The sequence below is a fragment of the Salmo trutta genome, chromosome 15 (genome assembly GCF_901001165.1).
Source record: "Salmo trutta chromosome 15, fSalTru1.1, whole genome shotgun sequence".
Lineage (NCBI taxonomy): Eukaryota > Metazoa > Chordata > Actinopteri > Salmoniformes > Salmonidae > Salmo > Salmo trutta.
This window is the reverse complement of record NC_042971.1, coordinates 50,302,495-50,429,470: the sequence shown is the minus strand read 5'-3', so window position 1 is coordinate 50,429,470 and position 126,976 is coordinate 50,302,495. Positions and strand designations below refer to the sequence as shown.

Below are 126,976 nucleotides of genomic sequence, written 5' to 3'. Positions count from 1 at the left end.
CCATATGGACTGCCAACAGCACAGAACTTAGATCCGAGACTCATTTCCACACCATCTTCAAAGAGGTGTTCGATCACTCACCCTCCGGTCGTCCTATAGGAGACCTACTCATAGAACTTCAACAAGGATGCAATTCAGCTGCCGTGTATGCCCTCGAGTTCCACACCATGGCTGCAGGGAGTGGATGGAACAAGGCTGCTTAACCTACCGTCTACTGAAGAGGGCTCAACAGGGAACTTCAGGCGGAGCTGGCCTGTAGAGGTGACCTTCAGGATTTAAATCAATACATTCGTATGTCCAACTCCATCGACCACCTCATCGCCGACCGCCAAAGAACTCTGCCACCCAGGAACCCGAAACCTTCTCTTTCCATGATTCCGTCATCCCGTCCGAGTCTTCCAGAGCCCATGCAGTTGGGCCATGCTCCTCTCCCGTGTATCGAACGTCAAAAGTGGATCCAAGAAGGGCTCTGCCTTTACAGTGGAGGGAAAGATCATCTACTCAGCCATTGCCCTGTTCGCCCCCCACGGAGAGATGAGAAGAGTTCCCCCGCTGCCATGCAGGTAGCCGTGTCCTTATTTCTAAATATCTCCCAGAAGCAATTCTCCATCCCAGTATTGCTAACTGTGAAGGGGGTTATCAAGTACGTAGAAGGCTTGATAGATTCGGGAGCAGCAGGTCATTTTATCGATCATCAGCTAGTACAAGCGCTTGAGATTGATCTAACACCTGTCACCCCTGCCTTAAGGATTATCACCCTGGATGGGCAGCCATTGGGCATGGGCTTCATCACGCACCTGACACAGAGCGTCACCCTCCAGATTGGAGTCTTCAACACCGAAAACATTCAACTCATGGAACCCTCATCCCCCAAACAACCACTCATCCTCAGACATCCCTGGCTTTGTCGTCACGACCCTGCCATCTCATGGCAACAAGGTGAACTAATGTCGTGGTCCTCTACCTGCTTCTCCAGTTGTCTCAGCCTACCCTGCAGAGCCACCACCATTGAGGACTCTGCCTCGGCAGTGCCACCCACCATACCATCTGAATACGCCCAGTACAGCAATGTCTTCCGCAAAACCAAGGCCAACACTCTGCCACCACATCGCCCAGGAGACTGTGCTATTGACTTACTCCCTGGAGTGTCCCCTCCGAAGGGCCGTGTTTACCCCCTATCTATCCCGGAAAATGAGGCAATGGAGAATTACATTGATGAATCACTCAAACGGTTTCATTCATCCTTCTTCTTCCTCGGCTGCGTCCAGCTTCTTCTTCGTTGGAAAAAAGGACCGTGGTCTCCATCTATGTATTGATTATCATTCCCTGAATGACGTCATGGTCAAGAACTGTTTCCCTCTGATCCCAGCAACCCTTGAACAAGTGGGCCGTGCCAACATCTATGCTAAACTCGACCTGCGAAGTGCATATAACCTTGTCCATATACATGAAGGCGACGAATGGAAGATGGCATTTATCCCCACTCGAGGGCACTACGAATACCTGGTCATGCCCTACGGCCTTACAAATGCCCCCATCGTCTTCCAATCCTTTATGAACAAGGTTTTCCAGGATATGATCAACCGCTTTCTCATCGTCTACATTGATGACATCCTGATTTACTCCTACTCCCTGAAGGAACACATACAGCATGTGCAAAAGGTTCTTCAACGGCTCCTTGACCATAACCTTTATGTGAAGACTGAAAAGAGTGCCTTCCATGTAACCTCGGTAAACTTCCTGGGCTTCGTACTGACACCTGGAGGGGTCAGCATGGATAAGAACAAAGTCACCGTTGTCAATAACTGGCCCAAACCCACCACCGTTAAGGAACTCCAACGTTTCATTGGGTTCTCCAACATCTATCGCCGGTTCATTCGGAACTTCAGTTCTACGGCCGCTCCCCTCACTGCCCTTACCAGCCAAAAGACCCGGACCCTTCAATGGACTGATACCGCCTTGACTGCATTCAACTTGAAACGCCTCTTCACCTCATCTCCTGTCCTTCACCAACCTGATTCAACCCTTTCTTTCACCCTGGAGGTGGATGCCTCTGAAGTAGGAGTAGGAGCCATACTCTCTCAGAGGGTGGGAACACCTCCCAAATCACAAACCTGTACCTTCTTCTCCAGGAAGTTATCCCCTGCTGAGAGGAATTACGATGTGGGGAACAGAGAACTCCTCGCCATCAAGCTGGCTCTTGAGGAGTGGCGCCACTGGTTGGAGGGCGCGCAACATCCCTTTCTCTGGAATATATCAGAGGGGCCAAGAGGTTAAACTGCAGACAAGCCCGCTGGGCTCTCTTCATACACTTCCAATGTCATGTTACTTATATCCTTGGAAAGAAAAATTTAAAAGCTGATGCTCTCTCCCGCCAGTTTGACCTTCAACCAGTAACTCAGACCTTACACCCATTCTTCCTTCCTCTTGCATTATCGGACCAGTACAGTGGGAGGTTCACTCTGCCATACAAGAAGCCCTAACCTCAGACCCGGCTCCTCCTGAGAGTTACGTACCAGCAGCTGTTAGACTCCAACTGATGCAATGGCAGGACATCCGGGCATTACACGAACCACAACTTCTAGCCCGGAAGTTATGGTGGCCCTTACTGGCATCCGACGTAAGGGATTACATACTCTCCTGTCCAGTCTGCGCCAAAACCAAAAGCCCTCGTCATCTCCCTTCCGGGAAGCATGAACCTTTGCCAACCCCTCACAGACCCTGGTCCCACATATAGCTGTTGACTTCATCACAGACCTTCCTGAATCCTCTGGTAACACCACCATTCTTGTCATAGTAGAGTTCTCTGTAGTGACTGCCGAACGGCTCCCTGACTCACCTATTGCTGCTCATTGGACCCTATGCTAACTCGGCTACACAGCTGATGCCTGCTGTACTGTTCACAAACACAGTACCTCATTTTGTTTATCTGTCGGCACCAGCCTCAAACTCAGGTCCTGTGTGTACCTAACTGACCCTCTCTGCCCATTCATCACCATTTACCCGTTGTTGTCTTGGCTCTCCCAATCAACACCTGTGATGCTTTATGACTCTCTCTAATGTCAATATGCCTTGTCTACTGCTGTCTTGGCTAGTTCTTATTGTTTTATTTCATTGTAGAGCCCTCAGTCCCGCTCAACATGCCTTAGATAGCTCTTTTGTCCCACCCCACACCCATGCGGAGACCTCACCTGGCTTTACTGGTGCCTCCAGAGACAACCTCTCTCATCGTCACTAAATACCTAGGTTTACCTCCACTGTACTCACATCCTACCATACCCTTGTCTGTACATATGCCCTGAATCTATTCTACCACGCCCAGAAATCTGCTCCTTTTATTCTGTTCCCAATGCACTAGACAACCAGTTCTTATGGCCTTTAGCTATACCCTTATCTACTCCTCCCCTGGTGACGTAGAGGTTAACCCAGGCCATGTAGCCCCCAGTACCACACCTATTCCCCAGGCACTATCATTTGTTGACTTATGTAACCGTAAAAGCCTTGGTTTCATGCATGTTACATCAGAAGCCTCCTCCCGCAGTTTGTTTTATTCATTGATTTAGCACACTCCGCCAACCTTGATTCTGAAATTTCCATCCCCAACTACAACATTTTCCACCAAGATAGAACTGCTAAAGGGGGTGGAGTTAGCCTGCAGAGTTCTGTAATGCTATCCATGTCTGTGCCCAAGCAGTTTGAGCTTCTACTTTTTAAAAATCCACCTTTCCAGAAATAAGTCTCTCACTGTTGCTGCTTGTTATATACCCCCCTCAGCCCCCAGCTGTGCCCTGGACACCATATGTGAATTGATTGCAGGAGTGGTAGAGATACTCTGAATGATCATCTATGAAAAGCCAATTGACATTTACTCCTGAGGTGCTGACCTGTTGCACGCTCTACAACCACTGTGATTATTATTATTTGACCCTGCTGGTAATCTGTGAACATTTGAACATCTTGGTCATGTTCTGTTATAATCTCCACCCGGCACAGCCAGAAGAGGACTGGCCACCCTTCAGCCTGGTTCCTCTCTAGGTTTCTTCCTAGATTCCCGCCTTTCTAGGGAGTTTTTCCTAGCCACCGTGCTTCTACACCTGCATTGCTTGCTGTTTGGAGTTTTAGGCTGGGTTTCTGTACAGCACTTTGTGACATCAGCTGATGTAAGAAGGGCTTAATAAATAAATTTGATTAATTTCCCCCATTTATCTTCAGAGTTTGTACTGTCAGGTGACCTAAGCTGGGATATACTTAACACCCCGGCCGTCCTACAATCTAAGCTAGATTCCCTCGATCTCCAGACCGTCGCTGAAGACTCCAGACTGCGGACAGTCGCGGAAGACTCTGGACTGGGGGACGTGGCTGGAGGCTCCGGACTGGGGGACGTGGCTGGAGGCTTTGGACTGTGGGCCGTCTCAGGAGGTTCCGGACTGTGGGCCGTCTCAGGAGGTTCCGGACTGCGGGCCGTCTCGGGAGGTTCCGGACTGCGGGCCGTCTTGGGAGGGACTGCGGGCCGTTTCGGGAGGCTCCGGACTGCGGGCCGTCTCGGGAGGCTCCGGACTGCGGGCCGTCTCGGGAGGCTCCGGACTGCGGGCCGTCTCGGGAGGCTCCGGACTGCGGGCCGTCTCGGGAGGCTCCGGACTGCGGGCCGTCTCGGGAGGCTCCGGACTGCGGGCCGTCTCAGACTGGTGACATGCACCTCCGGGCAAGAGCGAGGAGCAGGCACAGGGCGTACCAGGCTGGATAGACTCACTGGAGGCAGGGTGCGTGGGGCAGGTACAGGATATACTGGGCCGTGGAGGCGCACCGAAGGTCTCGAGCATAGAGCTAGCACAACCCGTCCTGGCTGGATGCTTTCTTTCACCTGGCAAATGCGGGGTGCTGGCACAGGACGCACTGGGCTGTGAATGCGCATTGGCTACACATTGCGTGGAGCCAGCGCAGGATATCCTGGACCGAGGAGGCGTACTGGAGACCAGGAGCGCTGAGCTGGCACCACCCTTCCTGGCTGAATGCTCACTCTAGCCCGGCAAATGCGGGGCGCTGGCAACGAGCGCACCGGGCTGTGAATGTGCACTGGAGATACAGTGTGCATCACCGCATAACATGGTGCCCGACTGGTCACATGCTCCCCACAATAAGCACGGGGAGTTGGCTCAGGTCTCCACCCTGACTCTGCCAATCTACCCGTGTGACCCCCCCCCCCCCCACAAAATTGGGGGCTGCCTCTCGTGCTTGCCTTGATGGTATAATGCCTCGTAATATCACCGTTCTGCTCTCGCTGCCTCCAACTACTCCTTCGGACGGCGATACTGCCCAGGCCTTGTCCAGTATTTCCTCCCATGTCCACTCATCTTCCCCGTAAACGCATGCTGCTTGGTCTTTTGGTGGTGGGAGATTCTGTCACGGCTGTCTGAAGAATGGAACGAAGGCGCAGCGTGTGTATCGTTCCACATTGTATTAAAACTGTGAAACTATGCAAGACATACAAATAAACTAATAAACAAAACAACAAACCGTGACGAAGAGGTGCAACATACATTTACTCAAAATAATCTCCCACAAAACCTAGTGGGAAAAATAACAACTTAAATATGATCCCCAATTAGAGACAACGATGACCAGCTGCCTCTAATTGGAGATCATCCCCCCCCAAAAAACATAGAAATACAGAAACTAGAACCCCACATAGAAATACAGAAACTACACACTATTTTCTACATTGTAGAATAATAGTGAAGACATCAAAACTATGAAATATCACATATGGAATCAAGTAGTAACCAAAAAAATGTTATACAAATATACATATATTTTCCATTTGAGATGGAAAATATAGGAGGAGGAGGAGAGGGATGGAGAGGGATGGAGTGCTGCATCAGATGACCTGGCCTCCACAATCCCCCGACCTCAACCAAATTGAGATAGTTTGGGATGAGTTGGACCGCAGAGTGAAGGAAAAGCAGCCGACAAGTGCTCAGCATACGTGGGAACTCCTTCAAGACTGTTGGAAAAGCATTCCAGGTGAAGCTGGTTGAGAGAATGCCAAGAGTGTGCAAAGCTGTCATCAAGGCAAAGGGTGGCTATTTGAAGAATCTCAAATGGAAAATATATGTATATTTGTATAACTTTTTTTGGTTACTACTTGATTCCATATGTGATATTTCATTAGTTTTGATGTCTTCACTATTATTCTACAATGTAGAAAATAGTACAAATAAAGAAAAACCCTTGAATGAGTAGGCGCTCTTAAACTTTTGACCGGTAGTGTACGTCATGGACTAGTATACAAAACCCTGTAATAAAATTGACTGTATTATGTGACAGGAGGATCAGAGACACAAAGACAGAAAGTCCACTGGCCAATGCAGTCAAATCTGAGGGCTCGCCAATATGTGAATGAAGGATTGATGTTGTTGTTGTTTATTGTTGTGGGAATGTGGGAATGAAATGAAAAGTGTCTGGATGAATGCTGTGTATAATTTTAGATAGTACCTTAGCCAAGATCTTTAGTTAAATAGATGGATCTGAAATTAACAACTTATTTGTCCAAACTGAAATAATGGAAAGATGAAGGTCTGTCTTTGACAGTTATTTACTGCAAATTTTTCCCGGCGTGCTGTAACTTTCTTTTTTACTATGTGCTGCACCTAGTTATCAACGTCCATTTCAAAGCTGCTGAACACATGTTTTTTCCCCCCACAAATCCTACTTTAATTGCTCCCGGGATAGCTGAAAAACAACAGCCCAAAATCCAGGTCAAATACTGTACAACCACATTCCTTAGACCCATCTTATTCCTATTATATGTTTACAGATGTAGGATCTTAATTTGAGCCAGTTTGCTACAGCAGGAAAATAATCCTGATGCAACAGGGTTATAACTAATGGACATTTTTGTAGGGGTTGATACATTTTTCACAGGGAAAGTCAAGTCTGAAAGTGGAAATTACAAAAATCAGAAGGCTTTTTAAACCTTGAATACAACAGGGTGATTCAATTAAGATCCTACATCTGTAGGTCACGATGAAACACATATTACTATTAGTTTACAGCTAATCACCTGACCTTCTGTTGTCAAACCAATTCCTATCCTACTACCTGGATATTAACGTTAGTCTATAACAAACTGTAAGAGTTGGCGTTATTGTTCATGACAATGTAGACGTGTGATTGATGTGGCCAAATAGGGGAGTTTTTGAAGCACACCTTCAGGCATAGTTTTTCATGACTTTCTTTTTTACAGCTGTCCACGTCTGTAATTTTGAAAGAAACCAGATGTCAACATCACAATTATAAAAACAAACCTTTTTTTAATTTCAAGAAACATTAAGTATTTGAAGAGTTTATTTCCAAAACGTTACATCCATCAATGTTTTACATTTGTGTTTTTTCATCAGCAATGATTGCTTATGGGTACCATAAAATATTACTGTTCTCTGATTTTTATTTATTGATGTAAGATTTCTTTTTTTGGGGGGGGGCAAAACAGTATATATCCATTGTTTAGCTGGAATGGAAAGTTTGTATCCTGTATATCTGACTGTGCTATGTGGTTGTCTCACCTAGCTATTTTAAGATAAATGCACTTAACTGTAAGTCACTCTGTATAAAACCATCTGCTAAATGACTAAAATGTCAAATGTAAATGTCTTACAAACAGATCTCATATTACTGTAGTGAATTATTTTTAACATTTATTTTTCAAATAAATGTATAATTTGTACTGTTTTTTATTACATATGTAGATATTTGTAATATTTCACTGTGTGAAACCTAGCAGTACTACTTATTTCTCTGAGAGTGAGGCCGGTATGTAGCGTTTTGTGAAAAAACATGATTATTTGTCTCTCTGAAAGCATCAGGTGATAGATTTTAAACAAATACATGTCTGTTATTGAACAACCCCATGTCATGATTTGATATTACATTAAACAATAAAAGCTCATTTACCAACATTTATGAAAATGGATATACAGCGTTTTGGAATGAAACTCTTCAATTGTAGATAATTTTATGTAATGTCGCCCATTTCTAAGTATAAATGCCATGCCTCTGATAAATGTTTGCAAAAACATTTAAAATAAAAAGCATTTCATGGTTCAATCTGTTATTATGTCAAACCTTTACCCACAACCATTCATTTGAGCTGGCTGCCATGGGGTCTTTGAGGCCTTTGGGCTGTTTACTCTCCTTTACTCCTCTGACCTGTGGTAAAGGTAGCTCTCATCTGCTTCCTCATCATAACCTTGGTAACTACCGCCAGTGTCCTCAGGGCAATGAATACCTAAAGTCCTCTGCAGCTTCTCTTCTTGCTGCCGCAGCTCCATGGAGTCCACCAGGTCATAGATGTTGGCCAGAGACCACATGGGCGAGGGGAACCAGGCTTTCACGTCCCCGTCCTTCCCCACCACCAGCATACTGAAGTACTCCCGGTTGATCTTCAGCTGGTCCTGGAGACCAGTGACCACGTCCCGTGACAAAGGCTCGTTCTCCGTTTGGCTCTTTCCTGTCAAGGATAAAGGAAAGGTGTTTGTCATTCTATTTCCCATTATTGCCATCACCATTTGACAATTAATAAATCAAATCATAGTTGATTGGTCACGTACAAAGATTTGCAGGTGTTAGAGCAGGTGCAGCTAAATGCTTATGCTACTAGCTCCAACAGTGAAGGAGAATGTCTACCAAATACAATACAAATAATAAATCAATCTTAACAAGAAATCAAGAAATGACAGAACTGGTCAAATTAACAATCCAGCGTAGATATATTAGAGTGAGTATGAATCAGTGTGGGACATGACGGAAGAACATACTGCCCTACCAAGCAAAAAGGCAGGAACTGCTCATAGCGTGGAACTGAAAAAAAAGGCTTTATTTACCTTGGTTTTACAGTGACTATATGCAAATGCTGCTAGCATAACCCACATTTTCTCCAGAACACAATACAATAGAGGCAGGATACTTGTCCACATGATTAAGCATGTATTTAATGTAGCAAAAATGACATTAACTAATTTTCGACCAAATGAGCAGTTACTGCCTTTTTGCTTGGTAGGGCAGCATAGACAGACTGTTTTTCTGTAGCATATCTCTTGGAAAAGGTCTGTGTATAGGAATGGTTAGATCATTCAAAGGGAGTTGGATTCCATTTCCTGCCCAACAACACAGAATGCATGACATGTTGACATTAACTGTTGACATTGTGTCAGTACACAGTATTATCTTTAGAGAAAACAAACAAACTCACCATTGAGAGGAAACAGTTCCACAGAGCCTGAGGCTGTTGGTCCTGTTCCGATCAACTTCAACAAGGCAAAATGACGGACGCCTGTTGGAAAGACCAACAATGAAATGTAAGTATTTAGTAATTATTCTTCCATTACTTGTGAATGAGAACTATTGCGATAATAGCATAATGTTGCTGAGGTTAACCCACAATAACTTTTAGACTAGTCTGGTCTTGTTGGAGATGTTTAACAGGGAGCCTAATACTGACCCATGGGACAGGCCTGTCCTCTCAGCCCCTGGAGCTGCTGTTGGAAGGAGTAGTCGTCCTCAGATGGAGTAGAGATGATCAGCAGTCTCCTTTTAGACATGAACCTGGTGGGGATAAATGGCTCTTATTATCTGTGCCCTACATTTTAAACATTATTATTTGTGCACTGCATTGTAAAGCACTATAACCACTTCATTTACATTTTAGTTGACAATTTAATCCAGAACAATTAGTGTTAAGTGCCTTGCTCAAGGGCACATCAGCAGATTTTTCACCTAGTCGGCTTAGGGATTCAAACCAATGACCTTTTGGTTATTTGCCCAATGCGCTTAACCACTAGGCTACATGCTGGCAAGTATTATAATGCTTTTTTGCAGCTTTAAAGTATTTAAATACTATGGTGTCATTACAGATACTGTGTAGACTTAATCACATACCTCAACAATGCTCCACCCTGTTCTTGGGATTTGGAGCAGGCCAGTGGAGTTTTTCTCTCTCTCTCCATTTCAGATCGTCGCGATGGAAAGGTGTCAACATATTCCATCAACGCAGATGAGGGTGGAGGTACATCAAATACTTTCTAAAAGGGATATAAACAATTAGGATACAAATACCACATACTGCATTTATAATTGGCACATTAAGTACAAGAAAAATGTATATACTTTTCTGAGGAAAGTGATCTGTGATATCAAAATATCACTGGCAAGATAGAGATTATGCTTACATTGGGTTTCAGGTCATAGTCAGTCATAGTCATAGAGAAAACCTTAGAGGACATCCCATACTGCTTCATCAGTTGAGAGATGAGATCTGGGTCAGTGAACTTCTCAGGTAGTGAGGTGAATGGCGCCTCAGAATCTGGAATATAGAAATGCAGAGTTTTACTGTATGAAAGCCCAAAGAGGAACCCGATTTTTTGTTAAGACATGATCCGCAACTTTGGCGGCTGCCAAGTATTTTTTAAACCTCCCACCTTGGGCTGGATGTGTCAATGTGTAGTTCACACATGCATCATCTATGAGCACTATTACTGTCTTACCTCAATTATCTACGAAATCCCTAGTTTGAAAGCGACTGTTTTTCTGGAAGCTGTGCTACACCTTTTCCCCTACATTTTGCCCCACATGGGCCAACCCCATAGAAATTCAAGTTCTAGCCAATGAGCTTCAGCCCCCTGCCATTTGAGTGACAGCTAGAAATATTGACACACAGCAGAGCGAGAAAGAGAGAGCAATGAAATGGTGCACATATAGATATCTGCACATATGTGATGCATTATGCAATTTTCGGGTTCCACTTTTGGCTCGTGAGGGCTACTTTCAGAACTACTGGCTAATAAGTATAAAAAAGTCACAGATAATCTCTATAATACTATAATGACACTATAGTCCTGAAGAGAAAATGATATAGGATCAATGTAGGATCTATCTAAGGGAGATGGAGTCAGTAGACACAGACACACACATAGTAGTACCAAGTTGGTAGTGGTGCAGGGTGAGGGTAGTATCAGGCCCTGAGCTCAGGATGATTGCCATAGTAACTTTTCTTAGGGCAAGGTCACAGAAATGAAGCTCGTTCTCCTCCCTCTGCTGGACATACTGAGGTGTGCTGGCACTGGGCGTGGCTATCACCTGTATCACAAATGGACGAACACATCTATCACAAACAAACAAACAGATTAATTGATACACTTAAACATAACTTATAAAAGCACATACCATAAGTCTTTTCTTCCCCTTCAAATGCTCTACAAAGTCCATCAGTGCTTTCTTATCATTCTCCTTCACTTCTCTGTGGTTTTTCTTCCCTCTCCCTTTCTTCCTATCTTTCTTCCCCTTGCCTTTTTTGGGGGATTTGTTTTTCTCCAAGGTTTCTTCTCCCCCGCCAACGTTCTCTAGTTTATTATCTCTAGAGTTGGCTACAGTCTTTTTTTCTCTTATCTCTACAGTAGAAGGATATGTGTTTATTTCTGTAAAAACATTTCCATTCTTCTTTTGGTTGTCCTTTCCCACAGCTTTGGAGTTTGCCTTCCCTGCGATGAATACTTGTGTTCCTTTTGAATCAGTGGTCGTCTTTCGAATGATGAACCTGGAGCGACCGCTGAGAATGTCCTGAATTTTGCTCTTCAGTGCAGCCTTCTTGGCCACGGTATTCCTCTGGGTGACAGAGGTAACGTTTCCCTGCATATGGGGACTGAACACCTTCTTTTTCACAGGAACCCTTTTCTTCATCAGCCTCTTCTTGGTGATTTTACATTTCAGAGGGGAGCCCTTCCTGGTGAGTTTTTCCAGCTTGCGCAAGGGGAACTGATCAATGACCTCTAGGATGGCCTCCACACGGACAGGGTAGGGAAACCGCTCACTCACCCTAAGGTTCTTCTTCGTGACTAGCATGGAGAAGCCTTGATCCCCCAGCTCAAGGTAATGCAGCAGCTTGGTGACCATGTCTGAGTCAATGCTCTCCATGGTGGCCTCTCCTTGGAAGGTGGTCTTCTGGATCCTGCCTTCCATCATGGCGTTCTGGATGATGGTGACGATGAAGGTGTCCCTCTCGGCCAGGCGGCAGTTCAGCCCCTCCTGCTCCATGTCCTGAATCTGTTTCTCCATCATGCGGAGGTAGTTGTCGCTGTGCGACGGGGCCGTGATTACCCACAAACGCTTCTTACCTGCAAAATCAGCCAGGAATTCCTGTTCTGGGTCAAGGACTGTCCTGGTCTCGTGGTCTCCCTCTCCGCCATGATCATCCTCCGGAGCCAGGAGACCAGCAGGTTCTTTATACTGAGGTCTGGTCTTATGTCTTCCCTTCCCTGGCTGTGAGGCAGAAACCCCTAGGCTGTGACTCCACAGACACATAAGGACAAGCAGAGCACAGAGCAACCTAGACATCCTCGGTGGGGTGGTGGTCACTTTATAATCCACAGGGAACTGCCTTGAAGCAGACGCAGCACACAGCTGAAGTGATGATGTCTCTCCCAAGCAGATTGGCTTGACTGGGGATACGGAGGAATACTCCACGGCTCCTGGTTCACATTATACTCCAACGTTGTTACAGGAAACTCCTGGAATTTTTTCAACTTCAAAGCATACTCTCTTAAGCAGCATGCTTGGTGGGAGCTCCTCTTCAGACTGAGACTGCCTTCAATGTGTTTGATGCTGAGCTATAGAATAACAGAGTGGAGGAGAAGAAAGGGTGAGAGCGGAGGGGGTACTGAAACCTGAGCTTTTATAGATTCCAACATAAAAACAGTGCAGGAACATAAACAAGCATTTATCTGTATTGTACATCTAAATTAAACACAGGATATATTTATTGAAATTAGAACATTAAATGTAAACATCATGCAGTGCACAGTAACACATATTTTCTTCCATTGTCGTGAACAAACATACTTGGGATCGTATTGCGATCCAGAGACGTTTGAGAGACAGACACGAGGCTTGTTTGGTGCTTCATGACTTAAAGGCTGCCACATCTGGGGCCCATTATTACACAATACACCCCACAGTGCCTGGACTCCATCCCAGCACAGCAGACCCAAGCTGGGGGAGAGAGAAGGCTAAGAATAGAATATGATTCACATTATTGCTGAGATTTAGAGAATGGCTTTATTTCACAGTTTTGATCCCAGCGTCTGTCAGATATTCAAGTGCTGACTTTATAGGTGATAAATAGCAACAGGTAGCTTAATCCCATGTTTTCATCTTTATCTATGTTTTTAAAGGTACACTTGCTCTTTAATGTATTGTTTTTACTAATTCACCATCCCACTCATGAGGTTTGAGGTTTGACACTCACACCACACACCAAAGCAGTTGTTGTCCAGATTATAGCTGGCAAATACTTTCCATGCTCAATCTTTACAGGGGTGCTATCACCTCTACTTCACTGATGATGAATTGGCGGGACTTTCAGATGTTGTACGTCAGTTTTAAGTTCTGCTTTTTCCTCCTGAAAGAAAGAGAGACAGAGTAAGACCATCTGTTCAATGACATTCATGACCCCACATTCTTAGACAAAAGGGTTTCAAAACGGTTCTTTGACTGTCCATCTGTCCAGAAAAAACCTTTTTGGTTCCAGGTAGAACCCTTTTGAGTTCCATGTGGAACCCTCTTTGTAATTTCCACTTTGAAATTTCAGTCTTGATTTTCCCTTATGGAAAATGTATTACCCTCTACATTAATTATAATCCGCATAATAATTCACATTTCCTGTTGCATAATAATTCACATTCAGTAATGAGTGTGTACATGTGTTTCATACTGGTCTACCCATGGAGATTGAACACACAACTCTGGCATTACAAGCATCATGCTCTACCAACTGAGCTACACAGGATATCAGTGATGGTATGTCTGTATTCTCCCTTGGTAGAGATGAGATTCAGCAACAGCCATCTCTACCTTCGTTTGCTCCTCAATTCATGCACCTTGGTTGGAAAGTGAGGTAGCGGCAGTGATCCCTTCCCTTTGCATTGTATACTCCTTTAGGACACTTGGTGTAGGACGGAACAGGTCTGCAGTATGTCTTCACAGACATCTTATTCAGCACATTGCACCATGCAAATTAAGACTCCATGATAACATGGAGGATAGAAATCAGCCGAAAAGAGGAAGATGTCAGAATCTTGTGAAATGAGAGTAAGCACGCATCCTCTCAGTAACAGGGATATAGAACTTTAACTATTTGAACAACGTAATAACACTGTACTGTATATAGCCATAACATGACATTTGAAATGTCTCTATTCCTTTGGAACTTTTGTGAGTGTAATGTTTGCGGTTAATTTTTATTGTTTATTTCACTTTTGTTAATTATCTATTTTACTTGCTTTGGCAATGTCAACATATGTTTCCCATTCCAATAAAGCCATTTGAATTGAATTCAATTGATAGAGTGACAGACAGATAATAATGTAGGAGTTAAAGAATACTAAGTTTGCATGAAAACATTTGTGCCCCTGGTACTTACGGAGAAAAAAAAAAGAATATATTTGCATAATTCTTTCCTTATTTGAATCAATGATAAGAGCCAAGACAATTAAAGGCAGAATCCTTATAAAGTTGTAATCGTTAAAAGCCCTGGTCACCGCACAGTCCTACAGTAACAAAGAGCCAGATAGTTAGAAACACATGATGAAACATCTCTCCACTATAAGGGATGATAAATAAAAACCAAAGACGCATACATTAGTATTAATATAATCTTTGATGTGAGGCTCCTAGGTTTTTGTCAACCCCAGTCATGCTGAGTTTGACTATAGGCTGTTTCAACTTCAAAGAAGCAGTAACTATCAGGTAATGTGTTATTATCTGTTTCACACTTCTTTATACACACCAATTTTTCAAGTTATTACCTTATTGGGGAATTTAAAACTATGGCACCAGACTCATGTCTGACCAACAACCAGTGTTGGGGAGTAATGAAGTACGTAATAGTAATTTAAGTACATTTTGCAGTAGCTTGGTGGAAGTTGAACTAAATTTATATCTTGGGAGTGTTTTCAGTAGTTAATACATTTTTTTTTGCCATTTAGCAGTATAGCTAACTACTGGAACTACACACTGCTTTTTCTGTTAAAAAAAAGAAAGAAAATATGGGTGACGTAGGCAAGAACTTCCTTTCTTTTTTGGGATTAGACATGCCGAATTCTCACTTGAAACTTAGTTTTTGTGTTTAACATGCTAGATTACACATTCTGTTAACATCTGACTCCAGAGTGATCTGATCCTTGAATTTGTAGTCTATGACATTTCATATTTAGATATGATAATTTATTATGAAGCAATTTACAAAAAGTAACTGTCACGTCTGGCGCTTGGGGGCGCCAGGCTGCCCTGCATCACGCACTCCTGCCGTCTATTACTCACACCTGCCTTCCCTCGTCACGCGCATCAGCGATATTGGACTCACTCATCACCTGTTTATTACCTCCCCTATATTTGTCAGTTCCCCAGCTCTGTTCCCTGCTGCATTCATAGTTTTTTTGTCTGTATTACTCGTTTGCTGATGCTGTTCCTGTCTCGTTCCATGTCCGTTCTATATTAAATGTTTGACTCCCTGTACCTGCTTCGTCTCTCCAGCGTCAACCCATGTGACAGTAACTTACAAAAAACTCCTAGAGGAATCCTGCAGGAATTTGACCCTTTGTGAAGGAATTGTGCAGGTGTCTCTTGCAGGAGTATGACTTGTCCTACAGAAATTTTGAAAATCCTGCACAACCAAGTACATTCCTGCAGCAATCCTGCAGGACCAAAACCTGCATGAGTATGATATTCCTGCAGATTATGGCAATTCCTTTAGGACCGGGTACATTCCTGCAGGAATCATGCTGGACCGAAGCCTTCAGGATTTTGATATTCGTGCACGATATGACAATTCCTGCAGGACAAAGAACATACCTGCAGGAATCCAGCAAGACCAAAACTTGCAGGATGCTGAAATTCCTGCAGGATATAGCAATTTCAACTTCACTGCAGGATTTGAGATACTGAGAAAAGAGAATTTTGAAATATAGCGCAATATCAGACATTTCAACTCAGCGGATGTGAGAAATGTAAGAAATTACAATCAATTAAATTTCAATCAATCAAGTTTATCTATAAAGCACTTTTTACATCAGATGTCACAAAGTGTTATACAGAAACCCAACCTAAAACACCAAACAGCAAGCAATGCAGATGTAGAAGCACGGTGGCTAGGAAAAACTCCCTAGAAAGGCAGGAACCTAGGAAAAAACCTAGCGAGGAACCAGGCTCTGAGGGGAGGCCAGTCCTCTTCTGGTTGTGCCGGGTGGAGATAGTACATGGCCATTAAGGCCAGATGGTTCCTCAAGATGTTCAAATGTTCATAGATGACCAGTAGGGTCATTCAGAGGTCAAGACAGCAGGTGCGGTAGAGCGAGAGAGAGAGACAAAAACAGCAGGTCCGGGACAAGGTAGCACGTCCGGTGAACAGGTCAGGGTTCCATAGCCGCAGGCAGAACAGTTGAAACTGGAGCAGCAGCATGACCAGGTGGACTGGGGACAGCCAGGAGTCATCAGGTCAGGTAGTCCTGAGGCATGGACCTAGAGCTCAGATCCTCCTGGAGGGGAGGAAGAGAGGGAGAGAGAGAGAATTAGAGGGAGCATACTTAAATTCACATAGGACACCAGATAAGACAGGAGAATTACATCAGATATAACAGACTGACCCTAGCTCCCCGGCACATAGACTATTGCATCATAGATACTGGATAATGTCTACATGCAATAAATATAGTGTATGCTACTTTTATTTGATAGATACCAACACAATTGATAATGGTTTCAGTAGGCCCAGAGTTCAGTCAATGTACTTATTTGAATTTATTAGGGATCCCCGTTAGCTGCTTCCAAGGCAGAAGTTAGTCTTCCTGGGGTCCAAACACATTAAGGCACTTACATTACACATAAAAACAAATTACATTGTTACATCACTACATATTTACAATACAAAATGTATAATACCACCATACAACAATATTACAATGTATGTGTGTGTAGAGTCAGTGTGCTAGTGTTTATGTGTGTATGCCTGTGTTTGTACCTCTGTGTGTGTCCATTCACAGTCCCCGCTGTTCCTTAAGGTGTATTTTTATCTGTTTTTTTAAGTCTATTCTACTACTTGCATCCATTACCTGATGCGGAATAGAGTTCCATGTAGTCATGGCTCTATGTAGTACTGTGCACCTCCCATAGTCTGTTCTGGACTTGTGGGCTATGCATGGGTGTCCGAGCTGTGTGTTAGTAGTTTAAACAAACAGCTCGGTGCATTCAGCTTGTCAACACTTCTTACCTAAACAAGTAGTGATGATGGCGTTGACGGGACGCCGAACCCTAAGAAATGTGAAAAAAAATATTTTAAAGTGCTGCTCCACCTTCTAACAGCACTATCAACAAGGCAGGTTCTACCTAGTTTTGTCACAACTGGACTACTGTTCAGTCGTGTGGTCAGGTGCCAAAAAGAGGGACCTCGGAAAATTACGATTGGTTCAGAACAGGGCAGCTCGTCTGCCCCTTAAAATAAATTTAGGGATTGGCGTCCCGTCAACGGGACAGTTGTAAATCATGAAGTACCTTGTGTCACGATCGCAGATGTTAGAGAAACAACAAATGCCGGTACATATAAGTGTCTTATATCGGCTGAAAGTTTCAATTCTTGTTAAAATAACTGCACTGTCCCATAACCAGTAGCTATTACTGCGAAAAGAAATGCTATGCTATTGTTGGAGGAGAGTTCCTAACAACAAAACACTTTTTTCACCGCGATAGGTTTGATAAATTCACCTCTGAAGGTAAAATGTGTACTTACATTCTGAAATCTTGCTCTGATTTATCATCCAAAGGGTCCCAGAGATAACATGAAGTGTCGTTTTGTTAGATAAAATCCTTTTTCATATCCTAAAAAGGTCCATATAGCATGCACAATCAATTTTGAATTTCCACTTGTTCAATTTGCAAAGAAAGGAATCTGTGAAAATCTAACCCTAAACGTTGTTTCAACCGGTCAAATCACGTTCGTATGTATTCCGCAGAGATCCTAGAACGTAACCAGACTTCACTATATCATTAGGGGTGTAATATATGCTATAGGACCCCATATTTGGTCAGAGATGCCTTCATGGCCCACCGATGACGTGGGCGGTCTTCACTTGAACGACTCTAACTTTGTCAAATAAGCACCAATCGGGGTCAAACAAAGCTAGCTAGATAGCCAATGAGCCAGGCTTTACGGAAGTATCCGGAAACCCTGTATATGTTGTAAAATGTAGCTACTAACATTTTGTGACAACATGCCTTTTCCTTTTGGACAAAAATTATAAGAATATTCAGAGTTAGGAAGTTATGAAAACTGGTTGTTTTGCAAATGTTGAACTTATAATATGGCTACTAATACTGGAAAAGCTCAATCAAAGTCCAAGTATACAGATTTCACGATATTCTAGATGAAAAATGTAATATGAATGCAATTGTCTCCTTCACGATTTGCCCAAATATACCTTGATGACTTCACACTAAATGTCATGTAGTTCGCTCATGCTTCAAGTTATCCGTCTGAAACTTTGCACATACACTGCTGCCATCCCGTGGACACCATCGGAATTACAACCAGAGTGATAACTAGAACTGGGACCTTTCTCTTGCATTTCAAAGATGGTGGTAGAAAAAACGGTTGTTTTTTCTTTGTATTTTCTTCTACCAGATCTATTGTGTTATATTCTACTACATTCAATTCACATTTCTACAAACTTCAAAGTCTTTCCTTTCAAATGGTACCAAGAATATGCATATCCTTGCAGTTAGATTTGGTATGTCATTTTAGGCGAAAATAGAAAAAAAGGGGGCTATCCCTAAGAAGTTTTAAAAATAATACTTTTTCACATTTGTTGGCAAATTTGTAGCCATTTAACATTTCTTCAACACAACTTTCGCTAGCTTGGTTTGATTATATGCTGAATGTAATAGTGACTAGTCTCGGGATGTGTTGGTAGAGAGTGAACATTTCCACTATTTGTCCTGGTACACCTTGAGTGCAGTGAAGGCTACTGAAGGGAAGACGGCTCATAGTAATGGCTGGAATGGAGTCAATGGAGTGCAACCAACCACATGGAAACCACCACGTCTTTGATGTGTTTGATACCATTCCATTGACACCATTCTAGCCATTATCGTTAAGATAGCACTGGAGGAGAAGGCTGACGTTTTATGTGTTCCAATCCAATTGTGTCTTTTTGTTTGTTTCTTTGCGTTGTTTGTAACTTCTTTTTTTTCTTATTTTGTACATAATGTTGCTGCTACCATCTCTTATGACTGAAAATAACATCTGGACATCAGAACTGCGATTAATCACCACGAACTGGCAGAATCCTTTTTTTCCTTTAACGAGTCCGATGAGCCCGACGTGAATGACATACTGCTTTCCTGGGAACAGGCCCAGATCACCGCCATTTGTGTGAAGAGAAGGCGGAGAAAAAGAGCCGGAGGGTGGGCTGCCTTCTGACAATTCGTAGGCGATCGAATAAACCCCCTCTGCCTTCCATTCTGCTAGCAAACATGCAGAGAATAAAATCGACGAGCTACGTGGAAGATTAAACTACCAACGGTACATTAAAAACTGTAACATCTTATGCTTCACGGAGTCGTGGCTGAACGACAACATTATCAACATACAGCTGGCTGGTTATACACTGTATTGGCAGGATAGAACAGCGGCATCTGGTAAGACAAGGGCGGCGGACAATGTATTTTTGTAAATAACAGCTGCTGCACGATATCTAAGGAAGGCTCGAGGTTTTGCTTGCCTGAGGTAGAGTGTCTCATGATAAGCTGTAGACCACACTATCTACCTAGAGAGTTTTAATTTGTATTTTTCGTAGCTGTCTACATACCACCACAGACTGAGGCTGGCACTAAGACCACACTCAATGAGCTGTATTCCGCCATAAGTAAACAGGAAAACACTCACCCAGAGGCTGCGCTCCTAGTGGCCAGGGACTTTAATATAGGGAAACTTAAATCGGTCTTACCAAATTTCTATCAGCATGTTAAATGTGCAACCAGAAGGAAAAAAACTCTGGACCACCTTTACTCCACACACAGAGACGCATACAAAGCTCTCTCTCGCCCTACATTTGGTAAATCTGACCATAATTCTATGCTCCCGATTCCTGCTTACAAGCAAAAATTAAAGCAGGAAGCACCAGTGACTCAATCAATAAAAAAGTGGTCAGATGAAGCAGATGCTTGTAGTATCTGTAATCTATATCTGTTTATATTAGTTACTATGCTGTTACTAAGCAGTAATGTATTACGGCAGTGTGATGTTGCTACACCTAATAGGAAATGCACATGCGTTCTATTGGGCCCAAGGGCTGTAGAGCATGAGAGGTTTTGACTAAACGAAACTAACTGTACTCCCGTCTCCTGCCTGGTCATTTCTCCACAACACAAATATTACAGTGGCGACGATGTGATTAAGGGAAGGGAAGACTGTTGCGTGAGTAATGAAAGTCAAAATGATTATGTAAATCGTCAGTTATTTCTGCATTGTTTTCGCCAGTAGAAAAGGCTAAGCACTGCTAGTAGGTAAAACATTCAGGAGCTGCCAAGTAGCATGCCTATTGGAGTCCAGAATAGCGACACTGCTCTCTGGTGGTTAAATTAAAAACTGTCATTGAACCTATTGAAATTAGGCGATCTCAGTGGAGAAATATTGTTAAAAAAAGGAAGAAGAAACTTAACACAGTGTGTACATTATTACAAATGAGTGCAGTGAATTAATTCATTCTGAAATGAAGAATGTGAAGAATTACATGAAAATTCAGAAAATTAAGGAATACAAGGAATGAGGAAAGTGAACAATTAACTGTGAAAATGGCAACCATTGGCCGGGTACCAGAGTTTGAGGCTACAAAAGAGGATTTTGATTCCTATTTAGAGAGTTTTGAGCATTGGCTGGCTGCAAATGAAATCAAAGATGAAAAGAAAGCAGACGTATTTCTTTGTGTTTTGGGTCCAACTGAGTATGGATTGCTGAAAGGTCTCATTGAACCAATAAAAGCAGTGGAGTTGACTCATGCAGAACTGACTGAAACTCTTTCAAGGGATTTCAAGCCTAAGCCAATTCTCATTGCAGAACGTTTCAGATTTTACCAACTTCACCAGAGCCAAGGGAAAACCGTGGCTGACTATATTCTTGCTTTGAAAAGGCTGGCAAGTACATGTGAGTTTGCACGATTTCTTGATGACGCTCTCTGAGACAAGTTTGTATGTGGTCTCACACGTGAAGCATATCACAGAAGGCTTCTGTCAGAGGAGGACCTTTAAGAAAGCCTGTGATATCGCACTTGGACTCGAGCTTGCCCACAGGGATACTATTGAGCTATCGGGACATGCAGAACGTCAGAAAGGTGTTCACAAGGTCAGTGATGCACGTGGTGGAAAAGGCTCACAAAAGTCACACTTTTCTCAGTCTCGTCCTCATGGTTACACAAGAACAAAGCAGCCCGTATCACAAAGGTCTAAGCCAAGTTGCTACAGATGTGGGGGAGATAATCATCAGCGCAGTGAATGTCGATTCCAAAATGAAAGTGCCACAATTGTGGAAAGGTTGGACATTTACAGAGAGTGTGTAAAGCTTCAAAACGCACAGCAAAAGCGCACAAGGTGTCAGACACAGCACAAGAAGAGGAAGGTACAACTGAAACAGAATTGGAACTGTTTACAGTGTACACAGCTCAACAACAAAAAGATGGAATCTATCTCAGCATGGAGTTAGCGGGAAAACCAGTACAAATGCAGCTGGACACCAGAGCATCTGTCTCTCTGGTTCCAGAGAGACTCTACAAAGTAGCTGGTGGGAAGGTTTTCAGTAAGCTGGACCTGCCATTTGCTTATCAGCAACTGAAGCTGGATCCGGAGTCAGAACAGTATCTGACCATCAATACACACAAGGGGCTATTCAGATTCAATCACTTGGCCTATGGAATCTCGACAGCTCCAGCGATATTTACATTTACATTTAAGTCATTTAGCAGACGCTCTTATCCAGAGCGACTTACAAATTGGTGCATTCACCTATAATATCCAGTAGAACAACCACTTTACAATAGTGCATCTAAATCTTTTAAAGGGGGGGGGGGGGTTAGAAGGATTACTTTATCCTATCCCAGGTATTCCTTAAAGAGGTGGGGTTTCAGGTGTCTCCGGAAGGTGGTGATTGACTCCGCTGTCCTGGCATCGTGAGGGAGCTTGTTCCACCATTGGGGTGCCAGAGCGGCGAACAGTTTTGACTGGGCTGAGCGGGAACTGTGCTTCCTCAGAGGTAGGGAGGCGAGCAGGCCAGAGGTGGATGAACGCAGTGCCCTTGTTTGGGTGTAGGGCCTGATCAGAGCCTGAAGGTACGGAGGTGCCGTTCCCCTCACAGCTCCGTAGGCAAGCACCATGGTCTTGTAGCGGATGCGAGCTTCAACTGGAAGCCAGTGGAGAGAGCGGAGGAGCGGGGTGATGTGAGAGAACTTGGGAAGGTTGAACACCAGACGGGCTGCGGCGTTCTGGATGAGTTGTAGGGGTTTGATGGCACAGGCAGGGAGCCCAGCCAACAGCGAGTTGCAGTAATCCAGACGGGAGATGACAAGTGCCTGGATTAGGACCTGCGCCGCTTCCTGTGTGAGGCAGGGTCGTACTCTGCGAATGTTGTAGAGCATGAACCTACAGGATCGGGTCACCGCCTTGATGTTAGTGGAGAACGACAGGGTGTTGTCCAGGATCACGCCAAGGTTCTTAGCACTCTGGGAGGAGGACACAAGGGAGTTGTCAACCGTGATGGCGAGATCATGGAACGGGCAGTCCTTCCCCGGGAGGAAGAGCAGCTCCGTCTTGCCGAGGTTCAGCTTGAGGTGGTGATCCGTCATCCACACTGATATGTCTGCCAGACATGCAGAGATGCGATTCGCCACCTGGTTGTCAGAAGGGGGAAAGGAGAAGATTAATTGTGTGTCATCTGCATAGCAATGATAGGAGAGACCGTGTGAGGATATGACAGAGCCAAGTGACTTGGTGTATAGTGAGAATAGGAGAGGGCCTAGAACAGAGCCCTGGGGGACACCAGTGGTGAGAGCACGTGGTGCGGAGACAGATTCTCGCCACGCCACCTGGTAGGAGCGACCTGTCAGGTAGGACGCAATCCAAGCGTGGGCCGCGCCGGAGATGCCCAGCTCGGAGAGGGTGGAGAGGAGGATCTGATGGTTCACAGTATCAAAGGCAGCAGATAGGTCTAGAAGGATGAGAGCAGAGGAGAGAGAGTTAGCTTTAGCAGTGCGGAGAGCCTCCGTGACACAGAGAAGAGCAGTCTCAGTTGAATGCCCAGTCTTGAAACCTGACTGATTAGGATCAAGAAGGTCGTTCTGAGAGAGATAGCAGGAGAGCTGGCCAAGGACGGCACGTTCAAGAGTTTTGGAGAGAAAAGAAAGAAGGGATACTGGTCTGTAGTTGTTGACATCGGAGGGATCGAGTGTAGGTTTTTTCAGAAGGGGTGCAACTCTCGCTCTCTTGAAGACGGAAGGGACGTAGCCAGCGGTCAAGGATGAGTTGATGAGCGAGGTGAGGTAGGGGAGAAGGTCTCCGGAAATGGTCTGGAGAAGAGAGGAGGGGATAGGGTCAAGTGGGCAGGTTGTTGGGCGGCCGGCCGTCACAAGACGCGAGATTTCATCTGGAGAGAGAGGGGAGAAAGAGGTCAAAGCACAGGGTAGGGCAGTGTGAGCAGGACCAGCGGTGTCGCTTGACTTAGCAAACGAGGATCGGATGTCGTCAACCTTCTTTTCAAAATGGTTGACGAAGTCATCCGCAGTGAGGGAGGAGGGGGGGGAGGGGGAGGAGGATTCAGGAGGGAGGAGAAGGTAGCAAAAAGCTTCCTAGGGTTAGAGACAGATGCTTGGAATTTAGAGTGGTAGAAAGTGGCTTTAGCAGCAGATACAGAAGAGGAAAATGTAGAGAGGAGGGAGTGAAAGGATGCGAGGTCCGCAGGGAGGCGAGTTTTTCTCCATTTCCGCTCGGCTGCCCGGAGCCCTGTTCTGTGAGCTCGCAGTGAGTCGTCGAGCCACGGAGCAGGAGGGGAGGACCGAGCCGGCCTGGAGGATAGGGGACAGAGAAAATCAAAGGATGCAGAGAGGGAGGAGAGGAGGGTTGAGGAGGCAAAATCAGGAGATAGGTTGGAGAAGGTTTGAGCAGAGGGAAGAGATGATAGGATGGAAGAGGAGAGAGTAGCAGGAGAGAGAGAGCGAAGGTTGGGACGGCGCAATACCATCCGAGAAGGGGCAGAGTGAGAAGTTTTTGATGAGAGCGAGAGGGAAAAGGATACAAGGTAGTGGTCGGAGACTTGGAGAGGAGTTGCAATGAGATTAGTGGAAGAACAGCATCTAGTAAAGATGCGGTCAAGCGTATTGCCTGCCTTGTGAGTAGGGGGGGAAGGTGAGAGGGTGAGGTCAAAAGAGGAGAGGAGTGGAAAGAAGGAGGCAGAGAGGAATGAGTCGAAGGTAGACGTGGGGAGGTTAAAGTCACCCAGAACTGTGAGAGGTGAGCCATCCTCAGGGAAGGAACTTATCAAGGCGTCAAGCTCATTGATGAACTCTCCAAGGGAACCTGGAGGGCGATAAATGATGAGGATGTTAAGCTTGAAAGGGCTGGTAACTGTGACAGCATGGAATTCAAATGAGGAGATAGACAGATGGGTCAGGGGAGAAAGAGAGAATGTCCACTTGGGAGAGATGAGGATTCCAGTGCCACCACCCCGCTGGCTCGATGCTCTAGGGGTATGCGAGAACACGTGGGCAGACGAGGAGAGAGCAGTAGGAGTAGCAGTGTTATCTGTGGTGATCCATGTTTCCGTCAGCGCCAGGAAGTCTAGGGACTGGAGGGTAGCATAGGCTGAGATGAACTCAGCCTTGTTGGCCGCAGACCGGCAGTTCCAGAGGCTGCCGGAGACCTGGAACTCCACGTGGGTCGTGCGCGCTGGGACCACCAGGTTAGAGTGGCAGCGGCCACGCGGTGTGAAGCGTTTGTATGGCCTGTGCAGAGGGGAGAGAACAGGGATAGACAGACACATAGTTGACAAGCTACAGAAGAGGCTACGCTAATGCAAAGGAGATTGGAATGACAAGTGGACTACACGTCTCGAATGTTCAGAAAGTTAAGCTTACGTTGCAAAAAATCTTATTGACTAAGATGACGAAAATGATACAGTACTGCTGGCTGGTGGAGTAGGCTAGCTAGCAGTGGCTGCGTTGTTGACTTTGTTTGACCGTGTAGCTGGCTAGGTGTAGCTGGCTAGGTGACCTCGATAGTTTCAGTACTACACCTTGTCATGATACAAAAGCAACTTTGTAGCTAGCTAACATAACACTAATCAAGACGTTCCTTTGTAATGTATTTAGTTTCTACAGTGTTACTAGTTGGCTGGGTTTGGAAAAAATGGCGTCGCGGGGGACGCCAATAGCTGGCTAGCTAACCTCGGTAATTACTAAACTACACAATTATCAAGCTATGACAAAGACAACTATGTAGCTAGCTAGCCAACACTGCACTAGTCAAATCGTTCCGTTGTAAAGTATTGGTATCTACAGCGCTGCTAGTCGGTAACGGTTGGCTAGCTGTTTGCTAGCTAGCTAGCAGTGGGTTAATGATGACTAGGTGTGTTGACTACGTCTGGCGTCGCGGCTGGCTAGTTACTAATAATTACTCTAAACTACACAATTATCTTAGATGCAAAGACAGCAAAGACAACTATGTAGCTGGCTCACTAACACTACACTAATCAAGTCGTTCCGTTGTAAAGTATTAGTGTCTAGAGCGCTGCTAGTCGGTAACGGTTGGCTAGCTGTTTGCTAGCTAGCTAGCAGTGGGTTAATGATGACTAGGTGTGTTGACTACGTCTGGCGTCGCGGCTGGCTAGTTACTAATAATTACTCTAAACTACACAATTATCTTAGATGCAAAGACAACTATGTAGCTGGCTCACTAACACTACACTAATCAAGTCGTTCCGTTGTAAAGTATTAGTGTCTAGAGCGCTGCTAGTCGGTAACGGTTGGCTAGCTGTTTGCTAGCTAGCTAGCAGTGGGTTAATGATGACTAGGTGTGTTGACTACGTCTGGCGTCGCGGCTGGCTAGTTACTAATAATTACTCTAAACTACACAATTATCTTAGATGCAAAGACAACTATGTAGCTGGCTCACTAACACTACACTAGTCAAGTCGTTCCGTTGTAATGTAATAGATTCTACAGTGCTGCTAGTCGGTGGAAGTTGGCTGGTTGGCTAGCTCGCAGTGTTGACTAGCTAGCTAGCAGTGATGACTACGTTAGGAGGACGAAGATATTCCAACACACAATGGATCAGATCTTGGATGCTATAGATAATGTTGTGTGCTTCATGGACGACATCTTTGTGCTTCCACCCGAACCTGGCCCACCACCGGAAGCTCAGGAGGAGCAGAGATATCCTATTTGACAGCGAAGGGCACCTAAAAAGCTTGACCTGTGAGTTGAACTGTTTCAGGAGGTAACAGACAGTAAAACAAACAAACACTTTAATATGTCCTAGATAAAAGGAAAGAAAAAGGACATTACCTGGGTTAGTTATTAGGACACAAATTCCACCTTCGGGGCAGAATAATCCCCTGGATTTGTGCTGGGCTCTGAAAAGTCTGCTTCAACGCAGTAGTTAAATTTTTTTTAAGAATGCAATGTTCAGATATTGCACTAGTAGTTCCCTAACATATTTACCATGTTCTCTAGTTAAACACTATGGGGGAGGAGTGTAGTATCTGTGATCTATATCTGTTGATATTAGTTACTATGCTGTTGCTAAGCAGTAATGTATTACGGCAGTGTTACGTTACTACACCTAATAGGAAATGCACATGCTCACTATTGGGCCCAGGGGCTGTAGAGCACGAGAGGTTTTGACTAAATGAAGCTAACTGTACTCCCGTCTCCTGCCTGGTCATTTCTCCACAACACAAATATTACAATGATAAGCTACAGGACTGTTTTGCTAGCGCAGACTGGAATATGTTCCGAGATTCCTCCGATTGCATTTAGGAGTACATCACATCAGTCATTGGCTTCATCAATAAGTGCATCGATGACGTCGTCCCCACAGTGACCGTACGTACATACCCCAACCAGAAGCCATGGATTACAGGCAACATCCGCACTGAGCTAAAGGCTAGAGCTGCCGCTTTCAAGGAGCGGGACTTTAACATGGAAGCTTGTAAGAAATCCCGCTATGCCCTCCGACGAACCATCAATCAGGCAAAGCGGCAATACAAGACTAAGATCGAATCGTACTACACCGGCTCTGACGCTCGTCTAATGTGGCAGGGCTTGCAAACTATTACAGACTACAAAAGGAACCACAGCCGAGCTGTGAACCACAGCTGCCTAAAGACATGAGCCTACCAGACAAGCTAAACTACTTCTATGCTCGCTTCGAGGCAAGCAATACTGAAACATGCATGAGAGCACCAGCTGTTCAGGAAGACTGTGTGATCACACTCGCCACAGCCGATGTGAGTAAGACATTTAAACAGGTCAACATTCACAAGGCCGCAGGGCCAGACGGATTACCAGGACGTGTATCGCGAGCATGCGTTGACCAACTGGCAAGTGTCTTCACTGACATTTTCAACCTCTCCCTGTCTGAATCTGTAATACCAACATGTTTCCAGCAGACCACCATAGTCCCTGTGCCAAAGAACACTAAGGTAACCTGCCTAAAATACACCGACACGTAGCACTCACGTCTGTAGCCATGAAGTGCTTTGAAAGGCTGGTTATGACTCACATCTACACCATTATCCCAGAAACCCTTGACCCACTCCAGTTTGCATACCGCCCTAACAGATCCACAGATGATGCAATCTCTATTGCACTCCACACTGCCGTTTCCCACCTGGACAAAAGGAACATCTATGTGAGAATGCTATTCATTGACTACAGCTCAGCGTTCAACACCATAGTGCCCTCAAAGCTCATCAATAAGCTAAGGACCCTGGGACTAAACACCTCCCTCTGCAACTGGATCCTGGACTTCCTGACGAGCCGTCCCCAGGTGGTAAGGGTAGGTAACAACGCATCCGCCATGCTGATCTTCAACACAGGGGTGCGTGCTCAACCCTCAGGGGTGCGTGCTCAGTCCCCTCCTGTACTCCCTGTTCACTCATGACTGCACGGCCAGGCACAACTCCAACACCATCACTGAAGACTCTGGGCTGTAGACCGTCTCAGGAGGTTCCGGGCTGCAGGCCGTCTCAGGAGGTTCCGGGCTGCAGGCCGTCTCAGGAGGTTCCGGGCTGCAGGCCATCTCAGGAGGTTCCGTACTGGGGAGCGTCGCTGGAGGCTCCGGACTGCGGAGCATCGCTGGAGGCTCCGGACTGGGGAGCGTCGCTGAAGGCTCCGGACTGGAGAGCGTCGCTGAAGGCTCCGGACTGGAGGGCGTCGCTGTAGGTTCCGGACTGGGGACCGTCGCTGCAGACTCTGTGCCATGGATCGTCACTACAGGTTCCGCGCCATGGATCATCACTGGAGGCTTTGTGCCATGGATCATCACTGGAGGCTCCGGGCCATGGATTATCACTGGAGGCTTTGTGCCATGGATAATCTCTACAGGCTCCGGGCCATGGATCATCCCTACAGGCTTCTTGCCATGGATTATCCCTACAGGCTCCGGGCCATGGATTTTCACTGGAGGCTTCATGCCTTGGATCATCCCTACAGGCTCCGGGCCATGGATCATCACTGGAGGCTTTATGCCATGGATCATCACTGGAGGCTTTTGAACCATAGATCATCACTGGAGGCTTCGGACCATAGATCATCACTGGAGGCTTCTTTTGTGGAGCTGGAACAGGTTTCACCGGACTGGGGAGACGCACTGGAGACCGGGTGCGCAGAGCTAGCACAGGGTATACTGGGCCGTGGAGCCCCACTGGAGGGAGAGTGCGAGGAGCAGGCACAGGACGTACTGGGCTGTGGAGGTGCACTGGAGGGAGAGTGCGAGGAGCAGGCACATGCTCACCACGATAAGCACGGGGAGTTGGCTCAGGTCTCAACCCTGACTCCGCCAATCTACCAGTGTGCCCCCCCCCAAAACATTTTTTGGGGCTGCCTCTCGTGCTTCCCCGGCAGGCTTCTGTATCTCTCCAATACTTGCCCCCAAGTCCAGTCTATCCTCTCTCGCAACTCTTCCAGAGACCAGGAATCCATCTCCTCCCGGGCACGCTGCTTGATCCAGTTGTGGTGGGTAGTTGTTTTCTGTTTTGTGTTTTCTGTACCTGACAGAACTTTGCACTTTCATTTCCCTTTGTTATTTTTGTTTGAGTGTTTGTTTGATTTAAATAAATAATCATGAACACGTGCAACACTGCATCTTGGTCACCTCTCTACGACGGTCGTAACAACTGTGTATCTGGGCTGGACCTAGAATACTTATATTCTAATGCTTTTCAGAATTTGGGGTCTAAAAACTTTTCCTCTAGTTGTTTTTTGACTGACAATTTCATGAAAACTCATCCACTCTTCACAAGAGATGGCATATGCCCAGGGAGGCAACCACATGATGTGCAGTGATTGGGCACGCCACAACACCTGAGCTTTGTATTGTTGTCACAATGAGGCTATTTGCATGGTTTGGACCATTGTGTTGTGCTTTTTTAAATTCAGCATAGAGAGAAAGAGAATAACAATATTTAATACAAGTAAAACTAAGTTCTCTTCGGTGTTCTTTTGTAACATGTTTAATTGTATATAATTACATAGGCTAATCATTACCCATGTGACTGAGTTGACAGCCTATTGGTAATACAACTTAATGGCCTTAATTCCTAGCCACCGTGCTTCTACACCTGCATTGCTTGCTGTTTGGGGTTTTAGGCTGGGTTTCTGTACAGCACTTTGTGACATCAGGTGATGTAAGAAGGGCTTTATAAATACATTTGATTGATTGATTGATAACGATGTTTAACAACAATCAAGTTTGCTACTGTTCCAAGACTACCCCTTTCATTGATTTAGATGTATTACAGTAAGTACTTTTCTGGTAAGTATGACCTAATTGTTACTTGTTATTTCCTTTGTCACTATTCCTCATGACACACACACACACACACACACACACACACACACACACACACACACACACACACACACACACACACACACACACACACACACACACACACACACACACACACACACACACACACTCCTCCCCAGTTATGACCGAGCCTGTGAACAACAGTGAGACTGACTAACACAGGTGTCAGCACTGGACACACATGCAGGTGAAGGTAACACCTGCATGTTATACTGACATTTTCTGTTCGTGTGTATCAGATCGATGCTGCTTTTTTAATAACCAACTCTGTTAAGTTTATGCAAGTGACTGATTGACTGTACATGGGAGGAATTCAGAACATTGCTCTGGGATCCATAGGAGTATCTCAGTTTCAAGGTCCCAGCTTTGAAAGAAGAAGCCATGTCAGTCACATGCAGAAACCAACGTTAATAATGAATAATGTAAATCATGTTTATATGACTTGTTTGTGTAGCAGTATATAAGGACTGAAAGGGAACACCCTTTTAAGAGTTTTCATCAATCTTGGATTGAGTTTGTGAACCTCTCCGGCCGTAATAATAAAGATTGATTCATTTACATTGAGTTTGAGTCCTTAGTGGTGAATTTCTATAAGAACTGCTAAAACGGAGCCAAACATTCACACACACAGAGTTTCTGCCGTTACATCCTATGAACTCTGCCCCTCTTATCTCTCTCCTCTCCAGTTAAGACCGAGCCTATGAACAACAGTGAGACTGACTAACACAGGATGCAGCACTGGACAGCCATGCAGGTGATTCTCCTAGGAATCATATTTTGTACAGTGCTGGAGCTGAAATGGACAATCAAAATCATCCTTTGTTGCTCCATTGAATAATACAATTGCAATGGAATCATATATATTGTGCTTTCTGTCCATTCAGGTTGTCCTACAGGAATATGGCCCTGAAAAGCTTGTGGAATTTTCTGCAGGAATCTTACCTACAGGATATCCCACAAGATTTTGGGGCCATTTTGTTGTAGGACAATTCCTGTAGTAGTCCTGTGTGTAGTTCTTCAGGAAAAAATCCTGCAGGATTTATTTTAGGACTATCTGCAGGTTTCATGCATGATTTTTCTCCTGAAGGACTACCTTTAAGATTCCTGCTGGACCCTGCAGGATTCCTACAGAAATTGTCCCACAGGGAAGTGGCCCGCAAAATCCTTTGGGATATTCGTTATCCTGCAGGATTCCTCTATGACTTTTTTTGTAATAGATTTAACAAGTGACATCAATAAGGGATCATAGCTTTCACCTGAATTCACCTGGTCAGTCTATGTCATGTAAAGAGCAGGTGTCCTTAATGTTTTTTATATGCTCAGTTTATATATTTACAATGCAATAAAACAAAGTATATGGAGAGAAACTGCAGGATTCTACATTTTGGCATATTAAATTCATTTGTATTTCATGTCTCCCATTCAAATCGTAAATATCCACTCTTGCAGCCTCCACATGGGCAAATGACTGGCCCAGTTTGGAGGGCTTGGCCTACTTAAAAGTGTCCAACAGTACCATCTGCTGTAGACATTAACCTCTTACGCCAAACATCCACAGACGTCAGAAATACAAACGTCTATATTTTTGTATTATTATTTAATTACTCACTCTCAAGATAAGAAAGGCCACTATTTCATGTTATATGTTCATGCAACCATGATTTAATTGCTACATTATGTTCCCAATATGATTTTAAAAAAAAAGATAAACCCACAATTCAACGTGTTATTCTTGAGCGTCACTTTGACAAATAAGTATGGAGTAAATCCTTATATTGATCATTATGCTGACTACCTCAAATACGCTAAATGTCTATTCAAAATGATCTATTTCAATACCCTGGTAGGTAATATGCTGTACTGTTGTTGACTGTATGAAGTGGGCGGTACTGTCCAAATCATGTAATTTCTTCCGGTTGGAAAGACTTTTCGGCTTTGCTGTGGTTCACAAAATCAAGACAGTCTGCAAAGGTCAGTTGTTATTTAAAGAAAGCTTCTTTTATTTTTTTTAGACCTGTTGGTTTATTTTTTACACACAAACAGCTGTGTTGGGGAAAGTGAAAGACTTGATGGCCTCCAGTTTGATGCAAAAAGCTTAGTTATTGTTTGTTAGCATTCGCGTTAGCTCTGCTAGTTTTGCTGCCGAATCCTTTCATTCAAAAAAGGGAAGTGATGGTCGGCAACTGCTCTAAATCCGTTCTGAACAGATGGCTCTATATCTGTCCAGCTAATGCACAGTATTTTGAGGCGAAAACTACAAATAATGCCATGCATTTTACACAGAAAATAATAAGTATTTACTAACTATCATAAAGCAGATGGCAAAGTGGTGCTGTTGCAATGAATGAATACATTAATGAATGAATTTGATTCGGTTCGTCATTCGCTTTTGTTGGCTCGTGAGATGGCTCTGCACGTTTATATTGGCAATATAAACAAAAATAAATGCCGATTTAACATACATGTCAAAACTTTCAATCACATCAAAATAGACATGGGTAGTTAACGTTAGACCAAAGATATCTGGCTGGACTAGCTAGCTAGATAGCTGAACAACAATGGTCAGTAGACGGTTTTGGTTAATTAAGCCTGCCAGGCGAATCATATTGCTGACGTGGTATGTATTTCGGTAGCTAGCTAGAGTTTTTAAATTAAGCACGTTCATTTTAGGTATTCTGAAGACATGAGGTTGAATCTTAGTCTGCTTGATCAGCATATAGAGCAATAAATTATAGTTTAATCTGCAGGTAGCATGTCTGCCTTCATTCAGTAGCTAACTAGCTATGTAAGGACATAATTTGTAGCATTGGCAAATGCATTCCTCCTCCTAGCACTGAAACTGGTTGGTAAACGAGGCCTAATGAATTGTAAGCCTATGCAGTAAACGCACTAACTCTCAAGTTCATGGTTTCACAATATCTGACATTTACAGGGCATTCGGAAAGTATTCAGACCCCTTCATTTTTCCACATTTTGTAACATTGTTACAGCCTTATTCTAAAATGGATTAAATAAAACATTTCCCTCAATCTGCACACAATACCCCATCATGACAAAGCGAAAACACAGGTTTTTTGAAATTTTACAAAATGTGTGTGTATATCTATCAGATACCATATCTAAGTATTCAGACCCTTTGCTATGAGCATCGAAATTGAGCTCAACTGCATCCTGTTTCCATTGATCATCCTTGAGATGTTTGTACAACTTGATTGGAGTCCACCTGTGGTAAATTCAATTGATTGGACATGATTTGGAAAGGCACACACCTGTCTATATAAGGTCCCACAGTTGACAGTGCATGTCAGAGAAAAACCAAGCCATGACGTTGAAGGAATTGTCTGTAGACCTCCGAGACAGGGTTGTGTCGAGGCACAGATCTGGGGAAGGGTACCAAAACAGTTCTTCAGCATTGAAGGTCCCCAAGAACACAGTGGCCTCCATCATTCTTAAATGTAAGATGTTTGGAACCACCAAGACTTCCTAGAACTGGCTGCCCGGCCAAACTGAGCAATCAGGGGAGAAGGGCCTTGGTCAGGGAGGTGACCAAGAACCCGATGGTCACTCTGACAGAGATCTAGAGTTCCTTTGTGGAGATGGGAGAACCTTCCAGAAGTACAACTGTCTCTGCAGCACTCCACCTATCAGGCCTTTATGGTAGAGTGGCCAGACGAAAGCCGCTCCTCAGTAAAAGGCACATGACCGTCCGCTTGCAGTTTGCCAAAATGCACCTAAAGACTCTCAGACCATGAGAAACAAAATTCTCTGGTCTGATGTAACCAAGACTGAAAACTCTGGCCTGAATGCCAAGCGTCACGTCTGGAGGAAACCTGGCACCATCCCTATGGTGAAACATGGTGGTGGCAGCATCCTGCTGTGGGGATGTTTTTCAGCGGCAGGGACAGGGAGACTTGTCAGGATCAAGGCAAAGATGAACAGAGCACAGAGAAAGAGAAACTCTCCAAATACAGGTGTGCCAAGCTTGTAGCGTCATACCCAAGAAGACTCGATGCTGCCCAAGGTGCTTCAACAAAGTACTGAGTAAAGGGTCTGATTACTCCATAAATTAAAAAAAAAATTATGAACATATTCTACAGCTGTTATTGCTTTGTTATTATGGGGCATTGTGAATAGATTGAGGAAAAAAATACAATTTAATCAATTTTAGAATAAGGCTGTAATGTAACAATGTGGAAAAAGTCAAGGGGTCTGAATACTTTTTGAAAGCACTGTCTATTATATTGGATAGAAAGGCACTAAATATCTGGGATCATTATTATGAATGCCCATACAACTCTGCTGAGCTGACCCTGTTTTCTGTAATGGTGTAATATCTAATCGATACTGCCTGGAACCCCCTAGAGCCTGAACCACACGAGTCTTCCAGTCAAGAGGTTCACTTGTAACAGCTCTTATCTGGACACATCAGGCCTCTGAAGTGACTAAGCCAAACATATTACACACAGCTACACAGGGTCACCGGATGTTTGTGGACATTATATTTGGAATGTCCTTGACTGCATCCCCCTTACTTTACAGCTGGATCCCTGTCAATGTGAAAGCCTATTTGTTTTACTAATTGAACTGACGCATGCTGAAAACAGTTAAACGGGTATATTAGTGACGCTAGCAATGATTTACTTGCAGTATAAGGATAATTATTTTCCTGTTGCTGCATGATTTTAGGTTAAATGGGCATGTCTGTGTATAGCACACTGGGGCACATTCTTATTGCATTAACTACAGAGTCATGTGTGTAAAGATAGACCAGCCGAGGCAGTGGTATAGGGGCTTGTGTTTAGGAACAGAGTTCCTAGCCACGATAGGTCAGTCGGTTTCTCTACTGTTCACAGTTCACTCTCACCGTCTTGCCCCCCTCCTCTCTTTCCCATGTTGTGGTGTGTGTGTGTTTATAGGAGGGTCGATCCGGCTGCACAGCTCCTCCTTGTGTGTCTGCGATGGCGTCGAGCCTTCTGCGTGTGGTGGCTACCAGCTGCTCTGCTCCACTGTTCTGTGGGGTGGCCTGTATTCGGCTGCAGGCTAGTGTACGGTCAGTGAAGACGCCATGCCTGCGCTTCTTCAGGACTCAGCAAGCTCTCAACCGCTGCGCCAGTCCAGGTAACTAGCATAACTACTCTCCCTCCGACAGCACCCAGCACTATGCTACAGTAACCCAGGTAACAGCTTGAGCACAATAGCAATTACAATGCACATACACACCAATGTAAAACATAGGATTGCCTTCTCTTATGCTTAGTTGATCATTGATCAAAATGTTATACATAGATTTTGGACAAACATGTAGCCCATCATCCACAGTCACCTGCTTACTCAGCCAATGCATGTCTTGGTAGTTGTCCGGAGAGGAAGCATGGCAGGGGCCATTTCTTTTGCCGCCACCTCTTTTTTTGTCTTTGTTGCACACCAACCAAGGTCATATTATAGATACTACAGCGTACACTCACAGGTCTTCCTCTTCCCACCCCCTTCTTTCTTGGCTGTGTGCGGCCACCAAAACCGGCAACTACAGTTAGAAATGTAATGAGGTGTGTGTCTGTATAGCCAGAATCTGCTGGCTGTTTGCATGTTCCAGCTAGGGATCAGCGATATGGCCAAAATATCATATATATGGTATTTTTCAGATTTGACGGTATTTGGCTGTGTTTTATGTTTGATAATAATAAAAGTTCAACATTCTCTTTGAGTAGTGCGTGACCCTACAGTGGCAAAACATACAGTTGAAGTCGGACGTTTACATACACTTAGCTTGGAGTCATTAACTTGTTTTTCAACCACTCCACACATTTCTTGTTAACAAACTATAGTTTTGGCAAGTCGGTTAGGACATCTACTTTGTGCATGACACAAGTCATTTTTCCAACAATGGTTTACAGACAGATTATTTCACTTATAATTCACTGTACCACAATTCCAGTGGCAGAAGTTTCCATACACTAAGTTGACTGCCTTTAAACAGCTTGGAAAATTCCAGAAAATGATGTCATGGCTTTAGAAGCTTTTGATAGGCTAATTGACAGAATTTGAGTCAATTGGAGGTGTACCTGTGGGTGTTTTTCAAAGGCCTACCTTCAAACTCAGTGCCTCTTTGCTTGACATCATGTGAAAATCAAAAGAAATCAGTCAAGACGTCAGAAAGAAAATGGTGGACCTCCACAAGTCTGATTCATCTTTGGGAGCAATTTCCAAAGGCCTGAAGGTACCACGTTCATCTGTACAAACAATAGTACGCAAGTATAAACACCATGGGACCATGCAACCATCATACCTATCAGGAAGGAGACGCGTTCTGTCTCCTAGAGATTAATGTACTTTGGTGTGAAAAGTGCAAATCAATCCCAGAACAGCAGCAAAGGACCTTGTGAAGATGCTGGAGGAAACGGGTACAAAAGTATCTATATCCACAGTAAAACGAGTCCTATATCGATATAACCTGAAAGGCCGCTCAGCAAGGAAGAAGCCACTGCTCCAAAACCGCCATAAAAAAGCCAGACTGAACATGGGAACAAAGATAGTCGTTTTTGGTGAAATGTCCTCTGGTCTGATGAAACAAAAATATAATTGTTTGGCTATAATGACCATCATTAAGTTTGGAGGGAAAAGGGGGATGCTTGCAAGCTGAAGAACACCATCCCAACCGTGAAGCACGGGGGTGGCAGCATCATGTTGTGGCGGTGCTTGCTGCAGGAGGGACTGGTGCACTTCACAAAATAGATTGCATCATGAGGTAGGAAAATTATCTGGATATATTGAAGCAACATCTCAAGACATCAGTCAGGAAGGTAAAGCTTGGTCGCAAATGGGTCTTCCAAATGGACAATGACCCCAAGCATACTTGCAAAATGGCTTAAGGACAACAAAGTCAATGTATTGGATTGGCCATCACAAGGCCCTGACCTCAATCCTATAGAAAATTAGTCGGCAGAACTGCAAAAGCATGTGCGAGCAAGGAGGCCTGCTAACCTGACTCGGTTACACTAGCTCTGTCAGGAGGAATGTGCCAAAATTCAACCAACTTATTGTGGGAAGCTTGTGGAAGGCTACCCGAAATGTTTGACCCAAGTTAAACAATTTAAAGGCAATGCTACCAAAAACTAATTGAGTGTATGTAAACTTCTGACCCACTGGGAATGTGATGAAAGAAATAAAAGCTGAAACGACATTCATTCTCTCTACTATTATTCTGACATTTCACATTCTTAAAATAAAGTGGTGTTCTTAACTGACCTAAAATTGAGGATTTTTACTAGGATTAAATGTCAGGGATTGTGAAAACTGAGTTTGAATGTATTTGGCAAAGGTGTATGTAAACTTCCGACTTCAACTGTTCATTCTAAGTGATTTCAATGGGTCTTTCTCCATTCTGATTGTTTTATACTCTTCAATTCAATACATTTCTGCATTTCCTGCGCTCATTTGGGATAATTCCGATACTGCCATGTAGGGCTGCGCTATATAGGCAAAAAATCTAGGCCTTATTTTTAACCAAATGTTGCAATTGCGATTTGACTTGCTATTTAGATCAACATACTTGGGTGAACTGTCTGAATCATGGAAATGTGATGTTAATTCTATTTCTTTTGTTAGACTATAAATAATAGTGGGCACTTTGAATACAGCATTATTTGACATGACAACTAATGAAAATGCCAGGGAGGAGTTATTGTGACAGGGTAGGAACCAAAGTGATGGTCAGTGTTTCCTAGAGGGCCATATAATCTTTGGCTACATTAAATGTTTCTTCATGTAGCCAACATATTCATGCTTAGCCTATTCCTCTTTGATTTAGAAGATACTGTTGCACAAACAACATGCTGATTTAGGCTGTATTTGCTAGCTACTTTTGGCCTGACTCAGTACATTTATTAGCTCGCTAGCTAACTAGCGATTCGCCTTAGCTAATCTACCTTATTTACTTAAGTATTCAGACCCTTCGCTATGATATTTGAAATTGATTTAAGCTGCATCCTGTTAACATTGAAATGATTTGGAAGGGCAAACACGTGTCGATAAAAGGTCCCACAGTTGACAGTGCATGTCAGAGCCATGAGGTCGAAGGAATTGTCCGTAGAGCTACGAGACAGGATTGTGTCGAGGCACAGATCTGGGGAAGGGTACCAACAAATGTCTGCAGCATCGATGGTCCCAAAGAACACAGTGGCCTCCATCATTCTTAAACCAAAGAACCACCAAGACTCTTCAAGAGCGGGCTGCTCTGCCAAACTGAGCAATCGGGGGAGAAGGCCCTCACTCTGACAGGGCTCCATACTTACTTTGTTGAAATGGGTGAACCTTCCAGAACGACAGCCATCTCTGCAGCACCCCACCAATCAGGCCTTTATGATAGTGGCCAGATGGAATCCACTCCTCAGTAAAAGGCACATGACACCTAAAGGACTCAGGCCATGAGAAACAAGATTCTCTGGTCTGATGAAAACAAAACGCTGTGGGGATGTTTTTCAGCGGCAGGGACTGCGAGGCTAGTCCGGATAGATGTACGGAGAGGTCCTTGATGAAAACCTGCTTCAGAGCACTCAGGACGTCAGACAGGGGCAAAGGTTCACCTCCCAACAGTACAACGACCCTAAGCACACAGCCAAGACAACGCAGGAGTGGCTTCGGGACAAGTCTCAATGTTCTTGATTGGCCCAGCCAGAGCCCGGACTTGAACCCGATCGAACATCTCTAGAGACCTGAAAATAGCTGCGCAGTGCGCTCCCCATCCAACCTGACAGAGCTTGAGAGGATCTGCAGAGACGAATGGGAGAAACTCCCCAAATACAGGTGTGCCAAGCTTGTAGCATCATACCCAAGAAGACTTGAGGCTCTAACCGCTGCCAAAGGTGCTTCAACAAAGTACTGAGTAAAGGGTGTGAATGCGTATGTAAATGTGATATTTCAGTTAAAACATTTTTTAAATAAATTTGCTAACGTTTCTAAAATCCTGTTTTTGCTTTGTCATTATGGGGTATTGATGAGGGGGGGAACAATTGAATCCATTTTAGACTAAGGTTGTAACGTAACAAAATGTGGAAAAAGTAAAGGGGTCTGAATACTTTCCGAAAGCACTGTAGCTACTAGAGCTAATGCGTTAGTAACTCGTTACAATCACATAGTACAGTGTAGTCAGAAAGCAGTTTAGCAGTTACACCGGCAGGCCCCGGTGGCAATAAATTAATAAAACCAAAAGCTTAAATTGCCTTGAAATAGTTCCAGTTTTGGACAGCCTTAGCCAGCTAGCTAACATAGCATCCCTCTTTGTTTGAGCCGGGTGTTTGAGAAGGCTAAACTAGCTAATTACATTCAGCTAGCAGAGTGAATACAACCAAATATAGCTAGCCAGCTCTTGCCCTCTCGCTCGCTTTTCCTTCATTTTTGAAGAAATTAATTTGTTCAAAACTGTCTTTCTCTCACCACATTTTTATGCACTGCAGTGCTAGTTAACTGTAGCTTATGCTTTCAGTACTAGATTCATTTTCTGATCCTTTGATTGGATTGACATGTAAATTCCATGCTGCAAGAGCTCTGATAGGTTGGAGGACATCCTCCGGAAGTTGTCAATACTGTTTAAGACTGTGGAATGTACCCAGAGGACAGAAGTTAGCTGTCCTCCGACTACACCATGGTGCTACCCCTCAAAATGCTGTTGAGGCTACTGTAGACCTTCATTGCAAAACGGTGTGTTTTAATCAGTTATTTGGTGACGTGAATATATTTAGTATAGTTTTATCTAAAAATGAGAACTTTTTAAAATGTTTCATAATTTTTATAAAATTCACCTAGGATGGTCCTCCCCTTCCTCTTTGGAGGAGCCTCCATTGCATGCCTTAGTGATCCTGTATGTGTAATTATGCGCTGATGTGTTCGCAGCACTGCTTATATCTGATACTTCAATGCCTGATAGAGCTCCAAGTCAAGGTATGAATATGTGTACATTATCTATACTGGAATGCACATTACTGCCAGCTAATGGTCATTTGCTTTCAGAAGAACAATTAGAGCTAAAACTGCTGTTCTTGGGGTCAGTCTTGTGGTTCACTCTGATCTGGGTCAGTATAGGGTGGTGACAGCCAGACATTCCAATGCTGTTTATCTATAGACCAAGAGTGGAAATTTCCATAGGGGGCATGTGATCTTTCTTACAATGAAGGCAGAAGACACGTCACAGTAAACTCACTCTTGGTAGAATTGACATTGTAGCCTATAAAAAGGTGAAAATGTGTTTTTGACCAGTGCCCAATGAAGAGTATTATATATATATTTTTTGCCGTAAGCAATGGGTCTTTCTCCTTGAGTCATCCTTTAATGTTTTGCACTGATAGCAGAATGCATCTACCAGTATCCAAACATGGCCACACTGTTCAGATGAGCAGGAAGCTTATGTCTTATAAGGAGGATTTGTCACAGACAGTTGAGTGGTTTATTGTACACAGAAGTCTCAAAGGTCTCCAAAGTAGTGTAAAATGTCCCTCTGATTAGCAGCGATTGTTGTAAACTACTGTGCATCATATATCCTACCCCTCCCAATTCCACCTCATTCATGAGTGCAGAGTAACTGATAGGGCTGGGAATTGCCAGGGACCTCACTATACAATATTATCGTAATACTTAGGTGCCGATACGATATGTATTACGATTCTCACGATTCTATATGTATTGCAATTCGATTTTGTGATTTTATTGCTATTCGATATACCAAACATTTCTCACCATATGTCTGCTGCGGAGGGACAAGATGGAGCCATGAGAACGAGTTTTTGATCAGTCATGGAAATAAAAGTGCTGAATACAAATTGGCTCCCTAATTAAAAAGAAAAATGGACAACAAGCTAAGTTTTGGTGCGACGTTGTGAAAACTATACGATATATCATCAAATAATATCCCAATATGAAACTATGTATTCACTAGTAGTAGATATTTAGTTTTAAATGTGTCAACTGTTTTATGAATGTTGAATGCTGTACATAATACGTTTTGAAACCCAAGGCTCCAACTTGATATCATCTTCAGCAAATCGGTACATTTATTACAATACATGTCAACATATCAAAATGGCAACACAGCTTCTTAATATGGTATGTCTAGTTTTCCGAATTCGGATGTTTTTAAGATTTACCTAGTTTTCTTCAACAAATATCTTTGCAGATTACTCTTTGCTGAATGAATAAAACTTACCTTAGAATTGTGTTACTGTTCTGTTACTGTTCTTCCAGGTATTCCCTATAAGCAGCTGACGGTGGGTGTACCGAAGGAGATCTTCCAGAATGAGCGTCGTGTAGCTCTGTCCCCAGCCGGAGTGCAGGCCCTTATCAAACAGGGCTTTAACGTGGTGGTGGAGTCTGGGGCAGGAGAGCCCTCCAAGTTCCCTGATCAACACTACATCCAGGCTGGAGCCACCATCAAAGATGTCAAAGATGTCCTGGCCTCTGATGTGCTGGTCAAGGTAAGGGAAGAGGCTGTGTAAGTGATGAAAATAGGGTGGATAGTCATTCAACCCTCATTTGCTGCCATGGTAACTATTGTATTGCGCAAGGGATTTTACATCAAACGTCTCTATTGCTTGTCTCTGTCTCTCAGGTGCGTGCTCCCGTCTTCAACCCTGAGCTGGGAGCCCATGAGGTGGAGCTGATGAAGGAGGCAGCCACTCTGTTCAGCTTCATCTACCCGGCCCAGAACCCTGAGCTGATGGACATGCTGTCCCAGAGGAAGGCCACTGTGCTGGCCATGGACCAGGTGCCCCGCGTCACCATCGCACAGGGCTACGACGCTCTCAGCTCCATGGCTAACATTGCAGGGTGAGGACGGGACGGTATGGGTGGTGTGAGGGAGGGGAGGGTGGACTCCCAGAGCTGTGTCACTGGCCTTTTTTCTTGCTAATGTGCTTTATTTGTGTAGCTTATGATTACAAATGGCTAAATGGTGAGACAATGCTGGAAAACTAGAGAGACAAGTAAAAGCTGAATCTTCAAAGGTACAAGTTTATGTCCAAGACCAGTATTTTGAAATGCAACTAGAATGAACGAGCCTGTGTCTGAGGCAGTTTGTTTTAATGAGGGAGGTTGTCTTGTCAGTAAATGGAAAATATTTGCTTGTTGAATGCACTTCTCTTGGTCAGCTCACGACTGTCTGTCCAGCTGCATCATCTTGGCTCTGCTGTGTGTGTGTGTGTGTGTGTGTGTGTGTGTGTGTGTGTGTGGTCCACTTGGCAGAGTAAATTGCTTGTGATGTATTTGAGGCTGGGTAGACGTGCTCTGACAGTATTTGTAATTGGCCATTTTCTGTCCCTGTGTTTCTAGATACAAAGCTGTGGTGCTGGCAGCCAACAGCTTCGGGCGCTTCTTCACTGGACAGATCACTGCTGCTGGGAAGGTCCCACCTGCTAAGGTGCTGATCATTGGAGGAGGAGTAGCAGGTCTGGCTGCTGCTGGTACTGCCAGAGCCATGGGTGCTATCGTCAGGGGCTTTGACACTCGGTGAGTGGGACCACCCAACCCTGGATATTCAGTTATTACTTTACCAATGAAATCACTGGGATTCATTGGTTGGTTCATTATCACATTATAGAGCTGCCCCCATATTTGTTTTGAAAAAAATCAAATCCAATTTTATTTGTCACGTGCTTCGTAAACAACAGGTGTGGACTAACAGTGAAGTGCTTACTGACGGGTCCATCCCAACAATGCAGAGAGAAATAGAATAAATACACAACGAGTAACGATAACTTGGTTATATACACGTGGTACCAGGACCGAGTGCAGGGGTACATGTAGGGATAAAGTGACTAGGCAACAGGATAGATGATTAACAGCAGAGTCAAAGAGTTGGTATTTGAAGGGTCAATGCAGATAGTCCGGGAAGCTATTTGGTTAACTTTAACTATTTATGGCTTGGGGGTACAAGCTGTTTTTTTAAAACCCTGATAAAATGTTACAAATGATTTCTGACCACAGATGCCTTCACCTTTGCTTTTATTTCAACTAACTCACCCCAGATTGGCTGCTGTCTAACTCTTTAGTGGATTTGAAAGTGTGATGTTGCTAATTCTCCAGTTGGTGGTAGTAGCTGCATTACATATGACAATTTGCAGCTCATTGTCTTTAGAAAACTGCAGATTGCTTCCACTTACTTTAAAGGGTGGAATAATGGGTTAAAACACTTTCTTTACTGTTTTTACTGAATCATAGACATAGCCTAAGCTCCTGCAGTGATGCTGTTGAATGTATTAGGGGCTTTCATTAAGCGCCCCGTCCCTCTTGCCAGTGCCTTCCATGACATTCCCTGTGTTCCCTCCCCAGAGCGGCAGCCTTAGAGCAGTTCAAGTCTCTGGGGGCTGAGACTCTGGAGGTGGACATTAAGGAGGCCGGTGACGGCCAGGGCGGCTACGCCAAGGAGATGTCCAAGGAGTTCATCGAGGCTGAGATGAAGCTGTTTGCTAAGCAGTGTCTGGAAGTAGACATCCTCATCAGCACGGCTCTCATCCCCGGTTTGTACTGTGATCTAAGCAACCACACCTCACTACCCCTATCTATCCCCTCCCGCAAGGAGACGCCCCTCACTACCCCCATTTGTATTTATTTTTTTATTTCACCTTTATTTAACCAGGTAGGCTAGTTGAGAACAAGTTCTCATTTACCACTGCGACCTGGCCAAGATAAAGCAAAGCAGTGCGACACAAACAACACAGTGTAGTTACACATGGAATAAACAAGCGTACAGTCAATAACACAATAGAAAAAGGAAAGTCTATATACAGTGTGTGCAAATGGCGTGAGGAGGTAAGGCAATAAATAGGCCATAGTAGCAAGCAATTACAATTTAGCAAATTTAACACTGGAGTGATAGATGTGCAGATGATGATGTGCAAGTAGAAATACTGGTGTGCAAAAGAGCAGAAAAGTAAATAAAAACAATATGGGGATGAGGTAGGTAGATTGGATGGGCTATTTACAGATGGGCTATGTACAGCTGCAGCGATCGGTTAGCTGCTCAGATAGCTGATGTTTAAAGTTAGTGAGGGAAATATAAGTCTCCAGCTTAAGCGATTTTTGCAATTCGTTCAAGTCATTGGGAGCAGAGAACTGGAAGGAAAGGAGGCCAAAGGAGATGTTGGCTTTGGGGATGACCAGTGAGATATACCTGCTGGAACACATGCTATGGGTGGGTGTTGTTATCGTGACCAGTGAGCTGAGATAAGGCGGCGCTTTACCTAGCATAGACTTATAGATGACCTGGAGCCAGTGGGTCTGGGGACGAATATGTAGCGAGGGCCAGCCGACTAGAGCATACAGGTCGCAGTGGTGGGTGGTATATGGGGCTTTGGTGACAAAACGGATGGCACTGTGATAGACTGCATTCAATTTGCTGAGTAGAGTGTTGGAGGCTATTATGTAAATGACATCGCCGAAGTCGAGGATCGGTAGGGTAGTCAGTTTTACTAGGGTATCTTTGGCGGTGTGAGTGAAGGAGGCTTTGTTGCGAAATAGGAAGCCAACTCTAGATTTAATTTTGGATTGGAGATGCTTAATGTGAGCCTGGAAGGAGAGTTTACAGTCTAGCCAGACATCTATTTATAGTTGTCCACATATTCTAAGTCAGAACCATCCAGAGTAGTGATGTGTTGGTAGGACGGGTGGAGGCAGCGAACGGTTGAGAAGCATGCATTTCGTTTTACTAGTGTTTTAGAGCAGTTGGAGGCCACGGAAGGAGTGTTGTATGGCATTGAAGCTCGTTTGGAGGTTTGTTAACACAGTGTCCAAAGAAGGGCCAGATGTATACAGAATGGTGTCATCTGCATAGAGGTGGATCAGGGAATCACCCGCAGCAAGAGCGACATCGTTGATATATACAGAGAAAAGAGTCAGCCCGAGAATTGAACCCTGTGATATCTGCATAGAGACTGCCAGAAGTCCGGACAACAGGCCCTCCGATTTGACACAATGAACTCTGTCTGAGAAGTAGTTGGTGAACCAGTCGAGGCAGTCATTTGAGAAACTAAGGCTGTTGACTCTGCCGATAAGAATACGGTGATTGACAGAGTCGAAAGCCTTGGCCAGGTCAATGAAGACGACTGCACAGTACAATCTTTTATCAATGGCGGTTATGATATCGTTTAGTACCTTGAGCGTGGCTGAGGTGCACCCGTGACCAGCTTGGAAACCGGATTGCACAGCGGAGAAGGTACGGTGGGATTCGAAATAGTCAGTGATCTGTTTATTAACTTGGCTTTTGAAGACTTTAGAAAGGCAGGGCAGGATGGATATAGGTCTATAACAGTTTGGGTCTAGAGTGTCACTCCCTTTGAAGAGGGAGATGACCGCGGCAGCTTTCCAATCTTTAGGGATCTCGGACGATACGAAAGAGAGCTTGAACAGACTGGTAATAGGGGTTGCAACAATGGCGCGGATAATTTTAGAAAGCAAGGGTCCAGGTTGTCTAGCCCAGCTGATTTGTACGGGTCCAGGTTTTGCAGCTCTTTCAGAACATCTGCTATCTGGATTTGGGTGAAGGAGAAGCTGGGTAGGCTTGGGCAAGTATTTTGAGGGGTGCGGAGCTGTTGGCCGGGGTTGGGGTAGCCAGGAGGAAAGCATGGCTAGCCGTAGAGAAATGCTTCTTGAAATTCTCGATTATTGTGGATTTATCGGTGGTGACAGTGTTACCTAGCCTCTGCAATGGGAAGCTGTTAGGAGGTGCTCTTGTTCTCCATGGACTTTACAGTGTCCCAAAACATTTTGGAGTTTGAGCTACAGGATGCACATTTCTGTTTAAAAAAGCTAGCCTTTGCTTTCCTGACTGACTGCGTGTATTGGTTCCTGACTTCCATGAACAGTTGCCTATCGCGGGGACTATTCGATGCTATTGCAGTCCGACACAGGATGTTTTTGTGCTGGTCGAGGGCAGAGCTCTGGAGTGAACCAAGGGCTACATCTGTTCTCCCGCAGGGAGACGCCCCTCACTGCCCCTATCTATCCCCTCCCGCAGGGAGACGCCCCTCACTGCCCCTATCTATCCCCTCCCGCAGGGAGACGCCCCTCACTGCCCCTATCTATCCCCTCCCGCAGGGAGACGCCCCTCACTGCCCCTATCTATCCCCTCCCGCAGGGAGACGCCCCTCACTGCCCCTATCTATCCCCTCCCGCAGGGAGACGCCCCTCACTGCCCCTATCTATCCCCTCCCGCAGGGAGACGCCCCTCACTGCCCCTATCTATCCCCTCCCGCAGGGAGACGCCCCTCACTGCCCCTATCTATCCCCTCCCGCAGGGAGACGCCCCTCACTGCCCCTATCTATCCCCTCCCGCAGGGAGACGCCCCTCACTGCCCCTATCTATCCCCTCCCGCAGGGAGACGCCCCTCACAACACCTATCTCTTTGTCCTCTTAATCTACTGGCTTTACTTTCCCTTTACATCTTTAGCTGCACTGCAGTCCTCCTAGTCTGATCTGTTTGTGTTCTGGCCTACTCACACCATTGTCACCAAACAGTTTGGCTTCAGAGCAGGAGATCTGGCAACCAGGCTATTGTCACCCCTGATTTCACCTATTTGTTTTGTTCTACCTCAATCATGTATGAAATGCATGTGTTGCTATGGTCAGCTCTCATCTGTCCAATCCTCTCAGGCACTAAGCTGCTTTAAGACTCCATCAGCTCAGTTACCTAGTGTAGTGTTTAGGTCCTATCCATCTGGTTAACTCTGCCCCTCAAGGCTGGGTCGATATTATTCCGTTCCTGTAGCAGCCTATAACAGACCACAGAGACACCGTAGATATATTGCTACGCTCAAGTCAAGCTTTGTATACAGCACATTTCAGACATGGAATGCAACTCAATGTGCTTAAAAAAAACATGATACAAAAGAATAGCAATAAAAACTCAACGACTAAAAAGCACACAAGGAAAAGCAAAACTCTACATTCTCATCCCTTGTTTACATTGGTTGACGGCTGTGATAAGATATGCAGCCGTACAGTGCCTTGCAAAAGTATTCATCCCCCTTGCCGTTTTTTCATATTTTTGTTGCATTACAACCTGTAATTTAAATTGATTTTTATTTGGATTTCATGTGATGGACATACAAAAAATAGTCCTAAGTGTTGAAGTGAAATGAAAAAATACTTTTTTTAAAACAATGGAAAAGTGGTGTGTGCATATGTATTCACCCCCTTTGCTATGAAGCTCCTAAATAAGATCTGCTGCAACCAATTACCTTCAGAAGTCACATAATTAGATTGCTCACAGCTGGACTTTATTTGTGTCACATGATCTCAGTATATATACACCTGTTCCGAAAGGCCCCAGAGTCTGCAACACCACTATGCAAGGGGCACCACCAAGCAAGCGGCGCCATGAAGACCAAGGAGCTCTCCAAACAGGTCAGAGACAAAGTTGTGGAGATGTACAGATCAGGGTTGGGTTATAAAAAAATATCCAAAACTTTGAACATCCCACTGAGCACCACTTGAATCCATTATTAAAAAATGGAAAGAATATGGCACCACATCAAACCTGCCACGAGAGGGCCGTCCACTAAAACTCATGGACCAGGCAAGGAGGGAATTAATCAGAGATGCAACAAAGAGACCAAAGATAACCCTGAAGGAACTGCGAAGCTCCACAGTGGAGATTGGAGTATCTGTCCATAGGACCACTTTAAGCCGTACACTCCACAGAGCTGGGCTTTACAGAAGAGTGGCCAGAAAAAAGCCATTGCTTAAAGAAAAAAATAAGCCAACATGTTTAGTGTTTGCCAAAAGGCATGTGGGAGACTCCCCAAACATATGGAAGAAGGTACTCTGGTCAGATGAGACAAAATTGAGCTTTTGTGCCATTAAGGAAAACACTGTGTCTGACACAATCCCAACACCTCTCACCACCCAGAGAACACCATCCCTACAGTGAAGCATGGTGGTGGCAGCATCATGCCGTGGGGATGTTTTTCATCGGCAGGAACTGGGAAACTGGTCAGAATTGAAGGAATGATGGATGCCGCTAAATACAGGGAAATTATTGAGGGGGGGGGGGGTGAATAGTTATGCATGCTCAAGTTTTCAGTTTTTTTTTTTTTCTCGTTTGTTTCACAAAAATATTTTTGCATCTTCAAAGTGGTAGGCATATTGTGTAAATCAAATTATACAAACCCCCCAAAAATCATTTTCAATTCCAGGTTGTAAAATAGGAAAAATGCGAAGGGGGTGAATACTTTCGCAAGCCACAGTAGTTATGAATGACATTCTCCACTGACGTCATGTGGTTGAACTGGTGCCAAAGTCATTGATGTTGTGTAATGGTCCCAGCCCTAGGACATGTTGTCCTGTCCCCTATACTAATGCTACTGTCCTGTTGGTTGGAAAGACCGACTCCTTTTGTCTGGTTGACACCAGCCTACCCTAGCCTGATCAGTACTGATGTCTTCTGTTCTGACCAGTTCAACGTGATTTTGAAAGCGTTTCTCTGTGTTCTCATGAGATCTGTTTACTTGAAAGCTAGTGTAAACATCAGAAGAGACCTGAAAACATTGCCTAGCGTAAACCGAGAACAACAAACTGCAATTTGTTTATTTTCCAGGGTTAGATTCATTGTCTTTTAAATCCATATTTGACGACTTTGTTGTACAGAAGGCTGAATAGAGGTCAGCTGCTGATAGAGCACCCTGCTGGTACTGCAGACAAGACACCTTTGTCACCATGGTGATGTGTCCTGTCGCCAGGTCGCAAGGCTCCCATCCTGATCACCAAGGATATGGTGGAGAGCATGAAGGATGGCTCTGTGGTGGTGGACCTGGCTGCTGAGGCTGGAGGAAACATCGAGACCACGGTGCCTGGAGAACTGTCTGTACACAAGGTCAGATGGGCCTGTCCACAGTCGCTTATTATTATTACCTTCAATTTCATTATCACTGTTTTCCCTTGTGATGTTGTGGTGAACCGGCTCCTTATTGTCAGTCATTTTGTTAGCTTCTGTGTTTGGTTTTCCTAGCACTGAAATCATACCACCAGGTCACCTTGTTGCAGTATTGTAATTCAGTCCCATTTTAACCGGTCAAAGTGAGAATGCACAATTTGTCTTTCAATAAAATAATTGGTTATGTGATTTGTTCTTAGGGTGTGACCCACATTGGCTTCACCGACCTTCCCAGCCGCCTGCCCACCCAGTCCAGCACCCTGTACTCAAACAACCTGACCAAACTCATCCGTGCCATCAGCCCTTCTACTGAGAACTTCAACTATGAGGTCAAGGAGAAGTTTAACTACGGCACCATGGACCATGTCATCAGAGGATCTGTTGTCATGCAGGTGAATCATCTGCGTTAAATGGGTTTGGTTTCCTTGGTTATCTGTTTTTAGCACAAGGGAAGACTGGTTAATTAGATCATGGTGACGCTATACTCTCTAGTTCTACAGTTAACAAATTAAAATAGTCTTTGTTGATTGGTTTGTTTGGTAATAGTGATAATGAAGTGTTTTGATAGTGTTTGGTGAAAATGAAACTTTGATCTCAAATGTACATCCATACATGGTTGACTTTTGTTTGTTTGGCGTTCTCTATGATTTCCACCTTTCTATCTGGTGCAGAATGGAACCAACCTCTTCCCAGCTCCTCTGCCCGATAACATCCCAGTGGCAGCCCCTCCCAAACCCAAGAGCAAGCAGGAGCTGGCTAAGGAGAAGGCTGCTGCCGTGTCCCCCTTCAAGGCTACCCTGACCACCGCTGGCATGTACACTGGAGGTGAGACACCATTACTGACTGCCTAGACACTTCATTCATTTATACTTACAGTGCCTTTTAGAAAGTATTCACACCCCTTGAATTGTTTCACATTTTGTTGTGTTACAGCATGCATTTAAAATGAATAACATTTAGATTTTTTGGTCACTGGCCTACACACAATAACCAATAATGTCAAAGTGGGATTATGTTTTTCAAAATGTTTACAAATGAAAGGCTGAAATGTCTTGAGTCAGTAAGTATCAATACATTTTGTTAGGGCAAGCCTAAATAAGTTCAGGAGTTAAGAAAATGTTAAGTCACACAATAAGTTACATGGACTCAATAATAGTGTTGAACACATATTTTAGAATGACTACCTATCCTCTGTACCCCACACATACAATTATCTGTAAGGTCTCTGTCGTGCATTGAGTTTCAAACACAGATTCCAACACAAACATCAGGGAGGTTTTCTAATGCCTCGCAAAGAAGGGCACCTATTGGTAGATGGGTAAAAATAATAAAAAGCACACATTGAATATCTGTTTGAGCATGTTGAAGTTATTAATTAAACTTTGTATAGTGTATCAATATACCCAGTCACTACAAAGATGCAAGCATCCTTACTAACTCAGTTGCCGGAGAGGAAGGAAACCGCTCAGGGATTTAACCATTAGGCCAATGTAATGGTGACTTTAAAGCGGTTAGAGTTTGATGGCTGTGATAGTAAACTGTAGTTACTCCACAATACTAAGCTAACAGAGTGAAAATAAGGAAGCCTGTACAGAATACAAATATACTACTCAAAAAAATTAAGGGAACACTTAAACAACACATCCTAGATCTGAATGAAAGAAATAATCTTATTAAATACTTTTTTCTTTACATAGTTGAATGTGCTGACAACAAAATCACACAAAAATAATCAATGGAAATCCAATGTATCAACCCATGGAGGTCTGGATTTGGAGTCACACTCAAAATTAAAGTGGAAAACCACACTACAGGCTGATCCAACTTTGATGTAATGTCCTTAAAACAAGTCAAAATGAGGCTCAGTAGTGTGTGTGTGGCCTCCACGTGCCTGTATGACCTCCCTACAACGCCTGAGCATGCTCCTGATGAGGTGGCGGATGGTCTCCTGAGGGATCTCCTCCCAGACCTGGACTAAACATCCGCCAACTCCTGGACAGTCTGTGGTGCAACGTGGCGTTGGTGGATGGAGCGAGACATGATGTCCCAGATGTGCTCAATTGGATTCAGGTCTGGGGAACGGGCGGGCCAGTCCATAGCATCAATGCCTTCCTCTTGCAGGAACTGCTGACACGCTCCAGCCACATGAGGTCTAGCATTGTCTTGCATTAGGAGGAACCCAGGGCCAACCGCACCAGCATATGGTCTCACAAGGGGTCTGAGGATCTCATCTCGGTACCTAATGGCAGTCAGGCTACCTCTGGCGAGCACATGGAGGGCTGTGCGGCCCCCCAAAGAAATGCCACCCCACACCATGACTGACCCACCGCCAAACCGGTCATGCTGGAGGATGTTGCAGGCAGCAGAACGTTCTCCACGGCGTCTCCAGACTCTGTCACGTCTGTCACATGTGCTCAGTGTGAACCTGCTTTCATCTGTGAAGAGCACAGGGCGCCAGTGGCGAATTTGCCAATCTTGGTGTTCTCTGGCAAATGCCAAACGTCCTGCACGATGTTGGGCTGTAAGCACAACCCCCACCTGTGGACGTTGGGCCCTCATACCACCCTCATGGAGTCTGTTTCTGACCGTTTGAGCAGACACATGCACATTTGTGGCCTGCTGGAGGTCATTTTGCAGGGCTCTGGCAGTGCTTCTCCTGCTCCTCCTTGCACAAAGGCAGAGGTAGCGGTCCTGCTGCTGGGTTGTTGCCCTCCTACGGCCTCCTCCACGTCTCCTGATGTACTGGCCTGTCTCCTGGTAGCGCCTCCATGCTCTGGACACTACGCTGACAGACACAGCAAACCTTCTTGCCACAGCTCGCATTGATGTGCCATCCTGGATGAGCTGCACTACCTGAGCCACTTGTGTGGGTTGTAGACTCCGTCTCATTCTACCACTAGAGTGAAAGCACCGCCAGCATTCAAAAGTGACCAAAACATCAGCCAGGACGCATAGGAACTGAGAAGTGGTCTGTGGTCCCCACCTGCAGAACCACTCCTTTATTGGGGGTGTCTTGCTAATTGCCTATTATTTCCACCTGTTGTCTATTCCATTTGCACAACAGCATGTGAAATGTATTGTCAATCAGTGTTGCTTCCTAAGTGGACAGTTTGATTTCACAGAAGTGTGATTGACTTGGAGTTACATTGTGTTGTTTAAGTGTTCCCTTTATTTTTTTGAGCAGTGTATATTCCAAAACATGCATCCTGTTTGGCACTAAAGCCACTAAAGTAATACTGCAAAAAAAAAAGAAAGGTAATGGAGCAAAGCACAGGCAAAATGCTAGAGGAAAACCTGGTTGTCTGCTTTCCACCAGACACCAGGAGATTAATTCACCTTTAAAACAGGACAATAACCTTAATACACAAGGCCAATTCTACACTGGAATTGCTTACCAAGACGACAGTGAATGTTCCTTAGTGGCCGAGTTACAGATTTGACTTAAATCTGCTTGAACATCTATGGCAAAACTTGAAAATGGTTGTCTAGCAATGATCAACAACCAATTTGACAGAGCTTGAAGAATTTTGAAAATAATAATGGGAAAATATTGTACAATCCAAGGGTGCAAAGCTCTTAGACTTACCCAGAAAGACTCACAGCTGTAATCGCTGCCAACGATGTATTGACTCAGGGATGTGAATACTTATGTAAATTAAGTCAGTCGTTTACTTAATTATAATGTAAGGGGATTAAAATGGCTGACATCGCAGAAAGCAGAGTATGCAGAACAACCCTGGCTGTCAGGATAATGGCCCCTAAACTGAGCCGTGTCATGAGTCTCTCTGAGCTCCTATGGTGGTCTCGCTCTCCTCACCCCGACCTGGGTTAACAGGACTATGGCGGGGGGTTAAAAGCAGCCTGTTAATGTTTTATTACCACATTCATTACATTATGTTCTCTACTCTCTCACACACACACACACACACACACACACACACACACACACACACACACACACACACACACAAGCCTTCTGCATATCTGACTTATGTGGGAAAGGTGAGCTGTGACCCCATTCTGAGAGCAGCAACAGTCGTGATCAGACATAAAAGCTACTCTGAACAGATTATTTCTATTGGTTGCAGACGAGGCAGGCAGTAACTGTTGTCTCTGTTCTGTTCTGGAATCACATCAAAGAGATCCAGAGAACACGTCTTCTTTCCCCAACAGTCAGATAAATTAGCCACAAACTGGGTTTACACGTAAATAAACACCCTGAGATTAACAAACGGGCACATTCATCTTCCTGTTCTTTCTTGAGTGAGTTTGCTCCGTATCTCCCTGCTGATGCCAAGGAAGGTGCTGCTGGACCATCGTGATGTCCTGACCACCAGATCAGCCATGCGAGAAGCCAGAGGAGGAGGAGAGCCCCTTTTGAAATTAGGATTGGTCACCTAATTAGAGCTCAACCTAACATGTCGGCTCCCTCCCTCCCTCTCAACCCTAACCAGCCCAAACCACCACCAGCAGGCCATTAGTGCCAGGAAACTGGGACTAATAAAATGTGGGATGTTGAGCCCTCCCTCCCCATGCTGTGTCTGTCTGAAGTAGTGCTGTAGCTGTTTCCCACAGACACTTGCTCTGGTTGTGGCAACTGGAGACAGCAGGCCTGTAAACCCCGTTCGCACGTTCCCCCAAACAGCTCGTTCTAGGTTGGCTGTGGTCGGCGCGTCGTGTACCACCACCATACTTGGTTTGCTGTCTGTAATTGCGCCTAGATAAATTGCTAACGGCAATGTGTCTGTCTCTTGTCCTCACTTAAGAAAATTAGTAGACATTAGAAAGAGTCAGCATTTCTACTCTATGTCTAGTGTGCCTCATATGACATGGCCTAATTCAATTCAACACCTTTTGACGATCAATTCTTATGTATTATTATATATATATATATATATATATATATATATATATATATATATATATATATATATATATATATATATATATATATATATATATATTATTTTTTTGTTGCTTGCATTTGAATTGTTGAAAAGCCCTTAGCTATATTACATATGGACATTAGATATGTAGCATAGGCTAGTGTTGTTATTTATTAACCCTTTACCCCTCTCAGGTCTTGGCACCATGTTAGGCCTGGGCCTAGCTGCGCCCAATGCAGCCTTCACTCAGATGGTGACCATCTTCGGCCTGGCTACCATTGTGGGCTACCACACGGTGTGGGGGGTGAGCCCAGCCCTTCACTCCCCACTCATGTCCGTCACCAACGCCATCTCTGGTGAGTGTTTATGAAGACTCCTATTAATGAAATGGACACAGTGCAAAGAGGACTACATTTTACATTTAGATTTTAGTCATCTAGCCAGAGCGACTTACAGTTAGGGCATTAATCTTCAGATGGCTAGGTGGGACAACAACACATCTGTCATATAACACATTTTTCCTCCAAGTAGCTATCAGCAAAGTCAGTGCTAGTAGAAAAAAAGTATAAATAAATATGAAAGTTGGGTGTGAGTGTTAGTTCACGAAAGGCAAGACTAAACATAGGCAAGTCATTATTTTAGTAAATTTAGAAATGTATTTATAGATATGAAGGGAGGTAAACCAACTGAAAATGCATATATGCCTACATTACATCACTTGGGATTTGGCTTCAAATGAGAATAAATCCAGTTTTTAAACTCGGATGTTATTAATTTGATTTACTAGTCCATAAAAAGCATGCTGTCCAGAGGAGATTCCTTTACAGACGTGGAGGTTAAATCTCCCTCTACCTCCACACCTGCAGGTCCTCTCTTCTCAGTGATGAGTAAGACCTGGAGGGAACAGGAAATGATTCATGATCCTTGTAGTCTGGATCATTTAAAACGCTTCTACTCCAGAGTTGAGATCCACTTCAAGCAACTAAAAGCATAGGTCTCAGGTTCCACTCTGAATATAGGCTAATAAATTATAGATTAATCTGTGATTGAATATTTCTTTGTCTGCAAATAAAATAGAAACTGATTATTAGGCTGATAAAATGCTAACTCAATGCTTTGATAATGCTGACAAGACATTTGAGCATTACTCTGTCCTAGATGAAGAAGACATTAATTTGCATACTGATGTCTGTGGCGTTATTCAGGATGCTGTAACCGAAAAACTAACCGTAACCGAAAAACTACTGGCATTTGGAAAGTTTGAGATGAGGGAGAAAGTGTGGTGGGACAAGTATTAGCATTGTTAATCTTCCTAGGGATAGTCCCCTTTTTTTTCAATTTTCGCCTAAATGACATTCCCAAATCTAACTGCCTGTAGCAAGGATATGCATATTCTTGGTACCATTTGAAAGGAAACACTTTGAAGTTTGTGGAAATGTGAATTGAATGTAGTAGAATATAACACAATAGATTTGGTTGAAGAAAAAACAAAGAAAAAACCAACCCGTCTTTTTCTACCACCATCATTGAAATGCAAGTATGGTCATAGTTATAGCCATCACTCTGGTTGTAATTCTGATAGTGTCCACAAGATGGCAGCAGTGTATGTGCAAAGTTTGATGGATAACTTGAAAAATTTGTGAACAACAAGACTTTTAGTATGAAGTCCCCAGGTACATTTGTGCAAATCGTGACGGAGACATTCATATTCCGTTTTTCTGCAAGAATATCGTCAAATCTGTATACTTGGACTTTGATTTAGCTTTCCAAGTATTAGTAGCCATGTTATAAGTTCAACATTTGCAAAACAACCAGTTTTCATAACTTCAGAACTCTGATTATCCTTATGTTTTCCAAACTGAAAATGCATGCTGTTGTACAAGGTTAGTAGCTACATTTGACTACATATACATAGTTTCCGGATACTCCCGTAAAGCCCAGCTCATTGGCTATCTAGCTAGCTTTGTTTGACCTCGATTTGATGCTTATTTGACAAAGATAGTCGTTCAAGTGATGGCCGCCCGCGTCATCGGCGTGCCATGAAGGCGTCGCTCTCTGACCAAATAAGTCATGTTACCTTCTAGGTTCTCTGAGGAATAGATATGAACGTGATTTGACTCGTTGAAACAACGTTTAGGGTGAGATTTTCAGATTCCTTTCTTTGCAAATTGAACGAGTACAAAATCGGTCGTGCATGCTATATGGATCTTTTTAGGATATGAAAAAAGGATTTTATCTAACAAAACAACACTTCATGTTATCTCTGGAACCCTTTGGATGATAAATTAGAGCAAGATTTCAGGATGTAAGTACACATTTCACCTTCAGAGGTGGATTTATTAAACCTATCACGAAAAAAAGTGTTTTGTTAGGAACTCTCAAGCAATAGCATGGCATTTTTTCGCAGTAATAACTACTGTAAACTGGACAGTGCAGTTATATTAACAAGAATTTAAACTTTCAGCCAATATAAGACACATATGTACCGACATTTGTTGTTTCTCTAAAATTTGCAGATGAGCTAACATTAGTAACCTAACCAATTTGCTATAGTATTAACTGATATAAGACTCCTTACCGTCGTATACCAGTTAATGTGTGAAATGTTAACTAGCTTACGAACTAACCACTATCTGTTAACTAATGTTTTTCCTCTACAGTATGTGGTTCATTTTCAGAATTGTTAAACAAGTTAAACAAGTGGATTCAGGGATCAAGTGTAGCTGGAGCTGGGCCTGGCTTATAGACGTGAAAGGAACACAACACACTTTCCCTCTTTCTCACTTTTGCTGGCACATTGTAGAACCGATGTTCACAGGCAGAAAGTGGACAATGTAATAATGTGCAGTGTAGCCCAAAGATATTGTTTTTGTTGTGTTGAACTTGACAGTAACACATTTTTTTTTTACTCTGTGAAAGTTATTTTTGCACACATGTAGTCTTGTGCACTTGATCGATGTCTATAGTGGCCACTATATAATAGTGCAAAAATAGAATGAAACAAACAGACATTTTATTTCTACTTTAAGATGTTTTTCCTCAAGTGCAATATTTATGTGTGGTCACAAGCTTTCTATTATGAAGTCTATCATGGCTAACTGCAATATTAGTGTATTGTTTTTTTCTCAAGACTTGAGTGTCATTTTGCAGTAAAGTCTAGGCTACAAATAACATTGGATTGCTTTCTTTACATTTTTTACATGAGTTAGGTTCACATGAAGCACTTATTTTACACACAGAGACTGATCATGTAGATCCTATTCTTTGTTGTTTAATTAGTTAACCTGCATTTTCCCCTAGCAGGGATTTCAGTGCAAACCCCCAAAGGTGACACTTTTTGGGCCTTCCCCAGTTTGCATCCCTGGTTATTAGTTGTCCCTCACCCTCTTTCTCACCCTCCACAACTACTTCATTAACATGAGAGGGGGTGTGTGTGTGTGTGTGTGTGTGTGTGTGTGTGTGTGTGTGTGTGTGTGTCCCCGCTCACAGCATGTTGATTGTTCTTGACACGGGCAGAAGTGACAAGCTGGCTGTGGTATCTGGTACTTCGTTAAGCATTTCCTGGTCCTTCCCTTCGGCGGTAGGACAGTCGGTCACGACCGGGGTCTGGGTCCAGGAACCAGGAAAGACTTGGTTGTTAATGAGCCCATGGTGGACCAACATTAAAGCCCCCTTCATGTCGCCACAGATGCCAACTTCAGAGAAGGCGTGATGGCGGCATCCAATGTAGCAATTATCTCCCTGGACCTACTGCACAGTTCCTGTCGACTGCTTTATTAGGCCACACTCTACATGTTATTGCTGGGAATTACCAGGGATCTCACGATAGTCTTTTTTTATTTTATTTCACCTTTATTTAACCAGGTAGTCCAGTTGAGAACATGTTCTCATTTACAACTGCCAAGATAAAGCAAAGCAGTGCGTCCAAAAATAACAACACAGAGTTACACATAAAGAAACGTACAGTCAATAACACAATAGAAAAATCAATGTACAGTGTGTGCAAATGTAGGGAGGTAGGCAATAAATAGGCCATAGAGGCAAAATAATTACAATTTAGCATTAACACTGGAGTGATAGATGTGCAGATGATGATGTGCAAGTAGAGATACCGGGGTGAAAAAGAGCAAGAGGATAAGTAACAATATGGGGATGAGGTAGTTGGGTGTGCTCTTTACAGATTGGCTGTGTACAGGTACAATGATCGGTAAGCTGCTCTGACAGCTGGTGCTTAAAGTTAGAGGGAGATATAAGACTCCAGCTTCAGTGATTTTTGCAATTCGTTCCAGTCATTGGCAGCAGAGAACTGGAAGGAAAGGCAGCCAAAGTAAGTGTGGGCTTTGGGGATGACCAGTGAAATATACCTGCTGGAGCGCGTGCTATGGGTGGGTGTTGCTATGGTCACCAGTGAGCTAAGGCGGGGCTTTACTTAGCAAAGACTTATAGATGACCTGGAGCAAGTGGGCTTCGTGACGAATATGAAGCGAGGGCCAGCCAATGAGAGCATAAAGGTCGCAGTGGTGGGTAGTATATGGGGCTTTGGTGACAAAACGGATGGCACTGTAATAGACTACATCCAGTTTGCTGAGTAGAGTGTTGGAGGCTATTTTGTAAATGACATCGTCGAAGTCAAGGATCGGTAGGATAGTCAGTTTTACGAGGGTATGTTTGGCAGCATGAGTGAAGGAGGCTTTGTTGCGAAATAGGAAGCCGATTCTAGATTTAATTTTGGATTGGAGATGCTTAATGTGAGCATGGAAGGAGAGATTGCAGTCTAACCAGACACCTAGGGATTTGTAGTTGTCCACAAATTTTAAGTCAGAACCATCCAGAGTAGTGATGCTGGACGGGTGGGTAGGTGCGGGCAGCAATCGGTTGAAGAGCATGCACTTAGTTTTACTAGCATTTAAAAGCAGTTGGAGGCCACGGAAGGAGTGTTGTATGGCATTGAAGCTCGTTTGGAGGTTTGTTAGCACAGTGTCCAGAGAAGGGCCAGATGTATACAGAATGGTGTCATAGAGGTGTTCACGATAATTAGATGCTGGTATGGTATGTATTACTGCAATTTTATTGTGATTTGATGTTCCAAAGATATTGCTCACAATGTCTGCCAGTGTTGTATTGCTCTAAACCGGTCAATGAGAACTCGTCATTTCTTCCCGATACCTGCGGAGTAAAAAAATCATACAGTTATTATCAGCTTCCATTCAATCAGTGCATAAAACCGCTGCGCCAGGCCAAGTATATACACTCCTTTCATGAAACATCTTATCGTCTATTGAAACTTGGGCCTCCTACTTTACTCGTAACATTACTATTGCATTTCCTTGATTCCCTGGTAGGGAAGAGTGGGGTAATTGTTTGAAAGTTGCATGCTCACTATTAGTAAGGGGAGACCGGGAGGAATTGTAACAGTCTTTATTATAGACATGTTTTGTGCAGTGGCGAACTGTGGCTATTGGACCTAGGCCTTCAGTGGGGAAAACAATTTGTCCAACACGTTGTAGCAAACAGAAACATAGCATCACTTAATGCCCCCAACTGAATCAAACTGCCCTGAGGCTGATTCGAGCTTCAGGCTGCCACTCACACAGAGAGAACACCCACACAGATAATGCTGCCAACAACCACAATCGTACTGCTTACGCAACTTCTGGTAGCCTAACGCCCTCACTATCACCAACAGTGACACGTCAAAGGATGCTGAAAGGACAGTGACCTTAATACCAGCGCTCTCAATGTAGGAGAGTGCACTTTTAGTGAGACACATAGGGCTGCTAGAAAGACATCAGTCACACACAGCATGACGTTAAAGGATAAGCAGTCATTCACTCAGACATAAAAGGCCAGTAGGTCCCAATCGTAAGAATATAAAAACACAACCATTAGGCTAAGCATTTCCCAATCAAAATGTTCAACTGTTACTTCCCCTTGCAAAAAAAATATTCATGTTCAGCACATAATGTAACCGGTGATCTAAAGTTTAAATGCAACAATGTTTCACACACAAGTTATTTTCAAAGAGATGGCTAACAACAGCAATCAAGCTGCAATAAACACAGTTTTCATCATCAGATGATGATCATTTGAAACTGCAAACTAGTCGAAAACAAAAGCTAGCTAGACCGTGAGAGAACTACTGCTCACTATTGTGCAGTGACCTGTTCGCCTTGGAGAAGGCAGAAGGTTTTTGTAAAAACGGTCCCACCCATTACAAGTCAAAATGGGATTGGTTGATTCCGCTGTCACTCTAAAATTTGGTCCAAATACAGTTCAATGGCAGATGGCCTAGCCAATGGCTGATTTAGCTAGCTAGATTTATCTCCCCAGAGACAAACAAATCCTGATTTGGATCTTTTTTTCTCCAGTGTTAACCCTTTCCAACAAAAACTGAAGGGATTAAAGCAGAACATCGTTGAAAATATTATTGTATTATTTTATAAATCCTTAGCTCTTCTCTGAAGGGCTAGAAGGCCCTCGTTGTTCCCCACGGTGTTTGGGTAAGTAACAACTTGTAAAGTGGCTCTATTTGCCCTCGGCATGTGTTTTTTTCACCATTCTGAATGTCTAAAGAATCCATATGTTCTGAAATATGAACACAGAAATACTGGACATTTTGTACTCTTTTTATGGTGGTGACTTGACAAAATTACAATCATGGTCTTGAATTGGACTCGCAATTTTCTGGTCTTGACTCTGTCTCGGACTCCTTGTCCCTCTCGGTCTTGACTCTGACTCGATTCGCTCCGGTCTTGAATCGGTTTTGCTTTAGGTGGTCTCGAACACAACGCTGATGTCTGCTGCAGAGAGACGAGAGAGCATGAGAACTAGTTTTGATAAGTCAGGGAAATGAAAGTGCTGAAAACATGTTGGCTAACTATTTTAAAAAGGAGAACAAGCTATACGATGAAAAATACCAGAGTTTTGGCACAGCCGACTACCGTTAGGTAAGCTACCTACATTAGGGATGAGAAAAAGGAGTCAAATACGCTATATCGTCAAAAGAATATTGCAATATGTAGCTATGAGTTTTTTTCCTCCCATCACTACTACACATACTGGTCACCCTGGTCAGTCTCTATCCTCACACATTCTCTCTTTTGGGTGTGTTCCCCACATATTTGGCATTACCTAAACAATACTTTTTAATTTGGGTCAAGCAAAGAAGTGGAAACTTTGAAGCCATTGGAATTCTTATTGTTGTGCCAAATGTAAAAAAGTTTTAAGAGCCCGAGACGTTAGTAAAGCATAATGGAATTTGGAATTTCGTATTCTCATAAGGGAGAGAGAAGTGGGTGTCACTCCATCTAGAGCATTGGGTTACTTTTGATAGGGAACCTTTGGTTTTGCCCAATGGCAGTTATGGCGCAATCCTCCAGTCTCTTGACAGGCTCTTTAATCTACCTGAAACTATTGACTCACTATTGGCCAAAGTCTGTCCTTTCTGAAGTCTGCTCTAGGTGAGATGTGATGCGCCTCCCATGGGACCTCATCTCTATTGTGTGTGGGTTTATGTGATCAATATAGATATCACTGGCTGACTATCTAAGAGCTGTCTTTATAAGTCAGCAGGAGGTAGGTGGTATTGGTGTCTATTTGGTCAGGTAGCCTATGTCTGATCTCAATGGCCTGATTATGACGCCCCTTCCAAATGTAACCTCATATTGAGGGTGGAGTAAATCACCCTCTTTTTCAAGGGAGGGAAACTTCAGGTGGGTATCTATCTGATGGCATAAAGGTTTCAAAGTTCACCTTGTGGGCGACGTGTCTAGGATAGTGTGAATGAACAGCATGTCTCGCTTTTTGAGTGTGTGAATAGAATTTTCTAACCTAATTGCCTGCTGTATGTATTTCCTGTGACAATGAGGTAGTGTGCAGTGCACCTTTTAATTCAACCCCTGGTCTGTCTGTGTGACTAATTGTTGCTGTGGAGTTCCAAAAGGGACAGTCAGGAAAATCTCACCCAGTCATTCAGAAACACAAACGCATGACTGTGAGCCTATTGGCTCGGTCTGACGAGCCTGTGGGCTCGGTCTGACGAGCCTGTTGTTGTGGTGTTCACAACAGTACAGCAGGCAGCATTTGTAAGTCAATATAGGGCTGATAGTTATCAGGATTCCCTCTGTGCTCTGACAATTTCCACATTAAGCTGTACAGCTGTGATCTAATGTGTGAAACATACCTGTCTTCACAGCACTTCAAATGTAATTAAGCAGTTTTTGTCTGACAAGGCAATTGGGTACATACAGTTGAAGTCGGAAGTTTACATACACTTAGGTTGGAGTCATTAAAACTCGTTTTTCAACCACGCCACAAATTTCTTGTTAACAATCTATAGTTTTGGCAAGTCGATTAGGACATCTACTTTTGTGCATGACACAAGTAATTTTTCCAACAATTGTTTACAGACAGATTTCACTTATAATTCACTGTATCACAATTCCAGTGGGTCAGAAGTTTACATACACTAAGTTGGCTGTACCTTTAAACCGCTTTGAAAATTCCAGCAAATGATGTCATGGCTTTAGAAGCTTCTGATAGGCTAATTGACATAATTTGAGTCAATTGGAGGTGTACCTGTGGATGTATTTCAAGGCCTACCTTCAAACTCAGTGCCTCTTTGCTTGACATCATGAGAAAATAAAACATTTCAGCCAAGACTTATGAATTTTTTTTTTGTAGACCTCCACAAGTCTGGTTCATCCTTGGGCGCAATTGCCAAACACCTGAAGGTACCACGTTCATCTGTACAAACAATAGTATGCAAGTATAAACACCATGTGACCATGCAGCCGTCCTACCGCTCAGGAAGGAGACGCGTTCTGTCTCCTAGAGATGAGCGTACTTTAGTACGAAAAGTGCAAATCAATCCCAGAACAACAGCAAAGGACCTTGTGAAGAGGCTAGAGGAAACGGGTACAAAAGTATCTATATCCACAGTAAAACGAGTCCTATATTGGTATAACCTGAAAGGCCGCTCAGCAAGGAAGAAGTCACTGCTCCAAAACCGACATAAAAAAGCCAGACTACAATTTGCAACTGCACATGGGGACAAAGATCATACTTTTTGGAGAAATGTCCTCTGGTCTGATGAAACAAAAATAGAACTGTTTGGCCATAATGACCAATGTTATCTTTGGAGGGAAAAGGGGGAGGCTTGCAAGCCGAAGAACACCATCCCAACTGTGAAGCACGGGGGTGGCAGCATCATGTTGTGGGGGTGCTTTACTGCAGGAGGGACTGGTGCACTTCACAAAGTAAATGACATCATGAGAAAGGAAAATTATGTGGATATATTGAAGCAACATCTCAAGACATCAGTCAGGAAGTTAAAGCTTGGTCGCAAATGGGTTTTCCAAATGGACAATGACCCCAAGCATACTTCCAAAGTTCTGGCAAAATGGTTTTAGGACAACAAATTCAAGGTATTGGAGTGGCCATCACAAAGCCCTGACCTCAATCCTATAGAAAGTTTGTTGGCAGAACTGAAAAAGCGTGTGCGAGCAAGGAGGCCTACAAACCTGACTCAGTTACACCAGCTCTGTCAGGAGGAATGGGCCAAAATTCACCCCACTTATTGTGGGAAGCTTGTGGAAAGGTACCTGAAACGTTTGACCCAAGTTAAACAATTTAAAGGCAATGCTACCGAACACTCAATTAGTATATGTAAACTTCTGACTCACTGGGAATGTGATGAAGGAAATAAAAGCTGAAATACATCATTCTACTATTATTCTGACATTTCACATTCTTAGAATAAAGTGGTGATCCTTACTGACCTAAGACGGGGGAATTGTTACTAGAATTCAATGTAAGGAATTGTGAAAAACTGAGTTTAAATGTATTTGTCTAAGGTGTAAACTGTAAGCAATAATTATGTTTTGTAATGTAATTTTGTCATCAGTTCAACACGTGTGGGTCTAAGGCTGTTTACACAGATATCCCAATTCTGATCTTTTCCCACAAAATTGGTGTTTTGAACAATAAGATACATTTTTTTGCCAATAATTGTGCAAAAGATCAGAATGGAATGGGTTGTTGTGATCTAACAGTGTTTTTATTTATTTATTTATTTATTTAGGTCTGACAGCTGTGGGCGGTCTGTCTCTCATGGGGGGTGGCTACGCCCCCTCTTCCTCTGCCGAGACTCTGGCTGTGGCGGCTGCCTTCATCTCCTCAGTCAACATCGCTGGTGAGTGACTCTTTGGACTAAACCAGACAGTAACTGTGAAAACAGTGAATGGAGCAGACAAACTGAGCTTAAATTACCTCGACATTGTACCCCCTTCGACCCCATATATAAGATCTTCGAATACGTAATAGACAAGGATATCAGACCCTTTAGGGACATTTTATTTCACTTGACTATCTATTAATAAAACTGGTAGAGCATCGTGGCAGGTGAAGTAAGGCTATTGCTCCACTGTGCCCTCTTCCTAACCTGTGACCTTTTTTAATTGGTCCATGGTTCAGGTGAGAGCAGACGTTCCCTGACTCACTTCAGGTGGAAAATAAGGAATTCCACACCTGAACTGGAAATTACGGAGTTATCTTCAAAAGAGCACCGGCCATGCTATAAACCAGGCTTAGTTTGGCTCTGCTGAGAACAAATGAGTGAATGTCACTAACGGTAGTTTCAGAAAAGTCTTTGGTGCGTGATTCTAGACAGCCACTAAGGCAAAAGCTGCAGAGGTCCATAGGTCTGTGTGTGCGAGGGCCCTCTGATAGGTCAGATTACTTAGCAGGGTCAAAGGTCATGGCAGGGATTTAAAGCCCTGTTACTGGGGCATTATGGCAGATTTTTGCCATTTGCTGTAATAACCAGTTATTATGACTCTCAGATCTCTTTTATGCATGTGTTCCAGCGTGTTTGAAGTCCACCTCTTTTATTTATTTGTGTGTGTATGTGTGTGTATATATATATATATGAGGTCGGCCGATTATGATTTTTCAACGCCGATACCGATTATTGGAGGACCAAAAAAGCCGATACCGATTTAATGGGCCGAATTGTATTTTTATTTTTTTAAATTATTTATATATATATATATATATATATATATATATATATATATATATATATATATATATATATATATATATATATATATATATATATATATATATATATATATATATATATATATATATATATATATATATATATATATATATATATATATATATATATTTTTTTTTATTATTTTATGTTTTACATTTTTTGTTGTTGTAATAATGACAATTACAACAATACTCAATGAACACTTATTTTAGCTTAATATAATACATCAATAAAATCAATTTAGCCTCAAATAAATAATGAAACATGTTCAATTTGGTTTAAATAACGCAAAAACAAAGTGTTGGAGAAGAAAGTAAAAGTGCAATATGTGCCATGTAAGAAAGCTAACGTTTAAGTTCCTTGCTCAGAACATGAGAACATATGATAGCTGGTGGTTCCTTTTAACATGAGTCTTCAATATTCCCAGGTAAGAAGTTTTAGGTTATAGGAATTATAGGACTATTTCTCTCTATACGATTTGTATTTCATATGCCTTTGACTATTGGATGTTCTTATAGGCACTTTAGTATTGCCAGTGTAACAGTATAGCTTCCGTCCCTCTCCTCGCTCCTACCTGGGCTCGAACCAGGAACACCGACAACAGCCACCCTCGAAGCAGCGTTACCCATGTAGAACAAGGGGAAAAACTACCCCAAGTCTCAGAGCAAGTGACATTTGAAATTAGCGCGCACCCGGCTAACTAGCTAGCCATTTCACATCGGTTACACCAGCCTAATCTCGGGAGTTGATAGGCTTCAAGTCATAAACAGCGCAATGCATTGCGAAGAGCTGCTGGCAAACGCACGAAAGTGCTGTTTGAATTAACGCTTACGAGCCTGCTGCTGCCTACCATCGCTCAGTCAGACTGCTCTATCAAATCATAGACTTAATTATAACATAACAACACACAGAAATACGAGCCTTAGGTCATTAATATGGTCGAATCCCGAAACTATCATCTCGAAAACAAAACGTTTTTCCTGTCAGTGAAATACGGAACCGTTCCGTATTTTATCTAACGGGTGGCATCCTTAAGTCTAAATATTCCTGTTACATTGCACAACCTTCAATGTTATGTCATAATTACGTAAAATTCTGGCAATTTGGTTCGCAACGAGCCAGGCTGCCCAAACTGTTGCATATACCCTGACACTGCGTGCAATGAACGCAAAATGACACAATTTCACCTGGTTAATATTGCCTGCTAACCTGGATTTCTTTTAGCTAATATGCAGGTTTAAAAATATATACTACTGTGTATCGATTTTAAGAAAGGCATTGATGTTTATGGTTAGGTACAGTCATGCAACGATTGTGCTTTTTTCGCAAATACGCTTTTGTTAAATCATCCCCCGTTTGGCAAAGTCGGCTGTTTTTGTTAGGAAGAAATAGTCTTCACAGTTCGCAACGAGCCAGGCGGCCCAAACTGCTGCATGTACCCTGACTCTGTTTGCAAGAGAAGTGACACATTTTCCATAGTTAAAAGAAATTCATGTTAGCAGGCAATATTAACTAAATATGCAGGTTTAAAAATATATAGTTGTGTATTGATTTTAAGAAAGGCATTGATGTTTATGGTTGGAGCAACGTGTACCTAAGCGATTATATGCAACGCAGGACAGGCTAAATAAACACCGTTCCTAGGCCGTCATTGAAAATAAGAATGTGTTCTTAACTGACTTGCCTAGTTAAATAAATAAAAATAAAAAAACGGCCAAATCGGCATCCAAAAATACAGATTTCCGGTTGTTATGAAAACTTGAAATCGGCCCTAATTAATCGGCCATTCCGATTAATCGGTCGACCTTTAATGTATGTGTATATGTACATAAATATATGTTTGTGTATATATATTTGTGTGTATATGTATATATGTATGTGTGTGTATGTATATATATATATATATATATATATGTGTGTATATAGATTTATGTATAAATATATACATAAATATATACACATACATGCATATATACACTGCTCCAAAAAATTTAAGGGAACACGAAAATAACAAATCCTAGATATGAATGAAATAATCTTATTAAATACTTTTTTCTTTACATAGTTGAATGTGCTGACAACAGAATCACACAAAAATAATCAATGGAATTCCAATTTATCAACCCATGGAGGTCTGGATTTGGAGTCACACTCAAAATTAAAGTGGAAAACCACACTACAGGCTGATCCAACTTTGATGTAATGTCCTTAAAACAAGTCAAAATGAGGCTCAGTAGTGTGTGTGGCCTCCACGTGCCTGTATGACCTCCCTACAACGCCTGGGCATGCTCCTAATGAGGTGGCGGATGGTCTCCTGAGGGATCTCCTCCCAGACCTGGACTAAAGCATCCGCCAACTTCTGGACACTCTGTGGTGCATGGAGCGAGACATGATGTCCCAGATGATGTCCCAGATGTGCTCAATTTGTGTGTGTGTGTGTGTGTGTGTGTGTGTGTGTGTGTGTGTGTGTGTGTGTGTGTGTGTGTGTGTGTGTATATTCATTCATTCATTCTGTTTGGGCGGATCATATAATATATATATATATATATATATATATATATATATATATGTGTATATATTTATGTATACGTATTTATTTATATGTATACGTATTTATATATAAATATATGTGTATATATATATTTGTGTGTATGTATATTTGTGTATATGTATATTTGTGTATATGTATATATTTATACATAAATCTATATAAACATACACTTAAAAATATACATAAATATACACATATATTTCTGTGTATATATATATTTATGTATACGTATTTATTTATTTATATATTTGTGTATATATATATTTGTGTATATGTATATATTCATACATAAATCTATATAAACATACACATAAAAATATACACAAATATACATTTGTGTATTTATTTATGTATACGTATTTATTTATATGTATACGTATTTATATATACAAATACATGTGTATATATATTTGTGTATATGTATATTTGTATATATGTATATATTTATACATAAATCTATATAAACATACACTAAAAAATACATAAATATACACATATATATTTATGTGTATATATATTTATGTATACGTATTTATATATACATATATATAAAAATATATATAAAAATATACATAAATATATACACATTTACATATGTGTGTGTATATATATATTTGTGTGTATGTATATATTTATACATAAATCTATATATATATTTATGTATACGTATTTATATATACGTATATATGTGTATATGTGTGTGTACATGTATGTATATATGTGTGTATATAAATATATATGTGTGTGTATATGTATGTATTTATTTTTGTTTTATTTAAAGAGCAGATGTTTAATTTCATTTTAAAGGTCCAGTTGGTTTCCATTCCACACGCAACATTTCTTAGTGGTGTACCGCGCCACCCATAAACCTTAACTAACATCAAAACTGACATTCCACCGTCTGTTTTCCTACAAGTTTTCTATTGTCAATGAATATACAAAAAAATGACCCTCCAATATTCGTTTCCATAAACTAGCTCTGAAATTTATAGACTACCTGCTCCTTATATGACAGGGGTCGAGGAATAGTTTTTTTCTTCCTCTGGCTCAAGCCAGAGTCTTTTGTATTTCCATGTGTTTTTATAGTGGGAGCATGGAAAAATCCTGCGCGTGCTTTTCTTAAATAGCTGCCCTTTTCATTCTTGAATCTGAATGTATTGACTCTGAGTCTCAGTCTGAATTTTTGTATTTTTATTATTCGTGTGTTTAAGTGATTGAGGGCTGGGCTAAAATTAGCCCGTACAGTTGAAGTGGACAGATGTTAGCCAGTGGATAACCTGTCTGGGTGTAGTGGGGTTGAAGAGAACTCGGAGGAACGTAACGTGATCCGCCCCAACAGAAGGAAGTTTTCCGTCTGGTCGTTTATATCGGGAGAGATTCCACCAAGAAAACCCCTGACTACTACATTAACCTTTTGTGTGCAGTTTTAATGAGTTACTCAAATAAGAGTGAATAAATAATATTTGAAATATTACGGTCTTCACCCTGTTATGCCTGAAGCATTCAAGTCAAATTTTATTTGTCACGTGCTTCGTAAACAACAGGTGTCGACTAACAGTGAAATGCTTACTTACGTGCCTTTCCCAAAAATACAGAGAAAGAAAATGGAGAAATAATAGAAAAGTATAACACGTAGTAGTAAATGCACAATGAGTACCGATAATTTGGTTATATACACAGGTTATTGTGCAGGGGTACGAGGTATTTAAGGTAGATATGTATGTTCACTGAGTGGACAAAACATTATGAACACCTCTTTCCATGAGACTGACCAGGTGAAAGCTATGATCCCTTATTGATGTCTCTTGTTAAATCCACTTCAATCAATGTAGATGAAGGGGAGGAGACAAGTTAAATAAGTATTTTCAAGCCTTGAGACAATTGATTGATGGATTGTGTGTGTGCCAGAGGGTGAATGGGCAAGACAAAATATTTAAGTACCTTTTGAATGGGGTATGGTAGTGGGTTCCAGGTTCACCGGTTTGAATTAGTCAAGAACTGCAACGCTGCTGGGTTTTTCACACAACGGGGGGGGGGGTGCAACTGAACATTAGGAAGGTGTTCTTAATATTTTGTACACTCTGTATAGTTAGGAATATAATAAACTAAAGCAGCAGCGTATGTAATGAGTCAATAAAAAGGGTCAATGCAGATTGTCCAGGTAGCTATTTGGTTAACTATTTAACTAACCATTTAGAAGTCTTATGGCTTGGGGTAGAGCTGTTCAGGGTCCTGCTTGTTCTAGACTTGGTGCATCGGTGCCGTGCGGTAACAGAGAGAACAGTCTATGACTTGGGTGGCTGGAGTCTTTGACCATTTTTAAGGCCTTCCTCTGACACTGCGTGGTATAGAGGTCCTGGATGGCAGGTCATACCCACTACCCTCTGTAATTCCTTGTGGTCAGATGCCAAGCAGTTGCAAAGAGCGCATGTGCAGAATGTTGTCTACCAGGTTGAGTTTGACGGGGTTTGTTCTCTTTCTCTCTCAGGTGGTTTCCTGGTCACCAAGAAGATGTTGGACATGTTCAAGCGTCCCACTGACCCTCCAGAATACAACTACCTCTACTTACTGCCCACCGGGGTGTTCGTTGGGGGTTATGGAGTTGCCATGCAGGCTGGCTACAACATTGAACAGGTGAGCATCACCCAACCCTCAAACCAGTGGCGGGGTTAGTAGTTGTGTTCATTAGGTTGTTAAAGCTGCAATATGTAACTTTCTGGGTGACCTGACCAAATAAACATAGAAATGTGTGTTATAGATCTGTCATTTTCATTGAAAGCAAGTCTAAGAAGCAGTATATCTGTTCTTTGTGCGCTATTTCTAAGCTTCCGGTTCTTACATTTCTGCATAGTACACCTTTAAGTAGGCAGAAAACTTGAGTGAAACAGGCATGCATTACCTAAACTCGTCCGATTTAGAATTGCAAAATACTTGTTGCCATAGTATAGTGTGCCCTCCTGAACATGCAGCTGTGTTTATCCCCTTCTCTGTAGATGATGTACCTGGGCTCTGGTATGTGCTGTGTGGGAGCCCTGGCTGGTCTGTCTAACCAGTCCACTGCCCGTCTGGGTAATGCCCTGGGTATGATGGGGGTGGCGGGGGGCATCGCTGCCACCCTGGGCTTCCTGAAGCCCACCCCGGAACTCCTGGCACAGATGAGTGCCGCCATGGCCGTGGGTGGCACCGCTGGTAAGTGTGTGGCAGTAAATGAAATTTGTCTGCCATTTGTATGTTTGAGTGTTCTGTCTGAACATATTGTCTAACAGCAGGTGGCAGTCTAGTCCTCATGTGGTGGTCTGCTTCAAACTGCTGTACTACTGTGGTGCCAAGGTAATGGTCACCATTATGTCTGAATCACCAGTATTACCCAGCAGACCTCTGGAGCTCTGCGTCCATCTTCATGGTACATTTTTCCGGGAATCAAGCTGGAACCTAGACAAAACCATCGATTCAGACCCTAGCCCTGTTCCAGATGCTCCTGTTAACCCCACCCATGTCTGCAGGGCTTCAAGAAGAACGAACACACACACACACACACACACACACACACACACACGGAGGTGCACTCACAAACAAGGAATTTCCCCCAAACAACCCTCATCAGCAACACCTGTGCCTCAGGACGACCCATTTCCCAGCAATCCTTTAGTGTGTGTTGGCTCATGTGTCTGCATGTGTTCAGGGTTTCCTTTAGCCGATAAATAAAATTGTTGCCGGCCAAATTGTCCGGGAGAAGAAAAATGCATTGCAAAATAATGCTTTTTATTCATTGATGGAAATACCAGTCGATTTTCTCCAACTTCAAAGGCAAATATGCTTCATAGGATAATAAATCCTCAAGATGCTTAGTGTCGGGTGTTTCTATTTTTACTCCTCATAAAGGACAGCTAAGTGTACCCCGACTGGGCAAAGATTGAGTTGATTATCCACGTTTCTAATGTGCCCGCTGAGAGGGGATTCTTTCTCTAAAACAGAGTAAAGATGACCTCCAGATCGCACCTTATTGAGGACAACGTAATGAGGCTGATGCGCATCGCAAGCTGATCCAGGGAGTTGGACAGTTTTGACTTAAATTTGAGCAGGCCAAGGTCTGCCGCAAATGCAAGTAAATTACCGTAAATTCCGGACTATAAACCACAACTTTTTTCCCAGGCTTTGAACTTCACAGCTTAAACAATGACGCGGCTAATATATGGATTTTTCCCGCTTTCAATTTTTTTTAAAAGCACATTCTGTGACGTGCTCAGTTTTTTGGCGGCATGAAGCTTTCATTAGATCAATGAAATTGCCGAACGGGTTACGGTCAAACAACTTTTTTGTTTACTGTTTAGATTAAATCGAGTGCTCTCAAACTTCCCATCATTCTGATTACGGTAGTCATTTTGTCACCCTCATCATGGCAAAACACGGAGAAATGCATTTGATGCAGCTTTCGAGTTGAAGGCGATTGATCTGGCTGTTGGAAAATGCAATAGAGCTGCTGCACGGGAGCTTGGTCTTAATGAGTCGATGATAAGACGTTGGAAACAGCAGCGTGAGGAATTGACTCAGTGCAAAAAGACAACTAAAGCTTACTGCTAATTTTTTATTTTTTGTTACAAGCCGTGTTTCGTTAAAGCCTGTGTAAAGTTCATTTGTTTCAATGTACCGGTAGGCACCTGCGGCTTATAGACATGTGCGGCTTATTTATGATCAAAATATATATATATTTTTTAAATGTAGGCTTATATTCAGGTGCGCTTGATAGTCCGGAAATTACGGTAGAGGCAAATTATTGTGTTCATCAGGACCGGTCCTAGCAATTTGCTGCTGCCTGAGGCAAGATAAACATAAGCCGCCCCTGTGTCAAATATAGTATAAAGATTTGTAATGGATTGATAGAGTAGAGTAATGATGTGTATCTTGCAGTGGTGATTTTAGCATGTAAATCTTAGTCGGGCAAACTCAACAATTGTGGGGGTTTTTAACACTAAACAATACATTAATTGCACTATAACTGTGACAAATTGTGCCCACAAACTGTTAAGGCCTACATAAAGCTGTCCCAACAGCAAAGCTTTCTTTTCAGCACCATGGATTTGATCCTTACCACTGCTACACCTGGCTATCAGCAGCCTTGTCTGGCAGCGAAACACTTCATTCTGCCTCATTTATTGCCTTTTTAAAAAAACATAGCTGATACGGCTGACTTGCTTAAACAAATATGGTTTCTACTGACAATTGAGATGTACCTGTACGGGGAGGGGGGGGGAAACAAGGTCGAATCATATCGTCAGTGATCTTCAGGTCGGAGCTCTAGAAAGAGGCCAGAGTTCCCAACTTGGAATTCCGAGTTGGATGACCGTTCAAAACGTGTTTTCCCAGTCGGCTAGTTTTTTCCCGGTTTCCCAGTTGTCTTGATTGCTAGCTAAGATTTTGAAAGTATGATGTTGGCATGATCAGTCCATTCATAGCTACGGTGTACATAGAATGTGATTTGGCGTCATTTTATCTGTGGCCAATGACCTTGAGCCGCCTTGGATGGGCACTTCTAATGTAAAAAAAACCCTGCATTTTCAAGGTCTCCCTGTAGATTTTACAGTGATGTAGTGTTCCCATGAGTGACAACACTGAGCCAATCATGGCGCAACTAGAGAACATTACCAACCCCTACACTTCGTATTTTCTGCTGGCTTGCCCCACCACCACAGAAAGCAATGAGCTAGGCTGAAACACCTGCATGGACCTGCCTTAGAAAGCAACAAAGAGACCGTGTTTGTGTGCGGCTTTATTAACGCAACAATTTTTTATTTTTTTTACATTGTTTGAAAACTGATATGTGACAGGTATAAATGCCAAAATAACAGACAAAAAATATATTTGTATTTATTTATTTATTTTAGCTAAACAGGGGGGGCTCAAAACAGGTCAGGCTCTGACCCACCAGCCCTGAATGACGGGTCGCCACTGGTATCATGCGCAATTGTTTCATATCAGTTGAGCTTATTCAGTTGTGCTTGGAAATGAAACATTGTTGCCAACTATTCAAATCGGAAAGGTACAATGTTGTAATCACTAGGCATCCAGCTGCCTATTAGTAGGAAACGGTTATCAATAAGCCACGTAAATCAGACATAACATGAGCCACGACCCCACGATAGTTCAAATTGCTATAAAAATAAACATTACATTTATTAATATCAAGTAGAACTGTAAAAAGAATGAGATATAATTTGGGCTTTGGAAACGTGCTTTCATAAATGCATGGTGTGGGCCTCGTTGCACAGGAGCATTGTAAAATAAGCTTTCGCTCAATGAACCAGCCTTAACTAATTTTGTTTATTTACATATCGAATTTGATTGTCCAACATCAGTTTTATAATTTCTTAATTTTGTGGTTGCGAAGTGTCCCCTTCCACTGCTGTGATTTTGATCGCAGCAGGAATGGGGAGTGGAGCGAGCCGGCCCAGTCATGACTAGAAGGGATCCAGCTTTTGTCAAATTAATGTCAAAAGTAAAAACATTTAGCATTTTAGTTAACCCTAACCCTTTTCTTAACCTAATTCTCCTAACCTGCTACGTTAATTCTCCTAACCTGCTGAGTAAGTTCTCCTAACCTGTTACGAAAAGTCAAATCTGACAAAAGTTGGATTCCTTCTGTCCAAAGCGGGATCCCTTCTATATTCCTTTTTATAATTTATTTCAGGGATGAAGACGCAATGGGCAATGTTGTGCTTTTCAATAAAACCTGCCGTGTTGGTATAAGAACATTGTTCTACTTTATTTTATTACAACTTTACAGGCTAATTTCTATTCTTAAGATGAATTACAATAATCTATATGTGATTTTGAGCACCGTGGTTGGACCGCCCTAATGTGTTACGCACCCAATGATTATGGATGTCCGGTAAATTCAAATTATTGCCGGTCACATTGTCCACTGCCAAATGTTCCTAGTGGAAACCCTGCTGCGTGTGTGTGTTGACTGGCTGTCATCCTCTCTGCCCCCCAGGGTTGGGTATTGCTAGGAAGATCCAGATCACCGACCTCCCCCAGCTGGTAGCTGCCTTCCACAGCCTGGTGGGTCTGGCTGCAGTACTCACCTGCGTGGCAGAGTATATGATCGAATACCCTCACTTTGCTACCGACCCGTCTGCCAACCTCACCAAGATCATCGCCTACCTGGGCACCTTCATCGGAGGTGTCACATTTAGTGGATCCCTGGTAGCTTATGGGAAACTGCAAGGTAAGGGTGATTTGGGAAGATGCATTACATTTTAAGTTCTATGCTATTGAGGTGGTGGAAGCGGGATGGTGTTTTTGTTGGGAGCTGCTAGTGAAAAAGGGTAGGAATTTAGGCAGTCCTAGGCCAAGCACGCCATGAGTTAAGGTTCCAATTTTACCTAAGTTTCCTGTCAGCAAATGAGGCAGTTAAAATCATACTTATATTTCTCATACATATTCAACATCATGGTTCATTGGTTTGATTCATTTGTCCATAATGTTGTTATTATTCATATATTTTACACACAGACATTTTACTGAAGTTTTAGGAATTTGTTGCTCTTGGGCACCACATCTTATCCCAGGCAGCTGGGGTTTGATCCAGTACTACTAGTAGTAGACCAATAGTGGTCTGGGTCCATCTGGTTGATACCTGAGGGCCTGTAACCCACTCTGCATCACCCCCTCAGTCCCCTGGCCCAGTTGTGCCACCCAGGCCCTCTTGCTCAAAGCTAGGCCAGGCGGAACCTCTCTGTTTGGCACTAATTAGCCCCTCCACCCCCAGTCATTTTCCACTTGTTCCCGAAAGCTGGAACACATTATCCCAGGGAGCGTTCCCACTCCACAGTCTCATTGGAACCTGGAAAACCTGCTCTGATAAAAGATTAAAAGTGGCCATTTCATGCTATACTTTTTTCTTTCTTTCTGGGGGTGGACTTTTGAAAGGCATTCAAAACAAAACAAGAAGTAAATTAAACATTAAAATGTGGCCTGTATCACAGATGGCGGAATCCAGGTGCAAGCTTTGTTAATTTGATTGTCAACATGCATTCAGTTTCAAATTAGCGTGAAACCGCCTCAGCTCCATACACATTTTAGTCTCTGAAATCAAAATCTATTTCAAAACGGTAACTTTATTTCTCTGCTATATTTGCACCTGCTTGCCCAGGGTTGAATCAGATCAGGGATAAAAAAAGCAACTCCCTTTTTAGTCCATACAGTATGTGTCTTGTGGTTGGGGGCTGAATACTCGTAAACAAAGTACATAATAAATTAGATGCACAGCACATAGTGAAATCCTGACATGCATTTAGCTCAATATCTCCATGCCTACTGTGTTCCTCTCTCCAGGTGTGCTGAGCTCCACCCCCCTCCATCTTCCCGGGCGCCATGCTATGAATGCTGGGCTAATGGCCTCCAGTGTGGGCCTGATGATCCCTTACATGCTGGACCCCAGCTACACCACAGGCATCACCTGCCTGGGCTCTGTGTCCGCACTCTCTGCCGTCATGGTATAACCTACATGCCGTCTCTTCCCTAAACATAGAAATAGAACGACTGGAATGGACATCCCCCATTCAAATCAATGGTTGAAGTCATGATGGTGCAGTGAAATTGTTGTGGTCTGAGGGCATTTCCTGTTCTACTAATTCTATATCTATGGCCCAGCTAATATCCACCAACCTGGATTAAACAGTGCTAAACAAAGGCCTTTAAACTGAACCTTTATAAATAGGATGGAAGTCTTACCTATTTGTGCCATTGGGATCCTGTGCTTTAGCCCATTTTAAGGTAGGCTTAGGTTCATTCAGCTATCCTTCAATAAAACGTGCTCTCCTCTCGATCCTGCTCAACTGTTGGCCCTGAAGGAGAGTCTTCATTGGAAGCATTACAAATAGGATCAAGCCATAATATGATGATAGATGGAAGGTTAACTAAGATGATTAGGTTTTGAAGCAGCGCTGCGAGAAGGGGGTTCTGGTTAAAATTGTTGTGAATGTTGGCTGCTCAGTCCTCCATGTGGTTTGTCAGTGACAAGGACATTTTGACGTTGGATAAATCAGTGGATATTCATTTTTACGTATAAAATATCGCATCACTCTGATATTAAGGTATAGCTAAACAATCACCTGTGCCTGAGCGTGAATGTCTTTAAAAGGAAATCTGATACTGTTCAAGTCTGTTTTTTTGATGGAGTGGATCATTACATAATGTTAGGTAGCTGGCTCTGGTTATAACTGTTCCCTGAGGTCGGTATCGTGGAGAGTAACACTAGGATGATATCATAGAGAGCCCTTGAAATGAAAACTCCTTGTTTTGACAAATTACTTATGAGTGGACTGAGGCCCACTGCAATCTGATAGGGGTTAAATACACAACATTTCTACTACCTGATCAGATTTCGCTATTTTCCGTTCAATAATACAGGGTATCTGTTTATGCCAAAATGATTCAGGAAAATGCTTACATGTGCGTTTATAGATGGCCAGGCCTACTACTCACATGTGGAACATGATCTTTGTATACCTTCTTTTGAATGGGCAATATATTAAATTTAGCAACATATGAAGGAAATTACGAATGCCATATGAACCTTTAGTCTAACGGTGGTCTTGTTCTCATAGGGCCTGACTCTGACAGCAGCCATCGGTGGTGCAGACATGCCGGTGGTCATCACGGTGCTTAACAGCTACTCCGGCTGGGCCCTATGTGCCGAGGGCTTCCTGCTCAACAACAACCTGCTCACCATCGTAGGGGCTCTCATTGGCTCCTCAGGGGCCATTCTCTCGTACATAATGTGTGTGGTAAGTAAGCATCCTCTGTAAGTTCTTCTGTATTTTAGAAGTATCGCACCGACTCTATACTTTCATCATTCTATAGGATATCATCCTTCCTTCTGTATGTAGGATGTGTCACACATCAGATAGTATGAGGTAAATAGGGAGAATCAGGCCATGACTATACAGGTAAACCTTGAAGATGCTGAAATTTGCAAGTGGCATTTTCTGTGCTTCCACCGTTTTCCACTAGGAGGAACTCTAACTGTACTTAAATGCCTTCCTGGCTGCATTGACTGCCTGAAGGAAACTGGGTTCATTGAAACTGCAGTTGACTCAAAAGAAATGAGCAGCTTTTTATTCTTTCCACCCCTTCTTCTCCTCTCTCCCACTGGCTAGGCCATGAACCGTTCCCTGGCCAATGTGATCCTTGGTGGGTACGGTACGTCATCCACTGGGTCAGGAAAGCCCATGGAGATCGTAGGAACACACACAGAGGTCAACGTGGACCAAACTGTTGAAATGATCAAAGACGCCCAAAACATCATCATCACTCCAGGTAGTCAAAACCCAAGCACCACACACATGTACACGGTGATACACAAAAATATGGGGACAAATTAGTGGATTCAGCTATTTCAGCCACACCCGTTGCTGACGGGTGTACACAATTGAGCACACAGCCATACAATCTCCATAGACAAACATTGGCAGTAGAATGGCACGTACTGAAGAGCTCCGTGACTTTCAACAAGGCACCGTTATGGGATGCCACCTTTACAACAAGTCAATTTGTCAAATTTCTGCCCTGCTAGAGCTGCCCGGTCAACTGTTGTTGTGAAGAGGAAACGTCTAGGAGCAACAACGGCTCAGCTGTGAAGTGGTAGGCCACACAAGCTCACAGTACGGGACCGCCGAGGGCTGAAGCGCGTAGCGTGTAAAAATAGTCTGTCCTCGGTTGCAACACTCACTATCGAGTTCCAAACTGCCTCTTGGAAGCAACGTCAGCACAAGAACTGTTCGTCGGGAGCTTCATGAAATGGAAGCAAGTCACTACAGCAATTTTACCTCTAGTGGAAAGCCTTCCCAGAATAGTGGAGGCTGTTATAGCAGCAAAGGGGGAGCAACTCCATTTTAATGACCATGATTTTGGAATGAGATATTTGACGAGCACTTTTGGCCATGTAGTGTACTTAGACACACCGGGACACTGACAGGGTAGGTTAATGTAAACTAAACCACTCGCGTACACAGGGTTCAATTTGCAAACGTTTTTAAGACCTAAAGTGGGTTGTGGCCAAAGGTCTTGTGCAGAAAATATAAAACATGTCCTTTGCCAGACACATTTTTCAGATATTACAGAACTTTTTTCTTTATTTAGCTAACCTCTGTTGACCTTGTTACATCACCAGCTAATTTGCTAACCTTCACTGGGGCACCTCTCAGGTAGGGCCCGTCATCCATGCAGGCCACTCCATCCCAAGGTGGTCCAAGAGCCTGGGTCATGTTTTGGAATGGGACTTATTGAAGCTTTGACAGAACTCTGTATTATCTCAGTCTGTAGTCCGTCTTTCACTCTCCCAACCCCTCTGAAAACACTTGTCCCCTGACGACAGCGCTCTACACATTGCTTCTCCATCATGGTGGTGATGTGAAGTGAACTCTTTGGGGAGAAGAAGTCAGCTGTCAGCTTTATCTCTCCTGCCTGGCAGGAAGCAGGGACTGATAGTGTGGATGTGGCGGGTGATAGTGTGGATCAGTCTGAATGTGGCAGGTGACTCACTCTCAATGTTCATTCCAATTAGCGATTTCCGCCAGATGGGCTAGCTACAAAGTCAAAATTGGCTAAAGTCTATTGTAAAAATGAGCTTTTTGTTCTTAATTTAAAGTTAGGCCTTAGGGTTAGCAGTGTGGTTAATGTGATCGTTAGGTTTAAAATCTAATTTCATGATTTTGTGGCAGTGCCAGCTACTAATCTGCACCTGTTAAGGAGATAATCAGATTACGTTTGTGTAATTCAAGGGTTAAGTTACTCATTTACATTTTGGACGGGTAACTGTAACGGATTACATTAATAAATTAACCTACCCAACCCTGGTCCCAATTAGGGTTGCAAATGGAGGGTATATTGCTGAAAACTTTCAAAGTTTACCAGTAAACTACCAGAATTTTGGTGTCTTTATCTCTGGCCTTATCACATGTAAAATATATGAAATAATTAAAGATGAGGCCGGAAAAAGTTGAATTACTGTTTAACTGATGCCCCGACTCAATTTTCTCCAGACATCCCAAAAATATTTAAAATATCTGATATTTTTTTTGCCAATATATGCGGCTCTTTGTTTATAAAGCGCTGTCCGCTCTCCCTTGAGGCTTTCCCAAGGTGATCCCCAAGAGACCAAAGAGCCTCAGGTCACGCGCTCAGATCATTTTCGAGCCTCGGATTGGACAGTGAAACACACGCTCGCACCTGCAGGCGACGTGCAGATAATTCATTTCTCTCTCATACGGTCATGGCTGAAACCACTGTAAATTCCTACTATTTATGTGTCCATGTTTAACTTGGAGTGCAACGCAGTGCAAGCTGATAGTATTTTGGACAACCAAATTGAAGTCAAAATGATTGATGAAATCGAAGTGTGTCAGCTCTATGGTGATTTGGTTTGATTGATTTGGTGATTTGTATCCTAGTGGTTAGAGCGTTGGACTAATAACCGAAAGGTTGCAAGTTCAAATCCCCGAGCTGACAAGGTACAAATCTGTCGTTCTGCCCCTGAACAAGGCAGTTAACCCACTGTTCCTAGGCCGTCATTGAAAATAAGAATTTGTTCTTAACTGACTTGCCTAGTTAAATAAAGGTAAAATAAATAAAAATGTGCGATTCATAGCTTACATTTTACCAGTACTACCAGGTGGTAGTAGTAGGCCAACCGGTAACACCACGACGGAATGCGTTTGAAGTGATGATGCGCCGCCGAGAACAGCTAGCATGTCCAGCGAAGTACATCGCCAGCAGTGATGCCAATTTAGCAATTTTGTTGCTAGATTCAGCAACTTTTCAGACTACCCTGGCAACTTTTTTTTCAAACAGCATCTAGCAACAAATTTAGCTACTTTTAAAAATGTATTTGCAACTTTTGAGAAGTGACTCAAACGCAAAACGGCATTTTCCCTCTAAATGACACAAAACGATTTTTTTTTCTGTCACACACTGTCACAGCACACGGCTTCAAAAGTGCGTTGTGAGTGACGTCAGCAGCAGGCCAGCAGCAATTTCAGCAAATTGCAAATCATTGTTGGCTGACTTCAGCAGCAGTAGCACGGGTTCGACGAGCCAAACCCAATGAATATTGTTGGTAACGAATGTTTGATCTTGAACAGAACTTAAAACATCAATCAAAATTGTACAGCCAGAAATACAGAAAAGAGTGGGAGTCTGTACCTGAACAAATGTCAGATCATATTTTTTGCAGAGATGGCCAGTCAATTTGAGTAACGTTATTGTGTATTCTACTTAATGACGCAGTTTTACGTTATCACGCAATGACATCACAATGTCATTTAGCAACTTTTAGCAACAAATCAACCTGCCTCTAGCAACTTACCCTGAAAATTAGTTGGCAACACTGATCGCCAGTGGCAGGTACACACTTCGTGCAGATCGGCAGGTGGGGGCTTTTCATGGCAGCCACACGAGACAATCGAAGGAGGATGCTGCGAGCAAAGTTACTGGGCTCGAATTTAGTCACGCTTGCTCTATATATATCGATGCTTCTAATTGTGCATGTTATAAACAGCATTTTTTATGATGAAAGGTTATACTTTGGCTGGATTGATGTATTTTTTTTCAATGATACATTAATTTGCCAGACCTAACTTGATTAACCCTCTTTCTACAAGGCCTAGTCTATAAGAGGCCAAATCATATTTGTATGAATATTTTGTTAACGCCTAGGCTATAAAGATGCATTCAGGAAATGAACTTATTATTATAATAGAATGACAAAGCTGTAAAACATTATCCTTAATATATACCGTTTAATATGAGGGTTTCAGCATGAATTATCCTTTTTTAAAGACACTTATTTTACTATGTCTATGTATTTAATGTTTTGCCGTCAAACTGGTGGCAAATATGAAGAAAACTCAATATTTTGAAGAGTTTCAGAGTTAATTGTTGAATTAGATGCTTTTTTCATTAATTAGGCTATTCTCATGGACTATATGGACACAGATAAAACATGAGTACTATATGTGAATACATTTTTAAAAGTTATTCAAGTATAAATTACCAAAGTTCTGATAGTGTCATGTTCATTGTAGGAAGGAGACCAAAGCGCAGCGTGGGTATCGTTCCGCATCTTTTATTTTAATGTGATACTTTACAAAACAAACTACAAACAAAACACAAACCGTGACGAAAGAGGTGCAACATGCACTAACTCAAAATAATCCCCCACAAACACAGGTGGGGAAAAACTACTTAAATATGATCCCCAATTAGAGACAATGATGACCAGCTGCCTCTAATTGGATCATACAAAAATCCCAACATAGAAAAAAGAAACTAGAACCAAAACATAGATCTAAATAAACTAGATAAATTGCCAAAGAGTCTAGTAATTTTGGTATATTACCAGTAGCTTTGCAACCATTGTCCCGATGGCACCCTATTCCCTTTATTATATTCATGCCGGTAGCATACAGATAGTTGTCCATCATGAAACAATGGTTTGGTTGTTATTAGTGAGCTGTTTTCAGATTTGATAAGCCAATGAATGGGGTTTTTGTTTTGATTATCTAGGTAGCTTGCCAGCAGTTGTAGCTAACTAGCTAAGCATCAAAACGTTATACCAGGGGTGTATTCATTACGCCAATCATGTTGCAAAACCTATCTGAATTTGTCCAATAGAAACCCTTGTTTTAGTTGCAACTGTTTGGACTATTGTTTACACTCCAGTCTGGCCAGTCAGGTGAGGGCTAACGTTGGCTAGCTAGCTATATTTGGTTATGGAAGGATTTACGCAGTGGTTGGCAACCTCTCCCAAACCCTGATAACCAGTGTTTAAAGATGCATAACTCTGCAACGCTTTAGGCTAGAAACAAACCGTAAAAGTCTGACAATCAGAGTTTGAACTAAGACTTTCAAAAGTCAATCAGTTAAAAAAACTTCTTTTTTTTTAAGTTAACTTTAATTTCAATGGAAGTCTTACTTTACAATGTAAGACTCTGTTGCAATCTAGTTTATTCAAAACTGATTTTAGAGGCAGCAGACCAGGGTTTAAACCAGCAACCCTTGCAGTTATGCAAGCACACCACCTGTGCCGTTAAGGTCCAGACCTTTTGTCAGAGGCCGGATTGTAGGTTACAATAGCACTGCAAATGACAGTCATTTGGTTAGTCAAAGAATGTGGAAATGTTGTATAATGCACCTTTAACAAAAATCGGCTGTAAACATTTTTTTAAGTGAGAAGTAGGCATTGGTCTGAAGCTGAAAAATAAAGGAGGAGGCCAGGTCATCTGATGCAGCACTCCATCACTCTCCTTCTTGGTCAAATAGCCCTTACACAGCCTAGAGATGTGTTTTGGGTCATTGTCCTGTTGAAAAATCAAATGATAGTCCCGCTAAGCCTAAACCAGATGGGATGGCATATCGCTGCAGAATGCTGTGGTAGCCATGCTGGTAAATATATAACTGACAGTGTCACCAGCAAAGCACCATCACACCACCACCTTCTTGCTTCACGGTGGGAACCACATACGCGGAGATCATCCGTTCACCTAGTCTGCGTCTCTCAAAGCCTTGGCGGTTGATACCAAAAATCTCAAATTTGGACTCATTGGACCAAAGGACAGATTTCCACCGGTGTAATGTCAATTTCTCGTGTTTGTTGGCCCAAGCAAGTCTTCTTATTATTGGTGTCCTTTAGTAGTCCTTTGTCCTTTGCAGCAATTGAAGGCCTGATTCACTGTGTCCTCTGAACAGTTGATGGTTTTTGCGACTGCAATTAAAGAAACGTTCAAAGTTCTTGAAATTTTCCGGATTGACTGACCTTCATGTCTTCAAGTAATGATGGACTGTTATTTATTTCTCTTTGCTTATTTGAGCTTTTCTTGCCATAATATGGACTTGGTCTATAACCAAATAGTGCTTTCTTCTGTATACCACCCTTTCCTTTTTATGACACAACTGATTGGCTCAAACGCATTAAGAAGGAAATACATTCTACAAATTAACTTTTTAAGAATGCACAACTGTTAATTGAAATGCATTCCAGGTGACTACCTCATGAAGCTGGTTGAGAGAATGCCAAGAGCGTACAAAGCTGTCATCAAGGCAAAGGGTGGCTACTTTGAAGAATCTCAAATATATATTTTGATTTAACACTTTTTTTTGGTCACCATATGTTATTTCACAGTTTTGATGTCTTCACAATAATTCTACAATGGAGAAAATGGTAAATATAAAGAAACCCTTGAATGCGTAGGTCTGTCAACTTTTCACTGGAACTGTGTGTGTGTGTGTATGTATATATATATGTATGTATATGTATATATGTATATATGTATGTATATATATATATGTATATATATATGTATATATATATGTATATATGTATATATATATATATATATATATATATATATATATATATGTATATATATATGTATATATATATGTATATATGTATATATATATATATGTATATATATGTATGTATATATGTATATATGTATATATATATATGTATATATGTATATATGTATATATGTATATATGTATATATGTATATATATAGATAGATAGATAGATAGATATGTGTGTGTATATATATATATATATATATTACTGCTCAAAAAAATAAAGGGAACACTTAAACAACACAATGTAACTCCAAGTCAATCACACTTCTGTGAAATCAAACTGTCCACTTAGGAAGCAACACTGATTGACAATAAATTTCACATGCTGTTGTGCAAATGGAATAGACAACATGTGGAAATTATAGGCAATTAGCAAGACACCCCCAATAAAGGAGTGGTTCTGCAGGTGGGGACCACAGGAACTGAGAAGTGGTCTATGCTTCCTGGCTGATGTTTTGGTCACTTTTGAATGCTGGCGGTGCTTTCACTCTAGTGGTAGCATGAGACGGAGTCTACAACCCACACAAGTGGCTCAAGTAGTGCAGCTCATCCAGGATGGCACATCAATGCGAGCTGTGGCAAGAATGTTTGCTGTGTCTGTCAGGTAGTGTCCAGAGCATGGAGGCGCTACCAGGAGACAGGCCAGTACATCAGGAGACGTGGAGGAGGCCGTAGGAGGGCAACAACCCAGCAGCAGGACCGCTACCTCCGCCTTTGTGCAAGGAGGAGCAGAAGGAGCACTGCCAGAGCCCTGCAAAATGACCTCCAGCAGGCCACAAATGTGCATGTGTCTGCTCAAACGGTCAGAAACAGACTCTATGAGGGCCCGACGTCCACAGGTGGGGGTTGTGCTTACAGCCCAACACCGTGCAGGACGTTTGGCATTTGCCAGAGAACACAAAGATTGGCAAATTCGCCACTGGCGCCCTGTGCTCTTCACAGATGAAAGCAGGTTCACACTGAGCACATGTGACAGACGTGACAGTCTGGAGACGCCGTGGAGAACGTTCTGCTGCCTGCAACATCCTCCAGCATTTAGGTGGCATTTCTTTGGAGGGCTGCACAGCCCTCCATGTGCTCGCCAGAGGTAGCCTGACTGCCATTAGGTACCGAGATGAGTGGTTGAAAATGAGTTTTAATGACTGCAACCTAAGTGTTTGTCAACTTCCTACTTACACACACACACACTGTTCCAGTCAGAAGTTGACAGACCTACGCATTCAAGGGTTTTTCTTTATTTTCACTATTTTCTACATTGTAGAATGATAGTGAAGACATCAGAACTGATTTAAAGAAGCAATTAACGGCCTTCTTTAGACTAGTTGAATATCTGGAGCATCAGCATTTGTTGGTTCGATTACAGGCTCAAAATGGCCAGAAACAAATACCTTTCTTCTGAAACTCGTCGGTCTATTCTTGTTCTGAGAAATGAAGGCTATTCCATGTGAGAAATTGCCGGGAATCTTAAGATCTGGTACAACGATGTGTACTACTCCCGTCACAGAACAGCGCAAACTGGCTCTAACCAGAATAGAAAGAGTGGGAGGCCCTGGTGCACAACTGAGCAAGAGGACAAGTACATTAGTGTCTAGTTTGAGAAAAAGACACCTCACAAGTTCTCAACTGGCAGCTTCATTAAGTAGTACCCGCAAAACACCAGTCTCAACGTCAACAGTGAAGAGGCGACTCTGCAACGCTTCCCTTCTAGGCAGAGTTCCTCTGTCCAGTGTCTGTTCTTTTGCCCATCTTAATCTTTTCTTTTTTTGGCCAGTCTGAGATATGGCTTTTTCTTTGCAACTCTGCCTAGAAGGCCACCATCCCGTTTCCAGCTAATAGTCATTTACAACATTAACAATGTCTACACTGTATTTCTCATCAATTTGATGTTATTTTAATGGACAAATAATGTGCTTTTCTTTCAAAAACAAGAATTTCTAAGTGACCCCAAACTTTTGAACAGTAATGTGCGTATTCTCATTAGATGTACGTGTTTTAGATATTGTAAATGTATATTGTAGCGTCACCATCTTTTTATACATTTGACAGAGGTAATGAACTGTCCATTGATCAGCAAAGTAATTCAAAAATAGGACCATGTTTGCAAAACAAGTGCTTCTGAGCTTATGTCAATATTACACAGGTAAGCTAACGATTACGGAAATCAGGAGTGCAGACAAGCTCTACAGTCCTCTGTGTCCAACACACCACCTGTTATGTTGTACCTGTTATGTTGTGCACCTTCTGACCAAAATAGATGTTTTGAAATATATTTTTTTTCTCAATGACATGTATTGCTAAAATAAAGTTTTAAGGCACAACATTACTACAAAACAAAACAGCCCACTCAATCAAGCTTGATGGTCTTGTAAGTATATAAGCAAAGCTTGCTTTCGTTTCTAAAATATTGAAAAGGTAGTGGAATGAGATTGGTGTTGGTGTGAAGAATCCAATATTTTAGAGTGTATGCAATACATATTACATTTATTGCGGGAGCACCTCTAAGAGAATGAATTGGGCTGTTTTGAGAAGGTTTGAATCCTAAACAACCTGTCTACACATTGTTTGAAGTACAGTAGATTAACATAGCTACTGTAGTAGGCCAAAGCTATGTCCTGGAAAACCATGGTAGACCATGGGTAAAGTAGGCATTGTGGTACTTGTGAATTTCCTTTATTTTTAAGCTTCAGACCAATGCCTACTTCTCACTTAATATGCAGAAAACGCCTTGCCATTTCCTGGTTGCAAAATATCTAATAGTTAGCCTAATTTCAGTGTATGTAACAAAGTGATGTGTAGTCATTGTACCACCTAAACCGCTGTGAAATATATTTTCAATATCCAAAAATATTGTATTTTCAGCTGTTTGAAGCTGGTGTGCAAAAGTTAAATTTAAAGACGCAAAAACGAAACTTAAGAATGGGAGGCATAGAACTAGTGCACAAAGAACAGATCTACCAGACTTACTTTCAATGAGTGACAGATTTATAACTCATTTTATTCATCACCCCAGGACAGATGACAGGATGGACAGATGGAGTGGCGATGAGATGTGGGAGGATAAATGAAGAGAAAGTAAATATAAAAATATGGCCACTCCAGAGTAAACAAGCATGTGGGGCCAAGCACAACACAATACCCCTGGCCTTCCAGCCGTCCAGCAAGGCTCAACCCTAGGGTGTCCTGACCCAGACATTAGATGGTTAGACCCTGTCTATCTAACATGGATCTAAACCACGGGCCTCTGTAGACAGTGGGGGAGATTTAGTATCTATATCTATTGTGGAGGACGTTCTGAATCCTCAAAGTACACAGTGGTCTAACTGACTACTGCAAACCCAGACTTTTTTTTGTATCCGTCATCTCCTAATTTGTGGCTCAGTTGGTAGAGCTTGATGTTTGCAACGCCAGCATGGTGTGTGCAACGCCAGGGTTGTGGGTTCGATTCCCACGGGGGGCCAGTACAAAAAAAATCATGAAATGTATGCATTCACTACTGTAAGTCGTTCTGGATAAGAGCGTCTGCTAAATGACTAAAATGTAATTTCTCCAATTTACCTGGTGTTTATGTGCCAACTAGTACTGCCAGACTGAAAGGTGATCCTCAGCTTCTGAGGCATGGTGTTATGGTGCACTGTTCATCTGTTGCTTGCTGTGTTGTGGTTTGTCAGTGGGTCCCAGGTTCTCCATCTGACTCCAGTGCACGACACTACACCAGGCTGGAACTGGGGCAGTCTTGTTTTCCTGTTCACATTTCCAATAATTGGACCAGGCGCAGTCACTTTTCTTGATTGACATCTGTGGAAACGTTTAAGACTTAAAAAAAAAAAAATTATAAACATGGGTCTTGTCTGGACGGGCTTGTTTACGTTAGGAGAAAGCCTTGTGTTTGAGCCCGTTTTATTAAAAAAATTAAATAATAATTCATTAAGAAGCAAGAATGGACTGTAGACAGACATGTTCAGTGCAACATGCTGTGTTTAAAGCCGAGTATTTGACGGCTGTTGTGACAGGCCCATCAAACATCGTTAACAGCAATTGAGGCTTTAAATTGTCCATTTGCTTTGAATTATTGTTTCTCTCTTGGATGGTGCTAATTTCAGTGAGAGGTTTCTGAACTCTGCACGGGCCATATGACAGATGAGTGTTGATGGTCCGTATCGTGTTTGACAGGCCTCGGTTGGCTTTGGAATGGTGAAGAACAGTGAGTAAAGACTTACTTAAGTCAGAAATGTTCAGCCAACCACACATACTGGAGCAATTCATGTGCTCTTACAGCTTATAATGTACACATTTTTACAATATACAGTGCCTTCCGAAAGTATTCACACCCCTTGACTTTTTCCACATTTTGTTGTTACAACCTGAATTTAAAATGGATTAAATTGAGATTTTGTGTCACTGGCCTACACACACACCTCAATGTCAAAGTGGAATAATTTGTATTGACATTTTTACAAATTCATTAAAAATGAAAACGCTAATATGTCTTGACTACCTCATCTCAAATACTGATTCAACCATCAAGACCAGGGAGGTTTTCCAATGCCTTGCAAAGACCGCCACCTATTGGTAGATGTGTTAAAAAAATATAAAAAAACACCATTAAATATCCATTTGAGCATGGTGAAGTTATTAATTACTCTTTGGATGGTGTATCGATACACCCAGTCACTAAGATACAGGTGTCCTTTTTAACTCAGTTGCCGGAGATGAAGAAAACCGCTCAGGGGTTTCACCATAAGGCCAATGGTGTCTTTAAATCAGAGTTTAATTGCTGTGATAGGAGAAAACTGAGGATGGATCATCAACATTTTAGTTACTCCACAATACTAACCTAAATGACAGCATGAAGAGAAGGAAGCCTGTACAGAAGACAAATGTGAAAAAACATGCGTCCTGTTTGCAAAAAGGCACGAAAGTAAAACTACAAAAAATATGGCAAATAAATTAACTTTATGTCCAGAATAGTGTTTGGGAAGAATCCAACACATCACTGAGTACCACTTTTCATATTTTGAAACATGGTGGTGGCTGCATCATGCTATGTGTATGCTTGTCATCCGCAAAGTTTTTTTTTTTTAGGATAAAAAGAAATGGAATAGAGCTAAGTACAGGCAAAATCCTAGAGGGAAAACCTGGTTCAGTCTGCTTTCCACCAGACACTGGGAGCAAATACACCTTTCAGCAGGACAATAACCTAAAACACTAGGAGTTGGTTACCAAGACGACATTGAATGTTCCTGAGTGGCCTAGTTAGTTTGAACTTAAATCATCTAGAAAATATATTGCAAGACTTAAATGGCTGTCAAGCAATGATCAACAACCAACTTGACAAAGCTTGAAGAATTAAAACAATAATGGGCAAATATTGTACAATCCAGGTCTTCTAGACTTAAGGGAAAGACTCACAGCTGTAATCGCTGCCAAAGGTGATTCTAACATGTATTCACTCAGGGTTGTGAATACTTAGTGCCTTGCAAAAGTATTCATTCCCCTTGGCGTTTTTCCTATTTTGTTGCATTACAACCTGTAATTTAAATTGATTTTTATTTGAATTTCATGTAATGGACATTGTTGAAGGGAAATGAAGAAAAAAAAAACTTTCAAAAAATTCAAAATTATTTGTAGGAATGTGGTGGGTGCATATGTATTAACTCCCTTTGCTATGAAGCCCATAAATAAGATCTGGTGCAACCAGTCACATAATTAGTTAGATTGCACAAAGATGGACTTGATTTAAGTGTCACATGATCTCAGTATATATATATACACCTGTTCCGAAAGGCCCCAGAGTCTGCAACACCACTAAGTAAGGGGCACCACTAAGCAAGCTGCACCAGGAAGACCAAGGAGCTCTCCAAACAGGTCAGAGACAAAGTTGTGGAGATGTACAGATCAGGGTTGGGTTATAAAAAATATCCAAAACTTTGAACATCCCACTGAGCACCATTTAAATCCATTATTAAAAAATGGAAAGAATATGGCACCACAACAAACCTGCCACGAGAGGGAATTAATCAGAGATGCAACAAAGAGACCAAAGATAACCCTGAAGGAACTGCGAAGCTCCACAGTGGAGATTGGAGTATCTGTCCATAGGACCACTTTAAGCCATACACTCCACAGAGCTGGGCTTTACAGAAGAGTGGCCAGAAGAAAAGCATTGCTTAAAGAAAAAAATAAGCAAACACATTTGTTGTTCGCCAAAAGGCATGTGGGAGACTCCCCAAACATATTGAAGAAGGTACAGATGAGACAAAAATGTAGCTTTTTGGCCATCAAGGAAAACGCTATGTCTGGCGCAAATCCAACACCTCTCATCACCCCAAGAATACCATCCCCACAGTGAAGCATGGTGGTGAAATCATGCTGTGGGGATGTTTTTCATTGGCAGGGACTGGGAAAATGGTCAGAATTGAAGGAATGATGGATGTCGCTAAATACAGGGAAATTCTTGTTTGTCCCAGCCTCAAATCTCTGGAAGACAGAGGTTCACCTTCCAGCAGGACAATGACCCTAAGCATACTGCTAAAGCAACACTCAAGTGGTTTTTAGGTGGAAACAATTAAATGTCTTGAAATGGCCTAGTCAAAGCCCAGACCTCATTCCAATTGAGAATCTGTGGTATGACTTAAAGATTGCTGTACACCAGCGGAAGCCATCCAACTTGAAGGAGCTGGAGCAGTTTTGCCTTGAAGAATGGGCAAAAATCCCAGTAGCTAGATGTGACTTTAGGGGGGGTGAATAGTTATGCACGCTCAAGTTTTCTGTTTTTTTGTCTTGTTTGTTTCACAATAAAAAAAATGCATCTTCAAAGTGGTAGGCATGTTGTGTAAATCAAAGGATCCAATCCCCCAAATGATCCATTTTAAATCCAGGTTGTAAGGCAACAAAATAGGAAAAATGCCAAGGGGGATGAACACTGTATGTAAATAAAACATTTCTTTATTTGCTTTTCTATAAATTTGCCCAGAAAATAAATATTTTTCACTTTTTCATTATGGGGTATTGTGTGTAGATGGGTGATAATTGTTTTTATTAAATCTATTTTGACTGCAGACTGTAGCACAACAAAATGTGGAATAAGTCAAGGGGTATTAATACTTTCTGAACGCACTGTACGTGTATGAAAATCCCACTATCTTTGTTTTGCAAAATAAGTAATTTTCCTTCAGTACTTTGATACCATCATCCTTACATGGGCAATCTGCAGTTGGAAACTCATGTGGCATTTTATAAATTATATTCTTGAAGAATCAATGGCCATGTATCATCAGTTTTAAAGTCCAAAATGGACATAACAATCACAGATTGCTCCTTTAACAGTAACATAATTGATTGCTGTTTGTACTCCTCCAGAATCCTGCACATGCTCCCACTGAACTTCTTCAGATAAAGGGATTTGAAATCATTTCACAACTGATTTTTATTTTCAGTCTTGATGTCCTTTCTGTTTATTTTACAGTGTTTGTTTATTGTTTTATAAAATAAAAGGCTCTGTTATTTTACCTCCGGTCTTGTTGAAATGAGAGGAAAGGGCTCCCCTTGTATGCAGGATTATTATCAAAACCATATTCTGCAATTTAAGCCCAACCATGCAGATAAAGTAGGTTAGTAGACTTGTTTATGCCTGAGCCCTCAGACATCCTCTGTTCCTCTGGGTATCCGCTGGTCCTCTAAAATTATACTCAACAGAAAAACTCCCTAATTCCCTATTGCTGGGATATTTTGGTTTGAATAACTTTCTTGTTATCACTGTTCAGGTTTGATCAGTTTCACAGTGCCCAAATACCTGTTGTCAAAACCAAAAACGGAGAAATAACATTTATTTCCGAAATGTTTAAACTGTTTATATTAGGATTATTTGATTCTTTTGAAGCAAGCTTGATAGGGATTTATGCCAGTGTGTTTTAAGCATCAAAATATCAATGTCCTGGTCAGAATCTCTGGGATTGCCTGAGTATGTTTAATATTTCTACAAGCATTTTTTTTAATCACAATTCAGAGGTAGAAGTCAGTTTTTCACAGGTTTTCAAAGCAAATGTGAAAATGTTATTTTGAAAGCTGCTAGTTTTCACAGAAGACTGGGTTCCCTCACTGTCTGTGTTCTTGTCCTTCAGGTTATGGTCTGTGTGCTGCCAAGGCCCAGTACCCCATCGCTGAACTGGTCAAGATGCTGCAGGAGCAGGGCAAGAAAGTCAGGTGAGGGTCCTGGTAAAAGGATAATCAAAGCTATGGCCCTAACCCCTTCATTACCCTGGTAAACAGATAACCAACCCTACGCTTGTTTTGAGATCTAAGTGAGAGCTGCATTTAGCCACGTGTGTACATTGGTTCATATTCTTTGCTAGTTAGTGAGTTATTAGCACAGTTATAACTCATTTCTAGTCAACAGTGGGGGAGTGGTTGCTTCCAACAAGAGCACAAAATGTGTGCATCTTTGAATAGCGAGTCAGGTAAAGGGCTTTTTTTTGTCTTAAAGGGGAAGTGTTGTATTTTGAGACGGTCCTTAATAAGCTAAGTAGCCAATAGGCAGAGCATAGAATAATTTGTCTGATTCTCTGTAATAATGGTATGGGAATAATAACTCTTTATTTTGTAAAGTGGTTTCTTGCATCAAACATTTTCAGTCACCTTGTCTGAAAGACAAGTAGATTAGCAGGTTAATGTCAAGTCCTGCATGTATTTATTTTTTTAAGTCTCATGGAATGTAGGCATTGAACACCACACATTGGCTGCTACTGTAGGCTGAATGATAGAACAACTATTTCCATGTTAAAATGTAATGATGCCTTTTTCTCCATTGTTTTGGATGATAGGCCACTCTGGTAGGCATACATTATGAGCCACTGTTAAAACTGTAAACTTAAAGCAGGTACAGCCTCAGTGTTCACTGTAAACTCGCCGGAAGATGATAAGAATTTTCACAACGTTCAAGTTTACGCTCAGCAGACCTGAAATGTACTCAGTGCCGGGAAAAAATTGAGGGAAATTGGTCCTAACACCTGCATTACCCTGGTGAAAGTATTCAGACCCTTTGACTTTTTCCACATTTTATGTTACAACCTTATTCTAAAATGTATTTGTTTTTTTTCTCATCAATCTACACACAATACCCCATGATGACAAAGCAAAAACAGTTTTTGAAATATCACATTTACATAAGTATTCAGACCCTTTACTCAGTACTTTGTTGAAGCACCTTTTGCAGATTACAGCCTCGAGTCGTCTTTGGTATGACGCTACAAGCTTGGCACACCTGTATTTGGGGAGTTTCTCCCATTCTCTGCAGATCCTCTCTAGCTCTGTCAGGTTGGATGGGGAGTGTCGCTGCACAGCTATTTTTAGGTCTCTTCGATCGGGTTCAAGTCCGGGCTCTGGCTGGGCCACTCATGGACATTGAGACTTGTCCCAGAGCCACTCCTGCATTCTCTTGGCTGTGTGCTTAGGGTTGTTGTCCTGTTGGAAGGTGAACCTTCACCCCAGTCTGAGGTCCTGAGTGCTCTGGAGCAAGTTTTCATCAAGGATCTCTCTGTACTTTTCTCCGTTCATCTTTTCTCGATCCTGACTAGTCTCACAGTCCCTGCCATTGAAAAACATCCCCACAGCTTAATGCTGCCACCACCATGCTTCACCGTAGGGATGGTGCCAGGTTTCCTCCAGATGTGACTCTTGGCATTCAGGCCAAAGAGTCAATCTTGGGTTCATCAGACCAGAGAATCTTGTTTCTTGTAGGTGCATTTTGGCAAACTCCAAGCAGGCGTTCATGTGCCTTTTACTGAGGAGTGGCATCCGTCTGGCCACTCTACTATAAAGGCCTGATTGGTGGAGTGCTGCAGAGATGGTTGTCCTTCTGGAAGGTTCTCCCATCCCCATAGAATTCTGGAGCTCTGTCAGAGTGACCATCTGGTTCTTGGTCACCTCCCTGACCAAGGCCCTTCTCCCCTGATTGCTCAGTTTGGCCAGGGGCAAGCTGTAGGAAGAGTCTTGGTGGTTCCAAACTTCTTCCATTTAAGAATGATGAAGGCCACTTTGTTCTTAGGAACCTTCATTGCTTCAGAAATGTTTTGGTACCCTTCCCCAGACCTGTGCCTCGACACAATCCTGTCTCGTAGCTCTACAGACAATTCATTCGACCTACTGGCTTGGTTTTTGCTCTGACATGCACTGTCAACTGTGGGACCTTTTATATAGACAGGTGTGTGCATTTCCAGATCATGTCCAATCAGTTGGATTTACCACAGGTGGACTCCAAGTTGTAGAAACATCTCTAGGATGATCAATGGAAACAGGATTCTCCTGAGCTTTATATTGAGTCTCATAACAAAGGGTCTGAATACTTATGTAATTAAGGGATTTTTGTTTATTTTTAATACATCTGCAAAAATGTCTATAAACCTGTTCACTTTGTCATTATGGGGAATTGTGTGTAGATTGATGAGAAAAACAAATAATATTCATTTTAGAAAATGCTGGAACGTAACAAAATGTGGAAAAATGAAAGGTGTCTGAATAATTTCAGAATGCACTGTAACGAAAGCTATCGCCTTAACCCCTTCATTAGATATTTTGTGTGTACTGTGCCTTCGGAAAGTATTCAGACCCCTTGACTTTTTCCACATTTTGTTACGTTAGACTTGTTTTTATTTAATCAATTTTAGAATAATTCCTCAGGAGAGGAAAGGACAGTGTTGAGGCTTACTGTGGAGAGGAGAGGAAGGTGAAAGGGAGGAGAGAGGAGGAGAGCAGCGCAAAAGGAGGAATGTGTTCACCGGAGAGAGGAGAGGAGGGAAGGGGAAAGGCTCACCGGAAGCTTTTGTAATTTTCTTTCATTCGTTTGATCTGGGGTTCCAGCAGCTGCTGCTACTTAGAGCATTTGCAGTTGATTAGAGGAGGAAGTGGGTGGCCAGAGAGTGGCCAGATTTTGTAGTCCCGTTCCTCCTCCCCTTCCCTCTCGGCTGGATAATTGGGTGGGGGTGTTGGGCTGCTATGAGGGCGGGACATGGGGCTGCCACTGTTTGGAGCTCCAGAGATGGATATTGTTCCTAATGTATCAGTAATATGTCATTCACACAGTGTGATGTTGCTCTGATTAGCCTTTCTTGTGAAAGCCAAGCCCCCTCCCATTTCAACACTGTAACATGTGCAATGCATTGTATTACATGATGTAGCTAACCGGTTACTTAACTCCGCACACTGAATACCCTTGTGTGTAGCAAAGTTCCTACAGCAACTGTGTGTGTGTGTGTGTGTGTGTGTGTGTGTGTGTGTGTGTGTGTGTGTGTGTGCGCACATGCGTGTGTAAATCGGGGACTGATTGATAATGGCTGGAGATCAGAGTGTCTGGGGAGAGCAGGAGAGGGGGAATGAAACGACTCAGGCAATAGGCCCTAAAATTGTCAGACTCCAGCCACCCTAGTCATAGACTGTTCTCTGCTACCGCACGGCAAGTGGTACCGCCAAGTCTAGGTCCAAGAGGCTTCTACCTCCAAGCCATAAGACTCCCCAACATCTAATCAAATGGCTACCCAGACCATCTCTCCCCTTCTTTTACACCACTGCTACTCTGTTGTCATCTTCTATGCATAGTCTCTTGAATAACTCTACCTACATGTACATATTACCTTGACTAACCGGTGCCCCTGCACATTGACTCTGTACCGGTACCCCCTGTATATAGCCTCGCTATTGTTATTTTACTGCTGCTCTTTAATTACTTGTTACTTTTTAGTTCTTATTTGTATTTATTTTTTTAAACTGCATTGTTGGTTAGGGGCTCGTAAGTAAGCATTTCACTGTAAGGTCTGTTGTATTCGGCGCATGTGACTACTAAAATTTGATTTGATTTGAGTATGAGTGGAGTGCAGCTGCTCTGATCTCTGCTTTTAATCTCTGGTCATAAACCTGCTGCTCCAGTGTTTATCCATAGGGCCCTCTTATCCCCCATCCTCAACCCATTTCCCCTGCTTCTCAGGCCCTTTATGACCTCTGACATTAAAACAGGCCCTCAAACCCAAACCGCCCCTCCACTAACATCATGGCCCCTCCATCCTGTACTTTGGGATTTTGGCACTGAAGCCCTTGATCTACTTCCCCAAAGTTAGATCACATCGTGGATACCATTTTTATGTGTCTGTGTGCAGTTTGAAGGAAGTTGCTAACTAGTGTTAGCACAGTGACTGGAAGCATGCTAGCTGTTACCATAGACTTCCAGCCAGTGTGCTAACGCTAGGTAGCAATGGCTCGCGAAACTACCTCCAACTTCCTTCATACTGGATGAAAAGACAATAAAATACATCTGACTCTGATAAAGGGCTTCATTGCCAAAATCCGAAAGTATCTCGAACTTTGGTCAATAGCCAAACTATTACAGTATAATACTTGCAGCTACAAGGGTTTCCTAACCCTTCTTGTCCTTGCATTGCCACAAGCTGTGGAGGTGAATAAGATTGTAAGATGGTGATCCTTCTCTCTTGCAGGTTTGGTATCCACCCCGTGGCTGGTCGTATGCCTGGGCAGCTCAACGTGCTATTGGCTGAGGCGGGCGTGCCCTATGACATCGTGCTGGAGATGGAGGAGATCAATGAGGACTTTGCTGGTATGTTTGCTTTCACCCTCATCTATCCCTTCACGTGTTCATGTTTCAAATTACCCCATTGTCTCTGTGGTTTGTTGTGAACTAATGTGATTCTCTTTCCCTGTGTCTCAGAAACGGACCTGGTTCTGGTGATCGGTGCCAACGACACAGTGAACTCTGCAGCCATGGAGGATCCCAACTCCATCATCGCTGGCATGCCTGTCCTGGAAGTGTGGAAGTCCAAACAGGTGAGGAGGAGGGGGCTGCATGGTCTAGAAGGAAGATGTACCATATTTCCTACACTAGTCCATTGGTTTCACGCTTCAAAGTGGAAAAAGGTGTGGAGAATGGTACTGCAGCCCCGTCATATGCTGACTGTTACAGAATGGCTTGAGTGGATTTCATCTGGCTCTCTCCATGGTGAAAGTTAGTTTGGGAGGTTCGCTAACTTCTTCCTTGAGCGACTAACATTGGTTCAGAAAGAGGCTGTTCTTATTTTCTGTTCCAGTCTGTCCCAGACTTGGATGCACCCTTCGAGAGACAGGCCTCTTTTCACATGCAAACACTTGCGTGTGCACACACATGCATCTCGTACTCTTTGTTACAGAGGCAATAGGCCCCTACCTAGGTGTAGCTCAAGCAGGCGCAGATCTCACACAGCTTCCATTAGTGGTGACTCACTCCCTCTGGAATTATGACATTTTTGGCGCGTCCGAGTGAAACGTTCCCTAAATGTGGGATTCATATGCCTCACCACCCTACTTTAAAATCCCTCATTTCCAAAGGTTCCCTTGGGAAATCATAGAGCTTTAAGACTACCAGCCTCCCACCCCTCTACTCTGAGCCGGAGTGACCTGTGTGTTTACATCCCTTGGACTCACTGCACTACTGTTGAAAATGTTATTTTCATTGTTCTTCAGTGACTCAGACACTTGAATTAATAACCTTCCACTTGTGGCTCATGTTTATGTGATACTGTGTGGGGTCGGTCAGACTGTAGAGTGGGTGGGTGTGCTGGTCTGGGCTCTATGTGCAGTCTGGCTGTAGATATAAACAAACTGGGCGGGGCTCCTCTATGCGACCATAGCCAAGCTTGGCAGTGCAGGCAGAGGGCATTCCTTTGGTACTGTACCCTCGCTGGCCTGGGAGTCGGGACTGGGAGGCCCTACCTTGAGACCGGTTAGGGTAGACATGCCTGGGTGTCCCAGATCCTTACTGTAATCCTGGCCTGAACCACTGCCATAGTGGGATCCATTTTTACAGTCCTCTCACAGGAGCGTGTTAGAGTGGGAGTGGGTGTTTGGGATTCAGTACATGCTTATTTGTGTTTTTGTAAGAGTGTGTAACTTAGAATGTGTAAGTGTTTTGTTTTAGAGTAGGTTTTGTGGGTGGGACTGTGGCATGGGAACACTTCACTGTGTCTTGAGTCACCTGGCCACTACTGATTCTCCCCTGCCGCTGAGGGGTTTCCGACATTCCGCCTGTTGATTTTTGTGTCTTGATATGCGGCGCTTCTGTACCAAGTATCATTCAGCGTGTTAGATAGCAAGGAGTAAAAGGCTAGTGGCTGAGAGCGTTGCTCTGGTTTTACTTATTCAATTATAATGCTGCGTTATGTGCCTCCAGGCACCAAAACACATGCTCACAATCACGGGATGCTCCAATCCATTTCCCAGGACCTGCTTTCTCTCTCTGCCTAGACTGCAGCTTCAGACACTAATGATGCTTCATTTTGTAAATGGCTTCAACTTAAGTACCCATTAGTTGTGAGACAAACAGTCTTCTCCCCATTCTCCTCCAAATGGAACCCTTCCCCATCCATCTCCAACTTACAGGACATGCAGGTGCAACATTTCAACCCCTGTTAAGGGTTTGTTCTTGGATAAGTGTTTAACATCTGAAGTCTTTACCAAACTAGACGAGGTGGTATAGCAGTAATGACATTTGGAGCTCTAGCTAATTTGCCACATCATGATTTTGAGCTTGAAGAGAGAAAACAACTGGGTGATTGCATTGCTTTTGATTATTTGTAAACTCCAGGATAGAACATGATCAGGTATCAGGTGTTTTTTTTCTCAGCTGTGTAAATGTCTTAGCTGAGGCCGTGTGTGTGTGTGCGCCCCTGTCTCTTAGGTGGTTGTAATGAAGCGTTCTCTGGGAGTGGGCTATGCTGCCGTGGACAACCCCATCTTCTACAAGCCCAACACAGCCATGTTGCTTGGAGATGCCAAGAAGACCTGCGACGCGCTGCAGGCTAAAGTCCGCGAGGCCAGCCAGTGAGCCGTGGCCGGTCCAGTAGGACCCGGGCCTGTCAGACCGAGGTCCAGGGCATCACACGTCCAGAGGGGGAGAGGAATGGGCACAAACAAGCTAATAGTTAGACGTAGCATTAATGTATTAATGTTGTCGTTTCCTCTCCTGGCAACAAGTTTTCCTCCTCCCTTTTTTTCTGAACAGTTGTTTGCTTTGATGATGAGTAGGTGTTCTCTTCTTTCTCACCAGGAGCATTTTCTTCTCACCCTCTTTTTCAAAGCAAGGAAAAAAAGCAAAAGTGTCACCTTTTTTCTTTTCTTTTTTTTGTTGTGTTTTTTCAATATTCGTTCATTTTCCAGTTTTATACTGTAGTTAGATTTTTTTGTATTTGACCTGACCGAATCAAACCACAAGTGTCAAATTGATTTGCATTTAGCTCCTTGGCCTAGCAGCAACTGTTAACTTCAATGTAAAGCCATTTTCAGTAATAGTTACTCTAATCACTAACTGTATGGGGTTTTTTTTCTTCTTGAATGCGTTTTGTGGACTGTGCTTAGTGTAATGACCAGCTTTGTGATGTAGTGGTAATGTGTTACATGGGATTAGAAGCTTCCGGAAGAAGGATTTAGTGAATGTGGCTTCAGTTGGCTCTCCGCCACACAGCTAAGTTTCCCCTTTTAGCACTACAGAGATGTTGAAGGAACCGTGTAGATTTAAGTTTAATAAAAGATGGGCATCATAATATGACTGTTAGAATTTATCATCAATTGTGAAATTATGGCTTAATTTAGCATGGATACATTTATGAATTGCTGATTTGTCAAATGGTTAGTTAGTCCTGCCATGTCTGTGCCAAGCTCTTTCCTTATGCCTTCATCTAGACTTCATCTAGACAGGATGTTTCCTTCCCGGGACCTTATACAATGCAACTCTATAGAGAAACTGACCATGACAACATCCCTACCTCTACATAGCTTCCTAACACGACCAAATTCGCCTTCCATTCTCTTCTTCGTAAACCATTCTGTTCTTCCACTAATACCGTCTTTCCAGACTTGTATCTGTCTTGCTATATTTTGCTTTGCGTAGAAAGGTTAACATATGGAGGGTTGTTATTCACTTACACATGGTGCCATAGCAGACCTAGTTGGTGTTAAATTGTCATTTGCCCCATTTCTGTCCAGTTTTCAGTCATGAGGTAAAGTAAAGAACAACTTGAGGGAAACAATTATTTTTGAAAATAATAGTTGTGAAGAAATTCCCACAAGTATTTTTGTATAGAGAAGAACCTATTTGTATAATTGTTAAGGATTACGCAGGCTTTGCTGCACAAAAACTTTCTAATGTTCAAATGTTTTAATGGTGGGGAGATGAATGAAATACTGTGAATGTTTTTCTCTCTGGTTTATCATGGAACATCGTCCCTAAATAAACCTTGATTTAATGGCACTTGGAAAGTCAGGTCTCCACATTTTTGTTGATTTTTACCCATTTTATAGCTAGTTTCTAATGTATGGAGTTACAAGTTCTTAAAGCTGTAATAGACACTTAGAGAAATGGATGGTGGCAGTTGTATGGCTGAGAGTGTGTGTGCTGTGTGTGGCTGAGAGTGTGTGAGCAATACATGGGGTGGAGTTTCTGTCATGTAAGTGAAGATTTCACATGGCTAGGATTGCATGCGTTTGCCATGAGGGTCACTTCATCATGTAACAAGTAGCACTCAGACACCCTGCTATCTCTGCTGATCCTCTTGACAGACATGTGAGGGCGTTCGGGGGAAACCGCCTCTTGTTTGGGGAGAGGTGACGTTACTGAAATAAGGGTTAGGTGGCGGGCGTACTGTACCTCCTACTTAAAGCAGTCTTTTGTTCGGCCAGCAGCATTTTTCCAGGGCCTAAGGATAGGAGGATAGCCAACATGAACATTTTCTGTAGTGACAATCAACCCTTATCCTCACCATCCACTTGGGATTGCCTTTCATTTCTGTTTCATTGAAAGCCAATTGATTTGTTTTCCTTGGCCTTGCATGCGATTTCTCCAGAGGGTATTGCTGCGTTAGTATGTTTTCACTGTATGATAAGCAAATGTTTATTTATATAAAAAAAATATATATCTGGATATGTGCATTGCTATTTGGGACCTTCAATTTCAAGTCCAGTTCAATGATGCCCCTTTCTCCCCAACATGCACTCACACTGTAAGTCACACCCAGTTATGGCATGATTTCTCTCCTTCTCCCCAAAGCCAAGGATTCCTTCATCAGCACAAAGTAGCTCTCTGGTTTATTCTGCAATTACTCTTGCCAGCAGTCTACCTAAATTACTTCTCTCATGTGCATTTGATTCCACTGAAAGCTACAGATGTAGGATCTTAATTTGATCAGCCTTTTGCCGATGAACTGTCCAGCAATGCAGGACATTTCAAACTTGTAGTGTATTTGAGGGTTAAAAAGGTTTCTGAAGTTAGTTATTTTCACTTTGACATTTCAGACTTGATTTTCTCTTACAACAAAATGTATCAGCCCCTACAAAAATGTCCATTATAATCCACATAATTCAAATTTCCTGTTGCTGCTGTAATAAATTGGCTCAAATTAAGATCCTGCATCTGTAACAGCCCCCAGCCTTGTATAGTTCCTTGTAAAAGAATGAGACAACACCAGATGAAACTATGTGTGATTGGAGTGAAGCGTACATGGTTCCCTCACCACAAATGTGACTAGATTGCGCTGTGGTTTGTCTCTGTGGACACAAAGGATGTGGCTTCTCTCTGTTGGACCATGTTCCTCGACCAACCAGGGGCGGACTGGGACCAGAAATTGTCTCTGGCATTTCTAACATACTGGACCATGTTTTTCATTGAGGCCCCCACACCGGCCCATTTTATTCCTTGAACCCCCCCATTTTTTTGCCAGAAAAATATAATTTTGCTAAAACAATACTAGTTAGGCCCAATAGGCAAAAAATGGAACAGCCCATCTGGCATTTGCCTGAAATGCCCTTGCAACCAACCATCAAACTGTGGGTGCATCATCATCCTTAGAACAGCTCTTTTCATATCATACAATGATCATACAATCTGCCATTATTCCAAAGGATACATGGAATAGGTATTTGTATTCATTTGGCCTTAAATGCTACTGCTTTAAAACAAGTTTTACTTCAGTATTGCATATCATAAAATCATCCCTTCAGGCCAACGGATGAATTTAAATAAGTTGGCCTACTTGTATACATTTGGCCTCAAATGCTACTTCTACCAAGGCAAGTTGTACTAAAGTATTTCATCTGTGTATTGGTCGCACTATACCTCCTCTCCTGGACGAACTTTAAAGTGACATTATTGAGCCAACGTAAGCATGTAAAGCTCTACCGCTGGAGAAATTCCTTTCATAATTGTTCTTATTTTCCTCCTCTCAATGCCCAGCTATAATGAGCTTGGACAGTATCTGATCTGAAAACGGCTTGTTTAAAGAATCTGTGTATTCAGGACTCTCTTAAAAGCCCCAGCCAAGGCAGTTTCACTGTGAAGATAAAGATAAATGAAGGCATGCTACAGATGTAGGATTTTAATTTGAGCCAGTTTACTAGCAGGAAAATAATGCTGCAGCAACAGGAAATGTGGATTATAATCAATGGACATTTTTTGTAGGGGTTGATATATTTTTTGTTAGGGCAAATCAAGTCTGACATTTTAAAGTGGAAATTACAAACTTTAGAAACCTTTCTAATCTTGAACACTACAAGTTTCCATTTCAAATTCTGAGCAACAAAAGTGCTGAAATTAAGATTCTACATCTGTAGACCCTTGCTTTTACTGTTCAAATTCCTTAAACTTGAAGTTTAGTAACAAACTTGTTTGAGTGTCCTTTTTAAGATACTTTTATTGACCAGCTGCTCTGAACATAAATGTTGTGCTGGGGGAATTAAGGGTGGTTAATGTATGAGATAAGAGGGGGTTCTCTCTGAAGTATTGCAGGATGTAGTGGCTGCATACAGATGTAGGATCTTAATTTGATCACGCTGTTGCAGGCAAACCTTCCTGCAATGCAGGAAATTCAAAACCTGAAGTGTATTTGAGTGTGCTTCTGAAGTTAATTTACACTTAGATTTTTCCTCATGAAAAATGTATTAAGCCCTACAAAACTGTCCATTTAAATATAATCCAATAATTCACATTTCATTTTGCTGCTGGATTATTTTCCTGCTGTAGAAAACTGGCTCAAATGAAGATCCTACATCTCTTGAGTCTTAATGGCTATAGTTGCTGCATAGATGCCTCAGGAAAGAGGCTGCCTTTAGTCATGTTAGAATCAAGGCAGTGGGATCACAGAGCTGAGTGAATGAGAAACATAGACCACACCATAATTGATCTGTCTCCTTCCCCTGTGAGATAACAGATACCACCTTTTATGAGCTTCAAAAGACTGGCAGAATGTTGGCTTGTGGCAGAATGTCTCCAGCTAAGAGAGACGGGTGAACGGTGATGTGGCTAAGGTCTGGAGGAAGTCTCAATAAAACCTCCAGGACATAAAGGCGGCGTGACAAACACAATCCTTACCATGCCCGTAGGGCTCAGTATACAGTGCATTCGGAAAATATTCAGACCCCTTGACTTTTTCCACATTTTGTTATGTTACAGCCTTATTCTAAAATTGATCAAATTATTTTTTCCTCATCAATCTACACCCAATACCCCATCTGACAAAGCAAAAACAGTTTTTTAGAAATGTTTGCACATTTATTAAAAGTAAAAACTATCACATTCACGTAAGTATTCAGACCCTTTGCTCAGAACTTTGTTGAAGCACCTTTGGCAGCAGTCTCAAGTCTTCTTGGGTATGACGTTACAAACTTGCCACACCTGTATTTTGGCAGTTTCTCCCATTCCTCTCTTCAGATCCTTTCAAGCTCTGTCAGATTGGATGGGGAGCGTCGCTGCACAGCTATTTTCAGGTCTTTCCAGAGATGTTCGATCGGGTTCAAGTCCGGGCTCTGGATGGGCCACTCAAGGACATTGATACTTGTCCCGAAGCCACTCCTGCGTTGTCTTGGCTGTGTGCTTAGGGTCATTGTCCTGTTGGAAGTAAAACCTTTGCCTCAGTCTGAGGTCCTGAGCGCTCTGGAGCAGGTTTTCATCAAGGATCTGTCTGTACTTTGCTCTGTTCATTTTTCTCTCAACCCTGACAAGTCTCCCAGTCCCTGCTGCTGAAAAACATCCCCACAGCATGATGCTGCCACCACGCTTCACCGTAGGGATGGTATTGGCCAGATGATGAGCGGTGCCGGGTTTCCTCCAGACGTGACGCTTGGGATTCAGGCCAAATAGTCCAATCTTAGTTTCATCAGATCAGAGAACTTTGTTTCTCATGGTCTGAGTCCTTTAGGTGCCTTTTGACAAACTCCAAGCAGGCTGTCATGTGCTTTTTACTGAGGAGTGGCTTCGTCTGGCCACTTTACCATAAAGACCTGATTAGTGGAGTGCTGCAGAGATGGTTGTCCTTCTGGAAGGTTCTCATCTCCACAGCGGAATTCTGGACCTCTGTCAGACTGACAGAGGATTCTTGGTCACCTCCCTAAGCCTTTCTCCCCCGATTGCTCAGTTTGGTGAGGCGACTGGCTCTAGGAGTCTTGGTGGTTCCAAACTTCTTCCATTTAAGAATAATGGAGGCCACTGTGTTCTTGGGGACCTTCAATGCTGCAGACATTTTTTTGGCACCCTTCCCCAGATCTGTGCCTCGACACAATCCTGTCTCGGGGGCTCTATGGACAAGTCATTCGACCTCGTGGCTTGGTTTTTGCTGTGGGACCTTATATAAACAGGTGTGTGCCTTTCCAAATCATGTCCAATCAATTGAATTTACTACATGTGGACTCCAATGAAGTTGTAGAAACATTTCAAGGATGATCAATGGAAACAGGATGCGCCTAAAATCAATTTCGGGTCTCGTAGCAAAGGGTCTGAATACTGTAAATATGTTGTTTTTTTTATATACATTTTGCAAAAAAATGTAAACCTGTTTTTATTTTGTCATTATGGGTATTTTTGTAGATTCATGAGGACATTTTTTTATTTAATCCATTCTAGAATAAGGCTGTAACGTAACAAAATGTGGAAAAGGGAAGGGCTCTGAATCCTTTCCGAATGCACTGTAGGTGGTATAGCTTTAATGGTTTCTTTAATACCAAAGAAGAAATGGCAGTGCTTTACGGGTATATTTAAACTAATAAAGACAACAAAATAAACATCTGGATCATTTATTGGCATTTATAATTTAGGGTTAAGGGGGTAATACCATGAGTGGTGGCCTGGCTTTTCATGTTAAGCATTCCCAACCACTCTGAGCTGTTGCAATCTTTGTGGTTGACCCAGGCAGAAACACAGGTGCATAACCCTAAGCCACAGTTTATGGGTCATGCATCAGATATCCAGCTGAAGATGTGGACCCCTGCAGCAACCAAATGAATGACTCAGTTCAGTACATTGAGTCTGATTCATAGTCTGAACATGGAGGAGGACTTGCTTTCTAGGAAGTGAGAAGGCTGGTGTACTCAACTAAAGTCTGCTGTCGTCAACTAAAGGCTGGTGTCCTCATCCCAGTGTTAACCCGGACCCTACATTAAGGCCTCAGAGCTTTCCCATCAACCCCTCATATTTAACCAATGTCAAATATGATTAGCCCTCAAATATAAGACCATGTGACTGGACAGCAAATAGAAAGCATCAATTGAATGTTAAATGTGCTTCCTGTCAGGTATTTTCATGATGTGTTGTTGACTGTTTGTGAAGTCTTGATTGTGGTTGTTTGTAGTATGTTGTTAATTGGCGTTGGACTCCAGGAAGATTAGCTAGCGTTACGGCGTTTTTATCCTAATAAAAATTACAAAATTAAATTCCAAATCTCAGTGGGAACGGCCAGAGTGGTCATTTTTCGACACAATTTACTTGCTCCCTGCAAACTAACGCGTGACACAATGGTGGAGAAACCTCAGACTTGATGAATTGTAAGAAGTGCTCAACAGTGCTCAGCTCTCTGTGAGGTGTTAGTTATGAGTCGTTAACTATAGGATAGCTAGGCTCATGTCCAGATCTCTCCCTTGGACTGCCTGTGTGTGTCTCTGCTGGGTGTGGATGGAACTGATGACATGAGGTTTCTCCTCAGACATCAGAGGGATTTAGACCTGTACTGGACAGTACTGAGGCAGAGTTCATGCCTGGCTGTTGACTAGCATTGCACGGCCACGGAGGTCAAGGGTTTAGCATCGATCTCAGAACCAAGCCCCCAGCAGTCTGAGCGAGCTCCAGGAGGAGTAAAATGCCTAATCTCAAAACATGTTTAGAGAATTAATGATGCTGAATGGTCTGACGTCGCTCTGCTCCTCCATAGTGGGAACGATAACATTCTTAGCTGCCTGTGGTATTATTGCATTGCTGGACCATGGCAAGAAGCCTGGTTGTTCTGAATGTCGATCGTTTGCAGCTTTTTTGCATGCTCTAGGCCTATTGTCCATATTGAGGTCATCCTTAGTTATATATTCAGTAGGTAAGACTAAAGTATAATCAGATTAATTGCCTATACAGCTAGTCACAGTTGAGAAAATTTACATATGTAAGGATTGTTGACTTCATTAAGAGAAAATCCATATATATTTTTGTGGTTGATATCCTGTGAGAAATATTGAAACTACTGAATGACAAGTATTTTTACACTTGCTCTGTGTCTTCACAACTATATTTACATTACAGATGACAGAATTTACTGACAGTGCAAACTTTTATCAATTAATGCTGGGATGATTTGTGAGGGGGATGACAGCTTTTGCTGCATATTCTTTAAACATGAATATTTAGATCAAGATAATACATTATTTGAACACCACCTATTTTAATTTTCTGAACTTGTATACATTTTTTCCCCCTGACATGGTCAAATAACTCAAGCATAGATTGTCAACTTTTTTCTAATTTCGCACACAGAAACTAGAGGCCATGACTAACTTGATCAAAAATAATGGCCCGGATTGGCCTATAGGGGGCACTGTTATAAGCAGTCTTACTTAAACCCTCATATTTGAAACTTTGTATGTAGGTGTCTTTCCTAATGCTGAACACATTTGACTTAAGGACCATCAGGATAGATTTTCCTCCATCTTGGAAAAACGTATTCTCATGAATAACACGTCTAAATAACACCATTCTGTATGTAGGCCCATGGTAAATCTCTTAACTTAGTTTGAGAAAAGTTAAGGGATTCTGAGGTATTGATCAATTAGGAAATCAGATTTTACGTGTCCCTTTAAATCCTTTGTAAATTCACTTCATATTGGCCTATCAACTTAACTTTTTGGGGTCATCAAACATTCCCATGATGAACCATGTTAAGTTTGGCGTTGATATACAAATAAGAAAACTATGAACAATTCACTTTTTTGACTAATATTAATGCTTAAAATAATCATAACAAAAATTACTCAAAGTCAATTTCAGTCTAAATTTGGTCTGTGCACTCATCACAATAGTCCCTAAAGAGTTTGAGAAAATGCATTCAAAGATGGCACACACTGACAGTAGATGTATATTAGCACATATGGTGGCGTTCACATATGCTAATATGCCAAAAGATGCAAAAAATACTTTAAAAATAGTTTTTATTAACATTTTCTCAAACTAAGGGTTTGGTAAGGGATTTTACATGTCCATTTAAGCCCATGTAAATCCACTCCACAGTGGCCTATCAACTTGAAACTTGGCATTGCTATCACTGACATCCCTGAGATAAACCGCATTGAATTTTGTATTGATATCTCAAAAAACAAGGAAACTATTAACAACAAATTATTTGAGTATATAACGCTAACATGCTGATCAGACCGCACGCACGCTTGCGTCCACATGCGCCATCGCGTGCACATTGATTTTGTCCACTCATTTCTAGTCATCTCTACTCCTTCCTTCAGGCTTATTATTATTATTTTGGACTTTATATGGCGGTTGGCAACCAACTTTAGGTGCATTACCCCAACTGACGGAGTGTGGACCTAAGTTCATCTTTCAATCACCCACCTGTGTATATGCTCCTAAAAACCAATGAGGAGATGGGAGAGGCCGGACTTGCAGCGCGTTGAGCGTCACAAATATAACACATTTCTATTTTAGTGCCTGGCCACGCAGACGCTCTTTGACGCGTGCAATGATTGAATAACATGTATGTGTACATTTATTTTGCAATGCTCGCGCATGCGACGTGTCCGGTCTGGTCAGCATGTAATGCTCTAAACCTTACCAAATTCACACTAACACAGGTAACTAACTACACAATGGTTATGCTCAAAGGGATAAAACATACAAAAGCTGAAAATATTTCACAAATCTTAACATAAATCAGTAGTCAAATTCACCTCAGAATTAGTATCTAAACTCAATACGTTAAGTAATGAATTTAAGAATGATTACCTGCTGCATTCAAAGATAAGAAAACTACAGGACTAAACAAAACTTAACTTGCATCAACCTTGTGTTATTGAGAGTTAAACATGGTAATGCTTTCACTGATTACACACAGGAAGATAGTTCCTACATGATAGTGTTTTGTTATCCAACCGATCTTGGGTCCTTTCTGTCATCCTGTGAACCCCGTTCATTGCCGCTCGCAGTTATATTTAGTAGTCTAATCTCTTGTGAGACTCATTAAATAATGATGGAAAAAAACCTGCAACCATTACCGTAAAACATGAAATAATATTACAAAGTCTTACACTACTTTGAATCTTTGACCTTTTGAATAAGGGAGAGAATGTCACTACAGGTCAATACATGACACTGCAAATTCCATTTTAGTGACATTTATTAGAGTTGTGGTGGTGTAAAACATCTGTGACCTGTTTAGGTCTTACCATAATTTTGCTTAACTCGCCACACCCCCCCCCCCCCTCCCCCGTTATCTCCCCCGTGACATTGCAGCCACTTTGGGTTGTCAGAAGAGGTGCCTCTTATCTGGGAGTTCTGAAGATTTTCGTGATAATCCGCTAAGAACTTTCTCAAAGGAAGCTTTGGAATGGAGTTGAAATCCCACAGGAATGATTTGACAGTGGTATCCTGTATCTGGGGAGGCCCTGGAGAGGCCTTTGTGTTGGCCACTCAGGTATGTGTGTGTGTCTGTGTGTCTAGTGTGGGTATGTGCGTGTGTGTCTGTCTGTTTGAGAGAGACAGAGACACACAGAGAGAGAGACTATTCATTAAAAAATCTGAGAGTAAGAGTTAAGAACACACACTATGATCAGACTATCCACAGTTGTACCTGTCCAGAATGCCATATGGCCTTTAAGAAAATTCTACCTGAGAGCTTGTTTTGCTGTGGTGGGGGCCTGGGACTTTGCATGGTGTTACCAGTTTGCTCTCTCCTCTCTCTGTCTCCGTCTGGGTAGGTAGCACATCGGTGACGAGCGAACAAAGGAGTGAGAGAGCACAGCTTCAATGGGAGTCGGGTATCAAGAGGATAACCACCACAGTGTCAAAGGGTCCCGCCACTGCCATACACAAAAGAACGACTGACACCATGAAAGAGGGATGCGGTTTCAGAGCCTGGGCATAAAAAGGAAAATATATTATTTCACTCACTTTCTTTCTCCTTTGTGTTTGAAAGTTACAAAAACAACTCAGCCACTCATGTGGGCAACAATGTGTCACTGCTGAAGGAATTTTAACTTCTGAAGATTCACAGGAGCAGCATACCTTTGCTGTACCTTTCTTTGAACACTTTTCTCCTCCTAGAATGACTCACTCAGTGATTAGATGCTCTTGCAAAGCAGCTTTTGATCATAAAAGTGGGGTTTCGATGAAGCACGGGGGTCAAAGCTGAGTAAATGAAGAGAGATTAGTAAAAATTCTAATAAAAGCACCTGTCCTGCTCTTATCGTGGTGGCATTCCCTTTGTGATTCGTGGGCAGCGGAGGAATCCTCAAGGCCTGCTTGAAATCATGCCGGTCTTGTGTTGCCCTCATCGTCTTTGTGCGCAATGAGGTTATCTGTCGGGGCGTTTCAAAGGTGGGGGACAGACAATACCTTTTCGTGCCATGGGGAGAGGGTGTAGGGTTCTACAGTACTCCCTGAGCGTGCGACGATGGGGTCAGGAACACGGGACAAAGAGACAGATTCTCCAACTCCTGCAAACAGGATTAACACTCCCATTCAGACAGAGACACATACAGACTGTGTTTTTTTATTATGTGTTTTCCCATGTTACCAGGGGAAGAAAATACCCCCGCCGTCCCTGGACCCAAACCACAACCAAAACACAAATGCCAATCAGCTTTTTACACTGCAGAAGAGGCGCACTCTGTCTGATTTCTGTAGCTGCTTTATCAGTTATCTGTCATAAAAAAAGTTTACCTTTATCTTTATCTGAGCATCTTAACATGGTTTTGTTGAATACAGCATCTAACTACTGAGGTATCAGGGAAAGGGACGATGGTCTGATGCAACCAAGGTGATGAAGGCCTATGATACAAATACAGCCCAGTCTAATCTTATTCCCCACTTGATGACTTATCTTCCCACTTTACGGTTAAAGAGAAGGCACAGCCAGAAGAGGACTGGCCACCCCTCAAAGCCTGGTTCTTCTCTAGGTTTCTTCCTAGGTTCCTGCCTTTCTAGGGAGTTTTTCCTAGCCACTGTTCTTCTAAATCTGTATTGCTTGCTATTTGGGGTTTTAGGCTGGGTTTCTGTATAGCACTTTGTGACATCTGCTGCTGTAAAAAAGGCTTTAGAAATACATTTGATTTGATTTGGGCATTAGGTTTATCTCTGGATTTTCTTAAAGATGAATCCCTAAGAATGGATGTTCTTTTCTGTAGGCCTAGTGACCATAGTGTTAATGAAATAAATGCTGTCCATCTGTCTCTGTCTTGCACTGGATTCAAAAGACATTTCCATTTCCGGGACCTTAGGATAGGTTTAGCACTCCAACAAAAATACTGTACATTTCAACTGTAAACATTGAGTTGCATGAGACAATTGTTATTGACTGCATACCAAAGCCGCCAAAGTATTATAAAAACCTGACATCATACTGGACAAATGCGAGAGAGAGAGAGAGAGAGAGAGAGAGAGAGATCCTTCTCCATCTTAGTATAACAGACCAGCCCTAAAAACACAATCTCCTGTCTATCTACAGGAAAAGACGGCTCAAAAAAAGGAAAATCCTCATTAGTGTGATTGTCTAATGGCTTAACCCTGCTGGAACTGCAGTGTAAACCCAATTTAGTGGTTTGAGAAAAACATAGCATATGTCCAGCTCACACACTAGAGAAGGCAACGCCAAGAGCCCAATCCAGATTGAAAATCGAATTAATTACAGGTCATGACCTGATTCGTTCCTGTCATTCCCAGCCAGGCCTAGATGCGACTCAGCTGTTTGGTGGAGTTACTGGAGTATGGGAACTGTGTTTATTTGCAATGGAGAACTTTACAAGGGATTACAGCCAGAGCAGCATTTTGTCTTGGTTGTTGTTGTAGAGATCACAATTTCCAAAATATAGTTGAGTAGGAGGATGGAAACTTGCAGAGAAATAGAAACTTGCAAAGAGAGCACCAATCAGCCTTAAACCGCACAGTCAATCAATCAATCAATACATAGTTCACTGTGTCGGGAAGAAAAGGTGTCATGATGTATTAGGATTTTTATGTCAAAGACTAATTGGTAGATATATTTAATCAAAGTATGCATATTCTAGTATGTTCAATTATAGAAATGGCACACAACCTCACAAAGGTAGCCATAACAGTAACAAGAAACAAGAGCAAAGAAGCAACAGTTTGCTCAGAAACTAGCCAAGATGGAACAGTCACATAAAACTGGATCAACACAGCAATCTCCAAAAACCAACCAACTCTGGGGCCTTTCTGATGCCAATATCATGCGTAAAGATTTGGAATATATTACATAGAGAAGTTACAAGCAGAGTATGCACTCACAAGATATACCACAATGACCATATCCTTCATTACCACAATATTTATTATATCTGGATATTTTATGAATGAAAACTGTCCTGACATAGAAATGTAAGTGTAGAACAATCTGTTTTCTGTACAATTATCTTTGTTATATCTCGTTTTTTTTGCTTGTGACAATCTTGGCATTACAAAGCATTTGTAGGCCCTAGTAGCATTTTGAGGTATTAATGAACCAAATAACAGTTTTAAACCCTTTATAAATCCTTCATAGACTTACCTTGATATAAAGTATTGCACTGACTATTTATGTAATATGGATGTAAAATGATTAAATTACTTTGAGATAGACTTCAGCGAGTATGATAGGTCTAATCTAGAGTTATTGGATGGGCCATTGAGCCAGAATGTACCCCATGAAGCCAAAATCATATCAAACCAAATTGTATTTGTCACATGCACCGAATACAACAGGTGTAGACCTTACAGTGAAATGCTTACTTACTACAAGACCTTAACCAACAATGCAGTAAGAGATAACCCACAAAAAAGTAAGAGATAAGAGAAACAAATAATTAAGGAGCAGCAGTAAATAACAATAGTGGGGCTTTATACTGTGTGAACCTCATTATTAAATGCTTATTTTACCAAACAAAAATAGTAATGTAAGTGGATATCTAAAGTCATACATTGGCAATCATACATGCATTAATCTCAATCTTAGCAGAATGGGATTCCTCCCCTTTATGGACAAGACTAATTACAGTCTAATGCCAAATTACCATTTTCCTCTCATGTTGATTCTATCCTTTGTCAGGTGACTAAAGATGTGTGTTTTCCCCTCCTGTCTAGCCTGTAGCTTGTGGCCCATATAAGGCTACCTTATCCCCTGCCTCTGACCTCAGCTCTGTCTGTTTTGAAATGTAATCCCTTTGCACCCCTCCTAGAGCTCTGTGACCAGATCATGGGCAGTCAAGGAAAGGTAAATGAACCTAAGAGTAACTCCAGTTCCAGGTTGGTGTAATTATGCTACAGGGTATTAAGTAACCAATGATGCTATCTCTCTCCAGGCCTCGCTGGCTGTGATTCAAACTGCTCTCTAATATACCAGTAAGTAAAGTTCATGTTTGTTCATCCAAAGTATAAAATCCAATACAATTTTATTGGTAAAGATCTCTCTCAGGGGGCAAAGACGGATTAAACCATTCGTTTGAACTTGAAACATATCTAGGTTCTTGCTTTTTATGTTTTGCTCTATGTTAGGTATTCTATAACTGTATAAGACATCTCCCACCAGTGTCTGTTTATTTGGATCCCCATTAGCTTTTGCAGAAGCAGTGGTTACTCTTTCTGGGGTCCACAAAAAACACAAAACATGACAAGTAACAAAATACTGATACAGTAGATAGGTTTGCATCCATTTTGCGACAGATTTTCATGCAAATACTCAAAAATAGGCATTAAATAATATGCATATTTTTCCACCAGTGATGTGTTAACAGTTTCTACCCCAAAGCAATAAGACTGTTGAACAATTCATCAAATGGCCACCGGATTATTTACATTGACCACCCCCTTCCATTTGTTTTTTACACTGCTGCTACTTGCTGTTTATTATCTATGCATAGTCACTTCACCCCTACCTACATGTACAAATTACCAAGACTAACCAACCTCGACTGTACCAGCGCACATTGACTCGGTACCGGTACCCCCTGTATATAGCTTCGTTATTTTGTGTTTCTTTTTATAATTTTTTTACTTTAGTTTATTTGGTAAATATTTTCTTAACTCTTTCTTGAACGGCACTGTTGGTTAAGGGCTTGTAAGTAAGCCTTTCACGGTAATGTCTACACGTGTTGTATTCGGCGCAGGTGACACATAAAGTTCGATTTGATCAAACTGACCAACGTTTGAGGTTAAATTCCAATATACCAAATGCAAAATAGAAGTTAAATGGGTTTCCATCGCATTTTCAACTCTACGGATGGTTTTTCAAACACTGTTGCGTTATATAGTAAATGTGCCCACGCTAGTCTTGGCACGTGCGCTACAGCCAACAGCTCGCAGATACAGTGCACGTGGACTAGTCTACATTATGAGATTATTATGGATAAGAGCGAAATTATTTTTTACTTGTCAAATAGCAGCCAGGCATCGATCATCATGTAATCAGAATAAGACCCTCGATATTTATTGGAACGGAGCATCAAGCTCATCACATGCACTTTCACCACACTGTGCAGTTCATCATAATTTATTTCATCGGTAGTCTAAAAACCTTCATGGTTTCCCGAGTCGTAGTGGGAGGACCACACACCATATTATCACGTGACTCCAAGTTTGCTTCGATATGATGGTTATTATATCAGTATTTGCGACTATAGGGATTTCCACCGTTATTTCTTGCATATGATATTTTACCGATACAAAAATATCCCAACAAGTCGGATGAACAAATTATCTGTCGGCATTTATAAAATTGGACCGAAACTTCCTGTTTCCAACACAGCTGTTGTTATTTTTTTTATAAGGTATGACGTTACTTGCATGAAAACTGGATGGAAACGTGGTTACTGATAGACAAGAACAGTCACACAAATGTAAAATACAACTTTATACAAATAATACAACAAAGAAATTATACAAACAGTACAACTAAAAAAGAATGTGTCTGTGTGTGTGTCCCCTCACAGTCCCTGCAGTTCCATAAGATGTTGTTTAATCCTTTTTTTAAAGGTCATTTTGCTGTTTGCTTGAGTAATTGGAGATGGAAGGGAGTTCCATGCGATCATGGCTCTGTATTATATGGTGCGTTGCCGAGGAAGTCTCCAAAAATTGTCAAAGACTCCAGTCACCCAAGTCATAGATTGTTTTCTCTGCTACTGCATGGCAAGCGGTACCGGAGCGCCAAGTCTACTACCAAAAGGCTCCTTAACAGCTTCTATGCAGAAGATATTTTTATAACAAATATACCCCTCCCCATCTTCACAGCAACTTTGTCAATGTGACTTGACCATGTTAATTGACTATTCAATGTTATACCTACGAGTTTAGCTTCCTCAATTTGCTCAGTGGTCACACCCTTTATGCATAACTCCAGTTGAGGTTTAGGTCTTAGAGAATGTTTTGAACCAAATACAATCCTTTTCGTGTTAGATATATTTAACACCAGTTTATTATTAATCACCCATTCTGATACTGACTGTAACTCCTTATTTATAATTTGAGTCAGCTCACTGACTTTGGGTGCTGACATGGAGAGTGTGGAATCATCCGCATACATAGTCATTCTAGCTTCGTCCAAGGCCAATAATTTGTAAAAATAGAGAAGAGTAAGGGCCCAATGTAACTGCCCTGAGGGACACTGCACTGTACGTAGAGAAGCTTCCATTGAAGAAAACACTCTCTGGGTTCTATTGGATAAATAACTCTCCAACCATGTGATGGCAGGTGATGTAAAGCCATACCAATGAGTTTCTTCAATAACATTTTATGATCAACAACATCAAATGCTGCACTGATATCTAACAATACAGTGTCACGTCCTGACCCTAGTAAGATGTCATTTTCTATAGTAGAGTAGGTCAGGGCGTGACAGGGGGTGTTTTGTGTTTTCTATGTTTTCTATTTCTATGTTTGTGTTCTAGGTTTTCTATTTCTATGTTGTTGTTTTTTGGGTTGATCTCCAATTGGAGGCAGCTGGTCCTCGTTGCCTCTGATTGGAGATCATATTTAAGTAGGGGTTTTTCTTCCTGTTTTTTTGTGGGTAGTTGTTTTCCGTTTTGTCAAGTGTATCCTGACGGAACTGTTGGCTGTCATTTTGTTTAAGTGTCTTCATTAAAGTTAAGAAATGAGCACTCTACACGCTTCGCCTTGGTCCCCTTTATACGACCCACATTACATACAGCTCCAACTTTAAACAATCATGTCATCTGAGTTAGTGCAGTATAAGTTGAGTGACCTCCATATGCGTGCTGAAACAAGATATATTGTTCTCTGAAAAATAGCATTGTATTTGGTCAAGCACAAATCTCTCCATCAGTTTACTAAGAACAGGCATCAAATTGATTGGGCGGCTGTTAGAGCTTGCTTTACTATTTTTAAGCAGTGGAATTACTTTAGCTTCCTTCCACACCTGTGGACACACACTCCATTAGCCTTGTGTGTCTCCTTTAGGCTTACAGCTATAAGATGGCATAGCAGTAGGACGTGTGTGTTTGTCTTTGTCTTGTCCCGTGTAAATAGCCAGTCTTTTTCGTATATATCTTAATCTCACTTTCTATCTACGAACTAAATATACTTTCCTGAAACCCGCCTCACCCAATGTGGTACGGATCTGCTATTTTTATTCCTTACAACTGAAACTCATTGGTATTCCATCAGGAGTTAGTCAGCTAACTTGCTACTAATTCTAAGACCACGGCTAGTGGTCTTCACCTTTTTCTTTGTCCCACACACATGCAGAGACCTCACCTGGCTTAACTGGTGCCTCCAGAGACGAAACCTCTCTCATCGTCACTCAATGCCTAGGTTTACCTCCACTGTAGTCACATCCTACCATACCATTGTCTGTACATTATGCCCCGAATCTATTCTACCACACCCAGAAATCTGCTCCTTTTATTCGCTGTCCCCAACGCACTAGACGACCAGTTCTTATAGCCTTCAGCCATACCCTTATCCTACTCCTCCTCTTTTCCTCTGGTGATGTAGAGGTTAACCCAGGCCCTGTAGCCCCCAGTTCCACTCCTATTCCCCAGGCGTTGTCATTTGTTGACTTCAGTAACTGTAAAAGCCTTGGTTTCATGCATGTTAACATCAGAAGCATCCTCCCTAAGTTTGTTTTATTCACTGCTTTAGCACACTCCGCCAACCCTGATGTCCTAGCCATGTCTGAATCCTGGCTTAGGAAGGACATCAAAAATTCAGAAATTTCCATCCCCAACTACAACATTTTCCGCCAAGATAGAACTGCCAAAGGGGGTGGAGTTGCAATCTACTGCAGAGATAGCCTGCAGAGTTCTGTCATGCTATCCAGGTCTGTGCCCAAACAGTTCGAACTTCTACTTTTAAAAATCCACCTTTCCAGAAATAAGTCTCTCACTGTTGCTGCTTGTTATAGACCCCCCTCAGCCCCCAGCTGTGCACTGGACACCATATGTGAATTAATTGCCCCCCATTTATCTTCAGAGTTTGTACTGTTAGGTGACCTAAATTGGGATAAGCTTAACACACCGGCCGTCCTACAATCTAAGCTAGATGCCCTCAGTCTCACACAAATTATCAAGGAACCAACCAGGTACAACCCTAAATCCATAAACACAGGCACCCTCATAGATATCATCCTGACCAACCTGCCCTCTAAATACACCTCTGCTGTCTTTAACCAGGATCTCAGCGATCACTGCCTCATTGCCTGCGTCCATAATGGGTCCGCAGTCAAATGACCACCCCTCATCACTGTCAAACGCTCCCTAAAACACTTCAGCAAGCAGGCCTTTCTAATCGACCTGGCCCGGGTATCTTGGAAGGATATTGACCACATTCCGTCAGTAGAGGATGCCTGGTTATTCTTTTTAGGTGCTTTCCTCACCATCTTAAATAAGCATGCTCCATTCAAAAAATGTAGAACTAAGAACAGATATATCCCTTGGTTCACTCCAGACTTGACTGCCCTTGACCAGCTCAAAAAACATCCTGTGGCGTATTGCATTATCATCGAATTGCCCTCGCGATATGCAACTTTTCAGGGAAGTTAGGAACCAATATGCACAGGCAGTTAGAAAAGCAAAAGCTAGCTTTTTCAAACAGTAATTTGCATCCTGTAGCACAAACTCCAAAAAGTTCTGAGACACTGTAAAGTCCATGGAGAATAAGAGCACCTCCTCTCAGCTGCCCACTGCACTGAGGCTAGGAAACACTGTCACCACCAATAAATCTACGATAATCGAGAATTTCAATAAGCATTTCTTTACGGCTGGCCATGCTTTCCACCTGGCTACACCAACCCCGGTCAACAGCTCTGCACCCCCCCACAGCAACTTGCCCAAGCCTCCCCCATTTCTCCTTCACCCAAATCCAGATAGCTGATGTTCTAAAAGAGCTGCAAAATCTGGACCCTTACAAATCAGCTGAGCTAGACAATCTGGACCCTCTCTTTCTAAAATTATCCACCGCAATTGTTGCAACCCCTATTACTGGCCTGTTCAACCTCTCTTTCGTATCCTCTGAGATCCCTAAAGATTGGAAAGCTGCCGTGGTCATCCCCCTCTTCAAAGGGGGAGACACTCTAGACCCAAACTGTTACAGACCTATATCTATCTATCACCCTGCCTTTCTAAAGTCTTCGAAAGCCAAGTTAACAAACAGATCACCGACCATTTCGAATCCCACCATACCTTCTCCGCTATGCAATCTGGTTTCTGAGCTGGTCATGGGTGCACCTCAGCCACGCTCAAGGTCCGAAACGATATCATAACCGCCATCGATAAAAGACAATACTGTGCAGCTGTATTCATCGACCTGGCCAAGGCTTTAGACTATCAATCACTGCATTCTTATCGGCAGACTTAAAATCCTTGGTTTCTCAAATGACTGCCTCGCCTGGTTCACCAACTACTTCTCTGATAGAGTTCAGTGTGTCAAATCGGAGGGCCTGTTGTCCGGACCTCTGGCAGTCTCTATTGGGGTGCCACAGGGTTCAATTCTCGGGCCGACTCTTTTCTCTGTATACATCAATGATGTTGCTCTTGCTGCTGGTGATTCTCTGATCCACCTCAACGCAGACGACACCATTCATGTATATTTCTGGCCCTTCTTTGGACACTGTGTTATTAACAAACCTCCAGATGAGCTTCAATGCCATGCAACACTCCTTCGGTGGCCTCCAACTCCTCTTAAATGCAAGTAAAACTAAATGCATGCTCTTCAACCGATCGCTGCCCGCATCCGCCCGCCCGTCTAGCATCACTACTCTGGACAGTTCTGACTTAGAATATGTGGACTACAAATACCTAGGTGTCTGATTAGACTGTAAACTCTCCTTCCAGACTCACATTTAGCATCTCCAATCCAAAATTAATTATAGAATCGGCTTTCTATTTTGCAACAAAGCATCCTTCACTCATGCTGCAAAACATACCCTCGTATAACTGACAATCCTACCGATCCTTGACATAGGCAATGTCATTTACAAAATAGTGGTTGAAACACAAGTTTTAATGACTCCAACCTAAGTGTATGTTAACTTCTGACTTCAACTGTATCTCTCACACACAAATTCACCCTTAATCTAACAAAAGGTTCTCAATTTGGGGTTATGATTAATCTCCTCCACCCATTTTTTTTCATATTGCATCAACAGTTGTTTTTTAATTATATCTATGTCTCCCTTCATTTGGTTTTCATACAATGTTCACAGTCAGACTGTTGAAAAATGTCAGACATTTCAGTTGCCCAGGCTCCCCCTATGGATAGATCCTATTGAAAAACTTTACTTGCTAGTCTGACAGGCATATCCAACAGTCTATTCCAAAGTCTCACCATACACGCCTTCACGCTCACCTCACAGGGTTCCCAGCCCATGTCCCCTGTTATTGAAAGTATAGGTGCAAACTTGTGGACACCTAAAAAGTAATGTACTGCTTTGTTATGAACACCCAACACCCAACACTCCTGCTGAATAGTCCAGAACAGGGCACACGCATGTCTGATCCAGTTTGGACTACGTGGCATAACCAATATCTTTGAGTGTTTTGGTATCACAATTCCAGTGGGTAAGACGTTTCCATACACTAAGTTGACTGTGCCTTTAAACAGCCTGTAAAATTCCAGAAAATTATGTCATGGCTTTAGAAGCTTCTGAAAGGCTAATTGACATAATTTGAGTCAATTGGAGGTGTACCTGTGGATGTATTTGAAGGCTTACCTTCAAACTCAGTGCCTCTTTGCTTGACATCATGGGAAAATCAAAAGAAATCAGCCAAGACATCAGAAAAAAATTGCTGACCTTCACAAGTCTTTTTCATCCTTGGGAGCAATTACAAACAATAGTATGCAAGTATAAACACCATGGGACCACGCAGCCGTCATACCGCTCAGGAAGGAGACGCGTTTTGTCTCCTAGAGATGAATGTATGTCGGTGCGAAAAGTGCAAATAAATCTCAGAACAACAGCAAAGAACCTTGTGAAGATGCTGGAGGAAACAGGTACAAAAGTATCTATATCCACAGCAAAACGAGTCCTATATCGACATAACCTGAAAGGCCACTCAGCAAGGAAGAAGCCATTGCTCCAAAACCACCATAAAAAAGCCAGACTATGGTTTGCAACTGCACATGGGGACAAAGATCGTGCTTTTTGGAGAAATGTCCTCTGGTCTGATGAAACAAAAATAGAACTGTTTGGCCATAATGACCGTTGTTATGTTTGGAGGAAAAGGGGTAGGCTTGTAGGCCGAAGAACACCACCCCAACCGTGAAGCACGGGGATGGCAGCATCATGTTGTGGGGTGCTTTGCTGCAGGAGGGACTGGTGCATTTCACAAAATAGATGGCATCATGAGGATGGAAAATGATGAGGATATTTTGAAGCTACATCTCAAGACATCAGTCAGGAAGTCAAAGCTTGGTCGCAAATGGGTCTTCCAAATTGACAATGACCCCAAGCATGCTTCCAAAGTTGTGGCAACATGGCTTAAGGTATTGGAGGGCGATCACAAAGCCCTGACCTCAATCCTATAGAAAATCTGTGGGTAGAACTGAAAAAGTGTGTGCGAGCAAGGAGGCCTACAAACCTGACCCTGTTACACCAGCTCTGTCAGGAGGAATGGGCCAAAATTCACCCAACTTATTCTGGGAAGCTTGTGGAAGGCTACCTGAAGTGTGTGACCCAAGTTAAACAATTTGAAGGCAATGCTACCAAATACTAATTGAGTGTATGTAAACTTCTGACCCACTGGGAATATGAAATAAATCATTCGCTCAACTATTATTCTGACATTACACATTCTTAAAATAATGTGGTGACCTTAACTGACCTAAGACAGTTAATTTTTACTAAGATTAAATGTCAGGAATTGTGAAAAACTGAGTTTAAATGTATTTGGCTAAGGTGTATGTAAACTTCCGACTTCAACTGTATATACAGTAGGGCAGCAGCCTCTAAAGTCCAGGCTAGATTACTGGCTGGTAGACAGCTAGTAACAGTAACTAAGTTCAGGGCAGGGTACTAGGCTAGGTTAGTGGTGACTATTTAACAGTATAATGGCCTGGAGATAGAAGCTGTTTTTCAGTCTCTCGGTCCCAGCTTTGATGCACCTGTACTTTCTTTGTGCTGTGTGTGTTTGTATGTGTGTGCCTGTGCGTGCGCATTGGTCTTTGTAAAGCAGGAAGTGCTGCTCTGTTTAGATTTGTGGTTTCCCTGGGTTTGCTACTGCTGCAGGTCTCCGGATGATTAAGGATACATTTGTGATGCATTAGGACTGCATTAGGACCATAGCTTCTGTGCTCCATAGATTACAGGGTCACCAACCCTATGGAGACTGTACGTCAGTGGGAGAGTGGGACATTCTGTGTGAGAGCTAGCTCCAACTCACTGCTCATCGCATTCATGCATTTGTCTTATCTCCCAAATTCAGTGCAGCTGTGCATGGTTCTGATTTTTATTAATTATTATAACTACATAGGGTTGTAGTAATAGATTTATGATATGGTACTTTAGAAAATGACTCATGACTCATTCTCTCCTGAAGACATGTGTCTTACAAAACATGTTGTTTCGGCGTGAGTACCATTTCCCAGTAACAGTCTAGCAGCCTGTGGAAAAACTGGGCCCTACATGTTAACATTCTCAGATTCATCCTGCTCTCACTGGTCGTCTGAGCACAGAGCCTATTATAAATATTTGAGGGGAACTGTTGACATGAAGATAACACTGACAAATTGAGTTAGCATTTTGGTCATAGATTAGTGCTTATGCGCGGGGGCGTGAGAGTGTGAGTGCCTGAATCGCACCACAGGTCTCAGCAGCAGGAACATGTTCAGTCTTGTCCCATCCTGAGGTGCTTGGTATGGGGTGATATCAAATCTCCCTCTAGTCCCAACTTTAATAGATAACTTGAATTGTGTGTTAATTCTAAATGTGATTGATGTAATATTTGAGCTATTTTGAAATATTTGTACAATTTCCAAAGCCTTTAAAGTATTTCTACCACCCACTGACGTCACATTTCAGCAAGTATTTCGATAATTACAATGGTCGTCATTGTCCGGTTGGAGAGTCATTAGTTGTGGTTTTGAGTCCCAATTTGAAGCTCTATTCATTCAATAAATAGTGGAAACTGGGTTCCAGGCATACGCCATGAACAGAATCCTATTTCAATGCAATAATATTTGAATAATTATGCAGCTGTGTTTCTTTTTATTTCATACAGTGACCATTGTTTGATTTGATATCAGGAATCCAAACAGGCTGCATTCTTTTATTCTCTGAGTGGGTGAGTCTTTGTTTGTACTCTCATCAATCACATGTCCATCAGTCTAGGCAGGGAATGCAGATCAATTGGGGAAAGCCAAAGATGCAAGATTACAGTGTTCTATGAGCTCGCCAATGACACAACAGTGGTAGGCCTGATCACCGACAACAACGAGACAGCCTATAGGGAGGAGGTCAGAGACCTGACCGTGTGATGCAAGGACAACAACCTCTCCCTCAATGTGATCAAGACAAAGGAAATTATTGTGGACTACAGAAAAAAGAGGACTGAGCACGCCCCCATTCTCATCGACAGGGCTGTAGTGGAGCAGGTTGAGAGCTTCAAGTTCCTTGGCGTCCACATCACCAACAAACTAACATGGTATAAGCACACCAAGACAGTCGTGAAGAGGGCACGACAAAACCTATCCCCCCTCAGCAGACTGAAAAGATTTGGCATGGATCCTCAGATCCTCAAAAGGTTCTACAGCTGCACCATTGAGAGCATCCTAATGGGTTGCATCACTACCTGGTATGGCAACTGCTCGGCCTCTGACCGCAAGGCACTACAGATGGTAGCGCGTACGGCCCAGTACTTCCCTGGGGCCAAGCTTCCTGCCATCCAGGACATCTATACCAGGTGGTGTCAGAGGAAGGCCCTAAAAATTGGCAAGACTCCAGCCAACCTAGTCATAGACTGTCCTCTCTGTTACTGCACGGCATGCGGTACCGGAGCGCCAAGTCTAGGTCAAAGAGGCTTCTAAACAGCTTCTACCCCTCAAATGGCTACCTAAACATTTTCCACTGCCCCCCTCCCCTCCCACCTCCTTTACGCTGCTATTCTCTGTTATTATATATGCATGGTCATTTTAATAACTTTACCTACATGTACATATTACCTCAGTTACCTTGACTAACCGGTGCCCCCACATATTGACTCTGTACATGTACCCCCTGTTTAAAGCCTCGCTATTGTTATTTTACTGCTGCTCTCTAATTATTTGTTACTTTTATTTCTTTTTGTGTATTTTTGTGTATTTTTCTTAACCCTCCTGCTGTGTTCCGGTCAAATTGGACCGATTTACAAGTTTTCTCTCTGAAAAATGTAGTTAATTTAATCTGATTGTCATAAGGTTCCATGACTTTGTCCACACGTCTGAACACACAAAATACATTTTGATGATTTTCATTACATTTTGGGTGTATTATTTAACATTTGTACACCTGTGGTGTTCCTGGTGAAAAATGACCGGTCATTAGAAATTAATGGGTGAAACTACAATTAGTGTATAAAATGCTCATTCATCAGATGGACACACTTCCTCTCCCAGGCCCCCACGTGCATGTGTGTTTGAGCACACACACACACACACACACACACACACACACACACACACACACACACACACACACACACACACACACACCTCACTCCCCTTCTTGGCTTCCATGGCAAACTTTCCCCAATAGAATCTTTCCCCCACGGGAACCACACCTGTTGGCATTCTCACAAACAATCGCAACATTGTTTCAATAATATATACAGTTGAAGTCGGAAGTTTACATACACCTTAGCCAAATACATTTAAACTCAGTTTTTCACAATTCCTGACATTTAATCCAAGTAAAAATTCCCTGTTTTCCGTTCATTAGGATCACCACTTTATTCTAAGAATGTGAAATGTCAGAATAATAGTAGAGAGATTGATTTATTTCAGCTTTTATTTCTTTTATCACATTCCCAGTGGGTCAGAAGTTTACATACACTCAATTAGTATTTGGTAGCATTGCCTTCAAATTGTTTAACTTAGGTCACACACTTCGGGTAGCCTTCCACAAGCTTCCCAAATAAGTTGGGTGAATTTTGGCCCATTCCTCCTGACAGAGCTGGTGTAACTGAGTCAGGTTTGTAGGCCTCCTTGCTCGCACACACTTTTTCAGTTCTGGCAACAAATTTTCTATAGGATTGAGGTCAGGGCTTTGTGATCGCCACTCCAATACCTTGACTTTGTTGTCCTTAAGCCATTTTGCCACAACTTTGGAAGTATGCTTGGGGTCATTATCCATTTGGAAGACCCATTTGCTACCATGCTTTAACTTCCTGACTGATGTCTTGAGATGTTGCTTCAAAATATCCTTATAATTTTCCTGCCACATGATGCCATCTATTTTGTGAAGTGCACCAGTCCCTCCTGCAGCAAAGCCCCCCCACAACATGATGTTGCCACCCCTGTGCTTCACGGTTGGGATGGTGTTCTTCGGCTTGCAAGCCTACCCTTTTTCCTCCAAACATAAGGATGGTCATTATGGCCAAACAGTTCTATTTTTGTTTCATCAGACCAGAGGACATTTCTCCAAAAAGTACGATCTTTGTCCCCATGTGCAGTTGCAAATTGTAGTCTGGCTTTTTTATGTCGGTTTTGGAGTAGTGGCTTCTTCCTTGCTGAGTGGCCTTTCAGGTTATGTCGATATAGGACTTGTTTTACTGTGGATATAGATACTTTTGTACCTGTTTCCTCCAGCATCTTCACAAGGTCCTTTGCTGTTGTTCTGGGATTGATTTGCACTTTTCACACCAAAGGTCATTCATCTCTAGGAGACAGAACGGGTCTCCTTCATGAGCGGTATGACGGCTGTGTGGTCCCATGGTGTTTATACTTGCGTACAATTTTTTGTACAGATGAACGTGGTACCTTCAGGCGTTTGGAAATTGCTCCCAAGGATGAACCGGACTTGTGGAGGTCTACAATTTGTTTTCTGACGTCTTGGCTGATTTCTTTTGATTTTCTCATGATGTCAAGCGAAGAGGCACTGAGTTTGAAGGTAGACCTTGAAATACATCCACAAGTACACCTCCAATTGACTCAAATGATGTCAATTAGACTATCAGAAGCTTCTAAAGCCATGACATCATTTTCTGGAATTTTCCCAGCTGCTTAAAGGCACAGTCAATTTAGTGCATGTAAACTTCTGACCCACTGGAATTGTGATACAGTGAATTGAAAGTGAAATAATCTGTCTGTAAACAACTGTTGGAAAAACGACTTGTGTCATGCACAAAGTAGGTGTCCTAACCGACTTGCCAAAACTATAGTTTGTTAACAAGAAATTTGTGGAGTGGTTTAAAAACTAGTTTTAATGACTCCAACCTAAGTGTATGTAAAGTTCCGACTTCAACTATATATAAAGATTTTTTTGAGGCCTTTGCTCACAATTCATTCTGTGGCAGCACAATGACCAATCGATATACTGTATGTGAGGCTCTTGATCATATATTTGATCATGACACTGGTGAGGAGGAGAGAGTCCTTGTTAAACCTTGACACAATGTAGTCTGTGATAAATAGAACAATATGTTTCATCTGAGTATTTGTTATTGTCAAAATAATCCAAACATTATGCTTTTTTTAAAACTTAAAAACAAGTTGTATGAGCTCAGGTCAATGAGGCCTACAGGCCATAAATAGCAAATAGAAGTTCAAAACTTTTAATGTTCACAAGAACTTAAGTTGATAAAAATATCTAACACAACATTAGGTGATAATATATGTATTATTATGGATTTATAATCAGCTATAATGGGGCGGTCATTTTGGACCGGGAACACAGAATTAATTAACATGAAATGAACACAACAGGAGGGTTAAAACTGCGTAGTTGGTTAAGGGCTAGTAAGTAAGCATTTCACTGTAAGGTTTGATTTGATTTGATTTTCTCTCCAAACCTCCAAGAGCAGCTGAACTGTATCTGTCACCCAGAGTGGAACTGGCCAAAGGTTACAGTGCGTTGATTCCTCCATGTCATCCCCATGATGGAAAATGGGAAACCTACTGTGAGCTCATCGTTAAGGTCATTTGGCAGTGCACTGGTCAGTGGGTGTTAGAAATGATTTCATATTAGGCCAGTTGTATGCTAATGTCTCCATACAGTGCATTCGGAAAGTATTCAGACCACTTGACTTTTTCCACATTTTGTTACATTACAGCCTTATTCTACAATGGATATTTCCCATAAAGAAAAATAATAAACTGGTTTTCAGAATTAGTACTCAGACCCTTTGCTATGAGACCCGAAATTGAGCTCAGGTAAATCCTATTTCCATTGATCGTCCTTGAGATGTTTCTACAACTTGATTCCACCTGTGGTACATTCAGTTGATTGGACATGATTTGGAAAGGCTCACAGTTTTCTATATAAGGTCCCACAGTTGACCGTGCATGCCAGAGCAAAAAGCAAGCCATGAGGTCGAAGGAATTGTCTGTAGGGCTCTGAGACAGGATCGTGTCGAGCCACAGATCTGGGGAAGGGTACCAAAAAATCTCTCCAAGAACAGTGGGCTTCATCATTCTTAAATGGAAGACGTTTGGAACCACCAAGACTCTTTCGAGAGCTGTGCGCCGAGCCAAACTGAGCAACCAAGGGAGAAGGGCCTCGGTCAGTAGGTGACCTGATGGTCACTCTGAGAGAGCTCCAGAGTTCCTCTGTGGAGATGGGAGAACCTTCCAGAAGGACAACCATCTTTGCTGCATTCTACCATTCAGGCCTTAATGGTAGAGTGGCCAGATGGAAGCCACACCTCCGTAAAAGGCATATGACAGCCCTCTTGGAATTTGCCAAAGGCAACTAAAGCACTCAGACCATGAGAAACAAGATTCTCTGGTCTGATGAAACCGCGATTGAACTCTTTGGCCTGAATGCAAAGCGTCACGTCTGGAGGAAACCTGGCACCAT

General features: G+C 42.4%; 2 protein-coding genes across 3 annotated transcripts; one reads left to right on the top strand and one right to left on the bottom strand.

The window, feature by feature from the left end:
• Positions 1-7,681: 7,681 nt before the first annotated feature.
• Positions 7,682-12,650, bottom strand: ccdc80l2 (coiled-coil domain containing 80 like 2). The gene is made up of 7 exons (XM_029691938.1): positions 11,218-12,650; positions 10,974-11,130; positions 10,224-10,357; positions 9,934-10,076; positions 9,497-9,600; positions 9,248-9,328; positions 7,682-8,506 (listed from the first exon to the last, which is right to left on the bottom strand). The coding sequence occupies exons 1-7, from the start codon at positions 12,382-12,384 to the stop codon at positions 8,193-8,195; spliced, it is 2,100 nt and encodes a 699-aa protein (XP_029547798.1). The 5' UTR covers positions 12,385-12,650; the 3' UTR covers positions 7,682-8,192.
• A 19,386-nt stretch (positions 12,651-32,036) lies between these two features.
• Positions 32,037-100,270, top strand: nnt (nicotinamide nucleotide transhydrogenase). Of its 2 annotated transcripts, none has more exons than XM_029691937.1 (21): positions 32,037-32,139; positions 35,085-35,286; positions 41,401-41,630; positions 41,765-41,982; positions 42,484-42,660; positions 43,483-43,670; positions 48,889-49,022; positions 49,283-49,474; positions 49,754-49,907; positions 54,163-54,324; positions 64,050-64,160; positions 70,070-70,215; positions 70,575-70,770; positions 74,573-74,806; positions 75,916-76,076; positions 77,190-77,369; positions 77,742-77,901; positions 92,108-92,189; positions 96,467-96,585; positions 96,697-96,812; positions 98,698-100,270. In XM_029691937.1, the coding sequence occupies exons 2-21, from the start codon at positions 35,127-35,129 to the stop codon at positions 98,842-98,844; spliced, it is 3,267 nt and encodes a 1,088-aa protein (XP_029547797.1). In that variant the 5' UTR covers positions 32,037-32,139; positions 35,085-35,126; the 3' UTR covers positions 98,845-100,270. The 2 variants fall into 2 exon arrangements, with proteins under 2 accessions (XP_029547797.1, XP_029547796.1); XM_029691936.1 differs by having other exon boundaries at positions 41,392-41,630.
• The last annotated feature ends 26,706 nt before the right edge of the window (positions 100,271-126,976 follow it).

Coding starts and splice junctions, on each gene's coding strand:
- ccdc80l2 (XM_029691938.1), bottom strand. CDS start 12,384: ATGTCTAGGTTGCTCTGTGCTCTGCTTGTCCTTATGTGTCTGTGGAGT. Junction 10,077..10,223: donor ACTATGACCTGAAACCCAAT/GTAAGCATAATC, acceptor TATCCCTTTTAG/AAAGTATTTGATGTACCTCC. Junction 8,507..9,247: donor GGAACTGTTTCCTCTCAATG/GTGAGTTTGTTT, acceptor TATCCTTGACAG/GAAAGAGCCAAACGGAGAAC.
- nnt (XM_029691936.1), top strand. CDS start 35,127: ATGGCGTCGAGCCTTCTGCGTGTGGTGGCTACCAGCTGCTCTGCTCCA. Junction 70,216..70,574: donor CTGGCTACAACATTGAACAG/GTGAGCATCACC, acceptor CCTTCTCTGTAG/ATGATGTACCTGGGCTCTGG. Junction 96,586..96,696: donor GATCAATGAGGACTTTGCTG/GTATGTTTGCTT, acceptor CCTGTGTCTCAG/AAACGGACCTGGTTCTGGTG.